This window comes from Bufo gargarizans, chromosome 1, assembly GCF_014858855.1.
Source record: "Bufo gargarizans isolate SCDJY-AF-19 chromosome 1, ASM1485885v1, whole genome shotgun sequence".
NCBI lineage: Eukaryota > Metazoa > Chordata > Amphibia > Anura > Bufonidae > Bufo > Bufo gargarizans.
The window spans coordinates 615077240-615221418 of NC_058080.1; the positions used below are offsets into that span (position 1 = coordinate 615077240).

Here is a 144179-nt window from a genome sequence, read left to right on the forward strand (position 1 = left end):
TTCTGTTTCTTTTCGACATGTTTCATGCATGCTGAACTAAATTGTCAAATCTGAAGAAACTGCTGTCAGATGCTTAGAACAGATTTTATGACAGTGGCATGAAAATAGCCTTACTTTGTTAAAAGGGTTGTCCGGGTGTAGAGCTGAATCCGGTCATATTCCCATTTTCACCCAGGCAGCCCCCCTGACTTGAGCATCAGAGCAGTTCATGCTCCGATGCTCTCCTTTGCCCTGCATTGAATCCGGTGACGATACAGGCTCTCCTTAGGGCTGCCAGGCAGAGGCTTCCGCCCAGCAGTGAGCCCGGTGACGTCACCGGCACTGATGGGCAGGCTTTAGCGCTGCCTTAGCCTAGAGCCGGTGACGTCACCGAACACACTTCTGGCGGAAGTCTCCGCCCGCCAGTGTGTTATGGTAAATAAAAGAGCCCTTGCCCTGCACAATCCTGCACAGGGCAAGGGAGAGCATCGGAGCATGAACTGGGTGAAATTATGGTTATGTCCGGGTTCAGCTCTGAACCAGGACAAGACCTTTTACATTTACCAATGTTCGCTTTCTTGGAGTACTCTGTGCAACCTTCTTGTCAGTTGGCGTGAATTGGTTGACAACCACTGGGCGAAATAGAACTTGTCGGTAGATTCATATTAATAAAATACTAATAAGCACCCACATTATGCTGCGGCAATTCAGAGAAATATCATTTCCCTTACGCGTCTCCCAATTCAGTCTTTCTCCATCTGCATATAGGGAGAGACCAGTCAATCAAGCCAAGTTAAGTGGTGAGCAGACTGAAGGGAGGAGTCCAGCAGACTCTTTTCACTGTTCCTGGCTCACTCCAAGGACTAGTTCACACATCAGTGTTTAAGTCAATGATTTCCATCAGTGATTGTGAGACAAAACAGATGCAAATCTATCCCATTATATCTTATTTCTACGTAGGCCTCACTCCTGCATTTGGCTCACAATCACTGAGGCAAATCACTAACCAAAACATTGCAGTGTGAACTAGGCCTTAAAGACCAGGTCTGAAAAGGACTTTATGATCAGAAAAATCTTTTTGTTTTTGCCCTCTTTACATTACAGCAACCATAGCTTTTTTTTTTTTTTTTTCATTTTTCACTGACATGGCTGTCTGAGGCCTTGTTTTATGCTGGAGAAATATTATTTTTTTGTTGTTGTATGGTGTAATTTATATAATTTTTTCTGCTGTGGCAATATAGAAGAAAGCAATGTTGGAATTTCAAGTTTTACACTAAATAACCTGATAATTAAATTATTCAAATTGCATAAATACCTAGTATGTGTATTTGTAAATTTTTATTTAATGTGTTAAATAAAATATGCAAAATAATTGCACTTGGAGAGGTTGCCATTTTTTTAATAAAATTATTATATTTTTATTACATAATCTGCCGTATTTTTTCGCCCTATAAGACGCACCGGCCCATAATACGCACCTAGGTTTTTGAAGAGGAAAATAAGAAAATTAATATTTTGAACCAAAATGTGTGCTTTTGGTGAACTAACCATAGCCTGTAAATGACACTGTTATGGTGGTCTGTGGATGACACTATTATGGGGGCCTGTGGCTGACACTGTTATGGGGGTCTGTGGATGGCACTGTTATGGGGGCATCTGTGGATGGCATGACACTGCTATGGGGGGGGATCTGTGGATGACAGATAAATAGCATCTTATGTTATGTGTCATCCACAGATCCCCATAACAGTGTCCCTGTGTATTGTGAATGACTCCCAATACAGGGGGTGGGGGCTGGCATCTACACTAGTTTTGTAATGGCAGTGGAGCCCAGTGCAGTCATTGTATTCTATTGCACCGGGTCCCGCTCACTGTACTAATCGTATCTAACTGCAGGCAATGTTTAACTATAGAATATCTTCAATCCAGCAGCCTGTACTTATGTCCGTAGCAGGTAGCAGGCAGGAGACTGGGCGGGTGGGCGGGCACTGGCAGCGTAACTCACTAGTCACGTGCCCGCGCCGCCTGCTTCATTAATAAAGTGGGCGGAGCAGGCACGTGACGTAGTGACTTGTGCTGCCAGTGCCCACCCGCACAGCCTCCTGCCTGCTACGAATGTAAGTACAGGCTGCTGGACTGAAGACATTCTATAGTTAAACATTGCCTGCAGTTAGATACAATTAGTACAGTGAGCGGGGCCCGTTGCAATAGAATACATTATATGCCATTACAAAACTAGATGCCGGCCCCCAGCCCCTCCTCGCTGATACATCTCCGACTGTGCTGTGCAGCATGCGGTTGGCGGTGTATCAGTGTAAACAGCAGTATTTGCCCCATAAGACGCACTGCCATTTCCCCCTCACTTTTTTTGGGGGGGCGGGAGTGCATCTTATAGGGTGAAAAACCACGTTATAAGTTTTTTTTTTTTAAATACCCTTAAGAGATTAATGTTTTATGACTTTGTTTCACATTTATAATGTATTTGCAAACATCTGGATAATACATTATACACTACACTGCCTGTCCAAATAAAAAGTCGCCACAAAAAATGAAGGTCACACACTCTAATATTTCATTGGATGGCCTTGAGCTTTGATTATGGCACGCATTCGCTGTGGCATTGTTTCAATAAGCTTCTGCAATGTCACAAGATTTATTTCCATTCAGTGTTGCATACATTTTTCACCAAGATCTTGCATTGATGATTGTAGAGTCTGACTGCTGCGCAAAGCCTTCTCCAGCACATCCCAAAGATTCTCAATGGGCTTAAGGTCTGGACTCTGTGGTGGCCAATCCATGTGTGAAAATGATGTCTCATGCTCCCTGAACCACTCTTTCACAATTTGAGCCCGATGAATCCTGGCATTGTTTTTCATGTCTGAGCTTTCCGCCCCCCTGGAAGACATCACATTATCATGGCAGATCTGTTTACTTTCTCCCCTTCTTGTTTTGTTGAATACATAACTTTATTGATACACAAGCCTGGCTGCACTGCACATTGATGAGTCACAGGCTGGCCACGCCCCACTCTGCTCTGCATGCAGCATACACCCACTACAACTCCTGTGTCTTTCTACACCCAGACAGAATGTACTTCTCACCCAGTGTCTAAATCCCATTACTGACTGTCCACAGGTTCAGCCCTCACATGTGTAACTAATCCTATCGTGTGTGATACAGCCTGCTGAGCTGTGTATCTAATCCCATCACTGACTGTCTGCAGGCTCTTCCCTCACCATCTCCAGAGTGTGAAAAACAGCTTCAATCAGCAAGCATATCCAATCACATCTGTATCTAATCCTATCCTGTGTGATGCAGCCTGCTGAGCTGTATCTAATCCCATCACTGACCGTCCACAGGCTCTTTCCTCTCTATCTCCAGAGTGTGATAAACAGCTGGAATCAGCAAGCGTAATTAATCACATCAGTATCTAATCCTATCCTGTATGTGTGCCTGATACACATCCTGTTGTGTGCGATACTGGATGCTGAAGTGTATATCTAATCCCATCTACTATGATACTGCCTGCTAAAGTGTGTATCTAATCCCATTTTCTATGATACAGCGTGCTAAAATGTGTATCTAATCCCATTTTGTATGATACTGCCTGCTGAGCTGTGTATCTAATCCCATTTTGTATGACACAGCCTGCTGAGTGGTGTATCTAAGCCTATCTTGTACAAACCGGATTCCCAAAAAGTTGGGACACTATACAAATTGTGACTAAAAACTGAATGCAATGATGTGGAGATGGCAAATGTCAATATTTTATTTGTAATAGAACGTAGATGACAGATCAAATGTTTAATCCGAGTAAATGTATCATTTTAAAGGAAAAATACGTTGATTCAAAATTTCATGGTGTCAACAAATCCCCAAAAAGTTGGGACAAGTAGCAATAAGAGGCTGGAAAAAGTAAATTTTAGCATAATGAAGAGCTGGAAGACCAATTAACACTAATTAGGTCAATTTTCAACATGATTGGGTATAAAAAGAGCTTCTCAGAGTGGCAGTGTCTCTCAGAAGCCAAGATGGGTAGAGGATCACCAATTCCCACAATGTTGCGCAGAAAGATAGTGGAGCAATATCAGAAAGGTGTTACCCAGCGAAAAATTGCAAAGTCTTTGCATCTATCATCATCAACTGTGCATAACATCATCCGAAGATTCAGAGAATCTGGAACAATCTCTGTGCGTAAGGGTCAAGGCCGTAAAACCATACTGGATGCCCGTGATCTCCGGGCCCTTAAACGACACTGCACCACAAACAGGAATGCTACTGTAAAGGAAATCACAGAATGGGCTCAGGAATACTTCCAGAAACCATTGTCAGTAAACACAATCCACCGTGCCATCCGCTGTTGCCAGCTGAAACTCTACAGTGCAAAGAAGAAGCCATTTCTAAGCAAGATCCACAAGCTCAGGCGTTTTCACTGGGCCAGGGATCATTTAAAATGGAGTGTGGCAAAATGGAAGACTGTTCTGTGGTCAGACGAGTCACGATTCAAAGTTCTTTTTGGAAATCTGGGACGCCATGTCATCCGGACCAAAGAGGACAAGGACAACCCAAGTTGTTATCAACGCTCAGTTCAGAAGCCTGCATCTCTGATGGTATGGGGTTGCATGAGTGCATGTGGCATGGGCAGCTTGCATGTCTGGAAAGGCACCATCAATGCAGAAAAATATATTTAGGTTCTAGAACAACATATGCTCCCATCCAGACGTCATCTCTTTCAGGGAAGACCCTGCATTTTTCAACAAGATAATGCCAGACCACATTCTGCATCAATCACAACATCATGGCTGCGTAGGAGAAGGATCCGGGTACTGAAATGGCCAGTCTGCAGTCCAGATCTTTCACCTATAGAGAACATTTGGCGCATCATAAAGAGGAAGGTGCAACAAAGAAGGCCCAAGACGATTGAACAGTTAGAGGCCTGTATTAGACAAGAATGGGAGAGCATTCCTATTTCTAAACTTGAGAAACTGGTCTCCTCGGTCCCCAGACGTCTGTTGAGTGTTGTAAGAAGAAGGGGAGATGCCACACAGTGGTGAAAATGGCCTTGTCCCAACTTTTTGGGGATTTGTTGACACCTTGAACTTCTGATTCAACAAATTCTTCCCTTAAAATGGTACATTTTCTCAGTTTAAACTTTTGTTCCGTGATTTATGTTCTTTTCTGAATAAAATATTAGAAGTTGGCACCTCCACATCATTGCATTCAGTTTTTATTCATGATGTGTATAGTGTCCCAACTTTTTGTGAATCTGGTTTGTATGATCCTGCCTGCTGAGCTGTTTATCTAAACCCTTATGCACACGACCGTATTGTGCAATCCACAATTTTGGCAGTCCCATTGCCCCCATGTGCCATTCATTACCCCCTTGGGCCATCCAGTGTCTCCTGTTTGCCATCCAGTACCCCCTTGTGCCATCCAGTTGTCACGGATGATGTTGCAGAAAGCTGGAAATTTTAAATAAACAGCCAACTTGCTTGATCCCAAACAAAGGAGCATATGGGTGTGTGGCGGAACCCGCCTCGCCACTGGGCATTGGAGAGGCCTGGCTGGCCGCCTCCTACCTGCTGATTATGGCCTGGTGATTTGGTACGTTTGAATGCAATATTTGGGCATGTGCTATTTTATATTGCTGCTACTGGCCCTTTAATGGCCATCCGGGGACATGTCTGACTTTTAGGAACAATGCCCCTTTAAGACTGTGTAGCAGATTGCATTCAACAACTAAGTCCGTCATCAGGAGACCTGCATTCGGTACCTCCTACTCCCCAACCAGCCCCAGAAATGAGGGACCTTATCGACTGGTCCTGGGAAGACCCACAGATGGCAGGTGGAGATGGGACCGAGATCTCTCTACCGGCCCTACAGAGATACTGGGCAGCCGGCCCAGATCTCCAACTCCAGCAGCAGTACCAGGAGGAGGAGGTAAGCAACCCCTCCCCTCCACAGCCAACTCCAAACCAGGTACTGGGGTCAGTAGAGGAGTCGTTAGCCCCCTCTGGCCCCCTCCCAGCAGAAGAGCTGGCATCTGGGCAGAGCGCCGCTGGCCTCTGCCCTACTTGTCCCCTTACTACCCAGCAGGACTGTACTCCAGTCCCTCCAGCAGAAGAGCTGGCATCAGGGCAGAGAGCCGCTAGCCTCTGCTCCACCGACCCCCTTGTTACAGGGCTGGCTTGTACCCCCCTCGCCCCAGCAGAAGTGCTGGCATCAGTGCAGAACACCGCTGGCCGCTGTTCCCCAAGTAGCCCCAGCAGTTTGCCTAGCACACCAAGGGGAGACAGTAAGCCCCACAACAGTGCAGATGGGACCGTAGTCTCTGTACCTGCACCACTGGAGATATGGACAGTCTGTCCTGGTCCACAACAACAGGACAATGTATTGGAAGGAGAGGCAGTCTGTTTTCCCCTACAACAAGGGAGGGTGTCGCAGAGAGAGGAGCCTGTTACCCCTTCCCCCCAGCAACAGCTTTGTTCAACCAGGGGAGAGGGCACCCTGGTTACCTTCCCCCCAAGTCATGGATCTACAACTGGGCACAAGTGGCAGGGGGCCACAGGGACAACTACACCCTTGGAGAAAGGCCGGCTGACTATCAGAGCCCCAGACCGCCTGGAGGTCTGGAGTCTGGATAGTCTCAATGGGAAAGGGGAGAAATGTGGCGGAACCCGCCTCGCCACTGGGCATTGGAGAGGCCTGGCTGGCCGCCTCCTACCTGCTGATTATGGCCCCTGGTGATTTGGTACGTTTGAATGCAATATTTGGGCATGTGCTATTTTATATTGCTGCTACTGGCCCTTTAATGGCCATCCGGGGACATGTCTGACTTTTAGGAACAATGCCCCTTTAAGACTGTGTAGCAGATTGCATTCAGGCTGTCTTAAATACTATGCATGTTATTATGTGTTCGGTTACATTGTATCTGTGTATGCCAGGGTTCAAGTTAGTCCATTACGTTTGATAATTGTATTTTGTGGATTGCGTCTGAGACAATGCTATTGTGTTGGTTAATTACGTCTCAGACAATGCTCATTGTGTTTTGTTTATTGCGTTAGACAGAGGGAAGGGGATTTTGTGTACAATTGCTGGGAAGGTTTAAATACTGTAGATACATATGATTGGCTGTGGGTGGTACCTTGTTGGAAGATGTGTATAAATCAATGCTTGTGTTAAAATAAAGGGTGTTCCTGTTTTAAACCTCAAGGTGAAGTGTCGTCTCATTCTTGGGGGAGGATTTATGGTATGCTGTCCCAGTTTGACTGCTAGGAGTGAAAACCTATTTGTATGGTTCCTATTCAACTGCCTACAGCATTCATATGCTTGAAGAGGACTTATATGCTGCTTCGGTTCGGTGATGGTGGTGTCTGCCAGAGTGCTTGGAGACCTCAGGAAACGCTAGGAGCATCCAGCAACGGAGGTACTCAGTCGGGGTGCCAGGTGATCCGTTACATTGGTGGCAGCAGTGGGATGGCGTCCTGGTGTGAGAGGAACAACACCCTGGAGACACAGGAATTATTATGGAGCGGCATAGAACCAGCGAGTCCCTGGACGACGCTCGAGGTAGAAAAGGAATGTAACCGGAGGTTACAGAACCTCTTGGCACCACTAGTCAAGCCAATAGGAGAGGCAACCAGGTTGGACTGCAGAGAGAGCGCCCGACAAGAGATGTGGGAAGAAACCCTAGAAGGTGTCCAGCGTTGGCGAGGTGAGCGTCTTCCCAGCAAGGAGCAGCGGTTACAAGCCAGAGTGGCCCTACGGATACCTTTGCTGGGAGAACAGGCCCAGGAGGAATTGGTGAGGCAACTTAATTCACTGGCATGGAGGGAACTGGGTCTCGATGATGCATACCAAGCGCTACGTTGGTACGCGGTTCAGCGGGTTCCCGGAATGGCCAAATTTGACAAACCCGAGGGCATGGATTATAATGGCCCTGGCTTATTATGGGGGGCCTTTGCAGAACCGGAATTTGGGAGTGCGGCAGAGTCACGGCTTTGGGACATTTGTGACTACAGAGAGGCCGTGCTGGATCTCCCTATGGCCGAAGACCTAAGGCCAGACCTGATTGAACTGGCTGTCCAGGAATGGGAACTGGAGCAGGATTACCAGCACCTGTTCAGCTCCAGTCAGTCACCCTATACCCAGCAAGTACCACCAGAGCAATGGGAGATCGAACGGAATTATGCGGACTTATATAATCAAGTGACACCGCCTGTCTCTAACCTGATGGGGCTTATGGACTGTACACCATTGGGAGCGGTGAGTTTCGTTCCCCCTCCCCAACAACTAAGTCCGTCATCAGGAGACCTGCATTCGGTACCTCCTACTCCCCAACCAGCCCCAGAAATGAGGGACCTTATCGACTGGTCCTGGGAAGACCCACAGATGGCAGGTGGAGATGGGACCGAGATCTCTCTACCGGCCCTACAGAGATACTGGGCAGCCGGCCCAGATCTCCAACTCCAGCAGCAGTACCAGGAGGAGGAGGTAAGCAACCCCTCCCCTCCACAGCCAACTCCAAACCAGGTACTGGGGTCAGTAGAGGAGTCGTTAGCCCCCTCTGGCCCCCTCCCAGCAGAAGAGCTGGCATCTGGGCAGAGCGCCGCTGGCCTCTGCCCTACTTGTCCCCTTACTACCCAGCAGGAATGTACTCCAGTCCCTCCAGCAGAAGAGCTGGCATCAGGGCAGAGAGCCGCTAGCCTCTGCTCCACCGACCCCCTTGTTACAGGGCTGGCTTGTACCCCCCTCGCCCCAGCAGAAGTGCTGGCATCAGTGCAGAACACCGCTGGCCGCTGTTCCCCAAGTAGCCCCAGCAGTTTGCCTAGCACACCAAGGGGAGACAGTAAGCCCCACAACAGTGCAGATGGGACCGTAGTCTCTGTACCTGCACCACTGGAGATATGGACAGTCTGTCCTGGTCCACAACAACAGGACAATGTATTGGAAGGAGAGGCAGTCTGTTTTCCCCTACAACAAGGGAGGGTGTCGCAGAGAGAGGAGCCTGTTACCCCTTCCCCCCAGCAACAGCTTTGTTCAACCAGGGGAGAGGGCACCCTGGTTACCTTCCCCCCAAGTCATGGATCTACAACTGGGCACAAGTGGCAGGGGGCCACAGGGACAACTACACCCTTGGAGAAAGGCCGGCTGACTATCAGAGCCCCAGACCGCCTGGAGGTCTGGAGTCTGGATAGTCTCAATGGGAAAGGGGAGAAATGTGGCGGAACCCGCCTCGCCACTGGGCATTGGAGAGGCCTGGCTGGCCACCTCCTACCTGCTGATTATGGCCCCTGGTGATTTGGTACGTTTGAATGCAATATTTGGGCATGTGCTATTTTATATTGCTGCTACTGGCCCTTTAATGGCCATCCGGGGACATGTCTGACTTTTAGGAACAATGCCCCTTTAAGACTGTGTAGCAGATTGCATTCAGGCTGTCTTAAATACTATGCATGTTATTATGTGTTCGGTTACATTGTATCTGTGTATGCCAGGGTTCAAGTTAGTCCATTACGTTTGATAATTGTATTTTGTGGATTGCGTCTGAGACAATGCTATTGTGTTGGTTAATTACGTCTCAGACAATGCTCATTGTGTTTTGTTTATTGCGTTAGACAGAGGGAAGGGGATTTTGTGTACAATTGCTGGGAAGGTTTAAATACTGTAGATACATATGATTGGCTGTGGGTGGTACCTTGTTGGAAGATGTGTATAAATCAATGCTTGTGTTAAAATAAAGGGTGTTCCTGTTTTAAACCTCAAGGTGAAGTGTCGTCTCATTCTTGGGGGAGGATTTATGGTATGCTGTCCCAGTTTGACTGCTAGGAGTGAAAACCTATTTGTATGGTTCCTATTCAACTGCCTACAGCATTCATATGCTTGAAGAGGACTTATATGCTGCTTCGGTTCGGTGATGGTGGTGTCTGCCAGAGTGCTTGGAGACCTCAGGAAACGCTAGGAGCATCCAGCAACGGAGGTACTCAGTCGGGGTGCCAGGTGATCCGTTACAGGGTGAGCCCTATAAAACCCCTAGAGCTCTCCCTGACTGCTATGCCCATGCAAGGGTCTCAATGGTAGACGATTGCATGCCCACGTACCTAATACTGTGTGACACCTGAAAACCCTATAATAGTGAGGGGACACGCCCACCGGCTACCTGCACTTAATACGGATGGAGTCAGGGCCACCTAGAATCAAGTCAGCAAGGAAACACAAATAAAGGAAAAAGACTTATCTGAGGAAACAGCAGCAGCAGCCTCCAGCAGTGAACACCTCATCAAGGAAGTAGTATAAACCGGAAAGTGAGGCAGTATGGGAGGGAATATAAAGGGAGAAATTAGTCTAAATAGGTGACACCTGGGAGAAGGAAAGGAGATGACTAAGTCAAACCAAAACAAAGAACGTCATGCAAGAGGTAGAGAAGAACGTCTGCCAGACCTTCTCACAGAACTGGCGGTGACACCAGTGCCCCACTAGTGCCATCCAGTTCCCTTACTGTGCCAACCATTTCCCCCTTGTGCCTTCCAGTTCCCCTATTGTGCCAACCATTGCCCCCTTGTGCTATCCAGTGCCCACTGTGCAGTGGCGACTCTAAGAACAATATATAGGGGGGGCACATAAGATATCACAGTCAAAAATGGGGGGGGGGGGGGCACTAATAAATTTCACCACTTAAGCATACTACTGAAAAACCCTGAAACAAGTATATAGAAATAAGATTACAAAACATGAGAGTATTTCGGATTGCAGGGATATCTTTTTATTGTACTAACCTAATACATTTTTTTGGTATGAGATGACTGTTTGATTGGCACTATTTTGGGGTGCATATAACTTTTTGATTGCTTGGTATTACACGTTTTGTGATGTAAGGTGACTAAAAATAGCTTTTTTGGTACAGTTTTTTTATGGTGTTCACCTGAGGAGTTAAGTCATGTGATATTTTTATAGAGCAGGTTCTTACGGATGCGGCGATACATAATAGGTATACTTTTTTTTTTTTTATTTCACTTTAGCACAATAATAGCACTTTAGTGTCTCCATTGTCTGGGAGTGATAACTTTTTTATTTTTTGAGCGATTGTCTTAGGTAGGGTCTCATTTTTTGCGCGATGAGATGGTGGTTTGATTGGCACTATTTTGGGGGCATACACCTTTTTGATTGCTTGGTATTACACTTTTTGTGATGTAAGGTGACAAAAATGGCTTTTTTCACACCGTTTTTTTTTTTTTTTTTTACGGTGTTCACCTGAGGGGTTAGGTCATGTCATATTTTTATAGGGCAGGTACTTACGGATGCGGCAATACCTAATATGTCTACTTTTAAAATTTATTTTACTTCCACACAATAAAAGCATTTTAGAAAAAAAAAAACACGTTAAGTGTCTCCATAGTCTGAGAGCCATATTTATAATTTTTTGGGGCGATTGTCTAATGTAGGGGCTAATTTTTTTGCGGGATGAGGTGACAGTTTGATTGGTACCATTTTGGCGTACATACGACTTTATCACTTTTAGGTGGGCAAAATTTTGATTTCATCACTGATTTTTAATTTTTTTTTTATGGCGTTCACCATGCGGGGAAAGTAACATGACCCTTTCAGAGATCAGGTCGTTACAGACGCGGTGATGTCAAACATGTGTAGTGTATTTTATTTTTTAATCAGTGATCAATGTGCAGCTATAAAAAGATGCCTATATAATACCCTACAGTACACTATATAGTGTACTGTAGTGTATTATGACTTTACAGTAGCCTGATCAGGCTGCTTCCTTTATGAGAAGCCTGATCCGGCTTAGCTATACCATGGCAATCCGGAAGCCTGTGAACAGAGCAGCGGCTGATAAGGGAGGAAGCCCCCTTCCATCTGTGATCCCGTCAAGTATCAGGTGGCTGCAATGGCACAGCAGTGCCCGATCAGAGAGGGAGGGAGCTCCCTCCCTGTTAACCCCTTCCAAACAGCGGTCCCTATGGACCACGGCATGGAAGGGGTTAAACGGCTGATGTCGGCAGTTTCAAGCAGAGTGTCAGCTGTATACTGACACTGCGAACCGCTCGGCCGTCCTGAAAATGGGGGAGGTGTGTGTGTGGGGGGTTTGCACGCCCGGCCATCCATAAAATGAGGGGGCACATTGAGCGCTGCAGTGGGGGGGGGGGGGGATATTATATATACATTTTAGAAGGTTCTGATTCCTGCAGTTATGGACTGCAGGGATCAGACAGAACCTGTCAGCCGGCATTAGGATCGTCTGATGATCCATGGTGATGGATCATGTGACGGACAATGTGATGAGCGCAGTGATGTCACCACAGGTCTTTTTCCTCAAAGAAGAAGACAGAAGAGAAGCCGGGCTGTGCGAACCAGTGGAGTTTAATTTATTTATTTTTTAACCCCTCCATCACTATTTTACTAAGCATTCTGTATTAAGAATGTTATCATTTTCCCCTATAACCATGTTATAAGGGAAAATAATAATGATCGGGTGGAAATCACACCGCATCCGCACTTGCTTGCGATTTTCACGCAGCCCCATTCACTTCTATGGAGCCTGTGTTGCGTGAAAAACGCACAAAATAGAGCATGCTGCGATTTTCACGCAACGCACAAGTGATAAGTGAAAATCACAGTTCATGTGCACAGCCCCATAGAAATGAATGGGTCCAGATTCAGTGCGGTGCAATGCGTTCACCTCACGCATTGCACCCGTGCAGAATTTTCGTCCGTGTGAAAAGGGGCCTTAGCCTGGAGTGCTCCAGCAGTCCATTAAGCCTCTGCATCTGCGATCTACACAAACTGCTCCTCAATGCCCTCCTGATCTACACAAACTGCTTCCCATGCCACTTTATCTCAGACTACTCCGCATGACCTCCATCTCTCACACAGTGTTCCCCATGTCCACCGCCACAGACTGCTCCCTTTTACAGCACACTCTTGCACAAATTGCTCCCCTTTATCCCTCTCTCCTACAAATTGCTACCCATAGATTCCCAGTTCTCATTCATAGACTTCTTCCCATGGCCTGCTCCTCCCTTAGGCCCCTTTCACACGAGCGAGTATTCCGCGCGGGTGCAATACGTGAAGTGAACGCATTGCACCCGCACTGAATCCTGACCCATTCATTTCTATGGGGCTGTTCACATGAGCGGTGATTTTTACGCATCACTTGTGCGTTGCGTGAAAATCGCAGCATGCTCCTCTTTGTGCGTTTTTCACGCAACGCAGGCCCTATAGAAGTGAATGGGGTTGCGTGAAAATCGCAAGCATCAGGAAGCAAGTGCGGATGCGGTGTGATTTTCACGCACAGTTGCTAGGAGACGATCGGGATGGAGACCCGATCATTATTATTTTCCCTTATAGCATGGTTATAAGGGGAAATAATAGCATTCTGAATACAGAATGCATAGTAAAATAGCGCTGGAGGGGTTAAAAAAAAATTAAAAAAAATGTAACTCACCTTAATCCACTTGCTCGCGCAGCCCGGCATCTCCTTCTGTCTTGATCTTAGCTTTGTGTATCAACAAGGACCTTTGGTGACGTCACAGTCATCACATGATCCATCACATGATCTTTTACCATGGTGATGGATCATGTGATGACCGGAGTGACATCACCACAGGTCCTGTTGCTACAAAAAGCTAAGATGAAGACAGAAGGAGATGCCGGCTACGCGAGAAAGGGGACTAAGGCGAGTTAAACATTTTTTTATTTTTTTTTTACCCCTCCAGCGCTATTTTACTATGCATTCTGTATTCAGAATGCTATTATTTTCCCTTATAACCATGTTATAAGGGAAAATAATACAATCTACAGAACACGCGCAACTTTTCTCACGCACATGTTTCAGCAACGGCCGTGTGAAAGAGGCCTTACAGACTGCTCTCCACCTTTTCAAATTTTGATTTTTCTGCTTTTGAAACAGATAGTCATACCAAATATAATAGTTATTACTTTACATTTCCCATATATCTACTTCATATTTGGATCATTTTGTGAATGCCATTTTATTTTTTGGGGACGTTAGAAGACTTATAATTTTATAAGCAAATCTTGAAATTTTTCTGAAAATTTCCAAACCCACTTTTTAAGGACAAGTTCAGGTCTGAAGTCACTTTGTGAGGCTTACATAATAGAAACCACCGCATTTTAGAAACTACACCCCTCAAGGTATTGATTGGTACAATTTTGGGGTGCATATGACTTTTTGATCGCTTGCCATTACTTTTTGTGATGTAAGATGACAAAAAGAATGGCTTTTTTCACACCTTTTTTTTTACGGTGTTCATCTGAGGGGTTAGGTCATGAAGTATTTTTTATAGAGCAGGTTGTTACGGACGCGGCGTTACCTAATATGTATATAATTTTTTACATTTAACATGATCTTTTACCATGGTGACCGGAGTGACATCACCACAGGTCCTGTTGCTACAAAAAGCTAAGATGAAGACAGAAGGAGATGCCGGCTACGCGAGAAAGTGGACTAAGGCGAGTTAAACATTTATTCATACATAAAATATACATAAAATGTATTCAGAATGCTATTATTTTCCCTTATAACCATGTTATAAGGGAAAATAATACAATCTACAGAACACGCGCAACTTTTCTCACGCACATGTTTCAGCAACGGCCGTGTGAAAGAGGCCTTACAGACTGCTCTCCTCTTGTTCTCAACACCCTTATTTCTTTCCTACACAGAATAGCTTGCAGTAGCATGCACTTCCTCTCGTCTTTTCTCTCTATAGAGCTGCATTAGGGTTAAACCTCCACCCTTTCAGTATGGCCCTGTGCCCTGAACATCATGTGTTTTACCATTAGCAATTCAAATCTAACCTTTATAATCCTCTCCTGTATGGTGCTTTTAAAGTGACTATGTCATCACCAAAAATCCTTGCAGTTTTGCTGCGATTTGCACAGAAGCACAACAAAAATGCTGTGGTATTACTGAAAAAAATGCGTCCAGAGAACAGGAGGGCTCTTTTTATAGTACCATGGAAGCAAAAAAAAAAAAAAGGAATAGGGCAGCACACTGGCACTATTATACCCACGATCCTTAAATTACAAAGAAAACTGGCCAGTACAAGGGGTGTTCAGTAATCAGTTATCAACCTGAATATGAAAACATTTTCAGAGAAAATGTAATTTAATACTTTTCGACTTAACCCCTCCTTGACTTCAACACACTTATTCCACTTTGCCTCCAGTGATTGGATGCACTCAGAGTAGGAGACTCCTTGCTGCTGCAGGAACCTGTCACCGCCAGACATCTGAGAAGCTCTGACAGACGTTCTTCAGAACCTCCTGCTTGAGGTTCTTTTGTTTTGCTTTCGTTTTGTCATCTCATTTCCCTCTCTCAGCTGTCATCTAGTTGCACTGATTGCGTCCCTTTAAATCCCCTCCCATACTGCATCACTTTGCGGTTTATCTAATACGTTACCTAATATGTATATATTTTTTTACATTTAACACAATAAAAGCATTTTTGAAACAAAAAAAATAATAATCATATTTTAGCGTCTCCATAGTCTGAGAGCCATAGTTTTTTTTTGTTAGTTTTTTTGGGGCGATTGTCCTATGTAAGGGCAAATTTTTTGTGGGATGAGGTTTTTGACACAGTTTTCTATTTTTTATGGTGTCTATCAGACAGGATGTATCATGTGATATATTTATAGAGCCGGTCGTTACAGACACGACGATACCTAATATGTGTGTTTTTTTCAATTTTTTTTATTATAAAATCAGGGGAAAGGGGCGTTTTTTTTCAAGTTTTTTTTCCTTGAAACTTTCATTTTTTTATTGAAAACACTTTTTTTTTTTTTACTTTATTTCTGTCCCACTCTGGGACTTCAACTTTAGAGGGTCTGATCCCCTCTGCAATGCATTACAAAACATCTGTATTGTAATGCATTGCCTGTTAGTGTATTACACAGAGTAATACACTAAAGGTTGCCTAGGAGACGCAGCCTGAGGCTGGATCTTCTGGGAACCCGTAGAAGGCAGGTCTCGATGCCGTGCAAGGCATTGTGCAGTCTCTGCACAGCATCAGGCTGCCTTCTGACACATTGAGCCACCGCCACAGCAGTGCGGGGACCCGATGGGCTCCCTCACCCACCGCAAACCACTTCTGTGTCACGGTCAGCGCGGACCGCGTCATAGAGGGGGTTAATCCGCCGGCAACGGCTTGTACAACGAAGCCCGCGGATACAGCAGGGGCCCAGCTACCAGGGACTGCCAGGCCCCTGCAGTGATCGGGCGCGCACCTCTCTGATGCCCGCCATGCATGTATGGCGTAATGCATTCTGGCAATGCATCCCCCGCCGTACATGCACAGCGTTTTGCGTTAAGGGGTTAAGTATGTCTAAATTCTCTTGGCTAAATTGCTGGCGACAATTTTTTTTGCTCAGGTGTTAACATTCATGGCACCTACCTGGAACTGACCTTTGACATAATTAAAAAACATTATGAATGATACTGGCAACTTGCCCAACTGAAATGCCCAATTGATTTGCCATAACTCTCACTTAGAAGATCTTCCAAAATCATGGCCTCCACTTTACGGCACATTTCCTCTGTAGATGCTTTGACAGGTCGCCCTGAATGGGGGTCATCTTCAATTAATTCCCTACCCCATTTAAACTGCTTGGACCAAAGCTTTAGAAAGGTGCATCATCACCATAACAGCAATCATCCTTTCATGGTTTTCTTTAGGCTTGTTTTCTTCCTTTGTAAGGAATTTAATCACAGAACAAAGCTCCAAATCTCTCACTTTATTTGTAGACCCGCACTGTACTGCACTTGCCATCCTGTCACTTTCCAATGCTTTCGTCAGACTGAACAGCTATTGTGTGTGTTCCATGTCCAGACACATGGCGCAGACAGCTCTCCAACACTGACATAACATGCTAGGGTAGATAACTTACTGAACACCCCTCGTATAAGAAAAAATACCATACTTTACGTTGCTATTCTTCAGTTGCTCAGTTATCCTTTTGTATAGTGTCAGTGGCGTAACTACCGGGGAAGCAGCTGCTTCGGGGCCCGGCGCCCCGGCAGCGTATGTGACAGTTTATTTTCAAGTTAGTTAAATATCGTGTTCAGGGCCCCTTCACAGCAGCCGCTAGTGTGATCTAATTTTACTGTCTGCTAAAGTCTCCTGGTCTGGGATTCGAACCCACAACCTCCAATCTAGCTCCAATCTAGCAGTGGCAAAGCATTTACCCTCACAGCCATAAAGGCTGCATTACAACTCATTGAAAAAATATGAGACTTCTACTGTTATAGCTGGCTAATTGTACATCTATACACATGACAGCTGCCCAAACACACCTAGCACTGCTATATCTCTATATGACAGCTGTCCCTGCACACTCAGCTCTGCTATATCTCTATATATGACAGCTGCCCCAGCAAACCCAGCTCTACTACATCTATACACATGACAGCTACCGAAACACAGCCAGCTCTGCTATATCTATACACATGACAGCTGCCCCCAACACACCCAGCACTGCTATATCTCTATATGACAGCTGTCCCAGCACAATCAGCTCTGCTATATCTCTATATATGACCGCTGCCCAGAAAACCCAGCTCTACTACATCTATACACATGACAGATGCCCAAACACACCCAGCTCTGCTACATCTATACACATGACAGCTGCACCAGCACACTCAGCTCTGCTATATCTCTATATATGACAGCTGCCCCAGCAAACCCAGCTCTACTACATCTATACACATGACAGATGCCCAAACACACCCAGCTCTGCTACATCTATACACATGACAGCTGCACCAGCACACTCAGCTCTACTATATCTCTATATATGACAACTGCCCCAGCAAAGCCAGCTCTACTACATCTATACACATGACCGCTGCCGAAACACAGCCAGCTCTGCTACATCTATACACATGACAGCTGCCCCAGCACACTCAGCTCTGCTATATCTCTATATATCTATCTACTGTATAGCAATACTTAGAGATATATAGATGTAGCAGAGCTGGGTGTGCTGGAGCAGCTATCATATATAGAGATATAGCAGAGCTGAGTGTGCTGGGGCAGCTGTCATATAGAGATATAGCAGTGCTGGGTGTGTTTGGGCAGCTGTCATATGCATAGATGTAGCAGAGCTGGGTTTGCTGGGGCAGCTATCATATATAGAGATATAGCAGAGCTGAGTGTGCTGGGACAGCTGTCTTATAGAGATATAGCAGTGCTGGGTGTGTTTGGGCAGCTGTCATATGCATAGATGTAGCAGAGCTGGGTTTGCTGGGGCAGCTATCATATATAGAGATATAGCAGAGCTGAGTGTGCTGGGACAGCTGTCATATAGAGATATATCTGAGATACTGCTATATCTGTATATGACAGCTGTCTCAGCACATTCAGCTCTGCTATATCTCTATATATGAGCAGCTGTCATGTGTATAGATGTACACTTAGCCAGCTATAACAGTAGAAGTCTCATACAGTCAGCAGCAAGGCAGCTTGTATGGTCTAGTGATTAGCTGCTTTGCCTCTGAAGCAGAAGGTCGTGGGTTCGAATCCCAGCAGAATCTTTTCTGAAATACAAGCACTGAATCCATATATGGACATACAAGGTGGGACACAGGAAGAGGCTGCATCGCATCGCTGACATGGAGGTAAGTAGAAGTGTTTATTATTATTTTTTTAATACCCGACCGTTACTGCCTGATACTGGCAGTGGCACCTGATACTGGCACCTGGGGGGAGGGGGGTTGGCACCTGATACTGGCACCTGGGGGTGAGGGGGGTTGGCACCTGATACTGGCACATGGGGGGGGGAGGGAGAGTGGCACCTGATACTGGCATATGGGGGGGGGAGGGAGAGTGGCACCTGATACTGGCACCTGGGGGGGAGGGAGAGTGGCACCTGATACTGGCAGTGGCACCTGATACTGGCACCTGGGGGGGGAGGGAGAGTGGCACCTGATACTGGCACCTGGGGGGGGGGAGGGAGAGTGGCACCTGATACTGGCACCTGGGGGGGGGAGGGGGGTTGGCACCTGATACTGGCACATGGGGGGGAAGAGGCACCTGATACTGGCACATGGGGGGGAGAGGGGTTGGCACCTGATACTGGCATATGGGGTGGGGGGGGGAGGGAGAGAGAGAGGCACTTGATACTGGCACTTTTTTTGTGGGGGGGGAGATGGCACTATGATCCTGGGACATGGGGGGGGGGGGGGAGAGGCACCTGATACTGGCACCTGGAGGGGAGAGGGGGGGGGGGGTTGGCACTTGATACTGGCACATGGGGGGGGGGAGAAGAGAGGAACCCGATACTGGCACATGGGGAGGGGGAGGGAGAGAGGCACTTGATATTGGCACTTTTTTGTGTGTGGGGGGGGGGGGGGAGATGGCACTATGATACTGGGACATGGGGGGGGGGGGAGAGAGGCACTTGATACTGGCATGTGTGGGGGGGGGGGTTGGCACTATGATACTGGCACATGGGGGGGAGAGGCACTTAATACTGGCACTTTTTTTGTGGGGGGGAGATGGCACTATGATAATGGGCCATGGGGGGGGGGGGGGGGAAGAGAGAGGCACTTGATACTGGCACATGGGGGGGGGGGGGGTTGGCACTATGATACTGGCACATGGGGGGTGGGAAGGAGAGAGGCACTTGATACTGGCACATGGGGGGAGATGGCACTATGATACTGGGACATGTGGGGGGGGGGGGGAGAGGCACTTGATACTGGCACATGATGAGGGAGCATCTATGGGGACACTTACTGGCACATTATTGAGGGGCATTATGGGGGACACTAGGCTGGCAGCCTATCAGAGGCCGGACACTGAGGGGCATCTACTGGGGCACTATATATGGGGCATTTTATACTGGTACATTATGGGGGGCACTAGCAGGAAGGGGGGAGAGGAGCACTATGGGGGAATTTACTAGGGGCACTATATAGGGGTATTTTATACTGGCACATTATGGGGGCACTATGGGGACATTAGCTCAACTGGGGGCATTACAAGGGGGTATTTTTGCACTGTCACATTATAAGGAGAATTATTACTACTGGGTGGGCATTATGGTGGGCTTTATTACTCCCCCATGGTATGACCCCCCCCTAGCTCTGCTATCCCTCTGCCTCTTCTCCAAATCCTTATTATGAAATCTTTCTCATTAGGATAAAGCACAACATCAGCTCCGCCGAGCCCCCGGCCAAGTGTGGAAGTGGCGTCCGAGATCCCCAAGGGTCAAGCCAAGTAACTGTAAGTGTTCATATGAAATATGTTATACACATATAGCCTACACTGTGCCCCACAATGTACAGTATACCTCTATATTGTGCCCCACAATGTACAGTATACTGCTACACTGTGCCCCACAATATACCTCTATATTGTGCCCCACAATGTACAGTATACTGCTACACTGTGCCCCACAATATACAGTATACCTCTACACTGTGCCACACAATATACAGTATACCTCTACACTGTGCCTCACAATATACCTCTACACTGTGCCACACAATGCCAAAGGAGTGGGGTTTACACAGGAGGAGGGAGATGCGAAGCGTGCTGAGGGGGGCCCTTACAAATATTTGCTGTGGGGCCCAGTCACTTCTAGTTACGCCCCTGTATAGTGTGTGTAATACGTGTTTGCCTCTACAGCCAGATTTCTATATTGCACTTGCAGATTTAACCAGCTTAGTACAAGTACTTCATAATTCATAAAATATTTATTTTGCAGAACATCTAACATGAAACCATAACATTAAAGCAATTTATTACAGTGTTAAAATAGTTAATTTTTATTCAGCCAAAATCGGAAAAAAACAACCCCCCCAACAATGATAAACATTAGAATTAGACACTTTCCCCCTGACACAATAAACAAAGAGCCAATTACTTTGAAATGCACTGAAAATGGTATTTGTAACAAATCCATTCATTCTAAATATGGGCATAAATAATCTATCCAACAACCGAGGAACATACAGGAATGATGAAGATATGATTCATCCTAGAATAATAAAAATCATGTACTGTAAGAGGATACAAAACATAGCAACACTGGAAATTTAACAAAGTCATTTTTTTCTGTTCTTTTTTTATGTTAACACTTTCTCTGAACACGGCAGCGGCCAAGACACAAAAACATGCCTTAAGGGTGTTACACCATTTTGAAACACATTGCAGCCAGTAGCTTGCTCTGCTAGCAATCTTAGGCTACTTTCACACTAGCGTTCGGGTTTCCGTTCGTGAGCTCCGTTTGAAGGAGCTCACGAGCGGACCCGAACGCAGCCGTCCAGCCCTGATGCAGTCTGAATGGAGGCGGATCCGCTCAGACTGCATCAGTCTGGCGGCGTTCAGCCTCCGCTCCGCTCGCCTCCGCACGGACAGGCGGACAGCTGAACGCTGCTTGCAGCGTTCGGGTGTCCGCCTGGCCGTTCGGAGGCGTGCGGATCCGTCCAGACTTTCAATGTAAGTCAATGGGGACGGATCCGTTTGAAGATGCCACAATGTGGCTCAATCTTCAAGCGGATCCGTCCCCCATTGACTTTACATTGAAAGTCTGGACGGATCCGTCCCAGGCTATTTTCACACTTAGCTTTTTTTTGCTAATATAATGCAGACGGATCCGTTCTGAACGGAGCCTCCGTCTGCATTATTATGAGCGGATCCGTTCAGAACGGATCCGCCCGAACGCTAGTGTGAAAGTAGCCTTAAGTAAAGGGCAACATTCACATCCAACCCTAGCAGTTCCTTCACTTAGATGTATTTTCTTTTGGTAAACATATCTCAGCTTGAAAAAAAAAGTACAAAGGAATGCTATTTAAAAGAAGGCAAGTTTGGTACTTTTATACTGATGTCACCAATATTAATGTTTCTTGGGATCTCTGGAAGGTTCATATTCTTTACGGCAGACACTGCCCGTGCTGGAGCACCTGCAAATCCCGCCTGTGTACAGAGTAGAGGAAAAAAATAAGACATAGAAAAACAAGATCAATGTCATGGTCTCTTAATTCAGTTTACTTCATTTAAGTCTTAAAAGTTGCGGGGAGTCCCCTGGATTGCATGAAATTGGTTAATACGAGTTTAAGATTAGACGTGGGACAAAAGACGCATGAAATGTCAATATGAACAGTAATGTGATTATGGGAAGGCTCATGAGGTGCTGAGATGTTAATCATTTCCCCTGCCTATTAGGGTCTACTATACAAAGGTTAAGAGTAAAAGAAGTTCCTTTTCCTTATTATATGAATTTTTGCATTTCGAGTAGAAAAAGGCAGTAATGACATATGCAAACAATATCACAATATCCCACATACGACAATTGAGAACTACCGTTCAACAATTATTAGCATTTTAGTAAATACGTCTGAACGGAACAGATCTCTGGGCCCATCACAAGTACACTGTAGGAAGCAGTACGGTACAATAAGCTAAAGCGGTAATCACGGTTATCATTTCAGCATGTTAACACACATGTACTGTACCAGGTTACCTGTAATGTTGCTGCAAGGAAAGGGCCTATAATATAAATGAAATACGATAATCCAGATAAAATAGTACCATTGCTATAAATCCTCCCCTAAGAAGGTAGAAAGTTGATATATAACAAACCTTGTCGACCAGAATTGGCCTTTATAGAAAAAAATGCCTGTGTTTTAAAAAATGCAACAGAATATATATAAAGATGGCCACAATGAAATTCAATAGCAAACAGACCATAGTTGCCGATTACTATGTCTATAAGGCCCTACATTGGCAGAACTAAGATGGAAGGGCATTCAACTGGTTGACAATGTAAGGCGAGAAACCGTAGCCATCCATACCTGCAACAGTGGGAACAGTGGGTATTTCTGTATTTTTCAAATATTTTTCAGTTTATATCCCTTTAATGTTAAATGGATGGAGTTCATATAGGTCACCATATCCAGTATACTGTTTATTAACATACCAAGATATTTATAAGATTATTCAGGAGACATAAGACCCCAGTGAATTTAATAGCAAAATATAATTTTTATTCTGGTGAAATATCAGTGGATGTAACTTGTTCACGATGTCAGTAGATACTAACAAAAAGCTCTTTTCCAAACAATTATTTTTTCCGCAAATCACATTAAGGAACAGGACAATAAGGGTTTGTCACAACTAACATGCGCTAACTGGTTCTAACAGGCTCATGAAGCTTGGATGAAATGGGGATGGAAAAGGGTTCAAAGAGCATGACGATCATAAGCTACCTCAATGACGAAAAAAAATGAAAAGAAGTAGAGAAAGAAAACAAAATGAAGTCTGCAAGTATATCACTATAAGGCCAAACTGATTGTGAAGACTTGTTTCATTTAAAGCTATGGATTCACGAGGATAGGAATGTAAAGAGATGATCATATACTATTTCAAATTTGTATGCCAGATCCACAAAATATAAAAAAAAAAAAATATATAATATATGTAAAAAAATAATAATTTGAGATTAAAGGAAATAAACAAGACTACAAGCACATTGCCGAGTGTAAATTCAAAGGTAAATACTTCAAAACAGCTCCCACCCATTAAGGCATGGACTACATAACACCTCTGAAGGGGTCCTGTGGTATCTGGCATCAAGACGTTAGAAGCCAATCATTTAGAGCATAACCATTTTCTTTTTTATATACTATAAAGGTGTGGTGCCACCATTAAATAAATCTGTTACCAAGATTTTGGAATATTATCTGCTGTAATACATGAGAAGTATTTCAGATTAAGGCTACTTTCACACTGGCGTTTCTGGGTCCGCTTGTGAGATCCGTTTCAGGTCTCAAACGGCCCAAAACGGATCAGTTCAGCCCCAATGCATTCTGAATGGATAAGGATCTGTTCAGAATGCATCAGTTTGCCTCCGTTCAGCCTCCATTCCGCGCTGGAGGAGGACACCATAACGCTGCTTGCAGCGCTTTGATGTCCGCCTGACGATGCAGAGCCAAACGGATCCGTCCTGACTCACAATGTAAGTCAAAGGGGACGGATCCGTTTTCACTGACACAATATGGTGCAATTGAATCTGCCTCCCATTGACTTTATGTGCAAGTCAAAACGGATCCGTTTGTTCATGGTAATGCAAACGGATACGTTCTGAACGGATACAAGCGTTTGCATTATAGGTGCGGATCCGTCTGTGCAGATACAAGACGGATCTGCACCTAACGCAGGTGTAAAAGTAGCCTAAGAGGCCAGCATTTAAAGCTGTGCTGAAATAGACAGTCAGGACTGCTGCGCATGTGTACAAGTCCTCTCCATTATGTTAGCACAGCAGTTCAGACTATGTATTTCAGCCCAGCTTTTTAGTGCTGCAGAAAAATAAATAAAATGGTCATATGGTCTCCTTAGCTGCAGTACTACTTATGTATTCTCTTTAAATATTATTTTTAATATAATGCAGCGTGAAAAACTAGTTACTTTTGCATTTTACGTAAACATGCTCCAGTTGTGAGATATTCTCTTTACTTCTTTATAATGAGGCCTCCTGATGTTTAATCTGTATAGTAATGTGCACGTCCACCTACCAAGGTGGTCGCACATGCTCAGTTCCATCCCTCAACTGCCACCAGCTCTAATTATTGTTAGAAGCTGTGAAAGTTACAGGGAGAAAGCTGTAACGCAAAATTAAAGTAAAACTACAAGTCATGTAAATTGAGAGGTATGGTCATCAGGGATTGGTTTTGTATTACCAGCAAACTCAACAGATGCTCAACAGCATATCTAGGAAATTTTGGGGGCCAAGTCTGCACTGTGAACTATTTGTCAGGTTCCTCATTACATTTCTAGACAATTTTTGCATTGTGGCAGAATGCATTATCCTGCTGAAAGAGGCACCTATTAGAGAATATCATTATGAAGGGGTTTACTTGGTCTGTGACAATACTTATAGAGGACCTTTCACCACTCCTGACATGCCTGTTTAATAGCAACATGCATTGCCCATGTAATACAATTCTGGAGCACCTATTCTTATGTCTCTATGTTGTGCCATCCCTTTATTATTTCAACTAGAAGTTATGAATGAATTGCTAGTAGCCTGCAGTTAAGGTACAGAGGGAGGTAACCAGTTTGGAGAGATGGGGCTGTGCAGGTACACACCCCTAACTCTCCAATCAGTGCTGCCATTCAGACTGTTCCGATGTACACACCCAACTGTACCCTTACTGCAGGCTGCTAGCAATTCATTCATAACTGCTAGCAATTCATTCATAACTTTTAGTAGAAATAATAAAGGAATGGCACATCATAGAGCAATAAGAATAGATGTTCCAGAGTTGTTATTACATGGGGAATGCATGGAACTATTAAAACAGGCATGTCAGGAGAGGTGACAGGTCCTCTTTAAGTAGGTGGTATACAAATTGCTAATTTTCAGCAAAATTGTACACTTACAAATTCAGGGCTCCATCCCATTTACTAGGTGCAAAAGATGTGATGCCATGGTGCCTTACTTTTAGTTCCTGCCCCTCCCCACATGCTCAAGAGATCCGGCCAAGATTCTTCAGCCTGTACCGATCCTGAAGCCTACAGCTAGCATGCATTAAAGCACCCATGGCCACCCACTATCACTGAGCCATGCAGACAAGCCAAGAAACAGTACTGCTGGCTTAAAAAAGACAGATGGCAACAGTGTGGACCAACTACCTACTTAGGACTGTGTTGTCCTATTTTGGGCCACTTTTAGTAGGCACTAACCTCCGCTTACAAGGAACACCCACAACACTTACGGCTTTAGGGAACCTTTGACCCAGTCGCCTAGCCATCACAGTTTGCACCTTGTTGCTCAAATCTTTATGCTTACACATTTTTACAGTTTCCAACACATCAAATTTAAAGAGTACCTGTCACCACAAAATCCAATGCAATCGGAAAGCATCAAGTTCTAGAGCAGTAAAAGCTGAGAAGATTGATATATTGTTTTCTGGAGAAAGATTCAATAAAACCTGTAATTTACACATTTATATCTTTGACTTTTCCACCTCCTAAGAGCAGCATCAGTACAGGGGGGAGGTGTTCACAGTGACTGATAGCATTGTGTGTATACAGAGATAGCTGTCAGTTACTGATAACACCTCCTCCCTGTACCGATAGCTGTTCACAGGAAGTGGAAAAAGCAAAAAGATATAAATGTATAAATTACAAGTGTTACTGAATCTTTTCAAAACAAAAATATATATCAATCTGCTCAGCATCTCCTGCTCTTTAACATGGTGCTTACAGATTGCATTGCATTTTCTGGTGACAGGTCCTCTTTAAGACCTAATCATTCACTTGCTGTCAATGTATCCCACTCCTTGAATGGTGCCATTTTAGCAAGATAACCAAAGTTATTCCCTTTACTAGTCGGTTTTAATACTATGGCTGATAATCGATTTACTATGTGTATATGGGATATAATACCTAAACCCTTGCACTTCAACTGAACCAAACAGTGTTGTATTATAATGAGGTAAAGTACATTAATATATTTTAAAGCGCATCTGTTACCACAATCAGCACTATTACACCTGATAGAATCAATCATTGGGACTAAAATAAACTGGTGGACGAGACTTAAGGTACAGCGCTGTGCATATATGGCGGGCTGATTGGGTGGGTGCAGGAGCTGCGCCTGCCTGATCAGTGGCAGGGGTCCGGCAGTCACTGATAGCCGGACCCCTGCTGTATGCGCCGGCATTGGTGAAAATACCAATGCCGGCGCATTAACCCTCACACTGCCGTGGTCAGCGCTGACCGCAGCACATGCGAGATTCTGCTGGGTGTGGGGTGGCCATCGGGTCCCCGCACTACTGTGACTTCCTTAGGCGTCCTTTTCCCAAAATAAAATAAAAATTATTGTAAACTAGACATATTAGGTATATTAGCCCCTACACAAGACAGTCGTCCTCCCCCCCCCCAAAAAAAAAAAATATGGCTTTCAGAGACACTAAAAATGTTTTTTTTTTTTTTTTTAAATGCTTTATCATGTGAAACTGAAACAAACAACCAAATAATATTTGGTATTGCTCTATAAAAATACCACATGATCTAACCTGTGCCATTTTTTGCTACTTTGCCTTACAAAAAGTGTAATATAGAGCAACCAAAAATCATATGTACCCTAAAATAGTACCAACAAAACTGCCACATTATCCTGTAGTTTCCAAAATTGTGTCTTTTTTGGTAGTTTCTACTCTAGGGGTGCATCAGGGGGTGTTCAAATGTGACATGGCAACTTAAAATTATCCGAGTGAAATCCGCCTTCCAAAAATCATATGGCGCTCCTTTCTTCTGCGCCCTGCCGTGTGCCCGTACAGCAGTTTAAATAGTAATCGTAAAAAAAGAAGATAAGAAACTCTGTGCATCTTATTAGAGAAAAATGCATTTTCCCACGTATCAAGTTCCTATCCTCTCCCTTTCATCGCCTCCATAAAGGAGACTTCCAAAACGCGCCAAAAAAGCCAACAAAATAAGTCTTACCTTATTGCTGCCATTCCAGTGTGCACTGTAGCCATGACATCTCCAACAATCCCATGTGATCACTGAGGCAAATCGCCAGCCTCAGCTGTCATGTGGGACATTTAGAGATGCCATCACTGCATCTCTGTAGGAATGACAGAATGACATGCTGTCCATAGCAGTCAATGGAAAAGGAAGGAGGAGGCAAAGATACACATATCTTAATGCTCTTTATTTTTACTATCACACTTTAGTGATGGAATCAAAGATACAATGCACAGTACAGATGTATAATGTCCTCAATGCTACTGCTTAAGAGGGTGTGATGTAGGGATAAAGGTACAGGATCACCTCTACTCTCTGTGTGATTTGTATGGAAGACATCATACAAGTTATCTCCTTGTCCTCCTCCTCACAGTCTTCTATGGGCAACTGTAATCTGATCACTCAGTGAAGCTAAAAAGTTGTCTCCTCTCTAAAGACAGATCTGCAAATTCAGTGAACCTGATCAGTGAATTCAAAGTGAGCAAACAGTTTATAAAGTGGAGGGAGAAAGAAGAAAATAACCTGACAAGTGGCAACAGAAGATTTTTTCTCTAATTAGATATAGTCTAACGTTCCTTATCTTCACTTATACTATTGATTTCCGAAAAGTTGTGTATAATGGGATGAACACTTTTAAAAGGATATTCCAGTGGGGAGGGGAAAGATTTTAAATGGCCATGAAATGGTAAAAAGATCAGCTAGACTAGTTTATTTTTTTAAACCATTTCGGCCATTTTTTCTACTGAACTAGCCTTTTAAACTGTGCCATCAGTATATGTTACCACAAAATTGGATTTTCTATAAGTCTGTTATGGGTAGAGAACTGAAAAGATACTGGACACTGTGGTCCCTTCTCATTTCTGGAAAAGCAAAACGTTTCTAAATCTTTCTGGTGGGAATGATTCGCTTTTTTCTCCCTTTTGGTAACCTTCAATTGGTGTGGCCCCATTTCTATATTATATCTTCCCATTAATTAAATTTAACGGAATGCCTGATTACATCCCCCGTGCTCACACATGAAAGAGGACAAAACGCAAGAACAAAGAGTCTTAATTAAAGAGAGTAAACCAAGTGATAACTAGCTCCCTCTTTAATGTAATAACTAAATTGTAGCAAAACATTAGGCAAGTCTTCTACTAGAATGCAAAAAAAAAGTAGATGATGAACAAAAAAAGGCATGAAATGTTGCAATATCTAGTGAAGGAAAGGTTAGTAAAACAAAAAAAAAAAAAGTTACAAAATCAGCAGTAATAATGCCTGTGTGGCTGGCAGTTTTATGAATTTAGGGTTAGGGATGTCTGGCCTAAATATACGGTAATGTCATTGACATCATTTTGCTTTGCCTTTCTCAGTGTCAGATATATTTCGGCAGCAGTACCTTGATCTACCTGTCCTGTCTGGGAGATTGAAAGATAAAACTCTGCAAGAGAGAAGAATGGAATAAACAACAAAAAAAAAAAAAAAGTTTATATGAACAATTTCTTCTCTGGGGTTAGCTAAAGAACAAATCCATAGTAGGCTAGTTTCACACTAGCGACAGCCTTCTCCGGCAGGCTGTTCCGGCGTAGTTTTCGATCGCCCGCCTCTCGGCATGTTTGCCGTGCTGCTGCCGGACCTCCGGCCTGCCCCTATTATAGTGATTAGGGTTGTCACGATACCCACATTTTGATTGCGCAGTTTTTTTTTTCTGTTACGGCGTTCAACACATTTTTTAAAAATATTTAAATAGTTTGAACCTTTCGGACGTGGCAATATGTAATATGTTTATTTTTATAAATTTTATATGTAAAATTGAGAAAGGGGGGTGATTTATACACATTCTCCCTGCTGCCCTGGGCTTTGTACACACAGCAGCAGGGAGATTACCATAGCAGCCAGGGCTTCAGTAGCGTCCTGGCTGCCATGGTAACGATCGGAGCCCCACGATTACACTGCTAGGGTTCCGATCAAAACTTCCACTGCACCACCAATAAAGAGGGCGGAGGGGACCCTGTGGCCACTGCCACCAATGATTATAATACTATGGGGGGGGGGGCGCACTGCGCCACCAATGACTAATACTGGGGTCGGGAGGGCACACTGGGCAACCAATGTTTTAATTACTGGGGGGGGGGGGGGAGGCGCAAACTGACACCAATGAAGATAATTAACGTTTAATACAGATACAGGAGGCGGGTGCCGGTGGCAGAATCATATAGCTGGCACCCGCCTCCTGTATCTGTATCAAAAGTTAGTTATCTTCACTGGTGCTCCACTGTGCTGCTGAGGAGAACATTGCGCGTGCTGAGAGCAGCAGAACGTGCCATGTTCTGTGATACTAGGCTTATCGGTAAAAGGCAATTCCCAGTAGCGAATCGATACTGATACAAAATAATCGATTGGGTATCGATTATTCGATACCCGGTATAAACCTAATAGTGAATGGGGCCAGAGCGGATTTCCAGCGGCGCACTAGCATAGATCCGGCAGGCTGTTCCCCCGCCGGAACAGCCTGCCGGAGAAGGCTGCAGCTAGTGTGAAAGTAGCCAAATATAAGACACCCATGGGACTGTGTCACTATAGCTTGATAATTGGAAACTGGACATCCAGGATTATATGATTTGATATCTGAAATAAATATTTTCACATTACTCCAGCAAATGTGTGGCAAATTTGAAAAAAAGTAAAGAGCCATGAAGTTGCATACTGTACAAAACGTGAAAAATATGTCAACCCAGGGTCACCATTTCCAACATGTGCTTTAGTTAACGTAGTCATTACAGAACATTCAGCATCTAAACACGGTAGAGGCAGCCATTTTTCCTCAATGTAGGCCTATAGAAATCCAAACTGCTCCACTGCAAAATACTGTAATAACCATTACCAAGTCACTAATACTGATTCAGTCTGCAAAATGGCTGCCATCACGAGTATAGATGAAGTGCACTATAACCATTCAGAAGGGACAGTTATAAACATATATACAAAATGGAAACAGAGTAAGCCAAGAACAAACAGATTAGATGTTCCTGCAAACATGTGATCTTAAATATTTTGAGAAAGAGCGCCATGAAGTCAAATTAACTAAAGAGAAGTAAATTACGCAATGAACACAGACACTCAACCATTAAAAGGAGTTTTGCGGTATTTTTTTATTTTTATTTTTTTACACCAAATTCCTGCAGCATGGATCCCGAGATAGAAGATTCATACTTTCCTGCTCTACCCTCTTCCAGTGGTCCGTGCTTCCTCTGCTCTTGACATCTTCCGGTCCTGGCAGTGTTTACATCCGGCTGGGCATAGTCACATCCACCGCTCCAGCCAATGACTCGCTTCAGCGGTGATGTGGCCACAAGCAGCATGAAGCAGAGAAGTATGAATCTTCTCTTTCAGGGGCCATGCTGTGGGAACTTGTTAAAAAAAATAAAAAATTCACCCGAAAACCCCTTTAATAAATACGTATTAATAAATAAAATGATCAAAACCATATTCAGTTTACCTAAATGCCATAGGGTTAACCCATGAAATGTATTACTATGCGCTGAATAGGGCATTTCAAATAAAGCATTATTGCCATATACCTTTTATAAAAAAATTGCTAAGTTTTTCATTTGTTTTCCATTTTTCTCTCTGCTGAAATGCTGGCTCACCTTCTCCTGCATTCAGGGGTAGACCAGAAATGCTCACTAGCTTCCATGCTTTCTTCCTCCTCGCAGTGCAGTAGTGATCTCATAGTGAACTGGCCTAAATATACATCTACGCTAGACAACAGAGAAAGAGATACCATAGTGCAATACAGGAGAGGAAGGGGTTAATAGGAGCTGACTGCAAGGCACTCCTGGGAGATGCAGGTGCTCGTCACATGGGATGAGCTGCTGCCCAACCAGAAACCGTGAAAAGGCAAGAGCAGCTTGTCCGAAGTGAATGGGACGAGCAGCTGTAGTTCAACTGCACCGCCACTACAAGGGGGGCGGCGTGCAGTTAAATTCTGAAGAGGATGCAGCCTTATTTACAAGAGCACAGTGACCCCTTTAAACAGCTGACCGGTGGGGGTGCTGGGAGTCAGACCAACACCGATGTGATACTGATGACCAATCTTGAGATAGGTCATGAAAATTAGACACCTGGAAAACCCCTCAACCCTCAGCCCCTTCAGCAGACTGGAAAAAGTTGGTAAAAAAAAAATACAAAATGTTTGGCATTAGCAATACACTGTCAGGCAGATAATATATACATGGAATTGCAGCCAGTAGGGTTCGCCCCTTTGACAGTGACCTTCACAGTACCCCGCCGCCTTAACAGTGACCTCACAGTACCCTGCTGCCTTAACAGTAAACTTCACAGCAGTTGGCCCTTTAATAGTGGCCCCTACCTCCTTAACAGCGCCGCCCCTTTAACAATGACCTCCACAGCACCCTGACCCTTTAATGCTAGGGCTACACGACGACACGTGTCGCACAACATTTTGTCTCAACAATTTTTAGAATGATAGGCTATGGTGTCGCACTGCAACATGTGACATGCTGCGACTGCCACACGACAGTTGCAAAAAATCCATGTCACAGTGCAACACTATAGACTATCATTATGAAATTGTCGTTCGACATCAATGTTGCGCGACACATGCAGCAGTGTAGTTGTACCATATGTGTCATATTGCACCACACATGTCGCCGTGTAGCCCTAGCCTAAAGCTGACCTACAGCAGTGAAGAAAAATGGCTGGGTTGCTATAGAAACCGGGAGTAAAACTGTGTGCATGTGGAGACTAAGGACCTGCGAGCTTCTATTGGCTGATAAGGGACCTGTGACCGTGTATATGGCAGTTGGGATATGAAGAAAAAGACTTGCAGGCTTGTATTGGCTAATGCAGGTATTTTTGGGGAATATCTCAGGAACGATACATCGTAGAAAGCTGTGACCCCCACAAGAATTATTTCCAGGTAGCAAGGGATGTGTATACCAAGTTTCGTTGAAATCGGTGGTTGCGTTTTTTTTAGTGATCGCGGAACATACATGCATATATAAAAATACATATACACTCACCTAAAGAATTATTAGGAACACCATACTAATACGGTATTGGACCCCCTTTTGCCTTCAGAACTGCCTTAATTCTACGTGGCATTGATTCAACAAGGTGCGGATAGCATTCTTTAGAAATGTTGGCCCATATTGATAGGATAGCATCTTGCAGTTGATGGAATTTTGAGGGATGCACATCCAGGGCACGAAGCTCACGTTCCACCACATCCCAAAGATGCTCTATTGGGTTGAGATCTGGTGACTGTGGGGGCCATTTTAGTACAGTGAACTCATTGTCATGTTCAAGACACCAATTTGAAATGATTCGAGCTTTGTGACATGGTGCATTATCCTGCTGGAAGTAGCCATCAGAGGATGGGTACATGGTGGTCATGAAGGGATGGACATGGTCAGAAACAATGCTCAGGTAGCCCGTGGCATTTAAACGATGGCCAATTGGCACTAGGGGGCCTAAAGTGTGCCCAGAAAACATCCCCCACACCATTACACCACCACCACCAGCCTGCACAGTGGTAACAAGGCATGATGGATACATGTTCTCATTCTGTTTACGCCAAATTCGGACTCTCCCATTTGAATGTCTCAACAGAAATTGAGACTCAGACCAGGCAACATTTTTCCAGTCTTCAACAGTCCAATTTTGGTGAGCTCGTGCAAATTGTAACCTCTTTTTCCTATTTGTAGTGGAGATGAGTGGTACCCGGTGGGGTCTTCTGATGTTGTAGCCCACCTTTCTTTCCCATTCTGACATTCAGTTTGGAGTTCAGGAGATTGTCTTGACCAGGACCACAACCCTACATGCATTGAAGCAACTGCCATGTGATTGGTTGACTAGATAATCGCATTAATGAGAAATACAACAGGTGTTCCTAATAATTCTTTAGGTGAGTGTATACGTCCTTTTGTATATATACAGATAAGCTCTTTACAGGAGAGGCTTTGAAAGTCATCAGGTATCTCTGTGCTGGATCACTCGCTATCATGTTTAACGTTTTAGTGGGAAAAGAAAACCGTGACATCACTAGAGGCACCCTTCCTTTTTTGTATTGAATGAATGAGCGGTATCTGTGCTATTTATTTCATTGGGTTCTCTGTATCCAGCTTGGTCTAAAAAGGTCAAAATCAAAGCAAAATCTCTGCAAATGGTCTGTAAATCACCAACATACATCTATAGGCATTTATGTAATTTGAGGTCACTAGCATCAAAGCAATCATGTGAGCAGGGTTTTTTTTTCAAAATTTGGCACCAGTATTTTTTTTTTGTGAAATAATCTTGATTTCACTCAATAATAAATAATAAATTTTACACATACAAAATATGAATGGGGTTTCTGGAAATTAGTCATTGATGATGTGTCTACAGGATAGGTCATCAATATCAGATCAGCAGGGGTCTAAATACTAGCACCACCAAGTATTAGCTATTTTCACAGTCTACAGCTCCGTTCAGTGTCACTACAGCACTGCTCCCATTCCGAAGAGTAGGTCATCAATAGTTAAGTCCCACAAAGGCCCTTTAAAGAGAAACTGTCACCATGAAATGCAATGTTATCTGCAAGCAGCATGTTATAGGGCAAGAGGAGCGGAGTAGATTGATATATAGTTTTATGGGAAAGGATTAAGCAAAAAATGGAATTCATACATTTTTCTCTCTGCTCTTTCTGGACTCCAGATGTAAATGAGGCCATCTTGGTAAATGATAGCATGCTGTGTGTGTACAGAGACAGCTGTCAATCACTAGGACGGACCCACTGTACAACATAAAAGAGCAGAGATACTGTATATTATGTATAAATGACAAGTCTTGCTGAATCTTTTCCCACAAAACTATAATCAATCAATCTGCTCAGCTCATCCTGCTCTATAATATGCTACCTGCAGACTGCACTGCATTTTGTGGTGACAGATTCTCTTTAAATTTGAACAAAGCTAACCATAAGTGACTGAAATAGTGATCATCTTCAACTGCACAGTGGTAGGAATTCCTTTCAATGTTTTTCAACTTAGAATTTTAAAATATATAAAACATATGACTTGGCTTTAGGTCCCAGGAATTAACACACATGAATCCAGAGACTGGCCTGGTTCTTCAAGAACAGATGTTTCACCAAAATAATGAACATATTGAGTGCAAATGGTTAGCCTCCTCTGAAGCACAGTTCATCCCTGCTACACCATCTCAGGGGGGCAGTCGGTTCATATTTTGTAATCAACTGAGGGGAAAGGGGAGGGAGAATTGGTTTTACAATCTCATATCCCTGAATTGTGGTTTCCCTGTGGGAAGTATGTATCATGTGCAAACAATTCCAAGTGAAAGACACGAGAAACTACAAAAACAACAACATCTGACGATAAGTAATTAATATATATTGACATTGCAGGAATGTTAATATTTGGGTAGTTCATGTCACTTGTCAGGAGTGAATATACAAATAGAATAAGCGGGTGCAGTACAGAGGCGAAGTACAAGTTCGTAATTCAAATGTTCGTGTTTATTCAAACATAAGGTCAAACAAAAAACACTCTTTGCAGGGTTGGTGTTTGTTCACACACAGAGTAGAAAGTTCATGATTAACAAAAAAACATCACCTTGTCGGCGGTTCTACCTCCAGCAGTCTAACTGCAGGCTTTAGGTGGCCTGCTCTCCTAACACACTGGTCTCAGCTTTTCAGCCCAGCACATGGCTCAGATCACAACACACAGGGCCTTCTGTGGTGCTGAGCCCGGCTGCCTTTTTAAGGATAGCCAGGTACTGTCAAAACCCGGCCTGGAACATGGGGAGTAGTCACCCACCCAGCACTTTGACTACTCCCAATAAGAGCTGTCCCGGATCAGCTATTTACAGCCATACTAAATAGCAAAAGTGTCAATCAGCATTAGCTGCCGCTGACACATGAAAATACCGGCTCTTATCCCACATCCGCACTTTACTCGACCTGGAGTCTGGAAAAATCCTTGTACATGCCCTCATTATCTCCCGCCTAGACTACTGTAACATCCTCCTTCCATCTAGCACTCTCGCACCCCTCCAATCTACCCTCAACTCTGCAGCCTGACTAATCCACCTCTCACTCTGTTACTCCTCTGCCACTCCCCTCTGCCAATCCCTTAACTGGCTCCCCATTGCCCAGCGAATTCAGTTCAAAATACTAACAACTACATACAAGGCCGTCCACAACTTGTCCCCTCTATACATCTCTGAGCTACTTTCCTGATACATCCCCACACATAATCTCCAATCCTCACAAGACTTCCTTCTCTCCTCTCCTTACAATCGTCTCCAGGATTTTTCCCGTGCATCCCCCATACTCTGGAACTCTCTACCCCAACACATCAGACTCTCACCTACAGTGGAATCCTTCAAAAGAAACCTGAAAACCCACCTCTTCAGACAAGCCTACAACCAGTGACCCTGCTGCCTCTATACCGCCATGACCAGCTTTATCCTCACCTACTATGTCCTTCCTCTATACCGCATAGATTGTAAGCCCTCATGGGTAGAGACCCCTCTCCTTTGCGAGTTTGTAACTCGTCTTGTTCATGCTTAGCGCCATTGTCTGTATTATGTATGTGCACCCCTTTTCACATGTTCAGCGACATGGAATGAATGGCGCTTTAACAATAAATAATAATGACAACAACAAGTAGTTGTTTTCTCTCCATTAGTGGCATAACTTCAATGGAGGGGCCCGGAGGGAGGAGGGGACAAGCTCCAGACTTCCTCTCCTCCCAAAATGAAAGCACTGCATTTTCATGCAGTTGCCACAAGGGGGAGCTCAGTGCAAAGAGATTATTACAGTACCTTTATAAATTCCTGTGCATTGGGCTCCCCCTAGTGGTGGTTGTTGGCAGCCAGTTCTGTAATATATTATTTGAAGGGAAGCAGTGATTTAGAGCTGTATGTTGGCAATATATCAATGTATTTAGGTCAGCTGTCTTGTGTAAATACACAGAAATATGCTGTGCAAAGTGAAGCACCTTTTCCGATACAGAAGTCTGCCACCTGCTCAGCGATCTTCATCCCTGTATTGTACATGCACCGAACACGCTGCCATGAGACTTCAGGTGAGTACATTGCTTCTTTCACACTAGCGCTAAAGCAATCTAGCAGGCTGATCTGGCAGAGGAACAGGCTGCTGGAGTTCTCAGGATACAGCACAGTTGGATAGCATAGACTATAATGGGATCTGGCGAGAATCCAGCCATAAAAATAAAAAATAAATTGCTGCATGCAACAGTTTTCGTCCGGCCAAATTCTGGCATATAGGGCTAAAGTGCATCCAGAGTATTCGGGAGCAGCCTGTCAGATTGCTTTAGCGCACGTGTGAACATAGCCTAAGGGTACTTTCACACTAGCGTTTTTGTTTTGCGGTATTGAGTTCCATCCTAGGGGCTCAATACCGGAAAAAAACTGATCAGTTTTATCCTAATGCATTCTGAATGGAGAGCATTCCGTTCAGTATGCATCAGGATGTCTTCAGTTCAGTCCCTCTCACGTTTTTGGCCGGAGAAAATACTGCAGCATTTTGCAGCTTTCTCCCGCTTTTGCGCAGACCATTAAATCTGTGAAAAATAAATAAATACCGGATCCGTTTTTTCCAGATGACAACCGGAAAGACGGATCCGGTACTGCAATGCATTTGTGAGACGGCTCTGCATCCAGATCCATCTCATAAATGCATCCGTTTGCGTCCAGATGGCTGGATCCGGCAGGCAGTTCCGGTGCCGGAACTGCCTGCCGGAATCCTCTGCCACAAGTGTGAAAGTACCCTTAGATCAGCACAAACTACTACAAATTATATTTGTAATTGTAGACATCTATATAAAAATTATAAAAAGTAATATAAAAAAGTATTATTTGCAACAAACAATGAAAAAAGCGTTAAGTGAACCTGTCAAACACTGAATTACCCGTTATTCTTTTACAGTAATTCAATTGTCTCACAAAGGAGAAAATCAGAGGATGATACAGATGCCTACCAGTTGCTTTCACTTACAGATTTTCATAAATCCTATTAATTCCAGGGAATAATTTAAATGTAATTGTAACCATTAGGGAGGCATGGAGTGAGAGCACTTTCCGCTCTACTAATCAGGAGCATTTTGAGGACTCATACAGAGGTGGAAACTCATATTGAAGGGGATTAGCCTGGTAAAACATAGGGTTGCTATTGCCAATACACAATTTAGCCTGAATCCATGCTGCTCTGAATTTCTCCATGATGGCCTGGTGAAGTATAGCGGCCCAAGCACAGTCACTGCCCCAGTAGCGGAAACAGAGTCTCTGCACTATTCGGAGTAGTGGCGCATGCTCTAGATTGTCAAGGCGGACTGAGATGTCCAGCTCTATTAATTAAGAGGCAGGGGACACACTCTTGCAGGTGTAGAGACAAATTACCGTAATTCGCTCATCTCTAGTAAGGGGCGATTTGGACAATTTTCAGACAAGAACATTTGTAGAAATGCAGGTTCCCAATAACTGCCAATTGTAAACACGCCACTGATTACCTGGAAACGCTCATTCATTGGATGAGCGCATATTTCATGTGCCACCTAGAAATCATCATTTGTCGGCAGCACCATGTGTGAACAAGCATGTGCTATCGACAAGCAGGAAATCTGGAATTTGGGTAAATGAAAGCAGGAACCAGACTGATTCTGCTGCCCATAAGAACTGCTCATCGCCTACACAAGATTTGGCCATTCTCCCTGTAGACTGTTCTATAGACACTGTAAAATTCTGTTATTGTCACTAAAAGTTTATTATGGACCACTCGTGTGGGTACACGCGTCTCAAATTCTCTATGACCACGAGACTGTTTTGTTACATTTCATTAACAAATCTTGATAATAATTAGAAATAAATAAAAATAATGTTGAAAATGCAGCTTCTCATCTGGCAGAGGAAAACACTATTAAAGCACAACAATGTATGGGGACGATGCGATAATAAGAAAAAGATGTGCAGATAATAGTATTTTTATGCCGAATATGTTCACACTAGGATCATTTCCTTTTCATCAGGTTACAGCTGTTTTTTGACAGAAACTTGCCATAACCTGGGTTAGTCTTTACGGTAAGAGAAAAGGTGCATGGGATGTGTTGCAAAACGGACCACGTGTCTGCCATGACACCTATAAACACAGAAGCCATGACGCCAGCGTGAGGTAAATGAGGTAATACTCATTTTATAATTAACCGGCAGAAAGAAATCTGCTCAGTCTGAAACACCCTTAAAAGGGTTTTTCAGAATTTTATTATTGAAGGCCTATGATCAGGATAGGTCAATTAATACCCGATTGAAGGGGGTCCGACATACCGCACCTTTGGTGATCAACTGTTCTGTAGTAGCCCTGGCACTGTCCATTGTGTAGTGGATAGAGCTGGTTACTGTGGTATTTTCCTTATTTGAAGTTTCGACGCTGACTTACAGAAGCAGAGCTACTGCAGAACAGCTGACCACTGGGGGTCCGGGGTGTCATGCCCACGCTGATCAGATTTTGATGGTCTACCTTGAGGATAGGCCATCAATAGTAAAATCCTGTAAAACCCCTTTATTTCAGTAATATCCAGAGAATAGGTGGTAAATACAGTATTAGATTAGTGAAGGTCCAACCACTGAGTTTCCCCACAAATCCCAAAAACTTGAGCCCATATCTTGTGAAATGAATGGAGAAGCTGGTTAAGCACATGCACTGCCACTCCATTAATTTATATGGGACTGACAGAAATTGTCAAGCACTATACTCCTCTAACCCCTGGCAGTCCCATAAAGAATGAATGGAGGCGCACAGGGCATGCTCAACCAGGCGCTCTTTTATTTTGTGAAGCAACTAACCGTTGACCTGCAATCTGCGCCTGAAATACGCCTAATAGGCGTATTTCAGCTTCATAAATGAACCCCATAATTTATTATCAAGGAAGGGCAAGATGAAGTGCATGTCTGAGACATTTCTGGACTTTTGAGGTCAGGCATTCGGGCTTTCTTTACAACTGAAAAGGAGAGCATCAAAGCCTACATTCTGGACTAAAAGACGCTCCAAGTGAGACTGATCTACTACGTCATGCCTAGCGCAGGGCTTGAGGGGCGGAGAATGTTACAGTCAGGCACCGCCCTCTCACGTCCTGCACAGAGCATAGCACAAGCTTGCCTTCAGATCATGACTAATTGTCAAAGGAACCTACCTATTCTCCAGCATCATTTTAAAAGATGCAATATAAATTAAAATTCTAAAAGTTTTTAACCACGTAGACTGTTCAGATCAACGTTGCGGCCATGCATATTAATGTACAGAGCGTTTCAGCGTCTCACTGGTAATATTCCTTTTCTAATCACACAATTATACTGGCTCAGGTCACCTCAAGTATAAGCACCATGCATAGCTGGTTACTCATAACCAACTACATTCAGGAGCATAATACAATAGGATCACCGAGACATGTCACTGCCTTCATGGCCAGAGATACAACTACATGTTTATGGCAGATTATACATTTGGGTGCCGTTTGAAATTTTGTACGCAACATGATAAATTCCTTGAAGACAACCCTTTTTTGTGCAATGCAGGTGGCAGCACTGGATTAGAATACACAGATTTTTGTATTCCGTAATCGATACAATTCCATTACTGAATACAAATGGCAATCTAATGATTGCATTTTGGGTTCCCCGAGAGGCCTAAAAAAAAATGTAAAAAATAAATAAGTTTTAAAAAATATAAAAAATATAAAAACTCAAAAAAAAAAAAAAAAAAAAAAAACAACAATCATATGTATTTCCAAGTCCCAAAATTGCTTTGCTATTAAAATATAAAAACATTTATCCCATACGGTGAAATGGCATAATGGAAAAAAAAATTATGAAAATACATTTTTTTTACAGTGTTTATTTATTTCAGTATTAAAACACATGAAAAACTACACAAATGAAGGGAACTCGTCAGTTTTACCAGATAGTGAATGCCATAAAAACAAAACCCATAAAAACTGTGGCAGAATTGCATTTTTTTCCAATTCCATAATTTTATTCCAGCTTCCCAAAACATCCTATTCAAAATTAAATGGTGTCATTAGAACGTACATGCAGCTATGTAAATGGCAGTTAGTGAAAAAATGCAAAAATTGAAAATTGTCCAGTAATGAAGTGGTTAAACTACAGATTGGTGGCAGTGCTGGGTGTCTCCTGATCGGGTACTGATGACTTATCCTGAGGACAGGCCATCAATATTCTTCTCCCAGAAAACCCCTTTAACACCACTGGGCTGTCTTTTACCAGAACAATGATACTTACAAAGAATGTCTACATATACCATACAAGTGGTCGAAAAATTTATTTAATGGGGGAGATATCTCAAGACTGGCGCAACCATACGCTAATCTTGATCTTCCTGCAGTGGCATGAGATGCGCCTAATTTATTAAGAGGCAGAAGCCTCTTAGCAAATCAGATGCATCTCAGCCCTGCGGGAGAAACTGAAGTCTATGGCATAGACTTCAGCTATCACTGCCGCCACTTTCTGGCAAAAGCTATAGTAAATGCAGTGGGCTGTGCAACGCCACGCTCCATTCTCCCCGTAACTTCAGAAAAGTGCAGAGAAGCTCAAAAAGTCGCAAAATATGGTTCATACAAAGAGTGCGCCATAATCTGCGTTTTTAACACAACAGTGGTGTAACAGCTTAATAAATGTCCCTATGTGCGTTTTATACTGTCTAAAATTCTATTGCGACTGAAATAACTTGCTGTAGTGAATATTTATTGCTGTGAAATGTACTTAAAGGCTATGTACACCTTTGGGGGTATTATTTAAAAAAATTTATTAGTGCATTGTACTCATTATGAGCTATCATTTTTTCCAATAGGTCTTTATTAAAAAAATATGGGGTTCCTTTTCTCTGTACAGAGCGGAGATGCTCTACTAGCAGGATCTGAATTTTGTCTCTGCTCTGTCAGACAGGGATCTGATGGGCTTCTTATCTCTGCTCTTAGACCTTATAAACACTCTAAGCTCAATCCTTATCTTAGAATAAAGTAGTAGGGCATACCTACACTTGGTTGCACATGGAGAATTTCATGAGAATTGTTTTTCATATTAACATACGCGTTTCGGAGTTAACCAATACTCCTTCCTCAGTGGTCCGGACTACTGAGTAAGGAGTCTTAGTTAACTCCAAAACACGTATGGTGATATGAAAAACAATTCTCATGAAATAAGTAAAAGACTGAAAATTTAATAGTTTCAAGTAACAGGGAGAGGGATCGGTGACGCGATTTATAAAGGAAACGCAGAAAAAACGCATATTCCGTGAAACCTGGTCTTGCGCTACATTGATTATATGCACAAGAATACTACCAGGGATTCAGTGTTACGGCACATCCGCAGTTAGCTACCGAGGATCCCCAAGACCTATATGAGACGAATACCGCTGACAATACTCCTGGTGGCCAGACCACTGCCTGTAACGACTGAGCTACACGTGGGACGCAACGGCATACGCAGTAAAGCCAGCAAATCCAGCGGAACAGTGAGTAAACCAATGCTGAACTTATATGTAAACAGCGATATTTGAGATACCATACAAACCATTAGAGACGATCGCAAAAGTAACTGATCCAATTGAGTACTCAAAAAGACTATCAGTTAAAATAAATGCACGTCTCACCACAACACCATCCAGGTTGGTGACGCTACTGGACAGACCCTGCTATCTACACCAAGTCACTTTATTGGGATCACTATCTATGAGCATCAGGGATATATAGAGACTTTCTACCTTTCTATGTGATATACAAGTCTTTTATGTGAATTTTATGAGATATTTTGATTTTTATTACAGATTTTTATATTCCTATAAATATTCTGAATGTTATAAAATAAATATACATTCTTTAAAATAATTCTCCATGTGCAACCAAGTGTAGGTGTGCCCTACTACTTTATTCTATTTCACATTTGCTACTTAGAAGATTGGGTGGATCTTCTTAGCAGAAGCACCCATTCCATACGTTGATCAGTAGGTGAGCCATCTCTACCAATAATCAATCCTTATCTTACTGATAAGAATGTGGCTTAAATAAGTGTTTATGAACTCTTAGTAGTTTAGAGATAAGAGTTATTCAAAGTGAAAATACCAGTCACGCAGTTAGAAAAACAGTTAACTCTTTGTGACAGAATGGCTCAATATTTTTAATAAAGACTAATTGATAAAATGATGGAATGGGGAAAATGAAATAATAAAATAATTGTCCCTAAAGGTGTACACAGCCTGTAAAAACACATGGATGGGAACCCCTCATTGCAGTGCTCTGGGTTACTTGGCAAGGCCATGTAGTCCACTGAATAACCACACTGAACCCACCAGAAGCTTTCCTCAGAGCTTACCGCCGAGGGTTCCAACTGCCTGGGGAAAGGGGGGTTGTTGTAGTCGAGAAGATTAAGGTGCTTTAATGCAATATAATGTGAGGTGTGATGATAGTTTCTGTAGTACAGCAACACTGCAGGTTCTTACCTCAGATTTTTCCAATTTTGTCTGAGCGTCGATCTGAGTTACAATTTCATTCATGTTGGTTTCTAGAACCATACCTCCCATCACCATTTCTGCAAGTATGTTGTGCACCTAACGGAAAGACAGAAAGACTGTTAAACATCCACTTGTACAGAAAATGTCTGTCAGAAATACAAATCCTTCCCTGCTCCCTCTTATATAGATACATATATACATTGTACTGTATTTGTCTACATTGTCTGGAGAAATCCCAGAAAGCCAACGTGCCTAGGTCTAACTTTTGGGACTACTAGACTGGTATAGATGGATCCCAACATCTACAACAGCTTATCCATCCCTGTAACACTTGTATCAATATTTTCTGCTCTTGGAAGGTAATTGTTCTCTATGCAAAGATCCAGCTGGTGTGGGGTCTTACAGGCAATGCTCCCTGTGAAAAAATATGTAAATCAGCTGTCTTTCAGAAGGAAGAAAGCTGTATCTCTAGTGCTACCTATGGTGTCGCTGCAATTTAGGACAAGTCCCAAACTAGGGGACTACACCGCCACCTCGCTTGTCTGTGGGATTCAAATAGGTTAACGGTCTTCCCCTATGCCAAGGGAAGTCAGCCGGCCTAAGAATCAAAAAGACGCAGACAACTTGCTTTATAAAAGGATTCTCTCCAAGGGGTAAGCAGTGGAACTCTTTTATTAACTTTAGCCTGGGGGGTCTACACCCCCTTACACACTAATTAAAATAAAACCAATTAGAAGCATTTATCAACCCTTATATTATTTTTGCATTTAAAATTTTCTTCCCTGTCTTCCTGGAGCCATAACATTTTTTATTTTTTCCATTCACATATCCATATGAGGGCTTGTTTTCTGTGGGACAAGTTGTACTTTCTAATACTACCATTTAATAAGGCATACAATGTAGTGGGAAGCAGGAAATAAAATCCAAAAGGTGTGGAATTGGGAAAAAAAACTAAATTCCTCCAAAGTTTTATGTTTTTTCCCCATCCTACTGCATTCCCTATGTGGCAAAACGGACCTGTGCCCTTCATTCTCTGGGTCAGTACTATTACAACAATGCCACATATGTATAGGCTTTATGTTTAAATACTGGGAAAAAAAAATCTAAACTTTGAAAAACATTTTCTTTACATCACCATTCTGAACCCCATAACTTTTTTTTATAGTTATGTCTACTGAGCTGTGTGGGAGCTTATTTTTTGAGGGATGATCTGTAGTTTTTACCGATACCATTTTGGAGAGTGTGTGTCTTTTTGACCACATTTTAGGCTACTTTCACACTGGCGTTTCTGGGTCCGCTTGTGAGATCCGTTTCAGGGCTCTCACAATAACAAGCGGCCAAAAACGGATCAGTTTAGCCCCAATGCATTCTGAATGGATAAGGATCCATTCAGAATGCATCAGTTTGGCTCCATTCAGCTTCCATTCCGCTCTGGAGGCGGACACTAAAACGCTGCTTGCAGCGTTTTGATGTCCGCCTGACGATGCAGAGCCAAATGGATCCTCCTGACTTACAATGTAAGTCAATGGGGACGGATCCGTTTTCACTGACACAATATGGTGCAATTTTTTTTTATATATATTTTTTTTGTTCATGGTAATGCAAACGGATCCGTTCTGAACAGATACAAGCGTTTGCATTATAGGTGCAGATCCGTCTGTGCAGATACCAGACGGATCCGCACCTAACGCAGGTGTGAAAGTAGCCTTATTAAATTTTTTGGGGTAAAAGAAGCAATGAAAAAAAATGGCGAATCGGCCATTTTGATACTTCGTTTTATTACGCTATTCTCCATATTGGAAAAATATTTTTAGATTTTAATAGTACTGGTGGTTTCAGACATGGTGATCCCCATGATGTGTAATTATATATATATATATATATATATATATATATATATATATATATATATATATATATATATATATATATATTTTATGTATTCTAAAAGGAAAGGGAGGTGATTTACATTTTTATATATTTTTCTACCTTTTTTTTGCAGCCCCTCTAGGAGGCTACAATGTCCACTAGTTTGTTTAAGACTTCTACTATACTCCCATAGGAGGATAGTAAAATCTTTAATTGGTGATCTCTTATGTTGGCCTGCCACCTGCTGGCCACCATAGGAACTGCAGTTCTATTACGCTGGGTCTCTTCAGAGAGACCCAGCATATTAGAATGAACGACCGGCATCCTCGATCGGCAAAGGAGGATGCGAGTTTTTCACCATTTAGATGCCATGTTCGTGCTTGACCATGGCATCTAAAAGGCTTTAATGACTGCCATTGGCATTATTGAAACAGAAGACCCGCCAGATATGGCGCCTGCTGCACCCATGAGCACATGCCATGTTCGAAGACCCTCCCTGCACCGTATATATACGGCGCTGGAAGAGAAGGGGTTAAAGCAACTAATCAAAAATTACATCTGTTACATTTAAACATTACACATATGTGCATGATCCGTGGATTTGCAAAAAGCCTCTTTCTAAATAATGCCTTGCTATCTAAGCAGTTCCTCTACTTGCAATTCAACAAAATTAGGAGTTCCTTATAAATGATAATTGCGAAAACAGATTGAAGAACACACAGGCTATAAAACTATGATTAAACATATGGAGGGAATAATCAAAATGGATGCTGCTTAACACATACTAAAATATTGCTGACTTTATTGGTTCGTCTTTCCTTGCAGCCTGTAAAATCGTGCTCTTCATGTCTTATAAGTAGATGTTTAGCAGACAGACCGTATATGTTACTTATCGTATATGTCAATGTCTAACCAAACTTTAAGGCCCCTTTCACATGAGCGAGTTTTCGAAGCGGCTGCGATGCTTGATGTGAACGCATCGCACAGACACTGAATCCTGAGCCATTCATTTCAATGGGTCTGTGTACATGAGTGTTTTGTTTAACGCATCAGTTCTGTGTTGCGTGAAAAACGTAGCATGTTCTATATTCTGCATTTTTCACGCAGCCCTGGCCCAATGGAAGTGAACCGGACTGCAGTGAAAAACGCATTGCACCCGGAACTGCGGATGCAATGCGTTTTTCACTGATGGTTGCTAAGAGATGTTGTTTGGAAATCTTCAGTTTTTTATCAAGCGTGTAAAAAAAGCATCAAAACGCATTGCACCCACACAGAAAAAACTTAACTGAACGCAATCGCAGACAAAACTGACTGAACTTGCTTGCAAAATGGTGCAAGTTTCACTGAACGCACCCTGAACGCATCCGGAGCCAATCCGTCACGCTCGTGTGAAAGAGGCCTAGAGGAGTTCTTCACTTTATGATTTTTTTTAATTTATTTATTTATTTATTTTTACAAACCCCACAGCATGGCCAGACCCCTACTTACCTCATCGCCGCTGCAGGTTTCTGGCTCCACTACTGCCCCCCTGGCTCTGTAGGTCCTGGGTATACAGTGGGGCAAAAAGGTATTTAGTCAGCCACCAATTGTGCAAGTTCTCCCACTTAAAAAGATGAGAGAGGCCCGTCATTTTCATCATAGGTATACCTCAACTATGAGAGACATAATGAGAAAAAAATAAATAAAAAAAATACAGAAAAATTGTCTGATTTTTAAAAGAATTTATTTGCTAATTATGGTGGAAAATAAGTATTTGGTCAATAACAAAAGTTTATCTCAATACTTTGTTATATACCCTTTGTTGGCAATGACAGAGGTCAAACATTTTCTGTAAGTCTTCACAAGGTTTTCACACACTGTTGCTGGTATTTTGGCCCATTCCTCCATACAGAGGTCCTCTTTAGTAGTGATGTTTTGGGGCTATCGCTGGGCAAGACGGACTTTCAACTCCCTCTAAAGGTTTTCTATGGGGTTAAGATCTGGAGACTGCCTAGGCCACTCCAGGACCTTTAAATGCTTCTTACGAAGCCACTCCTTCGTTGCCTGGGCGACCCAGCCACGTTTCATCTTCTATGCCCCTGCTGATGGAAGGAGGTTTTCACTCAAAATCTCACGATACATGGCCCCATTCATTCTTTCCTTTACAGGGTTCAGTAGTCCTGGTCCCTTTGCAGAAAAACAGCTCCAAAGCATGATGTTTCCACCCCCATGCTTCACAGTAGGTATGATGTTTTTTGGATGCAACTCAGCATTCTTTCTCCTCCAAACACGACGAGTTGAGTTTTTACAAAAAGTTCTACTTTGGTTTCATCTGACCATATGAAATTCTCCCAATCATCTTCTGGATCACCCAAATGCTCTCTAGCAAACTTCAGACGGGCCCGAACCGGCTTAAGCAGGGTGACACGTCTGGCACTGCAGGATTTGAGTCCCTGGCAGCATAGTGTGTTACTGATGGTAGCCTTTGTTACTTTGGTCCCAGCTCTCTGCAGGTCATTCACTAGGACCACCCGTGTGGTTCTGGGATTTTTGTTCTTGTGTATTTTGACCCCACGGGGTAAGATCTTGCGTGGAGGCCCAGATCAAGGGAGATTATCAGTGGTCTTATTTGTCTTTCATTTTCTAATAATTGCTCCCACAGTTGATTTCTTCACACCAAGCTGCTTGCCTATTGCAGATTCAGTCTTCCCTGCCTGGTGCAGGTCTACAATTTTGTTTCTGGTGTCCTTTGACAGCTCTTTGGTCTTGGCCATAGTGGAGTTTGGAGTGTGACTGTTTGAGGTTGCGGACAGGTGTCTTTTATACTGATAAGTTCAAACAGGTGCCATTAATACAGGTAACGAGTGGAGAACAGAGGAGCCTCTTAAAGAAGTTACAGGTCTGTGAGAGCCAAATTCTTGCTTGTTTGTAGGTGACCAAATACTTATTTTACCAAGGAATTTACCAATTAATTCATTAGAAATCCTACAATGTGATTTCCTGTATTTTTCCCCCCATTCTGTCTCTCATAGTTGAAGTGTACCTATGATGATAATTACAGGTCTCATCTTTTTAAGTGGGAGAACTTGCACAATTGGTGGCTGACTAAATACTTTTTTGCCCCACTGTATCTGGCTTCAGCAGTCACATGTCCCATGTCAAACTGGATGTAGACACAGAAAGACCTGGGACCTAAAGAGCCAGCGGGGCAGAGATGGAGCAAAAACCCTGCCGTAATTATGATCACCACCTTGGGTCCAGCCATGCTGTGGGGTCTGTAAAACAAATCAAAAGGTGAACAACCCTATTAAACATGACTGGGGATATCAGTAAAAGCTGGAGTAGATTTGGTCACAGAAAAATAACTATTTCTGTCCTTCAGTGTTGTTTATACTGGACAGACTAACACAGTGATGGTACGGTATTATGGCTCTCCTAAAGATGAAAACCTGATGTAATATGATGGAAATGTGAACAAGGCCTAAAAAAGATAATTATGTGGGAAATGAGCTTGGTCTGTAGTACCTGCGACAGATCTGTATCAGCAGATTATTATTATATATCACGCAACTTCTGTCTGGCCAGTTGATTTCCAGTCATAGAAGACAATGGGAAAAGTTTTAATAGCTATACAATGGTCCCTCAAGTTACAATGATAAAAGAGAATGTCTCACCGGTTTTATGGTGTCCTAACTAAGGGCAACAAACTACTGACAAATCCCCTTAGCAAAATCCTGGGCAATGTTCTTTAATTGATCCAGCAGTCTTGCCAAAGTCTTGTATTGAACTGCTCCAAGACATGCCAATGAGTCCTCATTATTATGAGTTTTCCTCGCCCACCTTCTGCTGATTCATATGGAAAATAAATATCAATCAAAGGCAGGTGGACGGGGAGAGCCATGAGGACTCATTGCCATGCACTGGGGCTGTTAGGATTTATAAGTGAGGGCAGCAGAAAACCGATGACATATTCCCTTTAATTTGTTCAGGGATGACAGTTGAGTCCATAAGTCTATGGAAAACCAGTAATCGGCTCCAAAGCCCCAAAATGTCATCCCATGATAAGAGAAAAGGAGGATTTAAGAAAAAGAAGATAAAACTTGTTTTTTTTAAAAAAATATAACACTCTGGAATAGTTGCAGGAAGCTGTAAATCACTTTTTATGGTGAGGACATTCTTCAGGGCCTTTTACCCAAAGGAGCAGGTCATCCTGAAGGGAGGAGTACCGAACATGTAGCACCCCACAGGAGCTACTAGACAACCAATACAGGTGTTTTACCACTGAAATGGCCATACTGATTGGTTGGATCTGAGGCATTGTATGTTTAGTCTACTTTCAACTTACGATAGCACAGAAAAGACCATTGTACACTGAAAATATTCTATCCTGAGGGCATTGTATCTTGAGGGACCACTGTATTGTAATGTCCTTTCACTTCATTCTGACCAGGACCTGTAACAACCAGTTAATTAATTTATTAACTTTTTATTTTGCCTCTCCACATTTTAATGGTTATAACTTTTTTAATTTTTTCATTTACTTAGGCTATTTTCACATTAGTATTTTAGTTTTCCGGTATTGAGATCCGTCATAGGGGCTCAATACAGGAAAAAACGCTTCAGTTTTGTCCCCATTCATTGTCAATGGGGACAAAACTAAACTGAACGGAATGCTCGAAAATGCATTCCGTTCTGTTTAGTTGCGTTCCCATACCGGAGAGCAAACCGTAACATGTTGTAGTTTGCTTTCCGTCCTGGGATGCGGAGCAAGACTGATCCAGCATGACCCCCAATGCAAGTCAATGGGGACGGATCAGGTTTTCTCTGGCACAATAGAAAACGGATCAGTCCTCCATTGACTTAAAGATAATACAACTGGATCCGTTCATAATGGATGCAGGCAGTTGTATTATTAGTAACGGAAGCGTTCTTTGTTGGTAGTACACATAAATTGTTATATCGTTACCAGTATATATTTACATATCAATTCTTTATTTCATTAGAATTTATATCAATTTCTGCTGTTTATTTTTTTTACACCTTTCATGCTTCACACTGAATGACCTGTTTTCCAGGCTTTTAATATTGATGACTTATCCTCAGGATAGGTGATCAATATCAGATCGGCGGGAGTCTGACACCCGGCACCCCCTCCCTTCAGCTGTATGGAGAGAAGCCATGCACCCGTGCAGTCTCCCGTCTCTCTTCCTGCTCACTGATGCTATGTCTACGGCAAGCAGGAAGAGAGACTGGAGACGGCATGGGCATGACGCTTGCCTTCTCTTCATACATCTAAATCAGAGGGGGTGCCGGATGTCAGACCCCCGCCGTACTGATATTGATGACCTATCCTGAGGATAGGTCATCAATAGCAAAAGCCCAGACATTAAATTTATTCTTCAAGTTATTGGATCCTAAGTTAACTTTGTTTTCTTTTGTAATGTCTGCGCAATAACAAGCATTTTATACTAAATAGACACTTTTTAGATTTGCTGTAATTTTTTTTCTTTTTTTAAACTATTAAGAGATTACATTTTTACAAATTTATTTTAAATGCTTGTCCGGGATTTTAATATTGAAGGCCTACCCTCCGGATACGTCATCAATACTGGTAGGGAACCCACCCCCAGCACCCAGACGATCAGCTTTTTAAAGAGACCAGGAGACTCCGGTGAGCACTGTGGCCTCTTCCCAGACCGGTGATGTCACGTTCATTGGTCACATGGCCTTGGCGCAGCTCATCCCCCAAAGTGAAAAGAGTCGAGCTGCAATTCCAAACACAGCCGCTATCCATTGGACAGGGCCGTGCTTGGTTAGCTGTGAGGAAGTTGCGGTAGTGACCGAAGCACGGCGGCCTCCTCAAACTGCTGATCAGCAGGGGTGCTGGGAGTCCAACCCCTGCTAATCTGATACGGATTACCTATCCTGAGGATAGGTCATCAATGTTAAATACCTGGAAAACCCTTTTAATTAAAACTATTTTAGCATATTTCTTTATGTCAATACATTATACTCTGTGTCACTATGATGCAGGTTGCCTTTAGGGACAATAAAAATAAAATAAAAAAAGAGAACTTGCACCAAAGACCGCACCTCATATTTTGATAAAAGTTACGATTTTATTAAAAACTACACAAAAATGCATTATAAAAACAAAGACACAATTTAAAAACATTTGAAATTCACACTAAACTGTGTGTCCCTGACAAGGTGCAGTTTTTTTTTTTTTTTTTTACACAGGCAGACTGAGCAGGCAATTATGGAGAAGGAACCGTTTCTCCCCGATAACTCCCTGCTCGTCAGTGGAGGTATAAGCTGCATTGACATCACCCCTGCTGGTCCTCATACGGATTCATTGTTTCTGGGAGGCAGATTCCCGTTTACACAGCACAATCTGCTGCCCGGAAATGATTTAATGTGCTGCATAAACGTTGAATTCACGGGTAAACGCAGCACCTTTACATCGGCCAATTAATGGGAATGAATGTTTGTATGAATGTTTATTCCCGATATTCATTCATTGCCTTTACCAGAAATCTGGTGACCTAATGGCAAGGGGAAGTCCACTTTCATCATGGCAAGGTGACGGACTACAGCGATGACGAGGATAAATGGCAGTCTGTATTCCGGAGGCTGCTGTGTTAGTAACAGCTTGGAGTGCAGAGTAAAGCACTCAGAGACTAATAGAGCAGCGATGCCAAAAGACACCTCGGCAGACTGAGAACCTGTGCTGCCCACCGATCAGTCAGGAGGACGTCGGTCATTTAAAAGCGGTTATCCTATGAGCAATGTAAAACAGGAAGTGTATAATGTGATGGAAAAATTAATCCAGCCAGCAAAGGAGGCAACATGGACAATCACAACCCCTTTAAGACCTAAAAACAGCCTGGTCACTAAGGGGTTAAGGAGTTGAAATTGTTTACAGTAGCAAAGATATAAATATTCATTTTCTGAGCCCTGAATGGTCGTTGCCGTTCTTCCCAATAAGCAGAATTGCATGTAAAATGTTTGAGTTCATCGTAGAAAAACAAATTAAAGATTCAAGAGCAGAACAAAGAAAGGGAACAATATTACACTTCATTCCTGCACATCCAAGCTAAATAGAGCCATCTGGCATCTGTTCATTTAAATTCCACCACTGGCTCCACCGACGACTGGTGGAAAGTTTCACATCTGTGTCACAAGAGGCAGCATGATAGCAAAGTTACCCAGAAAGGAGGGGAAGTTTTGATCTCTGTGATACAATATAATCTAGAATAAAAATGCTGCTTCGCATTTTATAGAATACTGGATGTGACAGGGTATCATAAAGCAGCTGTGCCAGGATGAACAGTATATCTACAGCTAGCTCGATTAAAGGGCATCTGTCAGAAGGTTTGTACCTATGAAACTGGCTGACCTGTTACATGTGCACTTGGCAGCTGAAGGCATCTGTGTTGGTCCCATGTTCATATGTGTCCGCATTGCTGAGAAAAATGATGGTTTATTATATGCAAATGAGCCTCTACTCTCTGCAACTGCAGTCCCCTCTGCACTTTGACAGGGCCAGGTGTGATAATGTTTTCACTGCCCCGCCCTGTCAAAGTGCAAAGGGTTCAGCAGTTGGAGAGAACAGAGACTCTCGGTGTAACAGGAACGCCCCCGTTGCATACATTAAAACATCATTCTTCTCAGTAATGCCAACACAGATGCCTTCATCTACCAAGCACACATGTAACAGGTCAGCCAGTTTCATAGGTGCAAATCTGCTGACAGAAGCCCTTAACCTCTTCCGGACATGGGAAATCAGGGCGTACCTGTACGACCCGATGTCCCGTTACTTAAGGACACAGGGCGTACCTGTACGTCCTATGTATTTCCAATTACCGCCGCTCGGTGATCGGAACCCGGTGCCTGCGCACCTTGGGTAAATGCGCGGGGGGGTCCCGTGTCAGTTCAGACCTGCGGTTTTTACATGTTGCGGGAGGCAGCGGTGCCATCGGGTCCCCGTGGGGGTGTAGGGGGGACCCGATGGCATGGAAGGCAGCGCGATGCCTTCCTGAGGCATCGGCGCTGCCTTCCTGTGACGAGCCTGTGAGATCCAGCCCCCTGGATCTCGTACAGCCAATGCATTCCAATACAGAAGTATTGGAATGCATTGTAAAGGATTAGACCCTCAAAAGTTGAAGTCCCAAAGTGGGACAAAAAATAAAGTGAAAGTATACATATTAGGTATCGCCGCGTCCGTAATAACCTGCTCTATAAAAATATCACATGACCTAACCCCTCAGGTGAAAAAAAAATATATAAAAATTGTGTACAAAAAGCAATTTTTTGTCACCTTACATCACAAAAAGTGTAATAGCAAGCGATCAAAAAGTCATATGCACCCCAAAATAGTGACAAACAGTCATCTCATCTCGCATAAAATGAGACCCGACCTAAGATAAATCGCCCAAAAACTGAAAAAACAATGGCTCTCAGAATATGGAGACACTAAAACATGATACTTTTAGTTTGAAAATGAAATCATTGTGTAAAACTTACATAAATAAAAAAAAGTATACATATTAGGTATCGCCGCATCCGTAATAACTTGCTCTATAAAAATATCACATGACCTAACCCCTCAGGTGAAGACCATAAAAAAGTAAAATGAAAACTGTAAAAAAAGCCATTTTGTTTGCTTCAAAGGGACATGTCCTTACTGTACACCTGAATAGGAAGGAGCTGTCCCATAGAAGTGAATGGGACGGCTTCTTGTAATTACACCTGCTCACTGCTGCAATGTCAAGCAAGTAAACACGGAGCGCGGTCTTCTCTTCAACTGAGTGTAGGACCCCCACCGATCTGATATATAGGTCATCAATATTAAAATCCATGAAAAACCCCTTTAACACTTTACTACACTTAACGAAACAGACATCTTACCACTTCTACTCGTGATACCTACAATTCCAATTTCCAACATCGAGCCTTGAAGATAAAACTGGCCCCGGAATACAAGACAGCCTGAGATAAAACATTTGGAAGAAGTATTCTTACATTGACTTTGTATATTTAAAAATGAAACTAGTAAATACCTTTTCAGTACCAGGGACTCGTGGGCAGTATTACAGTAACACCTCAATAGTAATTCACCAGAAATGACATCCAGTAATATGTATAAATGAAATACCTTATCTACATGGAAAATTAAATCCAATTCACAGACGTTTTCAAAGCACTTGTCCAGGGTTTCCACAAACACCTGTAAAATAAGGATGGACAATGAGGTAAAATAATAATGATGAAACCGGGAACAAATTAACTGAATTAAAGAAAAAAACAAGTGTTACCGATTGAGGGAGGAGGGATTAAAGAGTTTTAGCAAGTGACTAGTCCTCTTAAAAGGGGTTGTCCGACAAATAGTATTCTATCTTTTTCAAAGCAGCCCTTTTATAATTGCATGTATTTGAAAATGTATTATAGTCAATGAGTTATTCAATAAAATTTGTATAGCGCCACCTGCTGTTTATTCTTTTCCTTATTTCCCTGTCCACCTTGCTGAGGTGGTCACACATGCCGAGTTCAATCCCAACTGTCACCAACTTTATCTACTGTTAGAATCTGCCAGGCAAAGGACACACCCCTGAGCTGCCATCTTGAAATAAATCTAGCAAAGCAATGTATGTGGGGAGCTCTGGATCCATGTGAGGTAGAACACAAAGACAGAGAAATTTATATATATATATATATATATATATATATATATATATATATATATATATATAGATAGATAGAGAGAGAGAGAGAGAGACTGACATTAAAAAGGGGCTCTGCGGCGATTAAGAAAATGAAAATATGTAAATATTACTTTATTATAAATATATTCCTAATTACCTTTCATTACTTATAATGACTCCTTTTGTATAGGGAGCAATCATCAGGGAAAATAAAATGGCCGCCACCCTATTAGTACACACAAAACCTGTCCTAAACACTGAGGTAAAGATCTGCCTCATCCTCCTCTCTGCTCTAGTTGTCAGGGATTATGATCCCAAATACAGTTTAATATGATCCCCAGCTGAATCTCTGTAGGAATAAAGTTCATGAGGAGTAGTAATGAGCAGTAGCACTTGTATACAGTCTCCGTTACCACAGTCCTGTCCTTCCTCTCTGTACTTCATGTCTCCTCATGAACTCCATTCCCACAGAGATTCAGCTGAAAATCTTATCAACTGTATTCAGGATGATAATCCTTGAGAAGTAGGAGAAGGAGGACGAAGCCGCTCTTTAGCTCAGCGTTATGCTGGCTTGATTCATTTTTCCATCACATTATACACTGCTCGTTTCCATGGTTACGACCACTATGCAATCCATCAGTGGTAGTCATGCTTGCACACTATAGTAAAAAGTGCCAGCCTCTCTGGTGGCCAGGACTGTGGGAGAGCACATAGGCTAGTGCCTTTTCCTATAGTGTGCAAGCACGACCACCGCTGATGGATTGCAAGGTAGTCGTAACCATGGAAACAAGCAGTGTATCATGTGATGGAAAAATGATTCCAGACAGCAAAGGAGGCAATATGGACAATCACAATACTTTAGTAAGTGCCTTGTATTAACTCCCTCTACATGATGAGACAACTCCTTTAATAAATCATTGGGAAACTGTACTTCTATTAAGAGTACTGGAACAAGATCTGCTGCTCTCAGGGACCTCACACAAGGCTAGCGTCAGCACCCGGCATACCCGGGCAAGTGCCGGGGCCCACAGCACAGCTATCAGAGGCCAGTAGCAATGAGCACTTCCATCAATACAGATGGAAGCGCTCATTGCTAGAGCAGGGAGCTGGGTCCTGTCACTCACCGCTCAGCTCCCCACGCTCCTCCTCAGGCTTTCAATGGTGAAGCAGGAAGACTTCTCCCTGCTCCACCCTTCAGCCTGCAGGACAAGGCGAGTAGTTACTGTGCTTTTTGTTTTTAATACAGAGGGGTCACAAGGGACTTTATTACTATGGAGGGGTCACAGAGGGCATTTCTACTATGGAGGGGTCACAGAGGGCATTTCTACTATGGAGGGGTCACAGAGGGCATTTCTACTATGGAGGGGTCACAGAGGGCATTTCTACTATGGAGGGGTCACAGAGGGCATTTCTACTATGGAGGGGTCACAGAGGGCATTTCTACTATGGAGGGGTCACAGAGGGCATTTCTACTATGGAGGGGTCACAGAGGGCATTTCTACTATGGAGGGGTCACAGAGGGCATTTCTACTATGGAGGGGTCACAGAGGGCATTTCTACTATGGAGGGGTCACAGAGGCCATTACTACCCTGGAGGGGGCACAGATGACATTACTAATGTGAAGGGGGCACAATGGGCATTTCTACTATGGAGGGGGCACAGAGCCAGAGGGCATTACTACAATGAAGGGGGCACAGGGGCATTATTACTGTGAAGGGGGCACAATGGGGATTTCTACTGTGAAGGGGGCACAATGGGGATTATTACTGTTAAGGGGGCACAGTGAGGGCATAACTACTGTGAGAGGGCACAATGAGGGCAATACTACTGTGAGACTATGGAACTCACTGCCTGAGGAGGTGGTGATGGTGAGTACAATAAAAGAATTCAAGAGGGGCCTGGATGTATTTCTGGAGTGTAATAATATTACAGGCTATAGCTACTAGAGAGGGGTCGTTTATCCAGGGATTTATTCTGATTGCCTGATTGGAGTTGGGAAGGAATTTTTTTATTCCCCTAAAGTGAGGAAAATTGGCTTCTACCTCACAGGTTTTTTTTTTTGCCTTCCTCTGTTCAACGTGCAGGTTAACAGGCCGAACTGGATGGACAAATGTCTTTTTTCGGCCTTATGTACTATGTTAGTATGTATTGTAGGGGGGTTCCAGAGAAAGGACCCGCCCTGGGTGCCAAACACCGTAGGCACGCCACTGAATCAGGAAACCAACCATTGAGCTGCCAGCGCTCTACAGCAGCAACACAATGTCCTCACACATCGTCCTGCTGATCTGTGTAGGAGGAGGAGCGGGGCAGGCTGCTCCTCCTACACAGCAGCGCAATGTGTCACCAGTATCCTGCTGATGATGATGGGGAGCGTAGATCATGGGAGGAGCCAGGTGATTGAAGAGAGGAGTATTTCTTTTATTTTTTTCACTTCCTGTGAAGGGGGCACATCTGGTTATAACCACTGTGAAGGGGGCACTGGGCACATATCTTGGCATATCCACTGTAAGAGGGCACATATCTTGGCATATCTACTGTGAAGAGGGCATAAATCTTGTCGTATCTACTATGAAGGGGGCATATCTTGGCATATCTACTATGAAGGGGGCACATATTTTGGGATATCTACTGTGAAGGGGACACATATCTTGGCATATCTACTGTGAGGGCGGCACATATCTTGGCATATCTACTATGAAGGGGGCATATCTACTGTGAGGGGGCACATATCTGTGAGTAGCCCTAAGGGACTGAAACACTGGGTAGATAATAAAAGTAGGCACATAAGGACTGAGTCACATATGTCCGCTCTGTAGCATGCTCTGTGTAAGGCATTTATTCTATAATACATTTAGTTTCATTGCTGTAAGCGCAGTGCAAAATGCCACAAGGGGGCCCTCTGAGACTTTATCGCCCAAGGGCCCACATGAACATGGAGCCGGTCCTGGCCTCACATGAAGGTTTCATCTTTTTGGGTGACCAGATTACTTTTAATCAGTCAGTCGGTCAGGGCTGTAGTTCGTCTCTTGCCATGATCTCATTTAAATAGTACTGTAATACAGGAATTACTTCAGCTGTCTAGAGGTCAACATCAGGACCTCAAAGACCCTGCCAAAGTGGGACACACAGAATTCAAAGGGATTCAAAACTTTTCAAAATAAAGCAGATCGCAATACAAACTTCTGCTTTTCTTGTGCACATTTCTCTGAATGCATCTAACAATGTAAAGAACGGATGGCCATGGACCCATTCAAAATCTCTCTACTGTAATCTGTACAGAATATAAAATATGTATTTTATTCGAAATTGAAATACTATTTTTATTAAAGTTTGAAAATGTAACGGTGTATGGTTAGGTCTATAAATGTTTGGACTGTGGTCAATATATTGTAGTTTTAGCTGTCTACCACCGCATATGGGAGAAAATACTCCATTCCCCTGCTGAACAAAAATCGGAAGTAGAGGGGGAAAAAAGTCAATCAGCAGCAAGATGGAGGGACCAGCGTGCATATCAGGGACAACCCTGGACTCACCGCACAGTCTCAGACAGGTTAACATATGAAATCTGTCTGTCACTACAGAGAGGGCAGCACAAGGGAGCCAACTGGTTCCCTATAAATTCTTTGTAGTCTGGAATCCATTGGCATTACCAGGGTCCAGGTTATTTCCATAGAAAAACTCCCCGAGGCCTTTACTGCAGTTGTCTGCATTTGCCGCTTGTTCTTGTGGTGTTAAAATATTATGTTTCGCCTTCACCAAGTCCACTGAGGTCAGGTAACCGACTAGGGCTAGTTTCACACTGGTGGTGTAGAGGAACAGCCTGACAGAAAAGACTGTATTCGGCACAGCGGGATATTACTTGACCCCATTGACTATAAAAGGGACTTGGAGGGGATCCGGACTGTTTCTGGCATTAATAAAATACCGCTGCAGCAGAAACAGGCCAAATCACCGCCAAGTTCCCTCACAGCCAATAGTGCCTGGCAGTGCTCCGGCCTTTTTCTGGCCACGCCGGATACAATGTCTTCTGACAGGCTGTTTCTCTGCCAGAACAGCCTGCCGGAAGAACGTACCACTAAAGTTTCCGCTTCAGATTAGTGACCACATGCAATGAAGTACAGTCAGATGAGTTTGATATACACCTCAGAATTCATTCTGCTCTTGTCAGCAGTCACATCATTAAAAAACCCACAGACATTTCCATTTGGATAATTACCAATTATGCCGAATAGCTTTTTTTTTTTTTTTTTTTTTCTCCAACTGTCTATCCTGTTTACTAGGCTTACCAACGGTTTACATCTTGTCATTCACCAGTTTCTGTGAAAAGCCATTTTGGTATTTCAAAGACTTCCAAGAAGAAAGGGATGCAAATGAGCTCTTAACAAGCTCTGCCTCTAATGGCCTATTTAAAGGGTTGAACATTGACTTATAACTTATAAGCTGCCTTACTTCTGGTGGCAACAGAGGTGGAGCTTGTTAAGAGCTTATTTGCATACCCCTCTTCCCAGAATTCCAGAGGAGCATGTATGGCCTAAGGCCCTCTCTCCCCAAAGGAGAGATAGTACCCCCCGAACCAAAGATTTCCAAAAATTACCAAATTGTTGGTAGACTAGACATTAAAGGATATGCATACATAAAATAGGCAACTGGAAAAGAAACGTCAATTGCTTATATAGTTCGATTTATTCAGAGAACTGGAAAACAGTGCAAAGTAGAAATAAAGTTAATATTACAAAGGGAGAGCAGCCATGGCATTCGCTGCAATGGGAGATCCGAAAATAGTCGACGCCCTGGCTTGGCCATTTCTGACTGTCCCATAGTGGTGAACAGAGAAGTGGCGGTGCATATGCAGCTTGCCCTCCATTCATCAATGTGGGACTTCTGAAAGTAGCCGAGGTCGCTGGCACGGGTACTTTTGGAAGTCCCATAGCACTGAATAGAGAGGACACTGTGCATGCTCAGCGTGTGTGCCTTCACTCCCCGGGCCCTCTTCTGTACACAGGAGCAGATTCCAGAAGTGGGATCAGCACCTTGCTGACATCTGTGGCATATCCTAGCAACATGCCAATCAAACCCCATTTTTACCACTGCTTGTTTTTCCCCCTTCCAAGACCATTTTTTTAGTTGTAGCAATGTGTCTATCTAACTGCAAAAAACTGATTCAATTCAGAGCCAGCCTACATGTATTTGACATTATTTTTCGAGGGACATCTTAGACCTTTCTTTTGTGCCATTACATGATACAACACCATATTTTTCGCCCTATATGACGCACCGGCCCATAAGACGCACCTAGGTTTTAGAGAAGGACAATAAGAAAAAAAATATTTTCCATTACACCTCATGTCAGACCAGTAGTCAGACCCCCAATTTTAAATCAGACCTCAGCTGACAGCCCCAATAAGACCCCCAATGTTAACAAGACCTCAGATCAGACCCCTATGTGAATGACCCCCAGACCTCACATAAGAGCCCCATGCCTCTCATCAGCCCCCCATTGCCTGTCACCAGCCCTCTGCAGCCTCTCTTCAGCCCCCATTACCACTCATTAGCCCCAGCAGCATCTCTTCTACCATTACCTCTCATTAGCCCCCAGCAGCCTCTGTCAGCCCCCATTGCTTGTCACCAGCCCCATGTCAGCCCCCACTGCTTGTCACCAGCCCCATGTCAGCCCCCATTGCTTGTCACCAGCCTCATATCGGCTCCCCAATGCCATATATCAGCCCCCCCAGCTGAGGACCAGGAAGCAGTGAGTACAGAGCATTCCGGTCCACGGTCCTCTGGTACTAATCAGCGATTCCATAATGGATTCCCCTCTCCCACGCTGATGGAGGGTTATGGGACCAGGTAGTTTAGTGCAGGTGGAGTGTTTGAATGGAGGTGATTTGTCTGATCACATGACCCTCCATCAGTGGCGATCTCCCCATTCATTGCTCTGCTAGATTTATAGCCGATTTAGGCTACTTTCACACTTGCATTCGGAGCGGATCCGCCTGGTGTCCGCTCCTATAATGCAGACGATGGGATCCGTTCAGAACGGATCCATCTGCATTATATTTCAGAAAAAATTCTTAGTGTGAAAGTTAGACTGATCCGTCCAGACTTTACATTGAAAGTCAATGGGGGACGGATCCGTTTGAAATTGAGCCATATTGCGTCGTCTTCAAACGGATCCGTCCCCATTGACTTACATTGTAAGTCTGGACGGATCCGTTTGGCTCCGCACGGCCAGGCGGACACCCGAACGCTGCAAGCAGCGTTCAGGTGTCCGCCTGCTGAACGGAGGCCAAACGGTGCCAGACTGATACATTCTGAGCGGATCCGCATCCATTCAGAATGCATTGGTGCCGTACGGATGCCTTCGGGGCCGCTTGTGAGAGCCTTCAAACGGAACTCACAAGCGGAACCCCGAATGCTAGTGTGAAAGTAGCTTTAGATAGATAGATAGATTTCAAGCTGACAGCTCATGGGGAGGGTCTTTTCTGCTGCAGCGAAGGGGGCGTGTCCATGCTCTCCCCATAACAGCTCAGGAGGCGTGTCCATGCTCTCCCCATCACAGCTCAGGAGGTGGTTGAAGGATAAAACTAAGCATGTGCGGCCATCTCCGTGAACTGGAAGAAAAAAAAAAAAAAAAAAAAAAAAAAACACACAACAACAGTAGGTGGCGCTATACAGATACATTTTATTGAATAATCAGTGCTTATGCCAAATTCTTAATTACATGCAATTACAAAAGGATTTACATCCAGGTGAAGGCTTGTAAACTGTAGGATATTTTTCATGGGACAACCCCTTTAACTCATAAGGAGGAACAGAACTACAATGCAAATTCACAAATGCACAAAAGGACAACTTATAACTGATGTAGCGGTGCAATGATTCACCAGATTAATCTATCACGTTTAACCTCTTTGCAGAGAGGTAGAAGAAACGAATCAATAAAAAAGGCAGCGTGTAGTTCTTACTCTTCTGTTGATATGCCGCTCTTCACACACTCATTATGTGTCTGTAATGCTTTGGGCACTTAATGGTGTCTTTATGACTAGGCTTTGTTCCCAGTTTCAGTCATAAGGACCATTGCTGACATTGTTAGTGGCAATAATGCACAACAGAAATAGTCTTACTCGATTAAATCGAGTAACAACTCAAAAATCCTTGAAGCTATTTTTTCGCATCAAGGATTTGTTTGTGTCATGTGACCATGGAGCGTGAGTAAAGAGCTCGCTATTACTCACACTCCGTGGTCCCCGCCAGCCCGCACCGCACTGTATCCTGACACATCGTCAGGCACGTAAGGGCGCATTATGACCCGACGCTGTGTGAGGTCAGGTCCCAGTGCAATGCGTGAAGAAGAGGCTCTGAGTACTGATGGCATGGGATGTGATGGCACAGAGGAATGATGGCATGGGGACAGAAGGCACAGAGGACTGATGGCATGGGGGGGGGGTGATGGCACAGAGGACTGATGGCATGGAAGGTGATGGCACAAAAAAATGATGGCATGGGGGAGATGATGGCACTGGTGGGAGCCGATGGCACTGGGGGAATTGATTCAAGGAGGTGGCTGATGGAGCTGAGGACTGATGGTAGGGAAGTCTGATGAGTTTTTATAAAGGAAAATGTTCATTTAATTCATTTTTTTTTTCTTAGAGTACTTGATGAATCGGATTAATTGATAGAATACTTGATTACTAAAATGATCGATAGCTGCAGCCCTAGTAGAGATGATACAGCCTGTATTCTAAAAGGGGTTTTCCAACGACACACATTTATGGCAAATCAACTGCATTGTGATAGAGTCATAAGGCGCATGCACACGGCCAAATTACGGACCAGTGTTAACCTGAAAGGGTAGTTTCATTGACCGCTTGCACCAAGAAAGCTCAGACACTTACTTTTAACAAATCCATATTCCCTTTGGCCGGTATATTTCGGTATACTTTTTTGCAGATGTTTATAATAGCGCAATCTGGTGCACTACTCCATACAGAAGTATACAGTTTAAAAAAAATGGCATGCATTTTTTTATTCTTTACAATGCGAACCTATAGGCATCGGGTGTCACTATATGTCTATATAGTGGCATCTGTCAGGAAATGTTCTTGATGTATACCGTGTTTACAATGGAAACTGAAATGTGTTATTTATAGGTCACGTGTCATATTCAAGTGGTATCCTTCCTTACTTCTAGCAGGGAATGCAGGGTGATATAAAGGCACTGTAAAACTGACACACTGAGCCCCTACAAGTCTATAATATAGAAATATAGTGACTTCATACGTTGTCACCTTAAAGGGGTATTCCGATTATAACACGTTATCACCTATCCACAGGAGCCCCCATCTGAAATGGACAGAGCGGCTGGTCAGAAAAGCACACCACCACTCCATTCATTCATTTCTATGGGAGCGCCAGAGATAGCTGAGGGCAGTGGACAGGGGATAACTTTCTGTAACCGGAATAGCCCTTTAAAGTCTATGGGCATTTTTTCTTATGATTGCATTTCACTCATACTGGGCTAAAATAAAAAAAATTCGATTAGACTTTATTAAAAATGTTCTGCCATTTCTGAGCTACAAGGGTTAAAAAAAATAAAAATCAGTCTGTTTGCAAACTGCCACAGATTTTCTTTGAATCCCGTCATCTGACAGCTTATGTGTAGCTCTCATCTCTGATCTCCTGACCTCATTGTAGCTCAATTCTTACCAAACTGATACATACAAACATGGCTTAAATAAATGTTCAAGAAGTCGTGAGATCAGAGATAAAAGCTACACATGAGCTGTCATGTTGACAGGATTCGGAGAAAACTGAATGTAACAGCTTGCAAACAGACTGATTTTTAACCCTTTTTGCTCCGAAACGACTGAACATTTTTAATAAAGACGAATTGAAAACATTATTTTGAGCCCAAAATGAGTAGATTGCAATCATAAAAAATGTCCGCGAAGGTGTACATAGCCGTTAAATAACAGGCTATTTTTATTATACGGTTATGACAAATATAGGGATATTGTGTGCTTATTAACCATGATTACAAAATGACATAACTTTACACAAAAATGGATTTTTTCACTTTTTAAATAAAGATTAACTTTTTTTTCTCCCACTAGGGGACGTCTCACCACAATCACTTCATTATTGAATAGATCTGCTCTGTGACCGTGTGTAAGATCCCTTACTTGGGAGTTAAGCACGGCTTCGCCAACTAGATTGTGAATTGTGCACAATTTTTATTCCTTTCCCCACAAGCAGTGCAAACACCCTGCCTTGTGCAGCGCGGAGGCAAATGTCTCTCATTACTACCAATGATTCAACGACAGCATTTACCCGACAGATTTACTGAGGCTTCTGACAGATGTTCAAGAGGAAGACTGAAAATTGCCATTTAGTATTACAGTGGTTACAAGGAAAATGTGAGGGATTTCATCATATTGTGGCAGTCTCCATTAACGGAAAGCACTCTGGAAAAGTCAGTAGTCATTTTTCAGGATGTACATTAGTGATGGCAGAGACTATATTGTGGAAATGCAGTTGAATGTCAAAGTTAACAGCCTTTAGCTGCTGCTAAGCAAAATGGAAGTTCCTAGTACAGAGCCAAACCGAAAACCTCCACACTTAGCACCCTGAAGAAAGCAGACTTTATGGGACCCATTTATCAAACAGTCTGAAAAGACGTCTTCTGTTGTCCACTGCAACCAATTGCTGCTCATGACATGAAAGCTACACCTTGTTTGTCGTGGGTTGTAAAGCCATTTTTTGTTCTGATAAATGAGGCCCGATATGAGAGTTTCATAAGAAGTGTCCAAAAACGGACAACCCTTCTTACAAGGGCTCTTCAATTTCAACAAGTCATGAATGGCTATATTCTCACCATGTTTTACCCTACTTCACAGATATCAGGGGTAGGCTGGCCGAAATCCGGACCAAGTGTGAATAGAGCTTACATTTTCAATTTCTACATTAGATTACCAAGGTTAAAGAGGACCTGTCACCACAAAATACAATACAATCTGAAAGTGCCATGTTCTAGAGCAAGAGAAACCGAGCACATTGAGATGTTTTTGCAGGAAAAGATTTAGTAAAAGCTTTAAATTTATATCTCTGCTTTTTCCATTCATCAGTACAGGAGCGAAGGGTTATCAGTGACTGATAGCATTGTGTGTGTATACGTCTGCATAAGCCCTCATGCACACGACCGTATGTATTTTGCTGTCCGCAAAATACGGAACCACAAAAAATACGGACGACATCTGTGTGCATTCTGTATTTTGCGGAATGGAACAGCTGGTCCTATCCTTGTCAGTAAAGCGGACATTAATAGGACATGTTCTATTTTTTTGAGGAACGGAAATACGGACATAAGAAAACGGAATGCACACGGACTTCCGTTTTTTTGCGGACCCGTGGAAATGAATGGTTCTGCATGAATTACTGTCGTGCAGCGGTGGCATGAAGCGCACAGAGTCATAGCAACCAATGACGCCGTGCGCTCCTGCTCTGATCAGGAATCCAGCCCGGCATACCACGGACCGCTCTCGGCCACAGAACACGGCCGTGTGCATTCGGCCTTACAAAGATTCCAGGTTTTGACCCTGACAGAGCATTTCAGCCCTGCATTTATCCCCACACTAAAAAGAGCCCAGCAGCTACACCTGGGTTTGCCTCAGGTTAGGGGAGAGTGTCGTACTGGAGTGGGGAGGCAATGGCACGTCCCACTACCAACACCTATATGCCATTCCATAACAATCCAGGCCTATAAAACACTTTAAAGAAATATGAATTATGACTATTAAACTCCCTTTAATTGTTTTGTCTACACGAAGAATTCACGTGCTAAGCTCAAAGCACATGAGGCTAACGGTTTAGATAATAGTTTGGGAGAAAGTCATAGTAGTTAAGTAACAAACTATAATTATATGGAGATTGGAGGGCTTCCTTTCAGAGTGTGAGCTCTTGAAACAAACCTTAGTGGTCGAGGTATCACTGAGGGATAGTAATAATTTAGATAGATCAGGTGTTTTTGCATTAGCCGTCCAGCCACACACAAACATCATTTGAACTCCTGTAAGGGTGATCCTAACAGACAGTTTCATGGAAATGAGCCCCTAGTCATGGGCAGAACTCTTTACTTGAGCGTTGCTCCAATTGACTACAATGCAAACCGCGCTATAGTAACAAGCTCCCTCCACTATACAGCTGACGAGGCTCTTCGCTTCCAGCGCCAGAGCTACGCCTGAAACCTGATTGGACGGAGTGTGGAGTGTCAGGCCCTGCCGATCAGCTAGTCATGGCCTATACTAAAGGTTAGTCCAGCTGGACAAACCCCTTTAAGTCATCTTATATGTACGTGTTTTTTTTGTTTTTTTTATGCTGGGTCACTGCCATCAAAATGTCGAAAAACGCCTGTACTGACACATGCTATGCCAGGATATTATAAAACAATTAAAATAATAATTAAAATAATCAACTGAAACCAGATTGTCGTTCAATGAGTCTCTACAAGGCATGTAAAATAAGAAGAAGATATGAGGCTTCGGATACAGGTTACTTTTAAATACTTAGCGTTAGGAACCTCTGCCTTTACACAGATCACTTTACCGACACTGACCCTGCCATAAAACGCTTTTGTACAGGCGGATGTGTTGCCGCCTGTTAGAATCGTGATTTTCCTAATAAGTAAACAAAAGAAAAGTTGTGCTCTCTGTACCAAAAATAATAAAATGCAGCAAAGATAAGTAAAAGATCTGCTACGATTTACCAGGTTTCTCCAAATATGTTCAAAAACAAGAAAATGACAAGTAGGATATAGCATAGCAGGGTCTCTGGCGCCATCTACTGTTCAGAAGATAGAAGACCATACATATTTACTTCCTCTAATAACTGTATACAGTGTAATGTTCCTGTGCTAAAAGGTGATGCAGAATTGGTAAAATACAAAATCAATGCCTCCATTGTGCAAACCTCAGCAGGTAATTACATGGCTTTTATCCTCCTATTAAAAAGAGGCTGTCAAGCCAGGAAAATACATTAAAAAAAAAAAAAAAAAAGACAGAATGGCTAGTAAGGAAAATATACAGTAATATACAGGTGAAACTCGAAAAATTAGAATATCGTGCAAAAGTCCATCTCATATGTTAGTTTCAACTTTTAAGTTGCATTACCAAAATAAACGAACTTTGCACGATATTCAAATTTTTCGAGTTTCGTGTGTGTGTGTGTGTGTGTGTGTGTGTGTGTGTGTGTGTGTGTGTGTACACAGTCATGGCCGTAAATGTTGACACCCCTGAAATTTTTCAAGAAAATTAAAGGAGACCTGTCACCAGGATTTTGCGCATAGAGCTGGGGACATGGGCTGCTAGATGGCCGCTAGCACATCTGCAGTACCCAGGTCCCATAGCTCTCTGCGCTTTTATTGTGTTAAAAAACAGTTTTGATTGATATGCAAATTACCTGATATGTGTCCTGTATCCGGAGATGAGTCAAGCGGAAAGGAGCCCAGCACCGCTCGCGTCCTCCGAATCTCCTCCTTGCTAGCTGACTTCACAGAGCTGGAGCGCCGAAATCTCGCGATGCGCGAGCTATCGCATGCGTAGTTCGTTCCCTGTGCTGATGCCAGTACAGGGAATGAACATGATGCCGACACTGCGCATGCGCTAGCTCGCACATCGCGAGATTTCGGCGCTCCAGCTCTGTGACGTCAGCCAGCAAGGAGGAGATTCGGAGGACGCGGGGCGGTGCTGGGCTCCTTTCCGCTGGACTCATCTCCGGATACAGGACTCATATCAGGTCATTTGCATATCAATCAAAATGTTTTTTTTAACACAATAAAAGCGCAGAGAGCTATGGGGACTGGGTATTGCAGATGTGCTAGCCATCTAGCAGCCCATGTCCTCAGCTCTATATGCAAAATCATGGTGACAGGTTTCCTTTAAGTATTTCTCACAGAAAAGTATTGCAGTAACACATGCTTTGCTATACACATGTTTATTCTCTTTGTGTGCATTGGAACAAAACTAAAAAAAAAGTGAGGAAAAAAAAAGCTAATTGGACAGAATGTCACACCAAACTCCAAAATGGGCTGGACAAAATTTATTGGCACCCATGACTTAATATTTGGAAAAAATAACTGAAATCAGTTGCTTCCTATAACTATCAATAAGCTTCTGACACCTCTCACCCGGAATTTTGGACCACTCTTCCTTAGCAAACTGCTCCAGGTCTCTTATTGGAAAGGCGCCTTTTCCCAACAGCAATTTTAGGATCTCTCCACAGGTGTTCAATGGGATTTAGATCTGGACTCAGAACTTTCCAGCGCTTTGTTGCCATCCATTTCTGGGTGCTTTTTGACGCATGTTTGGACTAATTGTCCTGCTGGAAGACCCAAGATCTCGGACACAAACCCAGCTTTCTGACACTGTGCTCTACAGTGTGACCCAAAATCCGTTGGTAATCCTCAGATATCATGATGCCTTGCACACATTCAAGGCACCCAGTGCCAGAGTAGGGTTGGGCGATATACAAGTATCACGATATACCACGGTATTAAAAAAACGGCGATGTGGCGATATCGCAGTTTCCTAAATACCGCGGTATTTTGTGACGTCATCAAAGAGGTCAGCGCACATTGTGCGCTGACCTCTTCTAAACGTGCGTCCGCCCGCTTCTAACAACTCGCCTTCAGGAACTGACTGATCACTTACCGCCCGCCCCTGCACCTTGCTCTTCCTCTCGCTCCTGGCCTGCCTCCTTCTTGCTCCGCCTCCCTTAGTCAAGTCTCCACCCACCATCTGACATCATCACCGTCGTCACCCACCAGTGCCGGGCGCCGTGTGAGTACTGTCTCTGGAGAGACTTTTCCTGCGGCTGCCTCACTAGTGTGTTCTGTCTGATGACAAAGTTATAGACTTACTACTTCCCGCAGCGGCAGCCCCGGCTCTCCCTCCTCCTCGCTCCCATAAGACCTTATTATAACGCCTCCTTGTGGCCCCCCATACAGTGCAACGCCTCCTTGTGGCCCCCCATACAGTGCAACGCCTCCTTGTGGCCCCCCATACAGTGCAACGTCTCCTTGTGGCCCCCCCGTACAGTGCAACGTCTCGTTGTGGCCCCCCGTACAGTGCAACGTCTCCTTGTGGCTGCCCCCGTACAGTGTAACGTCTCCTTGTGGCTGCCCCCGTACAGTGTAACGTCTCCTTGTGGCCGCCCCCGTACAGTGTAACGTCTCCTTGTGGCCCCCCCCCCCCCCCGTACAGTGTAACGTCTCCTTGTGGCCCCCCCCGTACAGTATAACGTCTCCTTGTGGCCCCCCATACAGTATAACGTCTCCTTGTGGCCCCCCATACAGTATAACGTCTCCCTGTGGCCCCCCATACAGTATAACGTCTCCCTGTGGCCCCCCATACAGTATAACGTCTCCTTGTGGCCCCCCATACAGTATAACGTCTCTTGTGGTTTTTTTCTTTTAAACAGGTATTTATCGCGATATATATCGTTATCGCGATAAATTTTTTAATATAGTTATCGTCTGAATATTTTTGATATCGTCCAACCCTATGCCAGAGGCAGCAAAACATCAATAAACCTCCACCATATTTCACTGTAGGTACTGTGTTCTTTTCTTTGTAGGCCTCATTCCATTTTCAGTAAACAGTAGAATGATGTGCTTTAGCAAAGAGCTCTATCTTGGTCTCATCTGTCCACAAGACGTTTTCCCAGAAGGATTTTGGCTTACTCAAGTTCATTTTTGCAAAATGTAGTCTAGATTTTTTATGTCTCTGTGTCAGCTGTTGGGTTTCATTTCATTTAAAATGTTGACGGATAGTTTGCGCTAACACTGGTGCTCCCTGAGCCTGCAGGACGGCTTGAATATCTTTGGAACTTGTTTGGGGGTCCTTTTTCCACCATCCGAACTATCCTCGGTTGACACCTTTCATCAATTTTTCTCTTCCGTCCACGCCCAGGGAGATTAGCTACAGTGCCATGGGTTGCAAACTTCTTGATAATGTTGTGCACTGTGAACAAAGGCAAATCTAGATCTCTGGAGATGGACTTGTAACCTTGAGATTGCTGATATTTTTTTCACAATTTTGGTTCTCAAGTCCTCAGACAGTTCTCTTCTCCTCTTTCTGTTGTCCATGCTTAGTGTGGCACACAGACACACAATGCCAAGACCAAGTGAACTTCTCTCCTTTCATGTGTGATTTTTATATTGCCCACACCTGTTACTTGCCTCAGGTGAGTTTACTGTAGGCACCTTAGAAATATTAAGATGGACTTGAATATATTGACTGTACAGATGTTTCACTGTATGCACGTGCTAACATTTTGGTACCTATTATATTACCTATTCTATTACAGAAGCAATAATCCCACCATCATAACAGACAGCATTGTGTTGACTGCCAGGAGAGGTAAGCTAATCATCCTTCACATGGCTAATGCTGCTTGAAGGACCTGATACACAGTGCACATTCAATGAGAATATTTAAATATCTAGGTCAGCCCTACATGAATATTTCATGTCAGTCTTCTACTATTCCATGAATATTTCAGTCTCAAGTAAAAGGATATGACAACCTGGGATCAATAACCAGCTTCTAAATAGCATTTAAACAACATAATTATCTTCAAAAGTAAGAGACTGTATTTTCAGACCACACTGCTGAATTAAGTTAATTAACTCTCCAACAGCTTGATATGTACAGTTTTAGTTTATAATGCTGTAAGGCCTAAGTGGAAGAGGTTTAAAAGAGTTCTCCAGGACTAGAAAAAAAAAATGGCAGTTTTTTGTTTTTGTTTTTTTAAATACAAACAGCACCACACCTGTCCATAGGGTGCGTGTGGTATTACAGCTCAGCTCTATTCACGTCAATGGAGTTGTGCTGCAATACCAGGCGGGACCCATGGACATCTGAGGTGCTGTTTTTGTAATAAAGCAGCCATGTTTTTCTAATCCTGGACAACCCCTTTAAGAATAATATATTAGGCAGCAAATTAAGTCTGTTCTTGTTAATGTGTTTGAAGGAGGGGGAAAAACAGCAAGTAAAAGGATGTAAATGACTTTCACAAGGGCCAAACTGTGATGGATAGACAGGTGGAAAATGAATGGGTCAACACATCTCCAAAATGGCCAGAACTTGTGAGATGTTACCGGTGTGCAGTGGTTATTGCCTACCGAAAATTATCCAAGGAAGGGCAAATTGGTGAACCAACAACAAGGTCATTGAAGCCCAATACTCACTGGTACCCAACCCATGGTACTGTACCAATGGACATACGAGCATCACAACTAGACAATGGAACTTGGGTCCTGGCTGTCATGTGGATGTTACTAAGACAAATATCTGCTACCTATACATTGCACAGGCCAAGTACACTCCTTCATGTTAACAATATTCCCTAAAAGCAGTGACTGCTTTCACCAGGATTATGTGCCCTACCACACTGCAGAAATTGTACAGGAATGGCTTAAGGAACACAGAGTTCAAGGTGTTGACTTGGCCGCCAATTTTCCGAATGGAGGCCATCTCACACTCTACAGCAGAGTTCCCCAACTCCAGTCCTCAGGGCCCACCTACCAGTCAGGATTTGAGAATATCCCACAGAATGAACACCTGTGGTAAGTCCTAAGGCACTGACACTAATTATATCACCTGCTCAATACTAAGGAAATCCTAAAAACATGACCGGTAAGTGGGCCCTGAGGACTGGAGTTGCTCTACAGGACTTGAAGAATCAGCTGCCAACAGATACTACAATACACCTTTACCCTGGGTTCACACCTGAGCGTTCGCGATGGAGCGCTCTGTATGCGCGATTGTACCGGCGTTTACAATCGTGCATACAGAGACAAGCGAACGCCCATTGTTGCGGGTTACCGAAAGTCTATGTACAGGAACGCGCGACAAAACGCCCCAAAGAAGCTCAAGAACTTTGAGCGTCGGGCGTTTTACGCGATCGTACGCGCTGTAAAACGCCCAGGTGAGAACCATTCCCATAGGGAAGCATTGGTTTCTCCTTGTTGAGCGTTTTACAGTGCGTAGGAACGCGCTGTAAAACGCTCAGGTGTGAACCCAGCCTAAGAGGTCATTAGTTCATGTTCCTATGGGTTTAGAGCTGTTTTGGCGTTGTCGGAGGGGGGGCTACACAATATTATGCAGGTGCATCAGAATTAATAAAGTTAGGACTGGACTTGTATTTTTTTTCTTGAAGATGTTTCGCTAGTCATCTGACCGACTTTCTAAATTAAAATAGAATTAAGAAAGCCAGTCGGATGACTAACGAAATGACTTCAAGAAAAAAAATAATACAAGTCCAGCTGCTCTGACTTATAACTACTGCTATACCATAACCATGACAAATTAGAGCCTTCACAGACAGATAAGGCAGGTGGTTTTAAATGGTTAATCGGTGTGCCTGACAATAATGCACCATATTTGGGGCATCATTGACTTTTTCCTAGCCAACAAGCATAAATGTTGGCTGAAATCTTAGCAGTGCCTTCTCAACAGGAAACAAATCCAACAATGGTCCATGAATGGAGAACAAACACAACTCTACTGATGACAGCCTGCAGTCAATTTTGCAGATACTGTATGTTCAAGAATCCTGGAGAAAGAACATGACCCGACAGCTCAGTCTGCTCAGCCGTTTTTGCAAACCTAGCCACCTCTAGAAACCTGGATGCAGTGGCCAGAAGGATGGGGTTGGGGGACCCCCTTATATAGACAGTTCTGGGTGCTATAGGTGGATCCCAAATCTATCAGCCAGGATATGCCATAAATGCCTCGCTATACAGCACAAGGTTCAATTCTGGACCTGCCAGCTGGCGCACCCAGGCTGGTTGCCAGGTTTTACCCTAAGTTCACACTTGAGCGTTTTACAGCGCGTTCCTACGCGCTGTAAAACGTGCAACACATGAAAACCAATGCTTCCCTATGGGGCTGGTTCACATTTTCGCGTTTTACAGCGCGTTTGAACGCGCTGTAAAACGCCCGACGCTCAAACAAGTACAGGAGCTTTTTTTGGCGCGTTTGACGCGCGTTTGGGCCATAGACTCTTTGGACAACACTGCTGTCAATCACCCAAACGCGCGTCAAACGCGCGTTCACTATTAAAAAAAACGCACATAAAAACGTGCGACAAAAACGCGCGTTTGAGAAACGCTTAGGTGTGAAACCAGGGTTAAGGTAGCAGCTGAACTCACTATGCTACATTGTTGTCGTAACTCCCATAGAAGTGAATGATAACCGAGTAAATAGTGTAGCACAGAAAGTTACGCAGTTTCTGTTTCTCACAACTTAAGGCCTCTTTCACACTACCGTTTTTTTTATTATTTTTTCGTTTTGCGGGCCGTTTTTTGCGTTCCGTATACGGAACTATTCATTTCAATGGTTCCGCAAAAAAAAAAAAAAATTTTATATATATATCGGAATGTACATATGTATTCCGTTTCCGTATCTCCGTTCAGTGCAAAGATAGAACATGTCCTATATTTGGCCGCAAATCACGTTCCGTGGCGCCATTAAAGTCAATGGGTCTGCAAAAAAAACGGAATGCATCCATATGTCTTTCGTATCCGTTCCGTTTTTTTGTGGAACCATCTATTGAAAATGTTATGCCCAGCCCAATTTGTTCTATGTAATTACTGTATATGCCATACGGAAAAACGGAACGGAAAAACAGAACCGAAACACAACGGAAACAAAAAAAAAACAGAAGAACGCAAAACACTGAAATAGCCATACAGTAGTGTGAAAGGCCTAAGAATAACTATATTTCACCGAGCCATTTTAGACTGCTATTGCAGCTTTTGCATTTTTTTTTTTTACGATTTTGTGTAAAATAGAAGTATTCCAATGGTTCCCACAGCATCTCTGGTATCATTTGTTATGTAGTCAAGAGAGATCTGAATGCTGACAGGCGGATGTAAGGTAGGAAAACCAATCCAAAATAGTGCGTCACCTGAAGAATCTTTACAGCTCACTTTCTAAGTAACATATCAATTAAGCAGAATATGCTCGGACCAGTGCACAGCAAAATCCACGAATGCACTGGATGACAACGGCAAATCTACTTAGCATTGTATCTGGCTGTTGTCAATGATCCCCCGAACAACCTGCTGGTCCATGTGAGAGAATGTAGGGCTATTGTCCACAAATCATCACTGCCTTCCTGTAATTGGCTGCAGTTGGGCACGGCCCGCGACATGCATGCTGCTGTATAAACATAGCCCTATTCTGTGCTGTAAATCAAGAAGGAGATGACACCCACAATCAGGATGGTGTAGAAGCCAAATAAGTCGCTAAAAGAAAGAGGCTATGGTGGGACGAAAGAGCTCTCCCACTTCATCTCAGCTTTTTTGGCCAGCCACATCGATCAATACAGACAATGGCAGCTACCCTGAAAAAGTCACAAGTAGGCATCAGTAGACATTTCCACCACCGCTTCATTCTAGTCATCAGTGAGGGTTAAAGGGAACCCGTCATATTAAACATGATGTTTGAGCTGCAGGCAGCATGTTAGAGCAGGAGGTGCTGAGCAGACTGATGTATAGTTTATGGGAAAGATTCAGTATTTGTATTTCATTCATTTACATTTCTGCTCATGCTGGGCTTTGAAGTCCAGGAGATGATCCTATCAGTGATGACAGCCTTCCCTCTATGACTGTGTATACAGAGATAGCTGATAGGACCGTCTCGTTGACTTCAAAGCCCAGAATGAGCAGAAATTGAAATGAATGAAATACAATTACTGAATCTTTTCCCATAAAACGAATCACTCTGCTCTGCTCCTCCTGCTCTAGAACATGCTGCCTGCAGCTTACATTGCATTTTCATGGTGACAGGTTCCAGTTAAAACAACGTGACCCCAACTGAACAGACATTACAGGCTAATGCCACTAATATATGATCAGACCCCTTAAAATGTGGCCCCGATCATGTGTGTGGTTAACCGTTTCATGCATCTGCTGGGGATTTAAACCACAATAACCCATCAAATCACAGAGCTCAGACCTAACTGTTCATTAGGGGTCTCCTTCATGATTACTCTAGTTCAATAACCCTTAGGCATCATGCACAGAACCGTATGTATTTTGCTGGTCAAAAAAAAACTGATCCGCAAAAAATATGGATGGTGTCAGTGTGAATTCCATATTTTGCGGAACAGAACAGCTGGCCCCTAATAAAACAGTACTATCCTTGTCCGTAATGTGACATAGGACATGTTATATTAATTTGTGGAACGGAAATAGGGACATAAGGAAACGGAATGCACGCGGAGTAACGTCCTTTTGTTTGGGGGGGGGGAAATGAAAGGTTCCGCATATGGTCCGCAAAAACAAACAGAACGGACACGGAAAGAAAATACGTTCGTGTGCATGAGCCCTTACAGTAACCAGCTTTTCACCACCAGTGATGTTAGATTATTTATTGTACTACTTACCTGTATGAGATCTAAAATTCCAAGTTCACTCTCCGAGGAATCCACACAGAAGACGAAGTACAGTGTTGCATAGTGTCGATATATGAGCTTGTTGTCAGATCCTCCTATTAACCTGCAAACACAATTCACATCAGTCAGACAAGGAGCGTATGCCTGCTGTTACTGGTAATCACTACTTTATTTCTCTTCAGGTTATTTAAAAAAAAAAAAAAAAAAAAAAAAAAATGTTTAGCTGTAATGGATTTCTGTGAAAAGTCATGAGATTTACTGCATCCAACTTTTTGCAACCAGAGGGCAACTTTAGAATATTCTAATCCCCTAGTTCCCACAGGTAGGGTTCTTTCTATACCATAAACAAGTATTGAGATACTGATGTTTTTATTTCTTTTTTTTTCTGTTACAGCGCTTACCGCATAGGATTTTTATTTTTTTTTTACATTTTAATCGTTTGGACTTTTCAGACCCTCTATTAGGGTGACTAGGACTTCAAACTCTCCCTGCTGCCCTGGGCTTCGTGCACACAGCAGCAGGGGGGAGCCGACTATGGCAGCCAGGGCTTCAGTAGCGTCCTGGCTGCCATGGTAACCGATCGGAGCCCCAGGCTTACACTGCTGGGGCTCCGATCGGAACTGCCACCAATGAGGAGGAGGGGAGGGGACCCTTTGGCCACTGCCACCAATGATTTTAATACTGGGGGGGTTGAGGGGAGGGGGCGCACTGCACCACCAATGATTTTAATACTAGGGAGGATGGCGCACTGCACCACCAATGATTTTAATACTGGGGGGGTTGAGGGGAGGGGACGCACTGCGCCACCAATGATAATTAACATTTAATACAGGAGGCGGTTGCGGCACTTGAAACTGCTGAAAGCGCGCTCCTTGTTCTCCGATACTAGTTTGTGCAATAGCGAAGCCTAGTATCGAAAAAAGGCAAATCCTGGTATCGAGGTCGATACCAGGCAAAAGTATCAATACCTGAAACAACCCTACCCACAGGTTTATTTTTTTAAGAATATTATGGTTGTTATAGGCATAAATGTATGGCCCTAGCGCCAATCTATTTGGTCCATGTGCGATCCATTGCACACAGACCCACAGAAGTAAATGGTGCTCCTCTACTAAGGGCAATTTGGTTTGTGTCTCAAGGAACTGGTGACCACTGAAGACAATTTTCTTCAGGAGGTCACCTGGTCATTTATCAAACTGGTGTAAAGTAGAACTCCTTTCATTTCCCAAAGGAGCTGTCACAAATGAAAGGTGGAATCTGATTGGTTGCTATGGGCAACTAAGCCAGTTCTACTTTACACCAGTTTGATAAATGACTGGCAAATTAAAGGGATTGTCTCATGAAGAAAACCCTCCTCAGAACTGTTGCAGTGTTTGCAGCTTTTATTAACAGTGCACAGACATTGTGGGAGAACAAAAACTAGTTTACTTTACTTGGAACAAAACAGCAACATCATCAAGATGGAGACTACCAGAGATAACATCTACATCATTACCAGACAGTCCGTACACTGGTATAACTGCACTTGAATAAACAGTGATGCTTAACACAGCGCCATCTACTGTCACTGAATACAGTTCCTCCTTGCATTAACGCTGGGTTCACACCTGAGCGTTCGCGATGGAGCGCTCTGTATGCGCGATTGTACTGGCGTTTACAATCGCGCATACAGAGACAAGCGAACGGCCATTGTCGCTCGTTCCCGAAAGTCTATGTACGGGAACGTGCGACAATACGCGATCATACGTGCTGTAAAACGCCCAGGTGAGAACCATTCCCATAGGGAAGCATTGGTTTCTCCTTGTTGAGCGTTTTACAGCGCGTAGGAACGCGCTGTAAAACGCTCAGGTGTGAACCCAGGGTAAAGGGTTTGTCTAGGTTCAGAGTTGAACCCAGACATATCCTCATCTTCACCCCTCCGGCCTCCTGATATGAGCATGTCCGATGCTCTCCCTTAGGCTACTTTCACACTAGCGTTTGGGGCTCCACTTGTGAGTTCTGTTTGAAGGCTCTCACAAGCGGCCCGAACGCATCCGTACTGTCCTAATGCATCCTGAGTGGATGCGGATCAGCTCAGAATGCATCAGTCTGGCACCGTCTGCTTGCAGCGTTCAGGTGTCCGCCTGGCCGTGCGGAGGCAAACGGATCCGTCCAGACTTACAATGGAAGTCAATGGGGGTGGATTTGTTCAAAGGTGACACAATATGGTGCATTTTTCAAACAGATCCGCCCCCCATTGACTTTCAATGTAAAGTCTGGACGGATCCGTCTGAATACAAATTGTACTTAGACTTTTTTAGTAAAATATAATGCAGACGGAACGGATACTATAGTTTGCATTATAAGAGCGGATCCGTCTGTACAAATACCAGACGGATCCGCTCCGAACGCAAGTGTGAACGTAGCCTAACCCTGCATTGAATCGCTCAGGGCAAGGGCTTTTTCTGGAGATCTGGGCATGTACCATGGAGAGCCAGGTGAAAATTGGGATATGTCCAGTTCATCTCTGAACCCGGACAACCCCTTTAAGCTCCAGCTCTTTCTCTATTCCAACACGTTCTATGCGCTAGAACAGAGAGCTGCTCTATAACAGGAGCTCCCATTCTGACTCACTGACATGGCTGGGTATCTCCTGGCTGGCCACAGCAGAAGTAGGACCAACATATGGAAAAGGGCCGTCTCCAATGAGCCAACCTTGTAAGATAGGACTGTCAAACCACAGGAAATAAAAATGGAACAGATTTATAAGGAATAGACACAACTAAAAATGTCTGAAGAAAACAACTTGACTGACGACTCAAGAACCTGTATTTATGGGTGATTTTTTTTTTTATAACCCATTTTTGAAGCAATACTTTTTGAAAGAGCTAGTTTCTTATGCTAGGATCACATACTGTTGAAAAGTATCATTCTCCCCCCCCCCCCCCCCATTAAGATTAGTTAAAAAGTCCTGTATTTTTCAGACTATAAGACGCACCCCATTTATATATATTAGTTCTACTTATTAAATCTTCCTTAGTGGTTTAATGGAGGAGTCAAGCTCAGTAACTATGGGGTCTAGCGTGGTGGGGGTTAATAGTTTTGGTCAGCTTCTGTTAACCTTAGGGAGTACTCTGCCGACTATTGTAACAAACAGTAATGACACATGTAGTCACCTCATTAAATGTACCTATCCAAGTAAGTGTTCCTCCAGTTATTGCTCTGTTGTGTCCCACCATGCTTGTCCTATATTATATTATTTATTTTTATTATTTATTTTTTAGGTACTTTTTTTAGGCTACTTGCACACCTCTGGTGAGGAACTCCGACATGGCTGTTCCAGCAGACCAGAGGAGAATTGGCCGGACACAAACAGCATGCAGCGGTTTCTGTCCGACCGATTCTCTGCTTGTCTACCATAATGCGTACAGATCTCCGCCGGACCCCATTATACTTAATGAGGCTGATAGACATTCCGTTGAGCAGTGCCAGATCCAGTGAAATGCAGCAGGCTGTTCTGGAAGAACCGGAGATGTGAAAGTAACCTCATTCTCCATGTTAATGACATTATACAAATACACACACAGATCTACAGTACGCACATTATACACACACACACAGCTCTGCAGTGCGCACATTATACACACACACAGCTCTGCAGTGCGCACATTATAAATACGCATAAACAACTGGATCTGCAGATGTGAACAAGTTGGTAAGGCTGATTAGTCAGCCTGCATTTGTGGGAGGGGCGGAGGCTCTTCATATACGAGCCACAGCCTCACTCACAGGCGTTTGTTCTCAGGAGCACAGGCCGCATGTTACCTTGTCCGTCCAGGTTCAGCCACGGCTGATACTATATGTTTTTTTCTTGTTTCCTGGATCGCCCAGGCCGAGTTACACGTTGTACGCCTCCTGGATCGCCCAGGCCGAGTTACACGTTGTACGCCTCCTGGATCGCCCAGGCCGAGTTACACGTTGTACGCCTCCTGGATCGCCCAGGCCGAGTTACACGTTGTACGCCTCCTGGATCGCCCAGGCCGAGTTACACGTTGTACGCCTCCTGGATCGCCCAGGCCGAGTTACACGTTGTACGCCTCCTGGATCGCCCAGGCCGAGTTACACGTTGTACGCCTCCTGGATCGCCCAGGCCGAGTTACACGTTGTACGCCTCCTGGATCGCCCAAGCCGAGTTACACGTTGTACGCCTCCTGGATCGCCCAGGCCGAGTTACACGTTGTACGCCTCCTGGATCGCCCAGGCCGAGTTACACGTTGTACGCCTCCTGGATCGCCCAGGCCGAGTTACATGTTGTACGTCACCTGGATCGCCCAGGCCGAGTTAAATGTTGTATGTCACCTGGATCGCCCAGGTTCAGCTACTGCAGATACCATGCTATGTCATTTGTCTTGTTACCTGGATCGCCCAGGACAAGCTAAATGTTGGGTGACAATTGGACCGTCAGGTTCACCCGCCACTGATACTACGCTATATGTCATGTTTTGTTGTTAGAATAAGTCTCTGCCATACCCCACTCTATCGGTATATCGGGTTTACTCTACTCGCACCCAGAGCTGCGTTCACACGTCCTATACTACTACAGGTTCTTTCCAGGCCCAGTTCAAGAACTGCATTCATGTCGCTGTTACATCTATATTATGCTCCGTTCACAACCAGAGCTGCTGTTATACCAAAATTTCATGCTCTGCTTATACCCAGAGTTGTGTTCACACTTCTACTGCTACACCAGGTCGTATACCCCACTCACCAAAGCCGCTTTCCATGTGTGCTGTCACATCAAGTTAATATTCCGTTCACATCCAAAGCCGCGTCCGCATGTCTGCTTTTACATCTTGTCCATACTCCATTCACTACTAGAGCTGCGTTCACGTGTCTGCTTTCGCATCATGTCAATACTCTGCTCACTTTCGAATTGCATTCATACGTCTGCTTATACCATGCTTTTCATGTGCTACCCATACTCAGAGCTGCGCCTATACCATGTTTTTTTAGGTACTACTCGCATCCAAAGCTCCATTCACCCATTTGTTATTACATCATGTGTTGTACTCTGCTCCCACTCAAAGCTGCATTCTCCTGTTCATTGCTACGTCATGGTTTTACTCAATAGTCTCACCGGGGCAGTCTGCACCCACCGCTCTGGTTCTTTAATCCTGGTTCATATTCACTCAGACTGGTCTCCTGTTACTTCTGGTTTGTATTCACTCAGATTGGTCTCCTGCCCCAGTTCACCAAATAGCTCCTCAGCGGAGGTCAGTGGGCCAATAGGAGTAAGTTTCCTGCTATGTTTTCACAAGCTGTTCATTTGTTTGTCACTATAAGACTTCTCTTAGCGAACTTGCAATGCCTCAGGCTCTTGTTTTTCTCCCATCTCTGTTTCAATTTCATGTTTAAGTTTTATGGTTCGCGGTGGTTAGTGTTTTATGTATGCACGTGCTTCGGATTTCTAATGTCTATATTTTCACCGCCTGTTGGCAGTTATGTTCCACCTTCTAGCCAATCCAATCATTCAAGCCTCTGCATATCCTATCAGGTCCGGCTTACGTTTTAATTACTTATCACCGCAATGTCATCCCTCTGGCTTCGGGGGCCTCTGGTTGGGGGCCCTATGATTGATCCGGCCTCATGGCTCCGGGGGGTACGACATGGTTGTAGGCTGGTTTGTGTCCCAGGTTTGCTGTTGGAGGGGGTCATGGTTATGCGAGTCCCCAAGGCATTCTGGTGCTGCATAAGTGGTTTAAAAAAAAATAAAAAAAATAAAAAAACACACACACAAACATAAGAGGCTCGCCCGAGTGGCTGTTCGCTTATATAACCTCACGATTGCCACCGACACTTGTAGTTCGCACGGCCACCTGATACTTTTTTCCGCCATAAGGGACTCGCACGCATGGCCCCCGCCATAAGGGACTCGCTGGAGTGGCTCTTGGCTTAGAGGATTTCACAATTGTCATCGACATTGGTGGGTCATACGGCCATCTGATACTATTTTCCATGGCACACCTTTCAGAAGTTTTCTTTTGTTCATTTATATATTTTACAGATTAGTACTTGCAGTTAATTTCAGCCTCATTTCATTAAGAAGCTTTACCCCATGTCATTGTCTTTCTAGGTTATCGAGTCCCGGTTGATTACTAAACCCGTCGGGTTAAGCCCCAATCTTTTCCCCAGCCGTCCTCAATTCTAAGGTTCGCACCCTGGTGGCTGCCCGGCCCCATGGGCCCCTGGTGGTTGCTTCGGCCCCATGGCTTCAGGGGTCCGACCAATGGTTGTCTGTGCCTTTTTACCACGACCAGGAATTAATTTTCGCCAGTAGCTTCATTGCAAATGCATTCCCTCACTCATGGGAGGGCATAGACAGAATCTTGTATAGTATGGCCTCATAGCTTTTTGTCGCACTAACCTCAGACTCCCTACAACCACGTTAAATCGGGTTTTGGACAATGTTCAGCATTTCCTCACGGTAGAAGATTCGGATAGTAGGTCGGTCTTCACGTCTCAAGCGTTAAAACAATTCTCAGGGGCGCACAGTAGAACAACGCGCGGACCACGGCTAGCAGATAGCTGTTGTCTGGGGAACTATTCAAGGATTCTCTTCCTATCTACATAGCTATTTTTGGCCCTCACTCCTGCATAGTCTAGGCAGTTAGGTTTCGGTCCCACGATCTCCTGAGGCTAGGGCATTGCCAGTACTCCCTAGAACCAAAACTTTACAAGGTTCAGTTGGTTTTCATGATCCATTTCACAACGTATTCCCGGTCCTCCATTCCGCTTTAGGGCAGTATCCGCAATATTGAGCATCATGTCTCTGGCCTTGTCATCCACTAGATGGGTTGTAGGTCTCCTTCTGGCCTTGCCTCATACACCCCAAATTTTTCGCTCTAGATACCTGACACCTTGCAGTTGGCTTGGGGATTAGTTTGCACATACCATTAGAGTTCCTTTTCTACCCTACTTGGCTTGTTTTTTGCCCACTTACAGGTCTACCCACGATCATGGCTTAGGGCACACAACAAGCCATTTAGTCAGGTTAGCTAAGACACGCCTAGCTGGGTCAGGTTGTTCCCGTTGTTTTTCTCTCCTTAGGGTTCTTCGGATATCTATTGGCCGTAGCCATGACCACAAGCCTAATATACACCTCAGATGCTGCAGAACATCATTATAGTGACAAGAGAATTGCAAGTCTCAGCATGATCAGGTGGTTATTACTAGAAATTAGAGGGCAATACATGGAGGGGGTAAAAGAGGAGAGAACTACAACTCCCAACATGTCCAGACTGTTAATACAGAACATCAGTGGACATTACAGGGAGGGGGTATAAGAGGAAGAGAACTACAACTCCCAGAGCAGCCAGACTATTACAGGGCATCAGTGGACATTATAGGGGAAGGGGAACTACAACTCTCAGCATTTCCAGACTGCTATTATAGGGCATCAGTGGACATTACGTGTGGAGGGATATAATAGGAGAGAACTATAACTCCCAGCATTTCTAGGATATTATGGACCATCAGGCAATACAACTTATAGAGGAAGAGAAACCACTAATCTCTCCTACACACACACAGCACAGGAGCTCCTCCACCTTACATCGTGACATCACACAGGTCCTTCACCACTTCTCTGATGCACTGCTGAGCTCTGTCTCTTCCTGCACTGGTCACATGATGATGGCATCACTCAGGTCCTTCTCCACATGGTATCTTCTCTTCTGCACAGCTAGGTATTCGCAGCCGGGCACCCTAACCCCCACAGACCCCATAGCAGCTGCTTTCTCTGCCCCCATCGGAGGTACGCCATTAGCTCTCTCATTGATCCAGCAAAGCGCTGTAAGTGCGCTCTGCTGGATCATTAAGGAAGCAGTAAGGGTGGTCTGGCACTGCTGGACCACTCTGTGAATTATAAGACACAGGTACTCCTTTAACAAGTACTTCTTATAGTTGGAAAAAAAAATGTAGTCCTATAAAAGCGGAAATAATATCCCGTTGCCACTGACTTCTAAACAAAACATGGAACACATCCTGTTTTTAAATAGGAAAAAAAAAAAAGCAGTCTTTATGTGTGTGTCCCGGGGGTTCCCATTAAGGGGTTCTCCCATGAAAAGTAAATCTGGTAGCGCCCCCTGTTTATCCTTCTGGTCCATCTTCTCCTGTATTCAGTGGTGAACTAACATGCCCAGCAGCTTCCCTTCCCCTCAGTGAAGATAAAGTGGGCCAGGCACCTTTCATTCATTCCTACTCCTAAATTGAAAAAAAACAAAAAAAAACAACAACACTTGGCTATATCTCTACAGGCAGGGATATTACCATATGTATCACTGGGCTATATGTGAGGGGCAGAGAAGGAAGCCGTTAATAAAATTGTATGGCAATGCATCCTGGGAGATACAGGTAAGGCTACTTTCATACTAGCGTTCGATCGGATCCGTTCTGAACGGATCCGATCATAATAATGCAGACGGAGGCTCCGTTCAGAACGGATCCGTCTGCATTATATTAGCATATAAAAGCTAAGTGTGAAAATAGCCTCGGACGGATCCGTCCAGACTTTCAATGTAAAGTCAATGGGGGACGGATCCGCTTGAAGATTGAGCCATATTGTGGCTTCTTCAAACGGATCTGTCCCCATTGACTTACATTGTAAGTCTTGACGGATCCGCACGCCTCCGCACGGCCAGGCGGACACCCGAACGCTGCAAGCAGCGTTCAGCTGTCCGCCTGTCCGTGCGGAGGCGAGCGGAGCGGAGGCTGAACGCCGCCAGACTGATGCAGTCTGAGCGGATCCGCATCCATTCAGACTGCATCAGGGCTGGACGGAAGCGTTCGGGTCCGCTCGTGAGCTCCTTCAAACGGAGCTCACGAGCGGACCGACGAACGCTAGTGTGAAAGTAGCCTAATTGATAAGCTCCAGCCCAACCAGAAAAAAGGAAAGAAAGTCCTTCAAATAAAAGAGCAAAAGCAGCTTTAAATGTGTGTGTAAAATGTGTGCTCGTTAGGTAACATCATTGCTTCTATTTCTGCCATTTTAAAGGTATCAGACCTGCAAGACTCTTATTTTCTTTCTCTTAATGAGGGCACTAAACTACATTTGTGGGATAACCCCTTTAAATTTCAGCCAAAAGAACCCAATACTAGGGATGAGCTAACTTTTCACTGAAGTCCGAGTTCAGGTCCGGTGTTCGGGTGATTTTATAATTTTCAGTTATAACGGAAAATAATAGCATTCTTAAGACAGAATGCGAAAGAATATAGCCATTTAGGGTAAAAATAAAATACAACAAAATAAAAAAAATCACCTCATCCACCTGATTGCGCTGCAGCAGTCTCTTCTATCTTCATTCAGCAGGACCTGCCACATGGGAGAGCACGGCGACATCATTGCGCACATCGCAGGTCCTGCTGAATGAAGATAGAAAAGACTGCTGCAGCGCGATCAAGTGGATGAGGCGAGTTATTATTATTTTCAGATATAACCATGTTATAACGGAAAATAATAAAGTTAAGTTCGGGTCCCCATTGATTTCAATGGTGTTCGGGGTCAAGTTCGGGTCCCGAACTTTGACCTGAAGTCCGGCTGAACCTGAACTTCCACGGGTTCGCTCATCCCTACTCAGCACCTTTCAATGAGATGCAAAATCATGATGTGGCCGGAGCCTTATCAAAGCCACGACTGCGTCTATACTTACAATCCTCCTTCTAAGAAGTTGCAGACGTTCTCATCTCTTTTAGACACGAGATGGAATGTTTCTCTGATGATCTGCTGTTGTATGTCTTCACTCTGAAAGAAATGAAAACGCACATTAACAACGCTGTAGTAAAACTAGGTCAGAATAAGAAACCAGGCCAAAAGGAGACCCGTCACATGTTAGCCTTATTTGACAAATAACCGCTGAAAAAAACTAAAGAGACATTATTCATCTGAGAAATGTTGCCCCAAAGTCACACACAATGAAGTCATACATAATGTAATAACAAGCTTTTATTCTACATGTACCTCAAATCCACACAAAGTGACACACTGATAAACACTCAGATGTAATTAAGATGGATGCCTTAAAGAGGACCTTTCACCTGGAAAAACAATGTGAACTAAGTATGCTGACATTGAGAGCGGCGCCCGGGGATCTCACTGCACTTACTATTATCCCCGGGCGCCGCTCCGTTCTCCCGTTATACCTTCCGGTATCTTCGCTCTGTAAGTTATAGTAGGCGGTGTCTTCCCTTGTCCTGTGGGCGTCTCCTTCTCCTAGGCTGCAGCGCTGGCCAATCGCAGCGCAGAGCTCACAGCCTGGGAGGTTTTTTTCTCCTAGGCTGCGATTGGCCAGCGCTGCAGCCTAGGAGAAGGAGACGCCCACAGGACAAGGGCAGACACCGCCTACTATAACTTACAGAGCGAAGATACCGGAATGCATAATGGGAGAACGGAGCGGCGCCCGGGCATAATAGTAAGTGCAGTGAGATCCCCGGGCGCCGCTCTACATGTCAGTATACTTAGTTCACATTGTTTTTACAGGTGAAAGGTCCTCTTTAAAGAAGCTCTGTCAGCAAGATCAACTCTAATAAACCAGGCATACTGCCTTATAGGGTTCATCATGCTGATTAAAATGATGCCTTTCTTTTTTATATACATATGCAAATGAGCATATTAGAGCTCTTATGGGGTGGGGTTGAGTCCTTGGAGCACTGCTTTATAACACCCCCTGTGCTCTGCACCCCCATCCCCCTAGATCAGGCATCCTCAAAACTACAACTCCCAGCATGCCCGAACAGCCTACAGGTATCAGCCTACAGCAGGGCATTGTGGGAGTTGTAGTTTTACAACAGCTGGAGGGCCGCAGTTTGAGGATGCCTGCCCTAGATTGACAGGGCACAGCTATCTCCTAGAGCTGTGTTCTAGCATGTACATATAATATACACTACTTACTGTAGCCTTACCACATTGGAGACCCATAATAAAAAGCTATATTATCATATTGAGAATAGGGTTTTTTAAAGTGAAACTGTCATTTTTTATTTTATTTGCTAATTTATTAGGGCTAGGCATGTATACCTGAGTTAGTCTGTCAATGATTGTCAAAAGATCTGTAATTACCTTATAATAACAGCTTTCATTAATGTCTCCTGTCCCTTTCCACTGCTCCCTTAAAAGACAGTTGCTATGGCTTGTCTGTCTCTGGCCAAGAAGACAGGAAGACCTTCCTTCAAACTGGATGCCTGCATTTGGCTTCAAACTGAGGAGGCATGTCTCCTGAGTTTGCTAGTAATCTAATCTGATTGGCTAGCAGGAAGCTGCTGGCTACAGCAAGTGTGTATAGGAAGTGAGGGAAAGCAGTTTTGGCTTCAGAGAACTGGCAGAGGAGCCATCTTGAGAAGGCCCTCATATTGTAAATGCTAAAACAGCCATAACCAAGGGAAAAACTCTAAGAAAACAGTGGTATGTGAAGAAACTAAATGTCACCGCCAGCTCTCTGAGAAGGTCTGGCAGACGTTCTTCTGTACCTCTTGCATGATGTTCTTTGTTTTGGTTTCACTTTGTCATCTCCTTTCCTTCTCCCAGCTGTCACCTATTTACAACAATTGCCTCCCTTTATATTCCCTCCCATACTGCCTCACTTTGCGGTTTATACTACTTCCTGGATTGAAGTGATCACTGCTGGAGACTTCTGTTACTGCTTGTTCAGATAAGTCCTTTCATGTATTGTGTTTCCTTGCTGGCTTGATTCTAGGTGACCCTGACTCCCTCCGTATTAAGTGCAGGGAGCCGGTGGTCATGTCCCCTCACTATTATAGGGTTTTCAGGTGTCACACAGTCTAGGTACGAGGGCATGCAATCGTCTACCTCTGAGACCCTTGTATGTGCTTAGCAGTCAGGGTGAGCTCTTAGGGTTTTACAGGGGTCACCTTTATGTTCCTTAGTTTGGGATCAAGCCAGTCGGATGCTTATCCATAACTTCCAGCTATCTGCAACATCATCCGTGACACTAAAGATTGCTTTATGCATAATCCTGTAGCAGCAGTAACATATGCTAAAACATTTTGATGAAAACATGGTGGTTACACTTTAATTCCTGGTAGCCTAAAACATATTGCTGGTTTATTTACAGGCACAATATATAATTACAGTATAAAGAAACTAGCAATACGCTTTAGGTTTCTAAGCATTTACTCTCAACATGATAACGCTATAGCCTTTTATTATGGGTTAAATGAGGGAGAAAATAAAATATCTGAAGAAAAATAAATAAATCTGAAAGTCTCTCCCAAGATTAAAACCTGGGATCTCTACATAAAAGGCTAACCACTTAACTCCAGGCTACAGCTATTGAGGACTAGGGTTGCACTGGGTATTGAATTATCGATACTTTTGTACCAGTATCGATTCGATACCGGGATTTTTCCTTTACAGATACTAGGCTGCAATACTGCACAGCCCAGTATCAGAGAACATGAGAACATGGCACGCACTGCTCTCAGTGCAGCCATGTTCCCTCAGCAGCACATGGGAAAAGGAAGCAGTCTCTCCCTCCCCACTATGCCGCTGCCACTAATGAGAGGAGAGAGGGACTGTGGCCACCGCGCCACGAACGAAGATAATTAACGTTTAATACAGATACAGGTGGCGGGTGCCGGTGGCAGAATCACATAGCCGACACCTGCCTCCTGTATCTGTAGTAAACATTAATTATCTTCATTCGTGGCGCAGCGTGAACCCCACCCCCCCAGTATTTAAAACATTGATTATGCAGTGCGCCCCCAACCCCCCAGTATTTTTAATCATTGGTGGCAGTGGCTAAAAAAATAAATAAAATAATATTAAACACTGACAGGCCCAATAAGGATAGAGAGATAGAGAGATAGAGAGATATATATATATATCTATCTCTCTATCTATCTGTACAGGTCTTCTAAAGTGTATTAAAATTATATAAGTATACCCTCTGTCCACCTTAAAAATACAGTAAACTCCTGTTTTATAACCTGATAGAATAGTCTTCTTTCTGCCCAAGGGGCGGTGTTTCAGCTCCACTTCTGCCCAGCCAGCCGCGCCCCAACTGCCGTTTTGAAGCGCCGCCCAGCTCATGAATATTCACTTCGCTGGGCGGCTTCTGCTGTCCCCGACGTTCCGAGATCCCACGCATGCCCAGTAGAAAGCTGTGGGATCTCAGAACGTCGGGGACAGCAGAAGCCGCCCCAGCGAAGTGAATATTGATGAGCTGGGCGGCGCTTCAAAACGGCAGTTGGGGCGAGGCTGGCTGGGCGCAAGTGAAGCTGAAACGCCGCCCCTTGGGCAGAAAGAAGACGAAGCTATCAGGTTATAAAACATGAGTTTACTGTATTTATAAGGTGGACAGAGGGTATACTTATATAATTTTAATACACATTAGAAGACCTGTGCAGTCATATATATATATAGCTAAATATGCTTATTGGGCCTGTCAGTGTCCCTTTAAGTATAAATCACCCCCTTTCCCAATTTTACATATACAATATATAAACAATAAATAAACATATTACATTTCGCCATGTCCGAAAAGTCCAAACTATAAACTGTTCTATTATGGGCCGGATGTTCCATAAAATGCAGACTGCACGTGGCTTTTTTGGCGTTTTATTAATTTATTTTTTTACGGGTAGTATCGAATGGTATAGAGTATCGCAATACTTTTTTATGGTATCGAAAGCGAATCAAAATTTTGGTATCATGACAACCCTATTGAGGACACTGATTTTTCTATACTTAGAATCTAACAAATATTACTGATTTAACTATAATCATATATTGTGCCTGTGGAAAAAAAAACTGTATGTGTTAGCTTTCTAAGCATAAAAATCCACTCTTCTCAATGTGGTAATGCTATTGGCAGATGTGTATATGATATGATGATATGCACAGGCTATAACACAGCTCTGCACTCAGCATGCTCATGTCTAGCCCTGTCCATCAAAGGGAGGGGTGTGCAGAGCACAGGAGGGGTTACAAAGCAGTGCTCCAAGGATTCAGATCCACCCCCTGGTGCTCCAATCTGCTCATTTGCATATGAATAAAAACACATCTCTGCAGCCGTTTAGCATACAGACAAAAGGGTAGTATGCCTGGTTTAACAGGGTTGATGATGCTGACAGAGTCCCTTTAAACAAAGCAAGCTAGATGTCTAATAGTAGGGTAGATGCCTAATAGTAGGTAGCCTTCAACTCACAAGCTAAGAACCTCTAAAAATTCTCCCTTGGTGACTCGGTTCTGCCATGAACATTCAGCTGTGCAGTGGCCAGGAGTACAGATATTATAAATTCCCTACTGGGATTATCTCTACAGCAAGTAGTTAAGGAGTCAACCCGGAAGGAGGCTATTTTAGATTTAGAATTCACAAATGGGAATTTGGTATATGATATTTCTGTGGGGAAAAGCTTTGGATCTAGTGATCTCCAGTCGGTCAGTGTTGTTTACTATAAGAACAGTGACTGAGTCACACCACACAAAAACTTTTAGATTTTAGAAAAACTGACTTTTCTAAAATTAGATTAATGGTATACGAGTCCCTATCAGACTGGAACAGTTTCAAATCCAGGAGAAATGGGACTACTTAAAAGTGGCACTATTGAAGGCAACAGATAATTGCATTAGGCTTGTCAGTAAAAGCAAAGAAAAGGAAGAGACCACTGTGGTACTCAGCAGAAGTGACCAAAATCATTAAAAACAAAAAAAAGATAGCATTTAGTAATTATAAAAAAATAAAATAAAAACGAGGATAGCAGGGAAACTTATAAGATAAGGCAGAGAGAGGCCAAGTAAGTTATAAGGGAAAATAATAGCAATCTACACAACCCCGATCCTAAAAACTGCATGTACCAAACATGCAGTTTTTTCTCACGCGCATGCAAAACGCATTACAATGTTTTGCACTCGCACGGAAAAATCGTGCATGTTCCCGCAACGCACACGCACCCTTTCCCGCAACGCTCATGTGAAACCAGCCTTAGAGTGGGGGCATGCAATTCTTTCAGGAGATAGCTTGTAGGAAATGGCCCAGATTAACATGTCTGAACCTAAAATCTGTATAAAGAGGCCCAAATTGGTGCAACTAGCATTTGTAAATTTTTTCCAGACTTGCTAGTAAATAATGTGGAGCTTCTCAAAAGGAATGGGCCTTCATGTGGTGGGTGTGGTCTAAGATGCACCATTTTGCACCAAAATTAAGCCACAATTTTGGCATAAAATTCTGTCTCAAAGTAAGCCAACTAATAATTGATGTAGAGCTAGACAAAAGAGTCTCGCCCTGGCACCACGTTTATCATCTAGCCTGAGCCCCTGTGATAAATCTGGTGCAGGTCTGGACTGTCTGTCTAGGTTTACACCATCTACAGTGGATATAAAAGTCTACACACCCCTGTTAAAATGTCAGGTTTCTGTGCTGTAAAAAAAAAAAAAAAAAAATGAGACAAAGACAAATCATTTCAGAACTTTTTCCAGCTTTAATGTAACCTATATACTGTACAACTCAATTGAAAAACAAACTGCAATCTTTTAGGTGGAGGGAAAAAAATAATAATATAATAATAATAATAATAATAATAATAATAATAATAATAATGTGGTTGCATATGTGTGCACACCCCCTTATAACTGGGGATGTAGCTGTGTTCAGAATTAAGCAATCACATTCAAAATCATGTTAAATAGGAGTCAGCATACACCTGCCATCATTTAAAGTGCCTCCGATTTCTTAGTCGCATCCCACAGCAATAGCCATGGTTCACAGAGAGCTTCCAAAGCATCAGAGGGATCTCATTGTTAAAAGGTATCAGTCGGAAGAAGGGTACAATAGAATTTCCAAGGCATTAGATATACCATGGAACACAGTGAAGACAGTCATCATCAAGTGGAGAAGAACTGGACGTCCCTCCAAAATTGATGAAAAGAGGAGAAGAAAACTGGCTTGGGAGGCTACCAAGAGGCCTACAGCAACATTAAAGGAGCTGCAGGAATATCTGGCAAGTACTGTCTGTGTGGTACATGTGACAACAATCTCCCATATTCTTCATATATCTGGGCTATGGGGTAGAGTGGCAAGACGAAAGCCTTTTCTTACAAAGAAAAACATCCAAGCCAGGCTACATTTAGCAAAAAACACATCTGAAGTCTCCCAAAAGCATGTGGGAAAAGATGTTATGGTCTGATGAAACCAAGGTTGAACTTTTTGGCCATAATTCCAAAAGATATATTTGGCGCAAAAACAACAGTGCACATCACCAAAAGAACAGCATACTTAGGCCTCATGTACACGGCCGTGTTCCGCGGCCGAGAGCGGACCGCGGAAACCCGGCCGGGATTCCTCTGACAGTATGAGAGCACGGAGTCATTGGTTGCTATGACGCGGTGCGCTCCCTGCTGCTGCCGCAATACAGTATTACACTGGTATAGATCATACCAGTGTATTACTGTATTGCGGCGGCAGCAGGGAGCGCACGGCGTCATAGCAACCAATGACGCCGCGCGCTCATACTGTCAGAGGAATCCCGGCCGGGTTTCCGCGGTCCGCTCTCAGCCGTGTACATGAGGCCTTACAGTGAAGCATGGTGGTGGCAGCATCATGCCCGGGGGTGTTTTTCTTCAGCTGGAACTGGGGCCTTAGTTAAGCTAGAGGAAATTATGAACAGTTCCAAATACCAGTTAATATTGGCACAAAACCTTCAGGCTTCTGCTAGAAAGCTGAACATGAAGAGGAACTTCATCTTTCAGCATGACAACGACCCAAAGTATACATCCAAATGAACAAAGGAATGGCTTCACCAGAAGAAGATGAAAGTTTTGGAAGGGCCCAGCCAGAGCCCAGACCTGAATCCGATTGAAAATCTATGGGGTGATCTGAAGAGGGCTGTGCAAAGGAGATGCCCTCGCAATCTTGCCAAGTCAAAATGTGCCATGCTGATAGACTCATACCCAAAAAGACTGAGTGCTGTAAATAAATCTAAAGGTGCTTCAACAAAGTATTAGTTTAAGGGTGTGCAACCATATTAATTTTATTTATTATATTTTTTTTCTTCCTTCTAAAAGATTTCAGTTTGTTTTTCAATTGAGTTGTACAGTTTATAGGACACATTAAAGGTGGAAAAAAAAAAAAAAAAAAAAATTATTACACTTACCGGTAATCGGATTTTCCTGACCCCACGACAGCACCTTAGAGAGATGGCTCCGCCCCAGGACAGGAAACCTGCAGCATAAAAAGGTGGAGCCGCTCTCCCACCTCAGTGACTTTCCAGAGCATGAGAGGGACTCCCCCTTATGTTAGTTTAATTTACATACTAATATATATATATATTTATATATTTATTTATTTTTTTGCAACACCCGTGAACACACAGACTTACACCAATAGGGAGGGAATAAAGAGGTGCTGTTGTGGGGTCAGGAAAATCCAATTACCGGTAAGTGTAATCATCATTTTTCCCCTCCCCCATGACAGCACCTTAGAGAGAGATTTCAGAGATTATCCTCAGGGTGGGTGACAGAACTCAAAACCTTAGTGCCAAAGAGAAGGTCAGAAATAGAATCAAGCTGAAGCCTATAGTGCTTATAGAAGGTGGACGGAGAAGACCAGGTGGCCGCCCGACAGATCTGTTCAATAGATACACTGGCCCTCTCTGCCCAAGAAGTGGACACCGCCCTCCTCTACCGACCTATCCTCTCTGGTATCCTCCAACTCCAAGGTAGATCGGATAACTTAACAATTTGTCCGTATCTTCCGCTGGAAATAGGAACTTTCCTTCTCTTATATTATCCTCAGAAGAAAGGGAATCATCACAGTCCTCATTCCCGAAGAAAGAATCGCTATCCTCCGATTCCACGTCGGACTCCTGCCTCACTGCTCTTCTCTTCCTACTTCTCAGGGAATTTTTAACTTCAGACATGATCGACTTAAGGTCTTTCAAAAGACTTGGAGTCTCCTCAGCCACCGTCTTCTCAATGCACTGCTGACAGAGCTTTTTAGTGTAAGAAGAAGACAACGGGCACTTGCAGATAGGGCATTCTTTGTTCTTTTTCTTTGCCGCCACCTTCTTAGGCACCGTCTAAGAAAAAAGTAACATACCCAAAACTGAGGAACAGTCCAGACCTCTCTAACAACCGAGAATAGGACTCACAATACCGGTGGCAGGATCTCCACATCCGCACTTTCAGACCTCCTCTCTTCATCCATAGTGGGGGCAACAACCTGCACTGATACAACAATGCCTAAGTTACATACTGCCACCAAGTGTTCCTCTCACCTGAGAGATCACAGCTCCTGCATACCCACCACGCTAAAATAGCACTGGAACCCCTCTGGTCCACTTTCTGGCCTCTGAATATCGGATATCGGCGTCCAGAACAACCCAGCTCATCATACCTGCCTGGAGCCGGTTTAAAATTGCCGGGATGCCGAACTTCCGGTCACCTGACCGGAAGCACACGGCCATGGAACGCATGGCCGTGGAACGCATGGCCCTTTCGGTCCTAGACGCCGCATCTACATCCGGCGGCGTCCCGGCGAACCTGCATAACCACTAAGGCCTTCTGGCCCCCTTCCAGCCGCCGGTGCTGTCCTCCTCGCCTGAGGGACCAGCACCTTCTGCCCTGTGCTCCGGAACTTCATCCCCGCGCCTGCGGGGAAACAATCGGGCAGGTACCGTATGCCGCCCCAACCCTCCGGCTTCTACCGGGACTTCCAGGTCAGGACGACACTGCAGGCTCCCGTACCAGGACAGGAAACCTCACTGAGGTGGGAGAGCGGCTCCACCTTTTTATGCTGCAGGTTTCCTGTCCTGGGGCAGAGCCACCTCTCTAAGGTGCTGTCGTGGGGGAGGGGAAAAAAAAATCTGAAATGTTTTATTTTTGTCTCTTTTTTTTACATCACAGAAACCTGACATTTTAACAGGGGTGTGTAAACTTTTCATATCCAATGTATAGGATTAGTCATTCTGGGCCTATGGTTTTCTCAGTAATTCCCAACCCTTTACTTGAATAATGCTCTTTATACTCAAAAAACATTTAGAGAACAGTGAAGATGAGCTCTGATTCTGAGACGCTTTAAGGCTGGGTTCACACCTAAGCGTTTTACAGCGTGTTCCTACGCACTGTAAAACGCTCAACAAGGAGAAACCAATGATTCCCTATGGGAATGGTTCTCACCTGGGCGTTTTACAGCGCGTACGATCGCGCTGTAAAACGCCCGACGCCCCAAGAAGTACATGAGCTTCTTTGGTTCGTCTTGTCGCGCGTTCCCGTACATAGACTTTCGGGAACGCGCGACAATGGGCATTCACTTGTCTCTGTATGCGCGATTGCAAACGCCGGTACAATTGCACATACAGAGCGCTCCTTTCAGAACACTCAGGTCTGAACCCAGCGTAAGCCTCTTTCACACGAGCGTGACAGATTAGGTCCGGATGCGTTCAGTGAAACTCACACCATTTTGCAAGCAAGGTCAGTCAGTTTTGTCTGCAATTGCGTTCATTTTTTTCTGCACGGGTGCAATGCGTTTTGATGCGTTTTTCAATCTCCTAGCAACCATCAGTGAAAAATGCACCGCATCCGCACTTGCTTCCGGATGCAATGTGTTTTTCACTGAAGCCCCAGCCAGGGCTGCATGAAAAACGCAGAATATAGAACATGCTGCTTTTTCACGCAACGCAGAACTGATGCGTGGGGAAAAAAAATAATAAAGCACACACTCTTGTACACAGACCCATTGAAATGAATGCGTCAGGATTCAGTGCAGTGTTATGCGTTCACGTCATGCATTGCACCCGCACGGAAAACTCCCTTAGGCCTCTTTCACACTTGCGTTGTCCGGATCCGGCGTGTACTCCACTTGCCGGAATTACACGCCGGATCCGGAAAAACGCAAGTGTACTGAAAGCATTTGAAGACGGATCCGTCTTCAAAATGCTTTCAGTGTTACTATGGCAGCCAGGACGTTATTAAAGTCCTGGTTGCCATAGTAGGAGCAGGGAGCAGGGGAGCGGTATACTTACTGTCCGCGCGGCTCCCGGGGCGCTCCAGAATGACGTCAGAGCGCCCCATGCGCATGGATGACATGCCATGCGATCACGTCATCCATGTGCGTGGGGCGCCCTGACGTCACTCTGGAGCGCCCCGGGAGCCGCACGGACGTAAGTATGCTGCTCCCCGCTACACTTTACCATGGCTGCCAGGACTATAGCGTCCCGGCAGCCATGGTAACCACTCTAAAAAAGCTAAACGTCGGATCCGGCAATGCGCTGAAACGACGTTTAGCTTAAGGCCGGATCCGGATCAATGCCTTTCAATGGGCATTAATTCCGGATCCGGCCTTGCGTCAAGTCTTCAGGATTTTTAGCCGGAGCAAAAAGCGCAGCATGCTGCAGTATTTTCTCCGGCCAAAAAACGTTCCGTTCCGGAACTGAAGACATCCTGATGCATCCTGAACGGATTTCACTCCATTCAGAATGCATTAGGATAATCCTGATCAGGATTCTTCCGGCATAGAGCCCCGACGACGGAACGCAAGTGTGAAAGAGCCCTAATGTGAAAGGAGCCTTACAGTGGGATGACTTCTTGTCATGTGTTGATGGCCACCCTGACAATCCATCCTTTCTCTGAGAGTAGCTGGGGGTGAGGGTTGATTTCCCAGCAGCTATTCTCCTCTGTTACCCATGAACAGAGAATATTATAGAATTACTGTATATTCAGGTCCCTAATATAAAAGAAAAGATGGACCTCAGCTTCTATTTAGAAAATGGTGTAAATATCTGGTAGACAAGACAACCTTTCAACAGGACATCACTAACAGGCGTGCACAAGAGGGACAATCTTGTGACTCTTCACTGATCAATGGACTACAGAGCCATCATCTTCTGTAGTGAGGCATTCACAGCCCCTCATTATGTAAGGCTGCCATCCGTCACCGAATCACATTACATGGGGTCATGTGAGAGACAGTGGGCAGGCTAAAGCCACTCTGGAATGCGTCCGTGTAATTATCCAGATATGATCCATAGTCGTAAAAATGCTCTGAGGATACAGATAAAAACCTCATGGCCGTGTTCCTGCGCATAAAAGCAATGAACATCTCCATACTGTAAAAAACAACTGGTGCGCACACAAGCAGTCTGAGCTTCTCCATTCCCTGGAGGAGATCACCAGTGCTTCAAACCACGTGAAGCAAAAGTACTGGACAATGTGGTTAATAGCATGGTAGAAGATCTTTTTGTTAACCCAATACTTTCAGCTGCTAACCGAAAAGAGGGGAAATGTGCTATGTAGAATGCCTCTCACACATTTTTGTCCATGGTCAGTGGTTCATCTGTGAAGATGTCCGACAAGGTCCATGTGTCATCTGTATTCCATGGACACCGCTAAGCCGATCATTTCCAGAGCATCTCCTACCAGTGGTCCATTCAAACCACGGAACAAACACAGAAACAGCAGCCATGTTGTGTCCGTGACTATAATGTGCTTGAGGGATCCATATTTACAGACAAAGATAGGGTATACTTCCCTGAGGTCACCACAGACTCACGGTCCACGGATGTGTGAAAACACACAATAAAGTCGATAGATACGTGAGTGGTGGAGACCACGTCCATGATTTAATGATGTGAAATAGGCCTAAGGCCAGTTTCAGACGGGCTTGTTCATAGTGGGAAACATGCTCCATGTGGGGACTGTATTTCCCGTGATGGACACTACTCAGAAGAGCTGAACTCTCAGCATCATGATGATTTCTGATGTTGTGAACTGTAATCACATAACGCAAACTCAAGGTCAGGAAAGAATTTACTATGCACAGGCCTCATGCACACGACCGTGCCGTTTTTTGCGGTCCGCAAACCGCGGATCTGCAAAAAACGGAAGCCGCCCATGTGCCTTCTGCAATTAGTGAATTGGAACGGGCGGCCCATTGTAGAAATGCCTATTCTTGTCCGCAAAACGAACAAGAATAGGACATGCTATATTTTTTTTGTGGTACCACGAAACGTTGCAACGGATGCTGACAGCACACGGAGTGCTGTCCGCATCTTTTGCGGCCGCATTGAAGTGAACGGTCCCGCATCCGAGCCGCAAAAAATGTGTCTCAGATGCGGACCACAAAAACGGTCGTGTGCATGAGGCTTTATGCTGAGAGTTCAGTTCAAGCGATTAGTGTCCATAACGGGAAATACAGCCCCCAGACCGAGCAAACGCACTTGTCTGAAACTAGTCTGTATGTGCACGGGCCGTGTAGTCTATGCAGGTTTTCAAATTAACATCCGCATCTGTTACTTGCAGATCTGCCCCAGATCTCACCAGGTGGTGAGGAGACCGGGCACAGCCTTCATATTGATAGAAATTTCCAATATTTTGTGGTGATCCTAAATCAGGGGACACTGGTGTAAACATTAACTTTCAGCCTCTAAACGGGGACTTTGGTTGCACGGCTTAAGTTCTGAGTCACATTATACCAGGAGCGGACTGGCCATAGACCCTACAGGGAAATTTCCAGGTGGGCTTTGGCACTCCAGCGCTGCTGTGAAACTACAACTCCCAGCATGCACACTTGCTCAGCTGTTCTTGTAACTCCCAAAGAAGTGAAAGGAGGATACTGGGAGTTGTAGTTTCAGAACAGCTGGAGTACCGGAGGTTGCTCATTCCTGATCTAGAGGCTGTCATTTTGTGTTATGCTTGATCTTGCTATAAAGGGGAGTTCGTCTTCCATGACCCATTGCCCTATCTCATTCCACAAAAAAGCCACCACCGCTGTGGTTACTGGATTATACAGTTTTACAGCGAAGTACTTCATGTGCTGGGCAGAGGGACTGTGTCCTGGAGGCTGTAAATGGCCACATGCGGCACCGCATTACAGAAGAAATCCTTATACGCATCTGATGGAACATGCTGCAATGAATCCTTGATGGATTCATAGGAAAGCTGACAGGTGACATAGAAGTCTACAGGTGACAGGTCTGTCTGTTATGGAGGTCTCCTGTTGGCGTGTCCAGCGATGGGACCCCCACTGACTTCTATAAGCAGAAGTCTGAAGCGCTCAGCCACTTTTCCTCACTGCTGAGCGCGGTAGTGAAGACGGTTCCCTAGACCTTCTATTGAGGCCGTCTTCACTACCGCGCTAGGCAGGGAGGAGAGACCGCGCTCAGCAGGGAGGAGAGACCGCGCTCAGCAGGGAGGAGAGACTCATCATTATTAGGTTAAAAACAAGGCACTCAGATCCCCACTAAATTTCACAGATCCCCAATTAGCCCGCCAGTGAGGATCGCGCCCCTCCTTCCTCCCTTCAGAGCGGTGTGCCATAAGCTCCGGCAGCCCGCTCAAACTGACCAATCACTAAGCTCCTTACTGTAAGGAGCCTTGTTATTGGTTGTTTCAGGCAGCAGCAGCATCGCTCACTGCACTGATGAATGGCAGGGAAAAGTCTAAGGCGTATAGGTACGCCTTAGACTTTTTCCAGGGAGTAAAATGGCCTGAACAGGCGTCTATGACGCTTGTACAGGCGTTATTGCGACCTCTGACTACAGCCGACTTCCGTTGTTCCCGTCTCCATATGTTGGGTGCCTAATTATGTTGCCCCACATTCAGTCAATTTAAACGCACCTGCAACATGGCGCTACTTTTAGTTCCCAGTCTGCCCCTGCATTAGGGTCCATTCACATGTCTGCAAAATGGTTCGCATCCGTTCCGCAATTTTGCGGAACAGGTGCGGACCCATTCATTTTCAATTGGGCCGGAATGTTCAGGTCCGCATCAGCAAAAAAATAATAATAATAAAAAAAATATAGAACATGCCCTATTCTTGTCCGCAAAAAAGCATTTTCTAGGAGAGTGTCGGCGATGTGCGGTCTGCAAAACACGGAACGCACATTGCCGGTGTCCGTGTTTTGTGGATCCGCAGAAGGGCACTCCCCCATTCATCTAGTAGACGTGTGGCTTTTCTGAGCTACTCGGACAGGACAGAGAAGGCACTAAAGCTGCGTGTCTACAATGACGTGACTTAGGCGTCCCACGTCACCTCAGACCAATACAAATCACAATAGGTCTTGTGTTCTTATTAGGCTCTGTTCACATTTGCATCATAGCTTCCATTTATCACGCACGATGGATCCGAACATGGATCCAATAGTGTTTCCTACAATGTCTCCATCATACTGACATCAAAATCAGCACTGGATGGGAGGCAGAACATAGCCTAATACACAGCTGAAGCAGTGCTATGTACAATGTACAGCAGCAAAGGCTGCTGGGACTTGTAGTCCACATCCCTAGGTTTCCATCAGTGGAGAGTAGACAGCTGTCACCAGCCTGGCATCACACCCAATAACATCTGCTCACTCTCGCCTGCAGAGAACCCCGGCAGGTGTGACGTCACTTACGTAGTGCTGGTAGAACTTGCACAGCCGCGGCTTGCCGTGGTTATTGAAGATGAGGATGGCTTTAATCATGATGGCGGCGGAATGTGACGTGTCAGCAGCAGGGGCGCTCCAGGACGGATGCTCGATCTTCTGATCGCCTCCCGGCTCTCCACGTTAATTCACGGTTCTGGCTAAATACTATACCCGGAAAGGACCTGCTGACGTCACAACATCACGTGGCGCTCCTAGGTCACGTGGATCGGAAACAGGAGAGCCGCCTGCTTTTTCACATGGAGTGAACTAAAAAAAAACTGCAGCACAGTAGAAGTACGCAGAGCCCTACTAATATACTGATATTGTACTGTGAGGGATTGTACACTGAGATGGGAGGGGGCATCTGGTTGTATATGGGGGGCTGTGTAGTAGGGTGGTATGTGAGGGATTGTACACTGGTATGGGGGGTTATGGGTGAGGGAGGGGGTATCTGGTTTTATGGGGGGTCTGTTATCTAAGGAAGTGTCTGGGTTGTATATGGGGGGGGCTGTGTTGCGTTGTATGCTCAGAGGGGTGGCACTGTAATAGGGTGATGTCTGTGGGTTGTGTGTGAGGGATTGTACACTGAGATGGGGGGGCTGTGTGGGATTGTACACTGAGATGGGGGGCTGTGTGGGATTGTACACTGAGGTGGGGGGCTGTGTGGGATTGTACACTGAGGTGACGGGGCTGTGTGGGATTGTACACTGAGATGGGGGGGCTGTGTGGGATTGTACACTGAGATGGGGGCCTGTGTGGGATTGTACACTGAGGTGGGGGGCTGTGTGGGATTGTACACTGAGGTGACGGTGCTGTGTGGGATTGTACACTGAGATGGGGGGCTGTGTGGGATTGTACACTGAGGTGGGGGGCTGTGTGGGATTGTACACTGAGATGGGGGGCTGTGTGGGATTGTACACTGAGGTAGGGGGGCTGTGTGGGATTGTACACTGAGATGGGGGGCTGTGTGGGATTGTACACTGAGGTGGGGGGGCTGTGTGGGATTGTACACTGAGGTGGGGGGGGCTGTGTGGGATTGTACACTGAGGTGGGGGGCTGTGTGGGATTGTACACTGAGGTGGGGGGCTGTGTGGGATTGTACACTGAGATGGGGGGCTGTGTGGGATTGTACACTGAGGTGGCGGGGCTGTGTGGGATTGTACACTGAGGTGGCGGGGCTGTGTGGGATTGTACACTGAGATGGGGGGGCTGTGTGGGATTGTACACTGAGGTGACGGGGCTGTGTGGGATTGTACACTGAGATGGGGGGGCTGTGTGGGATTGTACACTGAGATGGGGGGCTGTGTGGGATTGTACACTGAGGTGGGGGGGGCTGTGTGGGATTGTACACTGAGGTGGGGGGCTGTGTGGAATTGTACACTGAGATGGGGGGGGAGCTGTGTGGAATTGTACACTGAGATGGGGGGGGGCTATGTGGGATTGTACACATATGGGGGGGGGGGCTGTGTGTATGCTGAGGGGGGGGTGTCGTATGTGTGTGTGTGTGGGATTGTATGTTGTTGATAGTGTGTGTAAAGGCTGTATTACATAGGCAGATTTTACAGGCGATAAGGAAGGAATCGCCTGCTCGCTTGCTGGGGAGACTGCTCCTATTACAGGCAGCGATCTTGTCCACAGTATGGGGAGGAGCGATTGTTGTATCATCGCTTGTCTCCATACAGTACAGTTATTTGCCAGCGGCAGATTGTAATTAGCACGATATGCCGTTTGTTCATCGGGTAATTACCGGCAGTATTACACTGTATTGATGATATGGGAATGTAGGGATGATTTCAGACCAGAGGTCGCAACAACGTCTGTACCAGAGTCATAGATGCCCGTTCAGGCTGTTTTACTCTCTGAATAAAGTTTGAGGTGTACCAATACGCTGTAGACTTTTCCATGCCATTCATCAGTGCAGGGCGCCTGAAATAAGAAGCTTTCTTATTGGTTAGTTTGAGCGGTACAGTGTCCTGCGGCAGAGAAAGCTGGCGGGAGCTGTAAGGAGGAGGGGCTAGCTCCCGAGGTTGCTATAGTACGGAGAGCCAGGCACGCTTCCCAGGAACCCCGGCAAATATGGCAGGAGTGGAGCTGAAGACTACATTCCAGACATCAAGATAGACACGCAGAAAAAGGTGACAGCAGTGTGTGATCATCAAGCACTGCCCCACACGCTTCTCATACCTCAAGCACTGCCCCACACGCTTCTCATACCTCAAGCACTGCCCCACACGCTTCTCATACCTCAAGCACTGCCCCACACGCTTCTCATACATCACGCACTGCCCCACACGCACCTTGCACTGCCCCACACGTGTCTCATACCTCAAGCACCAAATTAATTTGGCAGAAAAGAGATACGCCTTCTTCTTTATAGGAAATAATTTTTATTCATTTACCACTTTCGTTACCAGTGCCATTCATGTATGGCACTGGTGCAGTTTGTAAACATGGCGCCTGCTCGTGCGTGCTGCCAGCGCCATATCCAATGGGTCTCTGCTGTTTTGAACAGCTGAGGCCCGCGGCAATAATGCCGATCGTGGACATTACAGCCTTTAGATGCTGGGATCAAATGTGATCATGGCATCTAAAGGGTGGAAAACACGGAAGCGTGTGCTTTCAGGTTAAGACCGTCATCCCCATGCGGCGATCGGAGATGCCGGTCATTAATTCTTTCTGAAGAGACCTAGCGTCTTAGAGCTGCAGTTCCTATGGTGCCCAGCAGGTGACAGGCCAACATAGATCAGCAATCCATGATTAAAAAAAAAAAAAAGTAGTGGACATTTTAACCTCCTACAGGGGCTACAATTTATTTTATTTTTTTAAAGTTAAATTTAAATCCATCACTTTTCCTTAGAATAAAAAATATTGTACATAAATAATAAAAAATATTGTACATAAATAATAAAAAAAATATATAAACATATGTCTGTACTATTAAAATATCAAAATATTTTTCAAATATGGCATAACAGATAAAGTCTCAAAATGGCCAATTCACCTTTTTTCATCGCTTCTGACCCCCAAAAAACTAATAAAATGTCATAGTGAAAGTCACACAGAGACTCCAAAATAGTAAGAATAAAAACTACAGATTGTCCCGCAAAAAGTGAGCTCCTACACAGTTCAGTAGACATTACAAAAAAAAGGGGGTCAGAATATGGTGATGTCCATTTTATATATATATTTATTTTATTTTATTATTATTTAGTATTTAAACATCTAAAACCTATACATATGTGGTATTGTAATCGTACTGACCCAGAGAATCAAGGGCATAGGTCAAAGGGAACGCCGTAGGGACAAAACCTATAAAACTGAGGAAGAATTGCATTTATTTACAATTCCACCCCATTTGGAATTTTTTTCCTGCTTCCCAGTACATTGTAGGCCATGTTAAATGGTGGCATTGTACAACTTGTCCTGCAAAAAACAAGCCCTCATATGGATATGTGAACGGAAAAGTAAAAAAGTTATGACTCCAGGACGACGGAATTAAAATAACGAAAAAGCCTCTGGTTTTCTAAGGGTTAAGGATTCAGTGATGTATAATTATTATTATTTTTTTGTGATGTTGTCGATTCAGTGTTCACACCATCCTGCCTGGCCCTGCCAATCAGCGTCATAAGGGCATGGCCAGAAAAGGGAGAAATGAGCCTCTAGGATTACTGGCAACACCCCCATTGCTCCTAGTGGCTTATTTGCATAAAATAAGAGTTCATTTTTCACAAAAATTAAGTCACATAGAAAGGGTCCGACTGTCAGCTGCCAGTGTTAATAACTACGTTCCTGATGACAGAAGCCCTTTAACCCCTTAAGGACCCTTGCTGTACATGTACGTCACATCTGGACGTGACTTAAGGACCAGTGACATACATGTACGGCACAAGGTTCGCCGGGAGCTAAGAGAGAATCGGGGCACCATGGCTGCTCTTACCGGTAAGCAGCCATGCCAGGTAAGGGCAGCAGTTGGCTTGCTGTGCACCACCACTGCTATTTCAACTTTTCCTGAAGGAAGAACAACATCTGGAATTGCTGCACTGATTTTTTATTAATTTTTTCATTTGCAGCTGTTCCAGATCCCTAAACCACCCTCCGTCCCTATCCCTTTCCCAGACCTGCAGTTAGTGGTAGTTAGATTTATATATATATGTACAGTACAGACCAAAAGTTTGGACACACCTTCTCATTCAAAGAGTTTTCTTTATTTTCATGATTATGCAAATTGTAGATTCACACTGAAGGCATCAAAACTATGAATTAACACATGTGGAATTATATACATAACAAAAAAGTGTGAGACAACTGAAAATATGTCATATTCTAGGTTCTTCAAAGTAGCCTCCTTTTGCTTTGATTACTGCTTTGCACACTCTTGGCATTCTCTTGATGAGCTTCAAGAGGTAGTCACCTGAAATGGTCCTCCAACAGTCTTGAAGGAGTTCCCAGAGATGCTTAGCACTTGTTGGCCATTTTGCCTTCACTCTGCGGTCCAGCTCACCCCAAACCATCTCGATTGGGTTCAGGTCCGGTGACTGTGGAGGCCAGGTCATCTGGCGCAGCACCCCATCACTCTCCTTCATGGTCAAATAGCCCTTACACAGCCAGGAGGTGTGTTTGGGGTCATTATCCTGTTGAAAAATAAATGATGGTCCAACTAAACGCAAACCGGATGGAATAGCATGTCGCTGCAAGATGCTGTGGTAGCCATGCTGGTTCAGTATGCCTTAAATTTTGAATAAATCCCCAACAGTGTCACCAGCAAAGCAACCCCACTGTCATGGTCTTACCTCCTTGCTGTTCTCCTTCGTTTGACATGTGCTGGCGGCCATCTTGGTTTCTGGGTTTCTTGTAGCCTCCCACCCGGCGGCTCCTCCTTCCCACTGGGAGGAGCTGGATGCCTAGCTCATATATATAGGAGGTCTGTGGCTTCAGTTCCCTGCTTGGTCCTCCTGTGCTCACATGCTTCTAAGACTGCTGCTGCTTCTGGTTCCTGATCCTGGCTTCGTCTGACTACCCTGCTGATTCCTGATCCTGGCTTCGTCTGACTACCCTGTTGGTTCCTGATCCTGGCTTCATCTGACTACCCTTCTGGTTCCTGATCTCTGGTTTCGCAAGACCCTGCTTCGGTTTAGCCATCCGTTTGGACTTTTGCCTTACAGCTTTATTTTCAATAAAGCCTTCTTATTTCTTTCCTGATTTTGATTGACACCAGACTCAGGGAGAGACCTTCCTTTCAGGAGAGCCTGCGGAGGCCTTCTAACAGATTGGCGCCTACGTTTGCTGTCCCACCCGTGCCTCCCTCTCCTCCCACGCCTCCTGGGGATGACTTGTCTGGGGGTGAACCCATGCAGCTGGGGTTTGCTCGCCTGTCCGAGGGGGAGAGGGTACTCCGGAGACGCGAGGGCCGATGCATGTACTGTGGTCTCGGTGGGCATTTTCGGTTGGCATGCCCGAACCGTCCGGGAAACGCTCGCACCTGAGATCCTGTCGGGGGCAGATCTTGGGTGGAGTCTCCTCGTCCCCGGTTTCCCGTGTTGACAAACCACTGATTACTGTTGTCCTCTCCTGGGTCGGGGGCTCGGTGACGACCCAGGCGTTGGTGGACTCTGGTGCTGGTGGTTTGTTCATTGATAGTGTGTTCGCTGCCGCCAATTCCATTCCTCTGCAGCCTCGAGGTTCCCCACTGGCTCTTGAGGCGATAGACGGCAGACCCCTTCTGCCGCCACACGTGACTCATGAGACCCTTCCAGTGGGGATGGCCATTGGTGCCGTTCACAGAGAGTCGGTCTGTCTCCAGGTTATTTCGTCTCCACACTACTCGGTGGTCTTGGGGTACCCCTGGCTCCAGAAGCATAATCCGACTTTCGATTGGAAATCGGCCGAGATCCTCTCGTGGTCACCGCAGTGTGGGGCTAGTTGCATCCATGGGCCTGTCAAGTTGCTGTGTACTTCCTCGGACTCTCTGTTGCCTCCTGAATACGAGGAGTACCGGGATGTATTCGATAAGGTGCGTGCGGTTGCCCTACCTCCGCACCGCCCATACGATTGTGCCATAGAGTTACAATCTGGTGCCGTTCCTCCTCGTGGCAAAGTCTATCCACTGTCGGTAGCGGAGAATGAGGCCATGGAGGAGTACGTGAGGGAGGCGCTTTCACGCGGACACACTCGCAAATCCTCGTCCCCGGCAGGGGCTGGATTTTTCTTTGTGAAAAAGAAGGGCGGTGAGTTGAGGCCTTGCATCGATTACAGGGGTCTCAATCGCATCACGATCAAGAACGCTTACCCGATACCCTTGATTTCCGAGCTGTTCGATCGCCTCAAAGGGGCCACGGTCTTTACCAAACTCGACCTGAGGGCGGCATATAACCTGGTAAGGATCAAGGCGGGCGATGAGTGGAAGACCGCGTTTAACACCAGGACCGGTCATTATGAATCCTTGGTTATGCCCTTTGGGTTGTGCAATGCGCCCGCAGTCTTCCAGGAATTCATCAACGATGTTTTCCGTGACCTGTTGCAGCAGTGTGTGGTGGTCTATTTGGATGACATCTTGGTATATTCTGAATCCATGGAGGCCCACATTCTGGATGTCAGACGAGTGTTGCAACGGTTACGAGAGAACAAGCTGTTCGGTAAGCTTGAGAAATGCGAATTTCACCGATCCCAGGTAACCTTCTTAGGTTACATCATTTCCGCTGAGGGGTTCTCCATGGATCCTGAGAAGGTTTCGGCTGTCTTACAGTGGCCCCAGCCCAGTGGTCTTCGTGCCCTGCAGCGCTTTTTGGGCTTCGCCAATTATTATCGGAAGTTCATCAGGGACTTTTCCATGCTAGCCAAGCCTCTCACGGATCTGACCAGGAAGGGCAGTAATCCCCAGGTCTGGCCGCCCGAGGCCATCCGAGCTTTTGAGGCTCTAAAGTCCGCCTTTGTGTCGGCTCCGATTCTGTCGCATCCCAACCCTGGGTTGCCGTTTGTCCTCGAGGTGGACGCGTCTGAGACTGGAGTAGGCGCCCTCCTGTCTCAGCGTAGAACACCAGAGGGTCCTCTGCTTCCTTGTGGGTTTTACTCCCGGAAACTGTCTTCCGCGGAGTGCAACTATCAGATTGGTGACAGGGAGTTATTGGCCATCGTGCAGGCCCTTAAAGAATGGAGGCACTTGCTCGAGGGCTCGGTGGTTCCGGTTCTCATCCTGACGGACCACAAGAATCTGACCTACCTCTCTGAGGCCAAGAGATTGACACCACGTCAGGCCAGATGGGCTCTGTTCTTGTCACGTTTTAATTACGTGGTCTCCTACCTACCCGGTTCCAAGAACATCAGAGCGGATGCCTTATCACGGCAGTACTCCGAGCTGTCCGGGGAGGAGTCGATTCCGACTTCGGTCATACCTCCGAATCAGATCCTGGCCGCCATTCGCACCAGCCTGACCTCTCCCCTGGGTGAGCAGATTTTGGCGGCTCAATCGGGTGCTCCCTCTGGGAGACCCAACGGCAGGTGTTTTGTGCCTGAGGAGTTGCGCACTCGGTTGTTGCGAACCTACCATAACTCCAAGGCTGCGGGGCATCCTGGAAAGAATCAGCTGTCCTGGGCTGTTTCACGTCTGTTCTGGTGGCCTTCTCTACGTTCCGACATCGCCGCATATGTAGCGGCATGCTCCGTTTGTGCCCAGAGTAAGTCCCCTCGGCACCTTCCGTTGGGCCTTTTGCAACCCATAGCCACCGGGGAGCGTCCATGGTCACACCTGGGGATGGATTTCATTGTGGACCTCCCTGCATCCCGAGGCCATACGGTCATTCTCATGATAGTGGATCGGTTTTCCAAAATGTGCCACTGTGTACCTCTCAAGAAGTTACCCTCTGCACAAGAGTTGGCCTCGATTTTTGCCAGGGAGGTCTTCCGGTTGCACGGTTTGCCCAAGGAGATTGTATCGGATCGGGGGAGTCAGTTTGTGTCCAGGTTCTGGCGCGCCTTTTGCTCCCAGTTGGGGATTCATCTCTCTTTCTCATCGGCCTACCACCCTCAGTCCAATGGGGCCGCAGAACGATCCAATCAGGCCTTGGAGCAATTCCTTCGTTGCTATGTCTCCGATCACCAAGACAATTGGGTTGACCTCCTGCCTTGGGCTGAGTTTGCCAGGAACACGGCGGTGAACTCTTCCTCTGGGACGTCTCCCTTCATGGCCAATTATGGGTTCCAACCTGCCGTGTTACCGGAGGTATTCTCTCCCCAGGATATTCCGGCTGTGGAGGATCACCTTTCCGTCCTACGTGCTTCTTGGGTACAGATCCAGAGGTCCCTTGAGGTCTCTGCGCAGCGCCAGAGACTCCAGGCTGATCGCAGACGAGCGCCCGCTCCTTCCTACCAGGTCGGAGACCGCGTATGGTTGTCCACCCGCAACCTCAACCTTCGAGTGCCCACTCCCAAGCTGGCGCCTCGCTTTGTTGGTCCCTTCCGAGTGCTTCGCAGGGTAAACCCGGTAGCCTATGCCCTTGCGCTTCCTCCTGGCATGCGGATCTCCAACGTGTTTCATGTCTCCCTCTTGAAGCCACTGGTGTGTAATCGTTTCACTTCCTCGATTCCTCGGCCTCGTCCGGTCCAAGTGGGCAATCGTGAGGAGTATGAGGTGAGCAATATCCTGGACTCACGCCTGGTCCGCGGCCGGGTGCAGTTTTTGGTCCATTGGCGTGGTTATGGTCCAGAGGAGCGTTCCTGGGTTCCCTCCGCAGATGTCCATGCTCCTGCCTTGCTCCGAGCCTTCCACGCACGCTTCCCTCAGAAACCGTTCCTTACTCCGCGGAGGAGGGGCCCTTGAGGGGGAGGTACTGTCATGGTCTTACCTCCTTGCTGTTCTCCTTCGTTTGACATGTGCTGGCGGCCATCTTGGTTTCTGGGTTTCTTGTAGCCTCCCACCCTGCGGCTCCTCCTTCCCACTGGGAGGAGCTGGATGCCTAGCTCATATATATAGGAGGTCTGTGGCTTCAGTTCCCTGCTTGGTCCTCCTGTGCTCACATGCTTCTAAGACTGCTGCTGCTTCTGGTTCCTGATCCTGGCTTCGTCTGACTACCCTGCTGATTCCTGATCCTGGCTTCGTCTGACTACCCTGTTGGTTCCTGATCCTGGCTTCATCTGACTACCCTTCTGGTTCCTGATCTCTGGTTTCGCAAGACCCTGCTTCGGTTTAGCCATCCGTTTGGACTTTTGCCTTACAGCTTTATTTTCAATAAAGCCTTCTTATTTCCACTCATCTCTTGTTGTACGTCTGGTTCATGGTTCCATGACACCCACACCATCACACCTCCTCCTCCATGCTTCACGGTGGGAACCAGGCATGTAGAGTCCATCCGTTCACCTTTTCTGCGTCGCACAAAGACACGGTGGTTGGAACCAAAGATCTCAAATTTGGACTCATCAGACCAAAGCACAGATTTCCACTGGTCTAATGTCCATTCCTTGTGTTCTTTAGCCCAAACAAGTCTCTTCTGCTTGTTGCCTGTCCTTAGCAGTGGTTTCCTGGCAGATATTCTACCATGAAGGCCTGATTCACACAGTCTCCTCTTAACATCTTAACAGTTGTTCTAGATATGTGTCTGCTGCTAGAACTCTGTGTGGCATTGACCTGGTCTCTAATCTGAGCTGCTTTTAACCTGCGATTTCGGAGGCTGGTGACTCGGATGAACTTATCCTCCGCAGCAGAGGTGACTCTTGGTCTTCCTTTCCTGGGGCGGTCCGCATGTGAGCCAGTTTCTTTGTAGCGCTTGATGGTTTTTGTGACTGCACTTGGGGATACTTTCAAAGTTTTCCCAATTTTTTGGACTGACTGACCTTCATTTCTTAAAGTAATGATGGCCACTCGTTTTTCTTTACTTAGCTGCTTTTTTCTTGTCATAATACAAATTCTAACAGTATATTCAGTAGGACTATCAGCTGTGTATCCACCTGACTTCTCCACAACGCAACTGATGGTCCCAACCCCATTTATAAGGCAAGAAATCCTACTTATTAAACCTGACAGGGCACACCTGTGAAGTGAAAACCATTTCAGGTGACTACCTCTAGAAGCTCATCAAGAGAATGCCAAGAGTGTGCAAAGCAGTAATCAAAGCAAAAGGTGGCTACTTTGAAGAACCTAGAATATGACATATTTTCAGTTGTTTCACACTTTTTTGTTACGTATATAATTCCAAATGTGTTAATGCATAGTTTTGATGCCTTCAGTGTGAATCTACAATTTTCATAGTCATGAAAATAAAGAAAACTCTTTGAATGAGAAGGTGTGTCCAAACTTTTGGTCTGTACTGTGTGTGTGTATATATATATATATATATATATACAATAGAGCTAAGAAATTGGGATAATTCTAAATAAAAGTGGTACAATACCGACTATAAATGAATCAATGGAAGCTCTTAGCGCACATATTTGATCAAACGTGTGTCGGGCCCATCTACCAGGCGTCAAGGTGGCTTCCGCAGATGGGTCCCTAAAACTAGTGTATTGCCTCTCTTTGGACTTACCGAAGCCTACAATATTCAGGGCAGTGTATGAACCAGCTACATACGTACTCTGCTCAGAAGTCCCAAGTAGATGGGCGTGTTCAGTCTAAAAGAGGCGCTACCCTCAATTAATACTACAAGAAAAAACTTAGACTAGAACATTCAGAATTACAGGTGCATATCCATCAAGCAAACATGATTGATAAAGAAGAAAATGCCTGCACACCATTATACATACAAACAATAGAGCTAAGAAATGGGGATCATTCTAAATAAAAGTGGTATCAGAGTGCTTATGTAGCTGGTTCCTACAATGCCCTGCAAACTGTAGGCTTAGGTGAGTCCAAAGAGAGGCGGTATATTAGTGTTTCCGGACCCATCTGCGGAAGCCACCTTGACGCCTGGTAGATGGGCCCAAGACACGTTTAATCAAATATGTGCACTAAGAGCTTCCATTGACTCGTTTATAGTAGGTATAATACCATTTTTACCACGACCACGGAGTGTGCAGGAGGCCTTAGTGTCAGTTTAGAATCTTGCACAAACGCACCATCAGCAGTGTCCATTACTGATCGCATGTGCTCACTTTGCACTGCAATTTTTTTGTGCAGAAAATCCTTTTTTTTTTTTTTTTTCAGAAAATACTTTTTCTCCTAATACATTTTTTTTCTTCTAAATTTAATTAAAAATGTGTTACAAGCCCCTTCACAATATACACACCCCTCACACAAAATAAAGTTTCACATTTCACACGTCACACCCCAATAAAAAAAAAAATGGCCCATCTGTCCCAGATGGACACTGCTGATCGGTGCTCAGTGGTTGCAAAATGTACGTACGCAGATGGTGCGTTTGTGCAAGATTCTAAACTGACACTAAGGCCTCCTGCACTCTCCGTGGTCGTGGTAAAAATGGTATTATACCTACTATAAACGAGTCAATGGAAGCTCTTAGTGCACATATTTGATCAAACGTGTCTTGGGCCCATCTACCAGGCGTCAAGGTGGCTTCCGCAGATGGGTCCCTAACACTAATATACCACCTCTCTTTGGACTCACCTAAGCCTACAGTGCCAGTGAGGGAGAAGAGGATGCCACTTTCCTCTACTCCCTCATCATCATCCGCTGATGAGGGACCCTCTAGAAGGTGCCCCAGGGTAGCAGCGGAGGCAGCCCCCCAGAATGAACCCCACCCCCTGACGATTATCAGCCCCAAATTCCTGAGTTTGTGGGCAACTCAGGAATTCAGGTAGATTGTGCGGACTTCACAGAAACAGATTTTTACAAAATCTCCGTCTCTGAAGATTTTGTAAATTTAATGGTGGCCCAAACCAATTCAAATGCCCAACAATTCATTGTTCAGAACCCTACATCACCAAATGCTAGACCCCTAAGTTGGGCCCCAGTAAATGCAGCAGAGATGAAGTTTTGGGGACTCGTGCTGCATATGGGCATTGTAAACAAACTAAAAGTTAGACAGTATTGGAGTTCGGACTTTTTCTACCAGACTCCAATTTACAGTAAGACCATGACACAGAAACGATTTGAGTCAATTAGGAAATTCCTACACTACAACGACAATGCACAGTGCCCACCCCAAAATGACCCAACATTTGACCGTCTGTTCAAGGTTAGGCCTGTCATTGACCACTTTAACACCAATTTTGCTGAGGTGCACAACCCAGATAGAAATGTCAGTGTAGATGAGTCCCTATTACTTTTCAAAGGGAGGATTATATTCCGCCAGTAATCTGGTAAAAGCAGGGATAAGCATGTAGCTAACATTTTCGCTAATATCTTCAAATCCAAATTTAGCAGGGAAATCGGGCGATAGTTCGCACATTGTGAACCGTCCTTCCCCTCTTTAGGGATCAGGGAAATATGGGCTCTAGTCATGTCTACTGACATAGGAGTACCAGACAGGGAGTCATTACATATATTAAGTAAGCAAGGGCCTAATAATTTGTAGAAAGTGCGTAATATAGAGCAGGATAACTGGATAACTGTCAGGACCTGTGCATTTTTCTTTAGGCAGCTGTTTAATAGCGGTTTCTAGTTTGTTCATTGTAAATGGTGCTTGTAGGTAGAGTTGAGCGAACACCTGGATGTTCGGGTTCGAGAAGTTCGGCCGAACATCCCGGAAATGTTCGGGTTCGGGATCCGAACCCGATCCGAACTTCGTCCCGAACCCGAACCCCATTGAAGTCAATGGGGACCCGAACTTTTCGGCACTAAAAAGGCTGTAAAACAGCCCAGGAAAGAGCTAGAGGGCTGCAAAAGGCAGCAACATGTAGGTAAATCCCCTGCAAACAAATGTGGATAGGGAAATGAATTAAAATAAAAATTAAATAAATAAAAATTAACCAAAATCAATTGGAGAGAGGTTCCATAGCAGAGAATCTGGCTTCCCGTCACCCACCACTGGAACAGTCCATTCTCAGATATTTAGGCCCCGGCACCCAGGCAGAGGAGAGAGGTCCCGTAACAGAGAATCTGTCTTCATGTCAGCAGAGAATTAGTCTGCATGTCATAGCAGAGAATGAGGCTTCACGTCAGCCACCACTGCAACAGTCCATTGGCATATATTTAGGCCCAGCACACACACAGGCAGAGGAGAGAGGTCCCGTAACAGACAATCTGGCTTCATGTCAGCAGAGAATCAGTCTGCATGTCATAGCAGAGAATCAGGCTTCACGTCAGCCACCACTGCAACAGTCCATTGGCATATATTTAGGCCCAGCACACACACAGGCAGAGGAGAGAGGTCCCGTAACAGAGAATCTGGCTTCATGTCAGCAGACAATCAGTCTGCATGTCATAGCAGAGAATGAGGCTTCACGTCACCCACCACTGCAACAGTCCATTGGCATATATTTAGGCCTAGCACACAGGCAGAGCAGAGAGGTCCCGTAACAGACAATCTGGCTTCATGTCAGCAGAGAATCAGTCTGCATGTCATAGCAGAGAATGAGGCTTCACGTCAGCCACCACTGCAACAGTCCATTGGCATATATTTAGGCCTAGCACACAGGCAGAGCAGAGAGGTCCCGTAACAGACAATCTGGCTTCATGTCAGCAGAGAATCAGTCTGCATGTCATAGCAGAGAATCAGGCTTCACGTCAGCCACCACTGCAACAGTCCATTGTCATAAATTTAGGCCCAGCACCCAGGCAGAGGAGAGAGGTCCCGTAACAGACAATCTGGCTTCATGTCAGCAGAGAATTAGTCTGCATGTCATAGCAGAGAATCAGGCTTCATGTCAGCCACCACTGCAACAGTCCATTGGCATATATTTAGGCCCAGCACCCAGGCAGAGGAGGGAGGTCCCGTAACAGAGAATCTGTCTTCATGTCAGCAGAGAATCAGTCTGCATGTCATAGCAGAGAATGAGGCTTCACGTCAGCCACCACTGCAACAGTCCATTGGCATATATTTAGGCCTAGCACACAGGCAGAGGAGAGGTTCATTCAACTTTGGGTAGCCTCGCAATATAATGGTAAAATGAAAATAAAAATAGGATTGAATGAGGAAGTGCCCTGGAGTCCAATAATATATGGTTATGGGGAGGTAGTTAATGTCTAATCTGGACAAGGGACGGACAGGTCCTGTGGGATCCATGCCTGGTTCATTTTTATGAACGTCAGCTTGTCCACATTGGCTGTAGACAGGCGGCTGCGTTTGTCTGTAATGACGCCCCCTGCCGTGCTGAATACACGTTCAGACAAAACGCTGGCTGCCGGGCAGGCCAGCACCTCCAAGGCATAAAAGGCTAGCTCTGGCCACGTGGACAATTTAGAGACCCAGAAGTTGAATGGGGCCGAACCATCAGTCAGTACGTGGAGGGGTGTGCACACGTACTGTTCCACCATGTTAGTGAAATGTTGCCTCCTGCTAACACGTTGCGTATCAGGTGGTGGTGCAGTTAGCTGTGGCGTGTTGACAAAAGTTTTCCACATCTCTGCCATGCTAACCCTGCCCTCAGAGGAGCTGGCCGTGACACAGCTGCCTTGGCGACCTCTTGCTCCTCCTCTGCCTTGGCCTTGGGCTTCCACTTGTTCCCCTGTGACATTTGGGAATGCTCTCAGTAGCGCGTCTACCAACGTGCGCTTGTACTCGCGCATCTTCCTATCACGCTCCAGTGCAGGAAGTAAGGTGGGCACATTGTCTTTGTAGCGTGGATCCAGCAGGGTGGCAACCCAGTAGTCCGCACAGGTTAAAATGTGGGCAACTCTGCTGTCGTTGCGCAGGCACTGCAGCATGTAGTCGCTCATGTGTGCCAGGCTGCCCAGGGGTAAGGACAAGCTGTCCTCTGTGGGAGGCGTATCGTCATCGTCCTGCCTTTCCCCCCAGCCACGCACCAGTGATGGACCCGAGCTGCGTTGGGTGCCACCCCGCTGTGACCATGCTTCATCCTCATCCTCCTCCACCTCCTCCTCATCCTCGTCCTCCTCGTCCTCCAGTAGTGGGCCCTGGCTGGCCACATTTGTACCTGGCCTCTGCTGTTGCCAAAAACCTCCCTCTGAGTCACTTCGAAGAGACTGGCCTGAAAGTGCTAAAAATGACCCCTCTTCCTCCTCCTCCTCCTCCTGGGCCACCTCCTCTTCCATCATCGCCCTAAGTGTTTTCTCAAGGAGACATAGAAGTGGTATTGTAACGCTGATAACGGTGTCATCGCCACTGGCCATGTTGGTGGAGTACTCGAAACAGCGCAACAGGGCACACAGGTCTCGCATGGAGGCCCAGTCATTGGTGGTGAAGTGGTGCTGTTCTGTAGTGCGACTGACCCGTGCGTGCTGCAGCTGAAACTCCACTATGGCCTGCTGCTGCTCGCACAGTCTGTCCAGCATGTGCAAGGTGGAGTTCCACCTGGTGGGCACGTCGCATATGAGGCGGTGAGCGGGAAGGCCGAAGTTACGCTGTAGCGCAGACAGGCGAGCAGCAGCAGGATGTGAACGCCGGAAGCGCGAACAGACGGCCCGCACTTTATGCAGCAGCTCTGACATGTCGGGGTAGTTGTGAATGAACTTCTGCACCACCAAATTCAGCACATGCGCCAAGCAAGGGATGTGCGTCAAATTGGCTAGTCCCAGAGCTGCAACGAGATTTCGCCCATTATCACACACCACCAGGCCGGGCTTGAGGCTCACCGGCAGCAACCACTCGTCGGTCTGTTGTTCTATACCCCGCCACAACTCCTGTGCGGTGTGGGGCCTGTCCCCCAAACATATGAGTTTCAGAATGGCCTGCTGACGTTTACCCCGGGCTGTGCTGAAGTTGGTGGTGAAGGTGTGTGGCTGACTGGATGAGCAGGTGGAAGAAGAGGAGGAGGAAGCCGAGAAGGAGGAGGTGGCAACAGGAGGCAAAGAATGTTGCCCTGCGATCCTTGGCGGCGGAAGGACGTGCGCCAAACAGCTCTCCGCCTGGGGCCCAGCTGCCACTACATTTACCCAGTGTGCAGTTAGGGAGATATAGCGTCCCTGGCCGTGCTTACTGGTCCACGTATCTGTGGTTAGGTGGACCTTGCCACAGATGGCGTTGCGCAGTGCACACTTGATTTTATCGGATACTTGGTTGTGCAGGGAAGGCACGGCTCTCTTGGAGAAGTAGTGCCGGCTGGGAACAACATACTGTGGGACAGCAAGCGACATGAGCTGTTTGAAGCTGTCTGTGTCCACCAGCCTAAATGACAGCATTTCATAGGCCAGTAGTTTAGAAATGCTGGCATTCAGGGCCAGGGATCGAGGGTGGCTAGGTGGGAATTTACGCTTTCTATCAAATGTTTGTGAGATGGAGAGCTGAACGCTGGCGTGTGACATGGTTGAGACGCTTGGTGACGGAGGTGGTGGTGGTGGTGTTGGTGGTACATCCCCTGTTTGCTGGGCGGCAGGTGCCAACGTTCCTCCAGAGGCGGAGGAAGAGGCCGAGGCGGCAGCAGCAGAATAGGCCGAGGCGGCAGCAGCAGAAGAGGTAGCAGGGGGAGCCTGAGTGACTTCCTTGGTTTTAAGGTGTTTACTCCACTGCAGTTCATGCTTTGCATGCAGGTGCCTGGTCATGCAGGTTGTGCTCAGGTTCAGAACGTTAATGCCTCGCTTCAGGCTCTGATGGCACAGCGTGCAAACCACTCGGGTCTTGTCGTCAGCACATTGTTTGAAGAAGTGCCATGCCAGGGAACTCCTTGAAGCTGCCTTTGGGGTGCTCGGTCCCAGATGGCGGCGGTCAGTAGCAGGCGGAGTCTCTTGGCGGCGGGTGTTCTGCTTTTGCCCACTGCTCCCTCTTTTGCTACGCTGTTGGCTCGGTCTCACCACTGCCTCTTCCTCCGAACTGTGAAAGTCAGTGGCACGACCTTCATTCCATGTGGGGTCTAGGACCTCATCGTCCCCTGCATCGTCTTCCACCCAGTCTTGATCCCTGACCTCCTGTTCAGTCTGCACACTGCAGAAAGACGCAGCAGTTGGCACCTGTGTTTCGTCATCATCAGAGACATGCTGAGGTGGTATTCCCATGTCCTCATCATCAGGAAACATAAGTGGTTGTGCGTCAGTGCATTCTATGTCTTTCACCGCTGGGGAAGGGCTAGGTGGATGCCCTTGGGAAACCCTGCCAGCGGAGTCTTCAAACAGCATAAGAGACTGCTGCATAACTTGAGGCTGAGACAGTTTCCCTGGTATGCATGGGGGTGATGTGACAGACTGATGGGGTTGGTTTTCAGGCGCCATCTGTGCGCTTTCTGCAGAAGACTGGGTGGGAGATAATGTGAACGTGCTGGATCCACTGTCGGCCACCCAATTGACTAATGCCTGTACCTGCTCAGGCCTTACCATCCTTAGAACGGCATTGGGCCCCACCATATATCGCTGTAAATTCTGGCGGCTACTGGGACCTGAGGTAGTTGGTACACTAGGACGTGTGGATGTGGCAGAACGGCCACGTCCTCTCCCAGCACCAGAGGGTCCACTAACACCACCACGACCATGTCCACGTCCGCGTCCCTTACTAGATGTTTTTCTCATTGTTATGGTTCACCACAACAACAAATATATTATTTGGCCCAATGTATTGTATTCAAATTCAGCGGGATATAAATTTGAGGCCTAGTATTTAGGCGCTGGGTGACCGGTATGGATTTAGTGACAGAATTAGACTTGGAAATGCACAGAAGCGTGTGTGTGAAGTTATTCTGAATGACCCTATGTGCACCTTCAATATGATCTACCCTTTTAGGGATAGATTTCAAATAGCTCTGATATAGCAGAAACGACTAAATTATGAAATTGCAAAATTGGGAATTGTATTTCAACCCAGAACAAAAAATGTGCTTTGACGGACACTAAATAACTTTCCCAGCCACAACAGGACAGCGGTAACGAGAGATTTAGCGGGATATAAATTTGAGGCCTAGTATTTAGGCGCTGGGTGACAGGTATGGGTTTAGTGACAGAATTAGATTTGGAAATGCACAGTAGCGGGTGTGTGAAGTTATTCTGAATGACCCTATGTGCACCTTGAATATTATATACCCTTTTAGGGATAGATTTCAAATAGCTCTGATATAGCAGAAACCACTAAATTATGAAATTGCTAAATTGGGAATTGTATTTCAACCCAGAACAAGAAATGTGCTTGAACGGACACTAAATAACTCGCCCAGCTACAGCACTAAGGACAGATTTAGCGGGATATAAATTTGAGGCCTAGTATTTAGGCGCTGGGTGACAGGTATGGGTTTAGTGCCAGAATTAGACTTGGAAATACACAGTAGCGGGTGTGTGTGAAGTTATTCTGAATGACCCAATGTGCACCTTGAATATTATATACCCTTTTAGGGATAGATTTCAAATAGCTCTGATATAGCAGAAACCACTAAATTATGAAATTGCTAAATTGGGAATTGTATTTCAACCCAGAACAAGAAATGTGCTTGAACGGACACTAAATAACTCGCCCAGCTACAGCACTAAGGACAGATTTAGCGGGATATAAATTTGAGGCCTAGTATTTAGGCGCTGGGTGACAGGTATGGGTTTAGTGCCAGAATTAGACTTGGAAATACACAGTAGCGGGTGTGTGTGAAGTTATTCTGAATGACCCAATGTGCACCTTGAATATTATATACCCTTTTAGGGATAGATTTCAAATAGCTCTGATATAGCAGAAACCACTAAATTATGAAATTGCTAAATTGGGAATTGTATTTCAACCCAGAACAAGAAATGTGCTTGAACGGACACTAAATAACTCGCCCAGCTACAGCACTAAGGACAGATTTAGCGGGATATAAATTTGAGGCCTAGTATTTAGGCGCTGGGTGACAGGTATGGGTTTAGTGCCAGAATTAGACTTGGAAATACACAGTAGCGGGTGTGTGTGAAGTTATTCTGAATGACCCAATGTGCACCTTGAATATTATATACCCTTTTAGGGATAGATTTCAAATAGCTCTGATATAGCAGAAACCACTAAATTATGAAATTGCTAAATTGGGAATTGTATTTCAACCCAGAACAAGAAATGTGCTTGAACGGACACTAAATAACTCGCCCAGCTACAGCACTAAGGACAGATTTAGCGGGATATAAATTTGAGGCCTAGTATTTAGGCGCTGGGTGACAGGTATGGGTTTAGTGCCAGAATTAGACTTGGAAATACACAGTAGCGGGTGTGTGTGAAGTTATTCTGAATGACCCAATGTGCACCTTGAATATTATATACCCTTTTAGGGATAGATTTCAAATAGCTCTGATATAGCAGAAACCACTAAATTATGAAATTGCTAAATTGGGAATTGTATTTCAACCCAGAACAAGAAATGTGCTTGAACGGACACTAAATAACTCGCCCAGCTACAGCACTAAGGACAGATTTAGCGGGATATAAATTTGAGGCCTAGTATTTAGGCGCTGGGTGACAGGTATGGGTTTAGTGCCAGAATTAGACTTGGAAATACACAGTAGCGGGTGTGTGTGAAGTTATTCTGAATGACCCAATGTGCACCTTGAATATTATATACCCTTTTAGGGATAGATTTCAAATAGCTCTGATATAGCAGAAACCACTAAATTATGAAATTGCTAAATTGGGAATTGTATTTCAACCCAGAACAAGAAATGTGCTTGAACGGACACTAAATAACTCGCCCAGCTACAGCACTAAGGACAGATTTAGCGGGATATAAATTTGAGGCCTAGTATTTAGGCGCTGGGTGACCGGTATGGATTTAGTGACAGAATTAGACTGGGATATGGCCAAAAAATAAACAGACTATTGCTGGTTAAATGCACTTGGTGTGACAGCTTCACCCTGATGTAGGCTTTAGCCAAAAAACAACCACACCATTGAGGGTTAAATGCACTTGGTGACAGGCGCAGCTTGCCCCTGATTTAGTATATGGCCAAAAAATGAACAGACTATTGCTGGTTAAATGCACTTGGTGTGACAGCTTCACCCTGATGTAGGCTTTAGCCAAAAAACAACCACACCATTGAGGGTTAAATGCACTTGGTGACAGGCGCAGCTTGCCCCTGATTTTGTATATGGCCAAAAAATGAACAGACTATTGCTGGTTAAATGCACTTGGTGTGACAGCTTCACCCTGATGTAGGCTTTAGCCAAAAAACAACCACACCATTGAGGGTTAAATGCACTTGGTCGCAGCTTGTGCTGGCGCACCACAAGACACAAAATGGCCGCCGATCACCCCAGAAAAATGTGACTGACAAACGGTCTGGGCAGCCTAAAAACAGTGAGCAATTGAGGATCAGCAGCTCAATGATCCACAGCTGCAGATCGATCAGTTAATCAAGTCCTTTGGAGGAGTTAATCTGCCTAATCTCGCCCTACTGTCGCAGCCGCAACCTCTCCCTACGCTAATCAGAGCAGAGTGACGGGCGGCGCTATGTGACTCCAGCTTAAATAGAGGCTGGGTCACATGGTGCTCTGGCCAATCACAGCCATGCCAATAGTAGGCATGGCTGTGATGGCCTCTTGGGGCAAGTAGTATGACGCTTGTTGATTGGCTGCTTTGCAGCCTTTCAAAAAGCGCCAAGAAAGCGTCACAAAAGCGCGAAGAAAGCGACGAACACCGAACCCGAACCCGGACTTTTACGAAAATGTCCGGGTTCGGGTCCGTGTCACGGACACCCCAAAATTCGGTACGAACCCGAACTATACAGTTCGAGTTCGCTCATCCCTACTTGTAGGAATTGTGCCTGGTGATCAGACAGGACAGGAAGTGATGGAGAATGCAGAAAAGATGTTATGACCCCAGATGGTGGGGAGGAAATCCGATTTTTCCGTTCGGTTTCCCTCAGGTTTTATAGGGAATAATAAAAATCCCTGAACTGTGTAGCAATGGCCGAGGTGGTAAAGACCTCTCCACCACCTGGTACCTTTATTCGATGGATATAGTTGTGGGATTTTCTCTGTTTGATGTGCTGCATAAAATTTGGAGGCCTTGTCGCCATGGGCATAATATTTGAATTGTGAGTGAAGATAAAACTTAGCTGAGGCATTATTTAGAAGCTTCTTTAGAGCCTCACATAACTCAGTAAGTTCAGTGAGGTGGGCATCCAATTAGGATTGTTTGTGCAGGGTTTCTAGACGTTGAATCTGGGAGAGAAGGGTACCTATACGTGCTCTCCTTTTCTTTTTAAGCCTAGACCCCATACATATGAATTGTCCCCTCATATATGCTTTATGGGCATCCCATACCACCTGGGATGGAGTCTCTGGTCTGGAATTAAAAGTAAAGTATTCGTCCAGTAGCTTTTGAGTGCGAGTGAGAGGGTCACCTGGGGATATAAGCTGCACATATAAACGCCATCTAAAGGAGCGAGGCTCCAAAGTCGGCGCCGACAATGTCAAAAACACTGGCGAATGATCTGATAAGTGCATGGTACCAATACTAGTTTGACTACAGTTCTGGAGATGCTCCTTCGATATAAACAAATAATCAAGTCTTTGGTAAGACCCATGAACTGTTGAAAAGAAGGTGTAGTCACGCACGTTTGGATTAAAAAGTCTCCAGGCATCACAAACAGACCAATTTTATAGTTTTTTTTCTCAAGATGTCTGAGAGCCTTAGCTGACATTGCTGATCTTCTAGAAGTTGAGTCTAGATCAGGCTCTAACGTCATATTGGAATCTCCTACCAGCACCACTACATTTTCTTTATGGATTTCTAACAAGGACAACATCTCATCCATCCAGGTAACCTGATTAACATTGGGAGCATATATGTTAATAAAGCTGTACACTTGATTAGATATGGTCCCCTTGAGCAAAATATACAGTACAGACCAAAAGTTTGGACACACCTTCTCATTGAAAGTGTTTTCTTTATTTTCATGACTATGAAAATTGTAGATTCACACTGCTTTGCTTTGCACACTCTTGGCATTCTCTTGATGAGCTTCAAGAGGTAGTCACCTGAAATGGTTTTCACTTCATAGGTGTGCCATGTCAGGTTTAATAAGTGGGATTTCTTGCCTTATAAATGGGGTTGGAACCATCACATGCGTTGTGGAGAAGTCAGGTGGATACATACACAGCTGATAGTCCTACTGAATAGACTGTTAGCTGCTTTTTCTTGCCATAATAAAAATTCTAAGTAAAGAAAAACGAGTGGCCATCATTACTTTAATAAATGAAGGTCAGTCAGTCTGAAAAATTGGGAAAACTTTGAAAGTGTCCCCAAGTGCAATCACAAAAACCATCAAGCGCTACAAAGAAACTGGCTAACATGCGGACCACCCCAGGAAAGGAAGACCAAGAGTCACCTCTGCTGCGGAGGATAAGTTCATCCGAGTCACCAGCCTCAGAAATCGCAGGTTAACAGCAGCTCAGATTAGAGACTAGGTCAATGCCACACAGAGTTCTAGCAGCAGACACATCTCTAGAACAACTGTTAAGAGGAGACTGTGTGAATCAGGCCTTCATGGTAGAATATCTGCTAGGAAACCACTGCTAAGGACAGGCAACAAGCAGAAGAGACTTGTTTGGGCTAAAGAACACAAGGAATGGACATTAGACCAGTGGAAATCTGTGCTTTGGTCTGATGAGTTCAAATTTGAGATCTTTGGTTCCAACCAGGTGTCTTTGTGCGACGCAAAAAGGTGAACGGATGGACTCTACATGCCTGGTTCCCACCGTGAAGCATGGAGGAGGAGGTGTGATAGTGTCGGGGTGCGTTGCTGGTGACACTTGGGGATTTATTCAAAATTGAAGGCATACTGAACCAGCATGGCTACCACAGCATCTTGCAGCGGTATGCTATTCCATCCGGTTTGCGTTTAGTTGGACCATCATTGATTTTTCAACAGGACAATGACCCCAAACACACCTCCAGGCTGTGTAAGGGCTATTTGACCATGAAGGAGAGTGATGGGGTGCTGCGCCAGATGACCTAGCCTCCACAGTCACCGGACCTGAACCCAATCGAGATGGTTTGGGGTGAGCTGGACCGCAGAGTGAATGCAAAATGGCCAACAAGTGCTAAGCATCTCTGGGAACTCCTTCAAGACGGTTGGAAGACCATTTCAGGTGACTACCTCTTGAAGCTCATCAAGAGAATGCCAAGAGTGTGCAAAGCAGTAATCAAAGCAAAAGTTGGCTACTTTGAAGAACCTAGAATAAGACATATTTTCAGTTTTTTCACACTTTTTTGTTATGTATATAATTCCACATGTGTTAATTCATAGTTTTGATTCCTTCAGTGTGAATCTACAATTTTCATAGAAAATAAAGAAAACTCTTTAAATGAGAAGGTGTGTCCAAACTTTTGGTCTGTACGTGGGATGTGCTTCCGAAACCCGATGCTCACATCCCTGGAGATTGAGCTTCCCGAACTGCAATGGTACCACTGCGGGAATAAAGAGTGAGAAAAATGTGGGTATTTTTCGAATTTAAAGTGTCTCCTGGAGCAAAATGACCGATCACTTCTCTTTCCCCAAATAAGTGAAAACTTGACTACACCTGGAAGGGGAGTGGAATCCCTTTACATTAAATCAAGCTATGCAAAGATCAGCCATTGCTCAGGAGAAAATGGAAAGGTGCTTTGGTAGTGTTTAGCCAGATGATATAGCCCAGAGGGGAGAATCATGGATGGTCAGTACCTCTCACTGAGAATGTATACCTCAGTGATATAATTCCCGGAAATAAGTATACCAGTAACATTAGGTTGCTGGGAAGTTTCATTAAAGTGGATTTTGGGTCCGGGTTTTAGGAGTGACCAGAGAGATTGAGTGGGACAGGTCACTCCCGTACTCCATCCAGAAAGGGAGAGTCTTCCACCCGAGCAGTGGGCAGAAGTGTTTGCGCCTTAGGCTACTTTCACACTAGCGTTCGTCGGTCCGCTCGTGAGCTCCGTTTGAAGGGGCTCACAAGCGGACCCGAACGCAGCCGTCCAGCCCTGATGCAGTCTGAATGGAGCGGATCCGCTCAGACTGCATCAGTCTGGCGGCGTTCAGCCTCCGCTCCGCTCGCCTCCGCACGGACAGGCGGACAGCTGAACGCTGCTTGCAGCGTTCGGGTGTCCGCCTGGCCGTGCGGAGGCGTGCAGATCCGTCCAGACTTACAATGTAAGTCAATGGGGACGGATCCGTTTGAAGATGCCACAATATGGCTCAATCTTCAGGCGGATCCGTCCCCCATTGACTTTACATTGAAAGTCTGGACGGATCCGTACGAGGCTATTTTCACACTTAGCTGTTATATGCTAAAATAATGCAGACGGATCCGTTCTGAACGGAGCCTCCGTCTGCATTATTATGATCGGATCCGTTCAGAACGGATCCGATCGAACGCTAGTGTGAAAGTAGCCTTAGTTAACAGGAGAATCTCAGAAAGCCTATTATGATTTCACCTTGCAAGATGCTAAAGAATTTGGCAAGCTAAAAGCAAAAATTCTTGCTTGGCAGGGGGGGGCTGATGCAGCCTGAGCGCAGTGTGTTCACAGCTGGGAGTTTAGCCAAGATAAGCCTCCCAGGTCCCAAATGTTCGATCTGTTCCACCTGGTACAAAAATGGTTACAGCCAGAATCATCCTCCCCAGCTCAAATGGTGGAAAAAGTAGTGATGGACCGGTTCCTCCAAACGCTGCCAAAGCCCATACAATGTTGGGTTGCTGGGGATGGTCGTTTGCTGCGGTCCACATGCGGTGGGACTGCTCCCCCAATGAGAAACACGCTACAGTGTTTGGGGTTTGAGCAGTTCCCCCATATTTGCCACTATATTTCTGTGATTTTGTTTTATATGTATTGAATGTGCCTTTACCTGGCATTTAAACATTCTTTTGCACCTAGTAACCTCCATCACATGGTCTGATATGGGTGTGGTTTACAGTCTTGCTTTATTCACATTGCATTAGTTGTCCTGCTATGCGGTTGTGTGGAAGCTTGGCTGTGAGCTGGATTTTATCACCTTTAGACTCTGTTCACACCATAGTTAGCGTAGTGGTAGGACCCTTGCCATGCTGAGAGACCATGACGTGGTGCATGATGGGCTACGATGTGTTCCTGAGAGGAATATATTGGCAAAAGTCTCAGCTTTTAATATCTGCTTGTATGACTAGCGAGTATAGTCAGTGGTGCATTTTTTTCTGTGTTTTATATATTGCCCAGGGAAACCCCCAGACTGCGGACGAATTGGTGGGCCTCGTAGAAAGGTATATCAGCGTGGAGGACTCCCTGGATAATAAGGGGGCGTTGAGACGGCCATATCGCGACTCTAAGAACGGAACTGGGTTCCCCAAGAAAGGACTACAACCCACTCCCAACTGGAAAACCCAGGTCAAGGAAAAGTTGGAGACTGAAACCCGAGTGTAGAGCGGCACCATTATCTGTTGGAGATGTCAGGCTCCTGGACATATAGCAGCGCACTGCATTTTGTCTACCGAGCCCATGGAGTGCGGTGTCAGCCAACCATATTCTCTTTTTGCACATCCTGTGTGCAGTGCAGTTACCCAAGCCCAGGAAGGACCCCAGGTGTGCCAAGTGACCGTGAACAGTGTTATAGTGACTGGACTCCGGCAGTTTGTTCAGATTGATGACGTCCATGGTGCCTCATGTATTAAACCCTGAAAAGCATGTGGGAGTGTTGTGCATCCATGGAGACAACAGGATTATCCAGTCGCTCAGGTGTCCATAAACACTATGTGTGGTACTGTACAGCATGAGGTGGGAGTTGTGAAGGACTTACTGCACCCAATGATACTAGGAAGAGACTTCCCGCTGTTCTGGGACCTGTGGGCTAACGCTAAGGTCCCGATGAGACTGTCAAGTGCGAAGCATTCTAGTTGTGATGTAGTGGGAGAGGTATTGGAGTGTCCTGTGGCTATATCAGGTTCTCCATTAGCGGTGATGTTAGGTGAGGAGGACGAGGAAATAACCCCTGAGACTAATGTCCTGGATCTTGAGGTGTCTCAGGACTATTTTAGAGAGGCACAGCTCAGGGATCTAACCTTGAAAGGTGCCCGGGAGAATGTATCAGTTCTGAATGGGGTTGCCCAAAATCCAGGGGCTGATAATCAGTTTCCCCACTTCGCCATAAACAGTGATATGTTGTATAGAGTGACCAAAAGGGGGGATGAAGTAGTGGAACAACTTCTGGTACCCAGTCCTTATCAACAAGTGGTATTAAGGATGGCCCACTCGCATGTTTTAGGGGGACACTTGGGGGCAGCTAAAACCCAAGAACGCATTCTGCAGTGATTTTATTGGTCGGGGTGTTACAAGTAAATAGCCGACTATTGCCAGTCCTGTCCCACCTGCCAGGTATCAGACTGTCTAGTAGAACCTTTTGAATTATTATATGCTTGGCACCCTCGGGTAATGCTAGATGTAGCAAAGGAAACCTGGGAAAATGAGACTACCCCATATAAAAGTGTGGTGGAACATATTGCACAAATGCAAGAGAGGATATCTAAGGTCATGCCCATAGTAAAATACATCTACTGAGGGCTCAAGTTAACCAAGCTCGAGTGTATAACAGGGCAGCCAAGGTTAGGCAGTTCAGTCTGGGGACCGAGTGCTAGTTTTGGTACCCACGGTGGAAAGTAAATTCCTAGCTAAGTGGCAGGGGCCTTATGAGGTGGTTGAGAAAGTTGGGGAAGTTAACTACAAAGTTCACCAGCCAGGGAAAATAAAACCTATCCAGCTGTATCATATAAACTTGTTAAAACCGTGGAAAGATCGAAACTCAACGACCTGTTTGGTGGTACAGGGAAAAAGTAACAGGATATCACAATTGCGGAGACCCTGTCCAAAACACAAAAACAGCAGTGCAAGGAACTGTTACAAAAGAATAGGGATTTGTTCTCAGATTTGCCAGGTCTCACTAATTGTATTGAGCATGAGTTTCAAACAAAACCACATGTTCGGGTAAACATAAAACCCTATAGAATCCCTGAGGCTCGTAAGGAAGTAATGTCACAAGAGATCAAAAGGATGCTAGAGCTAAGAGTGATTGAGGAGTCCCGAAGTGGGTGGTCCAGTCAGATAGTCTTGGTACCAAAACCATCTGGGGAATGGCTGTTCTGTAATGATTACAGAAAACTCAATGAGGCTTCAGAGTTCGATGCCTACCCTATGCCAAGAGTAGACGAACTCATTGAGAAGTTAGGTCCAGCGCAGTATATTGCTACGTTAGACCTAACAAAAGGGTATTGGCAGATCCCTCTATCAAGGGATGCTAAAGAAAAGACCACACCAATATGTAAGGATGCCATTCGGTTTACAAGGTGCCCCAGCTGCGTTTCAAAGAGCTATGGACAGGATCTTAGGCCCTCACAAAAAGTATGCAGTTGCATACCTGGACGATATTGTCATCTTTAGCCCAGATTGGGAGAGTCATCTGGGTAAAATTCAAGCCATACTAGATTCCCTAAGAACAGCCGGATTCACCATAAACCCCCAAAAATGTGCCATGGGTATGGAAGAGGCCAGATATCTTGGGTATGTAGTAGGGAGAGGTCTGATTAAACCCCAGATCAGCAAAGTGGAAGCAATTCAAACCTGGCCACGTCCACTTACGAAAAAACAGATAAAAGCATTTTTGGGAATAGTGGGTTATTACAGATGATTTGTACTGAAATTTGCTACAATAGCTGCCCCGCTAACGGAGCTTACAAAAGGTACAAAGTCAGTCATGGCTAGGTGGACCCCGGAAGCAAAACAGGCATTTAACAAGCTTAAGCTACGGTTGTGCCAGCAGCCAGTGTTAGTGGCCCCATATTTCAGTAAGGAATTCATAGTGCAGACAGATGCCTCAGAGGTAGGTCTAGGCGCTGTGATGTCCCAAGAGGTTAGGGGGGAAGAACACCCTGTGTTATACCTGAGCCGAAAACTTACCCCCTGCGAAAAAAATTATCCTATTGTGGAAAAAGAATGCTTGGTGATAAAGTGGGCACTGGACTCCCTTAGATATTATCTACTGGGTAGGAGGTTCAGATTAGTTTCAAATCATGCACCACTAAAGTGGATGTCTAAGAAAAAAGGGAGTAATGCCAGAGTAACGAGATGGTTTCTGACGTTACAGGATTTCAATTTTTATATAGAACACAGGCCCGGGAAGTTGCATGGGAATGCTGATGCCTTATCAAGGGTACATTGTTTGATGGTAACAGGTGCCCAGTCCCTCGGCTTTAGGCAGAGGGGGGGTTTGTGGTAGCCCGGAGGGGAGAATCTTGGATTGTCGGTATGTCTCACTGAGAATGTATGCCTCAGTGATATAATTCCCGGAAATAAGTATACCAGTAACATTAGGTTGCTGGGAGGTTTTCATTAACCACTTCAGCCCCGCTAGCTAACACCCCCTTCATGACCAGGCCACTTTTTACACTTCTGCACTACACTACTTTCACCGTTTATCGCTCGGTCATGCAACTTACCACCCAAATGAATTTTACCTCCTTTTCTTCTCACTAATAGAGATTTCATTTGGTGGTATTTCATTGCTGCTGACATTTTTACTTTTTTTGTTATTAATCGAAATTTAACGATTTTTTTGCAAAAAAATGACATTTTTCACTTTCAGCTGTAAAATTTTGCAAAAAAAACGACATCCATATATAAATTTTTCGCTAAATTTATTGTTCTACATGTCTTTGATAAAAAAAAAATGTTTGGGCAAAAAAAATAAAAAATGGTTTGGGTAAAAGTTATAGCGTTTACAAACTATGGTACAAAAATGTGAATTTCCGCTTTTTGAAACAGCTCTGACTTTCTGAGCACCTGTCATGTTTCCTGAGGTTATACAATGCCCAAACAGTAGAAAAACCCCACAAATGACCCCATTTCGGAAAGTAGACACCCTAAGGTATTCGCTGATGGGCATAGTGAGTTCATAGAACTTTTTATTTTTTGTCACAAGTTAGCGGAAAATGATGATTTTATTTTAATTTTTTTATTTCTTACAAAGTCTCATATTCCACTAACTTGCGACAAAAAATAAAAAATTCTAGGAACTCGCCATGCCCCTCACGAAATACCTTGGGGTGTCTTCTTTCCAAAATGGGGTCACTTGTGGGGTAGTTATACTGCCCTGGCAATTTAGGGGCCCAAATGTGTAAGAAGTACTTTGCAATCAAAATGTGTAAAAAATGGCCTGCGAAATCCGAAAGGTGCACTTTGGAATATGTGCCCCTTTGCCCACCTTGGCTGCAAAAAAGTGTCACACATCTGGTATCGCCGTACTCAGGAGAAGTTGGGGAATGTGTTTTGTGGTGTCATTTTACATATACCCATGCTGGGTGAGAGAAATATCTTGGCAAAAGACAACTTTTCCAATTTTTTTATACAAAGTTGGCATTTGACCAAGATATTTTTCTCACCCAGCATGGGTATATGTAAAATGACACCCCAAAACACATTCCCCAACTTCTCCTGAGTACGGGGATACCAGATGTGTGACACTTTTTTGCAGCCAAGGTGGGCAAAGGGGCACATATTCCAAAGTGCACCTTTCGGATTTCGCAGGCCATTTTTTTACACATTTTGATTGCAAAGTTCTTCTCACACATTTGGGCCCCTAAATTGCCAGGGCAGTATAACTACGCCACAAGTGACCCCATTTTGGAAAGAAGACACCCCAAGGTATTCCGTGAGGGGCATGGCGAGTTCCTAAATTTTTTTATTTTATGTCGCAAGTTAGTGGAATATGAGACTTTGTAAGGAAAAAAGAAAAAAAAGAAAAATCATCATTTTCCGCTAACTTGTGACAAAAAATAAAAAATTCTAGGAACTCGCCGTGCCCCTCACGGAATACCTTGAGGTGTCTTCTTTCCAAAATGGGGTCACTTGTGGCGTAGTTATGCTGCCCTGGCAATTTAGGGGCCCAAATGTGTGAGAAGTACCTTGCAATCAAAATGTGTAAAAAATGGCCTGTGAAATCCGAAAGGTGCTCTTTGGAATATGTGCCCCTTTGCCCACCTTGGCTGCAAAAAAGTGTCACACATGTGGTATCGCCGTACTCAGGAGAAGTTGGGCAATGTGTTTTGGGGTGTCATTTCACATATAACCATGCTGGGTGAGAGAAATATCTTGGCAAAAGACTTTTCCCATTTCTTTATACAAAGTTGGCATTTGACCAAGATATTTCTCTCACCCAGCATGGGTATATGTAAAATGACACCCCAAAACACATTCCCCAACTTCTCCTGAGTACGGCGATACCAGATGTGTGACTTTTTTTTGCAGCCTAGATGCGCAAAGGTGCCCAAATTCCTTTTAGGAGGGCATTTTTAGACATTTGGATCCCAGACTTCATCTCACACTTTCGGGCCCCTAAAAAGCCAGGGCAGTATAAATACCCCACATGTGACCCCACTTTGGAAAGAAGACACCCCAAGGTATTCAATGAGGGGCATGGCGAGTTCATAGAATTTTTTTTTTTTTTTTTGCATAAGTTAGCGGAAATTGATTTTTTTTTGTTTTTTTCTCACAAAGTCTCACTTTCTGCTAACTTAGGACAAAAATTTCAATCTTTCATGGACTCAATATGCCCCTCACGGAATACCTTGGGGTGTCTTCTTTCCGAAATGGGGTCACATGTGGGGTATTTATACTGCCCTGGCTTTTTAGGGGCCCTAAAGCGTGAGAAGAAGTCTGGAATATAAATGTCTAAAAATGTTTACGCATTTGGATTCCGTGAGGGGTATGGTGAGTTCATGTGAGATTTTATTTTTTGACACAAGTTAGTGGAATATGAGACTTTTTAAGAAAAAACAAACAAAAAGAAAATATATATTTCCGCTAACTTGGGCCCAAAAAAGTCTGAATGGAGCCTTACAGGGGGGGTGATCAATGACAGGGGGGTGATCAATGACAGGGGGGTGATCACCCATATACACTCCCTGATCACCCCCCTGTCATTGATCACCCCCCTGGTAAGGCTCCATTCAGACGTCCGTATGATTTTTACGGATCCATGGATCGGATCCGCAAAACACATGCGGACGTCTGAATGGAGCCTTACAGGGGGGTGATCAATGACAGGGGGTGATCAGGGAGTGTATATGGGTGATCACCCCCCTGTCATTGATCACCCCCCTGTAAGGCTCCATTCAGATGTCCGTATGATTTTTACGGATCCATGGATACATGGATCGGATCCGCAAAACACATGCGGACGTCTGAATGGAGCCTTACAGGGGGGTGATCAATGACAGGGGGGTGATCACCCATATACACTCCCTGATCACCCCCTGTCATTGATCACCCCCCTGGTAAGGCTCCATTCAGACGTCCGTATGATTTTTACGGATCCATGGATCGGATCCGCAAAACACATGCGGACGTCTGAATGGAGCCTTACAGGGGGGTGATCAATGACAGGGGGTGATCAGGGAGTGTATATGGGTGATCACCCCCCTGTCATTGATCACCCCCCTGTAAGGCTCCATTCAGACATCCGTATGATTTTTACGGATCCATGGATACATGGATCGGATCCGCAAAACACATGCGGACGTCTGAATGGAGCCTTACAGGGGGGTGATCAATGACAGGGGGTGATCAGGGTGATAACCCCCCTGTCATTGATCACCCCCCCTGTAAGGCACCATTCAGACGTCCGTATGATTTTTACGGATCCATGGATACATGGATCGGATCCGCAAAACACATGCAGACGTCTGAATGGAGCCTTACAGGGGGGTGATCAGGATGATAACCCCCCTGTCATTGATCACCCCCCCTGTAAGGCTCCATTCAGACGTCCGTATGATTTTTATGGATCCATGGATACATGGATCGGATCCGCAAAACACATGCGGACGTCTGAATGGAGCCTTACAGGGGGGTGATCAATGACAGAGGGTGATCAGGGTGATCACCCCCCTGTCATTGATCACCCCCCTGTAAGGCTCCATTCAGACGTCCGCATGTGTTTTGCGGATCCGATCCATGTATCCATGGATCCGTAAAAATCATACGGACATCTGAATGGAGCCTTACAGGGGGGTGATCAATGACAGGAGGGTGATCACCCATATACACTCCCTGATCACCCCCCTGTCATTGATCACCCCCCTGTAAGGCTCCATTCAGACGTCCGCATGTGTTTTGCGGATCCGATCCATGTATCCATGGATCCGTAAAAATCATACGGACATCTGAATGGAGCCTTACAGGGGGGTGATCAATGACAGGGGGGTGATCACCCATATACACTCCCTGATCACCCCCCTGTCATTGATCACCCCCCTGGTAAGGCTCCATTCAGACGTCCGTATGATTTTTACGGATCCATGGATCGGATCCGCAAAACACATGCGGACGTCTGAATGGAGCCTTACAGGGGGGTGATCAATGACAGGGGGTGATCAGGGAGTGTATATGGGTGATCACCCCCCTGTCATTGATCACCCCCCTGTAAGGCTCCATTCAGATGTCCGTATGATTTTTACGGATCCATGGATACATGGATCGGATCCGCAAAACACATGCGGACGTCTGAATGGAGCCTTACAGGGGGGTGATCAATGACAGGGGGGTGATCACCCATATACACTCCCTGATCACCCCCTGTCATTGATCACCCCCCTGGTAAGGCTCCATTCAGACGTCCGTATGATTTTTACGGATCCATGGATCGGATCCGCAAAACACATGCGGACGTCTGAATGGAGCCTTACAGGGGGGTGATCAATGACAGGGGGTGATCAGGGAGTGTATATGGGTGATCACCCCCCTGTCATTGATCACCCCCCTGTAAGGCTCCATTCAGACATCCGTATGATTTTTACGGATCCATGGATACATGGATCGGATCCGCAAAACACATGCGGACGTCTGAATGGAGCCTTACAGGGGGGTGATCAATGACAGGGGGTGATCAGGGTGATAACCCCCCTGTCATTGATCACCCCCCCTGTAAGGCACCATTCAGACGTCCGTATGATTTTTACGGATCCATGGATACATGGATCGGATCCGCAAAACACATGCAGACGTCTGAATGGAGCCTTACAGGGGGGTGATCAGGGTGATCACCCCCCTGTCATTGATCACCCCCCCTGTAAGGCTCCATTCAGACGTCCGTATGATTTTTATGGATCCATGGATACATGGATCGGATCCGCAAAACACATGCGGACGTCTGAATGGAGCCTTACAGGGGGGTGATCAATGACAGAGGGTGATCAGGGTGATCACCCCCCTGTCATTGATCACCCCCCCTGTAAGGCTCCATTCAGACGTCCGTATGATTTTTACGGATCCATGGATACATGGATCGGATCCGCAAAACACATGCAGACGTCTGAATGGAGCCTTACAGGGGGGTGATCAATGACAGGGGGGTGATCAATGACAGGGGGTGATCAGGGAGTGTATATGGGTGATCACCCGCCTGTCATTGATCACCCTCCTGTAAGGCTCCATTCAGACGTCCGCATGTGTTTTGCGGATCCGATCCATGTATCCATGGATCCGTAAAAATCATACAGACGTCTGAATGGAGCCTTACAGGGGGGGTGATCAATGACAGGCGGGTGATCAGGGAGTGTATATGGGTGATCACTCCCCTGTAAGGCTCCATTCAGACGTCCGTATGATTTTTACGGATACATGGATACATGGATCGGATCCGCAAAACACATGCGGACGTCTGAATGGAGCCTTACAGGGGGGTGATCAATGACAGGGGGGTGATCAATGACAGGGGGGTGATCAATGATAGGGGGTGATCAGGGAGTGTATATGGGTGATCACCCGCCTGTCATTGATCACCCCCCTGTAAGGCTCCATTCAGACGTCCGCATGTGTTTTGCGGATCCGATCCATGTATCCGTGGATCCGTAAAAATCATACGGACGTCTGAACGGAGCCTGACAGGGGGGTGATCAATGACAGGGGGGTGATCAGGGAGTTTATATGGGGTGATCATGGGTGATCAGAGGTTAATAAGGGGTTAGTAAGTGACGGGGGGAGGGGGGGTGTAGTGTAGTGTGGTGATTGGTGCGACTTTACAGAGCTACCTGTGTCCTCTGGTGGTCGATCCTAACAAAAGGGACCACCAGAGGACCAGGTAGCAGGTATATTAGATATTAGACGCTGTTATCAAAACAGCATCTAATATACCTGTTAGGGGTTAAAAAAAATCAGATCTCCAGCCTGCCAGCGAGCGATCGCCGCTGGCAGGCTGGGGATCCACTTGCTTACCTTCCGTTCCTGTGAGCGCGCGCGCGTTCACAGGAAATCCCGGCCCTCGCGAGATGACGCGTATATGCGTCGTCGTGCGCAGGGCTGCCGCCTCCGGACAGCACATCTGCGTTAGGCGGTCCGGAGGCGGTTAAAGAGGACCTTTCACTAGTATACAAACTAAAAACTAACTAAACCTGTGGGCAGAGCAGCGCCCAGGGGTCCCCCTGCACTTACTAGTATGCCTGGGCGCCGCTCCGTTCGCCCGGTATATGCTCCGGTGTCTCAGCGCCGTCTGTTGTATTGGACTGATTTTTCTGTAGGAGGCATGTCCCTTGCTGCAGTGCTGGCCAATCGCAGAGCACAGCTCATAGCCTGGCTATGAGCTGTGCGCTGCAATTGGCCAGCACTGCAACAAGGGACACGCCTCCTACAAAAAAATCAGTCCAATACAACCGACGGTGCTGAGACACCGGAGCGTATACCGGGCGAACGGAGCGGCGCCCAGGCATACTAGTAAGTGCAGGGGGACCCCTGGGCGCCGCTCTGCCCACAGGTATAGTTAGTTTTGAGTTTGTATATTAGTGAAAGGTCCTCTTTAAAGTGGATTTTGGGTCCGGGTTTTAGGAGTGACCAGAGAGATTGGGTGGGACAGGTAATTCCCGTACTCCATCCAGGGTTTTCCTACGGTGTGGTTAAAAAGGCTATGGGAATCTCAGCTGGGGAGATCAAGTGTGCACAGGCTAACTAAAGCTGAACAAGCTAAGAGGGAGGAATTGGTCTCTGAAAGACCCCAGAGAGTGGTAAGATCATATTGTTTTGTTACCCGATTTGGACTGAATACAAAATGTGGGACTTTATGTTATGCAATATGTGTGGGCTGAAGAAAGCTTAAAGCTAAAGTTTGGACATGTTTACTTTTGTTTGCTGAAATAAACACTGCCTGTGGTAAAGACTAAACTGACACGTGTGTATGTGTGCACAGTGACGGAGTTAAAACCCCCACAATGTCTATGGCAAGCAGAATATTAAAACACTTAGCCTCCCTGGGTGAAGCAGCAGATTGATGCAGTACCTGATCTGAGAGAAGAAACAAGAAACAATATAAAACCTAAACCAAACATAATAGTAATAATTTGTAAGAAATTTTGTAAAGCAGGAAAGCTCCAGTAACATATTGGGGGTAGGGTAGTATCTCAATGTAAATCCCTCAATTAAGCATTAGATTCTAGACCCTATCGTAGCTCTAGAGTTTCAGAACTCCCCTCTCCAAGGACATTCTGAGGGACAATAAAGAGCCCGTTCGCTATAACCCCAATGCTCCATAAGGGATACATGGGGGCTAAAGATAGACCTGGGGGACAGGGGGTTCAGGTTCTGAGCCATAATTCAATAGCTTATGAGCTTAGAGAATATAAACCTTGTAATAAAACTCTATCAACGAAAGACTGGATACTGAATACTCATAAATGATGTTCTCTGCTGTTATAGGGAGATTCACAAACATCTCAGTGCAGAGTACGGTCCTCTAGTATTTCCAGAAATGGTAGTGAGATAAACTCTTCATTCATCGATAAGTGGCAGCCTCCTCGGTGTTGAAGATGCATTTCCTCTCCTTGCGGTTTGGGGGTGCAAGGTAACTCCCAAGGAGTGACAGTAGGTAGGTCAGGCAACACTGCTAGGTCTTGGACCATCTCCCAATTTTTAACCTGTAATGGCTGTATCTTGAGATGGGCATAAATCTTGTCAAGATCACTATAAGAGGAAATGGATAGACGTCGACCATCATGAAGGAAGGAAATGTCCATCTGTATAAGATCTTTTGAGAACGTAGCCAGTCAGTTAGCAGTTTCAATGCTCTACGGTTTTTAAGTGTGGACTGAGCTAAATCCTGGTAGATGGAAATATCGTTGTCTTCCCAATTCAAGGATTGCTTCCTTGACTGGAAAATGTAGGAATTTCCATATTACATCCCGTAGGGGCTCATTAGGTTGAGGTTTTGGCCGGAGAGCGCTATGGGCTCTTTCTATAGTGACCTCATGCTCCGTATCTGGGCCTAGTAAGTGTAGGCAAATCTGAATTACTGTTTAAGGGATGTCACTGGGAGCAACCAATTCCGGGATACCTCTAAAATGCAAATGATTGCGCCTACCCCAGTTTTCCTGGTCCTCTAGAGCTGTGTATAAAGCGTTGATATGTGTTTGGCATTTAGCCATATTAGAGGACACCACTTTCTGATGCACTATAATCTAGGATTGTGTCTTCTCCAGAGATTCCACTCTTCTGCCTATGTGGCGTATGTCTTCCCTGATTGCTGATAGATCCAAGCTCAGGGGTTCCAGCGCATTAGCTACAGTTTCTTTTAAGAAGCTCTTGGAGATCTGCAGGCTTTCTGATCCTGGGGAGTTCTCCCTACCTCTTTCGGTGCCACCAGCCGCCTGCTGCTTATGGCCAGAGGCCCTTGGTGTTCCGGGCACCATTTTGGATTCTTTAGCCACACATGCAGCGGCTGCTTTCTTGATAAATTTGTCAATTTCTCTGGGCTGAATCGCTGCTTTAGCAGGACCGGGATGGTCTGTGGGTTTGGGACCTCCGATTTTGACCATATTGGGTCCGAAAAGCTGTGTATATCAGGCTATGAGGGATGTTCAGACAGCAGAGCAGCGCTTTACACAGTCATCTCCTCCGGAAGCCTGCCTTTTGCCCTCTATGAGGGATTTTTAAAATGCGATTTAAACTGAATATTGCTAATTTCTTATCCTGGCCTGCCATATGGTGGCCAAAATAAGAATTGCAGCATGAACACTTTCAGCCTCATCAGCAAGGCTGAAAGTGTTCAGCACAACTACCGATGCCCTAATTGGCCCTTCGGGGCATCGGTAGGAAGCCCGGAAGCACCAGCTTCCAGGTTTTTGCGCATTTAGATGCCGTGATCTCACTAAAGCATTTAATTACCGCAATCGGCATTATTTCCGGTCATGGTAATTAGCCGCAGGTATCTGTTTGAAACAGCAGAGATATGCCGGCCATGGTGCCCTCTGCACGTGTGAGCGGGCGCCATGTTTACACATAGCTCCAGCTCTGCTGGTAGCGAAAGGGTTATGGAACCAATGGAAAAGGACAGGGGACATTACACATCTTTTGACAGACTAAATGACATATACATGCCTAGCTCTAATAAAATAAAATAAATAAAAAAATGACAGTTACACTTAAAGGGGTTCTCTAATAATTCCCCACCCCCCTTCCCAAAATGCCCAGGTCCCTCCTATAGAACATACTAAACCGGCACCCGGTAAGTATGATCTATAGGAGGGCCTGGGCATTGATGGTGGGGGAGGGCATTATAGGAATTGGATAAGCAAAAATTTGCAGACAGGAGTCTGCTGGCATCCGACAAACCTGCTAGTCACTACAGATGCCAGCAACAGGAAGTGTCTTCCCTGTACATAATAATATTAAAGATCTAATCTCTAAAGAATGAAGAGACCCGGAGAAAAGAGCCCTGGTTACAAGCTATTTTAAAAGCAAGTATCCTTTTACGGATTCTGAGGCGACTCTTTGGAATAAAACTCCTAAGATTCACGCACATCGGTAGCTCACATATCAAAGAAAATCTCCCTTCCGTTTGAGAATATGGGCTTACTACGTGAGTCCATGGACAAAAAATGCGCGAGCCTGCTTATAAAAGCATGGGAAGCCAATACTGCGATGTTTAGACCCAGTATTTCTTCCACCTGCACGGCTAGGTCCTTATTTGTATGGTTAAATCAATTAGATCACCTAGCGGCTAGAACTCCCAGAGTGGAGATCTTAACATCCCTACCAACATTGAAACAAGCAACAAACATTTTAGCCGATGCTTTGGCTGATTTGGTATGATTGTCGGCCTGATCAGCCGCCATCTCCAATACAACAAGAAGGGCCATCTGCTTCCGCTCCTGGTCAGGAGACACGGCATCTAAAAATCGTCTATGTTCCATTCCCTGTGAAGGAGACTGTCCCTTTGGGTCAGTCCTCGATGATATCCTAGAAAAGGCCTCTGATAGGAAGAAAGGATTCCCTACAGAGAGTAGATTTTTTCATCAGAGACGGTCATTTGGGAACCAGAGGAAAAGACAGAAGACGGACCAGATGAGAAAGGATTACTATTTAATCCAGACAATTCAACAAAATTCACTCAATGATGCCAAGGCAAAAAAATATTTTTTCCAGAGTGGGAAAAAATAGGAACCTCTCCTTGCATTGTAACTTCCATCCAAAGAGGGTTCAGCCTAGAGTTTGATACCTGTCCACAGGATTACTATGTAATCAACAAACCTCTGCATCAGAAGGAGAAACAACTATCCCTAGAGGCAGAAATATCCATTCTTCTCCAAAAGCAATTATTAATTCAGGTTCCAGATCACTAACAAAAAAGGGGATTCTATTCTCCAGTATTTCTGATCAAGAAACCGGAGGGTTCATTCAGACTCATTATAAATCTAAGGAAATTTAACACATATTTAACTTATAAATGTTCAAAATGAAAACAATCCAGTCAACCATAAACCTCCTTCCTCAGAGTTGTTATATGGTAACTATGGATTTACAAGATGCCTATTATCATGTACCAATCCTCAGAAAACACAAGAAATACCCGAGAATTGCTTTTTACATAGGAACCCGCCTTTGTCATTTTTAATTCCAGGCCCTTCCCTTTGGAGTATCCTCTGCTCCATGAATCTTCTCTAAGGTCACATCTGAGGTGACAAGTTACCTCCATCTACAGGGGATTCTCATAATACCCTATCTAGACTATTTCCTATATGCAGCCAAAACAGAAGACAAGCTACTATTTCATTTAGACCAAGTAAAGGAAGTCTTCCTTTCCTTATGATGGATTATAAATCACAAAAAATCTGATTTTATCCCTAGTTAACAAAAAATCTTCTTAGGAGTTCTCCTGGATTCAGACCTTCAAGTGTCCTTCCTCCCACAAGAAAAGCAGTTGACCATATATCAAAAGATCTCTCAATTTTGCAAATTAAAAACTTCTACCATCAGAAACATCATAAACTTCTAACATCAGAAACATCCTCTATACCCTCAGTGAGATGGACGCAGATCAGTACAAGGGTTCTACAATACTTTCTTCTAGATTCCTGGGACGGTACTCAAACCTCCTTAGAAAGAAATGTAGGCCTTCCATCAAGGGTATTACCATCCCTAGCCTGGTGGAAAATAAGCAAAAATTTGCAGACAGGAGTCTGCTGGCCTCAGACAAACCTGCTAGTAGTCACTACAGATGCCAGCAACAGAGGGTTGGGTGGTCATGCGGCAGACCTGATGGTTCAAGGAGTTTGGAACAACTCCATGGCGACTGCCAAATCAAAAGGAACTTTTGGCAGTTTTCGTGGTTCTTCTGGCACTCCATTCAAAAATACCTCTACGTTGTGTAAAAATCTTATCCGACAACACAACCACGATAGCATACATAAACAGACAGGGGGCACTCGGAACAAGTTTCTAGCCACAAAAGATTTTTCTATGGGCAGACAAACATCTGACTTCCTTATCAGCGGTCCATCTAAAGGGAAGCAAAAATCTTGTGGCCGATTTATTGAGCAGGCAGACATTAAGGGAAGGAGATTGGGCCTTGAGTCCCGAAGTATTCTAACTGATCACAACAAAATGGGGCGTTCCAATCCTGGATTTGTTTGCAAATCGGGGCAACAGGAAGTTACGGAGATTTTTTTCTCTGTCGCCACAGGACTTGCCAAAGACTCTAGATGCCCTATCTCGCCCATGGCCAAAGCGGCTGCTATATGCTTTCTCCCCTTTCAGCTTAATTCCGGGAACCCTAAGGAAAGTGGCGGAAGAAAAGGGGCAGGTAATCATGATCGCGCCTTATTGGCCAACAAGAGCCTGGTTTTCCCTGCATCTCAAGTTATCAGGAAGGGAATACTGGGATCTCCTAACACTGCCAGATATGTCAGGGTCTGATTTACCACCCCAGGGTCTCTCGACTCAAATTGACGGCTTGGAGATTGAACGCCTAGCTTTAAAGGAGAAGGGCCTCTCGGATCCAGTAATATCTACTATACTAAAAGGTAGGAAAGCTGTGACAACAAAGATTTATCTTAGGACCTGGAAAGCCTATCTTGAATTTACAAAGAGTAAAAACTGTCAAGATTCCCTTCCGAATATTACCATTATTTTGCATTTCCTACAGTCGGGGTTGAACAAGGGTCTCAAACCCTCAACCCTCAAAGTGCAGATGTCAGCCTTAAGTAATTTTCTGAATGTTGGCGGCTGGGGACAGAGTACCGCGGGACAGCCGCCGCCATCAGGCTGCGGAAAGCCTAAGTGTCCACAAGCCTAAATGGCAACATTTCCAGGGCCAGCAATTTTGGAAAGGTGCACATTTAGTGCTATGGTCTGTGGATGGGTGGCTGGGTATTTGAGCTTTTGTTCAAAGGCCTAGGGTATAGACATTTGTACGCTGCGCTGGGACACAGAAGTGGATGTGCTAGCTGATGGTGCTTGTGAAGGTCCAGGTGCATGGCGAGAGGCATCCGGGCCTGCGTCTTGGATAGGGGATTGGCCAGCACGTAACACAGGGGAAGAGGAGGCAGTGGTGTGACCCGCAGACACTGGTTGTGGATCCTATTAGGGTGCTTTGATGCCATGTGGAGGATCATGCTGGTGGTGGTGAGGTTGCTAGTGTTCACGCCCCTGCTCATTTTGGTACGGCACAGGTTGCAAACGACAATTATTTTATCGTCCGCACTTTCTTCAAAAAAGCGCCAGACTGCGGAACACCTACTCCTTGGCAAGGGGGATTGCTGCAAGGGGGTGTCCCAGGGCACAGTTGCGGGCCTGTTTGGTGTGGCCTGCCTTCTCCCTTTTGCCACCCCACTGACTCTTCCAGCCTGTTGCAGTGCTGCAGATCCCTATCCTTCTGTACTGCTGTCCTCGCTTGGCTTTCCACCTTCCCAGGTTGGGTCAGTGACTTCATCGTCCAGCACCTCCTCTCCACCTTCCTCACTCTGGTCATCCTCCTGACTTGTTGACCAAACAACAACCTCAGTTATTGACAACTGTGTCTCATTCTCATCATGAACCTCTTGAGACACTAATTGCGGTTTACTTATTGGCAACTGTGTCTCATCATCTACTTGGTGAAACACTAATTGCCGTTACCCACTGTCATCTTCTTCTGACTGTGGATGCTCCACAGTTTGGGAATCAGGGCATAAGATCTCCTTATGTCCCTCTTCAAGCATGCTTGGCGACAGGTCCAAATTAAGGAATGGCCATGAAAACAGCTCTTCGGAATATCCGAGTGTGGGGATCACTTGTTTGCCAAGACTCTCTATGGTGGGTGGAAGGAGTATCAGGGTGAGGATTCTGTTGACCAGACTCTTGGCTACTGAGACTGAACTTTGTGGAAGACAGGGTAGTGCTTAACCAACTAGAAACATTATCTGCTGCAATCCAACCGACCACCTGGTCGCACTGGTCTGACTTCGAGAGTGGTGTCCTGCGCCGCCCTGCAAACTGGGACATGAAGCTAGGTATCGTTGATGAGTGTGTTTCTTGCGCTCTGGCAGCAGGCACAGTTTCCCCACGGCCTCTGTGTGCACCATCAGCAGCACGGCCACTTCCCCATCCCTTACTGCTCGCCTTGCGCATATTAAATGGTATATATGCTTGCAAGTATATTACACGTACAGTAGCACAGGTTTTGTAAGTGTATGCACAAATAAAGTACACAGAATGTCACAGATATTTTTAGGATGCACACACGTTAAACAGGAGGTATAGCGCAAGTGATGTCGCTGTCACCACCGCCTAATACAAAATTACACTGAATGAATGTCACTGATATTTAGGATGCGCACACTTTAAACAGGAGGTATAGCGCAAGTAATGTCACTGTCACCACCGCCCAATAAAAAATTACACTGAATTAATGTCACTGATATTTCGGATACGCAAACGTTATACAGGAGATGTAGCACAGGTAATATAACTGTCCGCAACGGACACAGTCTACAGAAAAAGTACACTGGATGTCACAAATATTTTTAGGATGCACACACGTTAAACAGGAGGTATAGCGCAAGTGATGTCGCTGTCACCACCGCCTAATACAAAATTACACTGAATGAATGTCACTGATATTTAGGATGCGCACACTTCAAACAGGAGGTATAGCGCAAGTAATGTCACTGTCACCACCGCCCAATAAAAAATTACACTGAATTAATGTCACTGATATTTCGGATACGCAAATGTTATACAGGAGATGTAGCACAGGTAATATAACTGTCCGCAATGGACATAGTCTACAGAAAAAGTACACTGGATGTCACAGATATTTTTAGGCTGTGCACACGTCACACAGAAGATGTAGCGCAGTGGTGAAAAAATTACACTGAATGTCACTGATATTTCGGATGCTCTAACATTATACTGGAGATGTAGCACAGGTAATGTCTCTAACAAATTTGAGCAATTTAGCCCAGATTGCACAAAAAATATATATTGCTAAAATACTGCTATTTCAATCCCTACGCTATCTCTCCCTTCTGATCTCCAGCTCTCCCTGACTAATACTGAGCCAAACAAGTGTCATCGTGTGCTTTCTACCCCCAAACTGCATGCTCGTTTCTAGGGTGTCAGAAAACACAGTCTAGCAAAATCTGCCTTCCAAAAACCGTATGGCATTCCTTTCCTTCTGCGCCCTGCCGTGTGCCCGTACAGCAGTTTACGACCACATATGGGGTGTTCCTGTAAACACCAGAATCAGAGCCATAAATAATGAGTTTTGTTTGGCTGTTAACCCTTGCTTTGTAACTGGACAAAAAATATTAAAATGGAAAATCTGCCAAAAAAGTAAAATTTTGAAATTGTATCTCTATTCTCCATTAATTCTTGTAGAACACCTAAAGGGTTAACAGCGTTTGTAAAATCAGTTTTTAACACCTTGAAGGGTGTAGTTTCTAGAATAGGGTAATTTTTGGGTGGTTTCTATCATGTAAGCGTCACAAAGTGACTTCAGACCTGAGCTGGTCCTTAAAAAGTTGGTTTTTGAAAATTTCTGAGAAATTTCAAGATTTACTTCTAAACTTCTAAGCCTTGTAACATCCCCCAAAAATAAAATGTCATTCCCAAAATGATCCTAACATGAAGAAGACCTATGGGAAATGTAAAGTAATAACTATTTTTATAGGTATTAATATGTATTATAGAAGTAGAGAAATTGAAACTTGGAAATTTGCTAATTTTTCAAAATTTTGGGCAATTCAAGAATTTTTTTGACTCCATTTTACCAGTGTCATGAAGTACAATATGTGACGAAGAAACAATCCCAGAATGGCCTGGATAAGTCAAAGCGTTTTAAAGTTATCACCACATAAAGTGACACTGGTCAGATTTGGCAAAAATGCCCTTGTCCTGAAGGTGAAAATGAGCCCGGTCCTTAAGGGGTTAAGCAACGAATCACAATGTGTTAAGGCAAAAAGAAAAAAATATCATTGCTCCAAGTGTACATAAAAAGTTCAAGTTGGCAACAGTTTTTTGTTTTACTGCATTGACCCCTTAGTGACCAAGCCTGTTTGAGCCTTAATGACCAAGCCATATTTTGGAAATCTGGCATGTGTCACTTTAGCAGATAATAACTTTGTAAAGGATTTTCACATAAAAGTAATTCTAACATTGTTTTCTCGTTTTACCGATACAATAAGCCATATCTTTATTAAAAAACTTAAAAATCTTTGAAAATTTGTAAAAATTGCCATATTTTCCTATTTTCAACTGCAATAGTTCACATACATACATAAATACTATTTAATATTTTTATGAGAACTATATTTCCACATCTTTATTTTGGCTGCACTTACAAAAAACGTTTACTTTATTTTTTTAATTTAGGAGACTTACCATTTTATATTCAAGGACAATTGATGTTCGAAAAATTATAACGTCTTATGGATAACTATAATCACAGATAGGGAAAGGAGACGCTAAAACTGCAACTTTATTATGTATGCACTAAAACACTATAAGGAAATGGAAGAAAAAGTTCCACCATGGACCCCAACATAAACTAGGGGATTTGATTTATCACCCTGTGGAGAACTTGGAGGAACACTACAACATCTGTATAATAGTAAATCACTAAAACAAATGTAGGAAAACACTCCTAACTGCCACTTGCACTCTGGCGCTATATCGCTAACTCAGCTTCAACTAAGAGCAGGGTGTATGTACTCGACACGTTTCTTCTGAAAAGAGTCATCAGGAGCTATAGAAACTGCCTAAATTACATAAATTTGCTGAAATTCAGCTGTCCCACCAGCTTGGTGACAGCATCCGGCGCTAGTCCCTGGTGGATTTTCTTGCCACTTGCCTAGTGTGTTCACTAAGCCAGTTCAGCCTCAGGTGTGTGGAATCACACACCTTCTTCCTCTGTTTTTTCCATAATACAGGGGTTGATAGGGGTTGACAACAGTAAAGCTACATATTTTTTTTTCTTCTCTTGCCTGGTTGTTACTTTGGTGCCATTGGCATATGAAGTGTGTGTTTCAAGCATACCATATACCCTGCATTCTTTGTTTTACCAACATTAACCAT

General features: G+C 44.9%; 1 protein-coding gene across 1 annotated transcript; it reads right to left on the bottom strand.

Annotated features, from left to right (window-relative positions):
• Positions 1 to 21579: 21579 nt before the first annotated feature.
• On the bottom strand, positions 21580 to 99634 carry AP3S1 (adaptor related protein complex 3 subunit sigma 1). The gene is made up of 6 exons (XM_044291175.1): positions 99420 to 99634; positions 84728 to 84819; positions 75033 to 75144; positions 54037 to 54108; positions 43020 to 43127; positions 21580 to 21934 (listed from the first exon to the last, which is right to left on the bottom strand). The coding sequence occupies exons 1-6, from the start codon at positions 99486 to 99488 to the stop codon at positions 21806 to 21808; spliced, it is 582 nt and encodes a 193-aa protein (XP_044147110.1). The 5' UTR covers positions 99489 to 99634; the 3' UTR covers positions 21580 to 21805.
• Between the last annotated feature and the right edge of the window lie 44545 nt (positions 99635 to 144179).

Bases quoted from the DNA above. Each gene is read 5' to 3' on its own strand.
- AP3S1 (XM_044291175.1), bottom strand. From the start codon at position 99,488: ATGATTAAAGCCATCCTCATCTTCAATAACCACGGCAAGCCGCGGCTG. The intron at 75,145-84,727 runs GTAAGTATAGAC...TTGTGTTTGCAG, and splicing joins AACTTCTTAGAAGGAGGATT to GTTAATAGGAGGATCTGACA. The intron at 43,128-54,036 runs GTATTTCATTTA...TCTTTCCGTTAG, and splicing joins TAATTTTCCATGTAGATAAG to GTGCACAACATACTTGCAGA.